Source organism: Cyprinodon tularosa, unplaced genomic scaffold (assembly GCF_016077235.1).
Source record: "Cyprinodon tularosa strain WSP-4 unplaced genomic scaffold, ASM1607723v1 ctg148, whole genome shotgun sequence".
NCBI lineage: Eukaryota > Metazoa > Chordata > Actinopteri > Cyprinodontiformes > Cyprinodontidae > Cyprinodon > Cyprinodon tularosa.
Genome location: NW_024038309.1, coordinates 993,529 through 1,137,500, shown reverse-complemented (window position 1 = coordinate 1,137,500; position 143,972 = coordinate 993,529). Strand labels below are relative to the sequence as shown.

The 143,972-nt window shown below is 38.3% G+C and overlaps 1 protein-coding gene across 1 annotated transcript; it reads right to left on the bottom strand.

Annotated features, from left to right (window-relative positions):
- Positions 1-46,871: 46,871 nt before the first annotated feature.
- Positions 46,872-98,523, bottom strand: serpinh2 (serine (or cysteine) peptidase inhibitor, clade H, member 2). The gene is made up of 5 exons (XM_038279118.1): positions 98,367-98,523; positions 95,087-95,715; positions 78,855-78,947; positions 78,136-78,368; positions 46,872-50,753 (listed from the first exon to the last, which is right to left on the bottom strand). The coding sequence occupies exons 2-5, from the start codon at positions 95,706-95,708 to the stop codon at positions 50,448-50,450; spliced, it is 1,254 nt and encodes a 417-aa protein (XP_038135046.1). The 5' UTR covers positions 95,709-95,715; positions 98,367-98,523; the 3' UTR covers positions 46,872-50,447.
- Positions 98,524-143,972: the final 45,449 nt, after the last annotated feature.

Genomic DNA, 143,972 nt, shown 5'->3' with positions numbered 1-143,972 from the left:
TGCGTAAAAATCATGCCGGGTGTATTACTATGTATTACATACAGCACAAAACAAGCTAAAGTGCTGCATTTATAAAATAATAAATTTAAAAACCAAAATCTGAAAAAGTTATTACAATGCATGTGCGACAGTGGCGTTGGATGTAGGAGTTTGCCCTGAAATCGAAGGGTTGACGGTTCAAGCCCCCACTCCGACTTTCAGTGTCGTTGTGTCCTTGGGCAAAGACACTTCACCTACATTGTCTACTGATGGTGGTCAGAGGGCCCGGTGGCGCCAGTGTACGGCAGCCCTACTTCTGTCAGTGAGCCCCAGGGCAGCTGTGGCTACAATGTAGCTTGCCACAATCAGTGTGTGAGTGTGTGTGTGAATGGGTGAATGAATGTAGTGTAAAGCGCTTTGGTCAAGTCTCCTAACTTGAATAAAGGCGCTATATAAGTACATGCCATTTGCCATTTGCCATGCATGTTACCAAGAGAAATCATAAACTCATAAAAGTAATATCTTGCTTAATCGAACTGCTAAAATGAGAAAAGTTTTTCGGAAAAACAACTAATGAAATACAATACTGTATATCCACTATACTACTATTAAACATGCACATGCATGCCGTGGTGCCATCAAGGACTAGGTCAGGACTCTTGTAGAACAAGCATACTGGGCTCTGAGTTTTTTTCTTTTTTGTGGTTCTTACATCTGTTTATTATGGGTGAACTTCCTCACTTGTTTTATGTTTAGAATAATAGTGGCATTTAATGTTTGGACTTTTTATGATCGCCACAGACTCACAGCTAACGTAAGAGATAGCTGGTGTTGCGTGTACTGAGAGAACAAACAGATATTTGCCAGTCCACTTGTCTTTGAACAGCCTGTTCTTATATTACACCGTCCTAACTTTTGAAGAAGCCATCTGAAATGCTTCAAGATCTAAAAGCAGGATAGCTTCTGTCTCACAGCTTTTCATCTGAGCGTAAACAATACCATAGCTCTAATGAGACTGGAAGAGGTTGTGTAGAGGGCCTGAAGATCTGCTGGGATGTCAAAGCTGTGCCTGATAAAAACTACCATCAATACATGCTGCAAATAAAATATCCAGCAGTCCGGGCCCGGACCACAGTCTGCAATCTGGTGACCTGCGATCTAAGGTGTTGATGGCAGCAGCCCAGCTGAAAAAAAGAGAAAAACTTATGGCTTAAGCAGAAATTAAGAAAATTCCTTTGGCTGTAGGGCATATTTAATACATACATACATTAATCATTAGATCAATTTACACATATTGGTTTTACACATGGATTATTAAATCAAGACACTGTAAGAGCCAGTTACTCATGATATTCTGCTGTTTTACCCTGTCAAACCTCTTGTTTGTCATGTTTTACAAGCCATTAAACTTAATACTCAGGTACAGTAATCATTAAAATAAAAAATATCTAAAATTTTAATTAAGTTATTTACTATTAAATGGGTAGATTTTTACAAAATACAGAAGTGACATAACAAGAGTCTGAAATCTGTAAATCTGAAAAATGTGTTCTCTATCTGTATATAGTGATTTTTATATGGTGCTGTGCTATGTGGTCTGAGTTTTTTTTTTTTAGAAATAGGTGCAGGAAAGTACTGTTGTTTTCCATTTAATACAAGTCAAACATCGCACATGATTAACATTTGTAGCTTTTGCTGTCAACTGAGCTTCAGACAGGCCTTAATGCCATGCTTTAAATGTCAGTGTTAAAAGATAGCTGAAAATAGCCAAACAGTGAAAATGAATATAATTTTGAGGATCAGTAGTTAAAAGTATGAAATACCAAAACTTTAGTGAGGTTTTGCGTATTAATTATACTTTGGATTTCTTTTTAAAAAATTGTGTTGGAAAAACTAATTTGGTCGCAATAATTAACAATTTTTCTTTATACCTTATGGTTTGAAGAATATGATTTAAAGATTTATAAATATCTGAATAAAATGTCTTTTCAACTTGATATTAAATTAAATCAGTTGACCAAGAATACTTGGAATAGTGCAAACTAATGTTGGAGACCCAAATAATTGTGACCTACACATTTTGTACCAAAAGACTAAATAAACTCAATTTTACCAAAAGATTGTTTCAGCCATTTCAACATGAAATGGGCAAAACTAGTCATTTTATGTCAGTATTCAGCCCTTTGTTTAGATTTCTTTTTAAGGTTTTAGTTTTACTGTAATTTTGTGTCTTTATAGTTGTTCTGGCAGTGTTGTTTTTTTTTGTGTGTGTTGCTCTCTTTTGCTCCCTTGTGCCAGTCTCCTTTCCCCATGGTTTCTAGTTCCTATTATCCACACCTGCTCCATATCAACTGATTAGCCCAGTCTTTGGTTACGTTCACACTGCAGGCGTTGATGCTCAATTCCGATTTTTTGGTGAAATCCGATTTTTTTTTTGCGTTGCCGTTCATATTTCCAAATATATGAAACTTGTATGTGAACTGCAGTCATACAATGCAAGTGTCCAGCATGCGCAGTAGAGGACGCAATGATGTCAGAGCCAGCGGGCTCTGTGTTTACAGAAGTAAACATGAATGGTAGTACCAGCGCACATCAGCGGTCTTTTCCAACCATAAAATCTCAATCTTTTTTCACATGGTTAAACAAAAATACTGCTCTCCGCATCTTCATCTTCCATGGTGGATGAATGCAACCTGGCCGTTCAGACACAGGTCGCATTTGAAAAGATCAGATTCGTATCGGATTCAGGACCACATAGCCAAGTGGCCTGGGTCGGATTGGAAAAAAATCAGATCTGTGTTGTTCAGACGGCCATGAAAAGATCAGATCCAGTTCGGATATGGGCCAAAAAAACGTATTTCGGTCACTTCAAGTTGCAGTGTGAACGTAGCCTTTGTTCTGTCTCCCATTTATATGCCTCCTGTACAGTTCCTCAGTGCTGGTTTCTTGTTGTTACTATGCCCCTTGTGTGTTTTTTCCTGGCATCTCCTGATTTTTGGTTTTCTGTATTTCGTTCCTTGATTTGTCTCTGTTGCCATCTTCATTAAATCAGCAAAACTAATCTCTGCCTCCTCATCTCTGCATTTAGGTCCTCAACCAACCTCCACCCTACCTTGACATTTTATTTTATATGTTTTGTCCAAAATCCAAATCCGAACCCAAAATGTTTTCATGTTAGCTCTTTATTAGAACACCAATCCCCAGGAATTATACAGAAGATGGAATAATTCATTACAAGCAATCAAACACTGAAGGTACAGTTATAACATGACAGCCAAATCACATATTTGAAGTGACCTGAAGCTGAGTGGTGTTGGAGAGGTGAAATCAAGAGGTATACCTAAAAGTTTTTGTAGATTAAAATAATGAATAAATGAGTTCTCTCTGAAATTAAGGGTTAAACTTGCATATACTAAACTTTATCCTAATCTGCTGGTGAATTCAATGAATTTATATTGATGTCTCTCCAGGGACAGAAGTTGAGAGCTTAATGAGGAATAGAGAAGACCTAAACAAAGTAATGGTTAATCCCACTTCTTGAGGGCTGGTATGCTGCAACTTTTAGATGTGTCCTTGCTCCAGTGCATCGTCAATTGATATTTTGACAAAATGAAACATCCCCTCACTGCGTACTCAAATAGGAGCAGCTTCTATCTGCTAGTTGCTGGTTTCTATTCAACATGACAAACCAGAATTTTACTAATTAAGTTCTTTATTCGTCATGGAAAGCCTCAGCTTCAGCATCCCTTGGCCAACCAGATCCTAAAGAGGTGCTTTCTGCTTGGAAAGTTCAGCAGCTGCAGCTTGATCTTGGTCGCTAGTTCTGTCTGTCTAGGATTCAAAGCTAGTTTTCAGCTTGGGGGGAAGGTGAGGAAACATTCTGGAGCACAGACAAGAGCAGTGGGGAGAGCAGACCAAGTGACCAGGCAGAGAGTTTACCATAGCAGGACCAAGGCAGTCCTGCTCTATAGCATTTGTCAAAAGCCACATATGTAATAGCTCTAATTGGCTTTCCCAACACACATTAATAGAAAAAAATCAGATTTAAATCTCCAACAAAAATTGTACTTCCAATGCACGTTTTGCTTCTCTCTTGCTTTGCTCTATTCACCCTAATCTCATTGGTAGAAACACATCCTTTGCATTGTCTTGCTTCTGCACCCTCTAGATAGGGTTAAAATGTAAATCACTCGCTCCAGTCATGTCTTTCGTGTTCGGTGGGAAAGCACCATAAGAAATGTTTAAGCCAGAGGAGAAACAAGCTTCAGTCTCGATTTGGTGTCATGTGAATCTTATTGTTGTCTAGCAGATTTATATAAGTCGTTTATGAGATCTCATTTTCTTTTCCTCTATGATCCACACCAGGCGACAGGAGACACAGCACCTCCTTAGAAGATAAAAGTTTCTGTCATTGCTCAGAGCTGCTTTTACTAACTGAATCACATAAAATCTCTTTGGAAAATAATTTGTAGGCTCAGTTAGAAGCCATTTTCAGGGGAATGGGAGTCTCTGTAAATACAGACCCTGGTCTTAAGACACAGAGGAAATTGAGTTACCTCATTTTAAGCAAACAATCTCATGCACTCATCCCAAATACTGAGCATTGAAAGGCTAATTTTCAAACCAAGATATTTACATTTATTTAACACTAATTACTCAAGTTTAATAATTAGTTACATAGAACCTAGATTAAATTTTGTTATACAGACATTAGCAATACACAACGGTGCGAAAAATGTAAAAAAACACATTTCATGCATTCCATTTAGGCTTGTGTTTACATAGTTTAACAGTGGCCTGGGTAGAAATTTTTTGACAGATCTGATTAGCTTTCTACAATTCAGAGACTAATCATAAGCAATGCTAATGGATGATAGGAATTAACGCTGATCCACAAACACAGGTGCAATGAGCTCATCTCACTAATGACCAAAGCAGCCTACCAAGAACGGCACAAATTAGAGTACGGTTGCAAACATGCAGAACTGCTGATAACCGGCAGCCTGTAATTTACCAACAACAAAAGGGACATCTTGTTTCTTGTTGTAGCACAGTGAATTAGTGATCAGCACAAGTATTTCACAGTGCTCTGTGGCATCGATTAAACAAACACAAAGGGAAAAAAATGGATTGTAGGGAAGTGTTTACTTTGATAAACAAACTTCTTTTTTCATTTAAAAATACATCCAAACTACTACTTTATGGTACCAGATTTTTTTTTTCATAAATGCTTTTTACCTGTTCTTCCAAAATTCATGGAAATATCCTGTCAGCACATATTCTGAGTAACAAAAGGTAGTTCATAAAAAAAAATGGCATGGGCATTTAAAAAAAGGTTTACACTCTTAGAAAAACTGTTTCTTATGATTTTTTTATTACTTTTGTTGAAATAAATATCCCTTTTGAAAATCCTTTTTACCAACTACAGTACATTTTGTCAGGATTTGGTGTTGAATTGAGGACCCAAAAGCAGAGGCAAGTAGGCAGAGGTGAATTTAGGTGGGTTTAATGAGGTTTACAGGAACTGAGGCAGGTATCAAAAATCCAACAGAAATAACAGAAGAATCGGAACCAGGGAAACATCAGGGGAAAACCAAGCTCTAGGAGCCAGGGAGAGACGAGGTGCAGACAGACGTTAGACGAGGATCCAGCAAACAGGAACTGAAGAGGGAGGCTTTTAAAGGGGCCAGAGACAAAGAGAGGGCTAACGAGAGGATTGAAAACAGGTGAGGACAGAGCAGAAAACAGAGCTAGGGAAAGAGGACACAAGAGGGCAGCAGAGGACAACAAATGGAAAACCAAGACTGTGACACATTTAGAAATTTAGATTTGTAATGTCTTCATAAATAAAGTGGAACCAAAGCAAATTTCCTTGTTGGTGTGTGTGTAAATGTGGCCAGTAAAGGCAATTCTAATTGCTTATAATAAACAGAAACTCAGTGCTGGTCTCAGTTTCTAGTGATTAATTTACCATAAAATCATTCAATTTTAGCCTAAACAGATTGGTTTGTGTTTTGCTATGCATTGTTGACACTGCCTTTTTGTTTTTGTTTTTATAAATGGATGTAGTCTAAGCATGTTTAATTACACTCTGACCGAATAGTTACTGTTGTTTAACCTTTAACAAAAATCTAAACTTAGGTGGGATTATAGATGCCTCTGCATGTTTTTGTGTTTAAATTCTAATAGCAATTTCTGCAGCGACAAAAAAATTGTTTTCCAGCAAATAAATACCATATGCATTGGTTAATCGCGATTGAACTTCGTTAAAACAGTATGTGGATGAACATTTGTGACCGATGCCTCCTTCTCACTGGTTTGACACCACTGAATAGTCCATGTTTCCCTGAATAAGATATTATAGGAGTAGATTTTTGTTGTTTAATGGCCGTTTGATTTATACTGGTCCTCTAAGCACACTGTCCTGCATTTGTTACTTTGACACACCGATTCAGAAAGATTACTGTTAAGTAAAAGCTTGTTAATCAGCCACCAATCAAATTAAAGATGTGTAATAGCAGGGAAACATATAAAGCATGTAGGGACTTAAAATACCTAATGCAAAATGTTCAAAAAGGCTTAAATTTAACCAACTGAAAAAATTCCAGCAGCAGGGTAGAATGTATGTGAAGCTGGAACCCAGGAAGCATCAACAGCATTCAGCCTATATCCTTAATTTAGAGGTGCTCTCTCTAGCCAAGAGGACTTTTTCCACTTGGAGAGCAGCACTTAGTGATCTCTGTGTTCATAGGCTCTGGTGGTCTTTTTGTTGTTTCAGATACTTTAAGATTTTTTGTTCAAATTGGTTTTACTTTTTGTGATGGGAGGGACAAAACTGTTTCATCCTAGAAACTTAAGGAGCCTCTCACAGACACACATACACACACAAAAACATTCTGAAAAATAGCTTTGTTCTATACAATGACAAACCTTTAGAAAGATTAAAGAGATCTTTCTTGTGATTTTTTTTCTGGTTCATTTTGTAAAATTTTCAGATAATACACAGAAAATTAATAAACAATGTTCAATAATTGATATACATAAAGACACACACACACAAACAGAAAAAAGAAATAAAAAACAAAAGGACAATAATAAATTAACGAGGAGGAAAGGGGCTTGGTGAATTTTGCCTTATGTACTAATGTTTACATTTGACATTTTAGAATATATCTAATGTAAATGGCCTTGATATTGATTTCTCTGATCTTAAGATTATCAAAAGACATTTAACAATTTTAAGACAAAGAAGTAACGAATTATTGTGGCACAAACTAATAGTGAATTTTATATATACTATATTGTTGCAAATAAAAAGCAGCATAGATAACAAAAATCTTCTCCCCCTTCTAAAAAACAGGTCAGGTTATAGCAATTCAAACTAGCCTTATAGTTCATGCACTTGTATGCATACACGCATAAAAACATTTTTCCCTTGGAAAGTAGAACAAAAATAAGAGTCATACAAAAATATAAGAAATCGTGCTCTGGCAGCTTGAATGTGGTATTTCTTGACTCTCACACCAAAGGTCACATATGGCTCTTACTAGAAGTGATGGACCTTGAACTCACGTTACACTTCAGGCCCTGCCATGCAACACTTTGCTGCAGCTGAATATTTGATCACATTCATGAGCCTGCAGCCGCAGATTGAAACTGTTAGCTGCAAAAATCTCCCTGCAGGTCGAGTGGAGCAGCCACATGTTGGCTGTGCACATGTTCATCATCCTCAAGCAGAAGGTGCACAGCTGCATTCCAGTGTTGGCACACATGCAAACCCAAACATGCTTATCGCACTGGTGCACAAATCCCAGACAAACATAGATGCAGGTGTATCTTCCTACCACAGAAGAATTTTCAAAAAAAGATTGGAAAAGGGTTTAATTCAAGCATGTTTGCGTTTCATAAAAGCCCCTATTTTATATGCTAGGTGTCAGTCAAGCATTTTACACCCAGGTAGCGGGTTATGAAAGTGGAAGAAGCGAAGCAAAGGAAGGAGAGGGTGTAATTATTGAGGATGATGTGTAAAGGAGCCTATGCGATTTGACAGCATCCCTTTCATTTCTCTGATCACTGGTTTAATCCTGACAGAGCTACAGCAGGCCACAGAGCTGCTCCGCCTGCATGCCTTCTGCCTCAGTTTCCACTGGTGTGTGCTGCTTGTGACAAAAGGTATTCAGATCCTAGTGAAAGTATTCCAGCCTGTTTACAAATTTTGTAAGGTCAAAGCTTTACCCTAAGTCTGATTTAGAACATTTCTCTCAAGAAAAAGAAATATATTTTTGAAATAGGCCATGCTAAATTATAATGTTCCATTGGCATCTTATTTCATCTTATTTCCCCACTCAAATTAATGGTAAATACAGTTAATTTAAGACATGTTTACTTATTTCTAGATTTTTTTGCAGTATATTTCACCTGACTTTGCAAATTTTTGAATGGGATATAGCTATCTACATGTTGCCTCACAGCTGACAGTGAATATGTCATGAGGAGTGTTGTTAAGTCACCAAAATGCAAGCAAGGTTCACAGCAACATGGTAAATGAGGAGTTTAGTGAAAGTTAAAATAAAAGCTTGCAAAGAAAATCAAGGAATATAAAACACTGGGCATTAACAGAAAAGTCAGCTATCAGGATTAGGAAATGCACTGCTTAAATATCAGAAGGGAAAAAGAAGATAGACAAAAGCCAAGCAGCAGGTGAGGCATTCATTAGAGAAGTGGATACAGGTGAGGAGTATCATGATAACGAGGTGAGGGAGAGAGACAGGATACTGAGTCAGAACATCCACCTTTATCACTTTATACGGCACTATGTAGTCATTTTAAACAAGTGTCCGAATATCTACATAAAAAAATAGTGGACTCGAAATTTTCCACAATACACCTTGAAAAAAAGTACTTATCATCCATTTTACTTGACAAGTAGATATATCCCAGATTGCTTTGTGGGTGCTCTCCTCGCAAATCATCATGGGATATTGTGGCAGCAGCCTGCTTTCAGGTAGACAGCTGCAACAAATAACAAAGATGGTGCAGGCACCGCGTAGTGCAGGAGTTCTGTGACCAATGGGGAGAAAAAAGTAGTGCTCTTCTGTCCGAATGGTCAGTTAACTGAGTCCACTATATAGTCCCCGCTCTATATAGTGAGGTTAGGGCGATTGTTCGGACACAGCCCAGAAAGAAAGAAGGAAATAATCTAACATAATATAACAATGAAAATTAAAATCAAAAACCTGATCCCAAAGGAAATTAAAACCAAAAGCAACAACAGCGGAACATAAAAAAGCCTCCCTCAAAAAAACAAAAACCTGTTTAGATGCCACAGAGAAAGTGGTTTATTCTTTAATCAACTCAAGGCATCTCAAAACAAACCTTTTTCCCATTAGCTTATAACCAATAGTGAATTTTCATCAGTGACTTATGTGTTTAACATTTGCATCTTCCTGTGTCATTTTAAGTTTTCTATGGCTTTACTTTAATTTCTGGGTCTGACGAAAACTAAAAACGTTTTCTCTTTCTTTTCTTTTTTTCCTAGCCTCTCCACCATGCTGTGAAGAACCTTTCTTACATCTGGAACTGGGCTTTTAATCTGCATAAAGCATGAGATGATATCAGACTTTCGAGGAGCCTGATTATTCAAGAAAGCCAGCTACACAATGCTCTGAAATTCAGACAACTGCAACATTTTCTCTTTAAGAGATGACAACGAGCTGAAGGAAAAAGCCAAAATAACACAGAAGTGTCTTTAGGAGCTGTCTGTGATTGTCTCTCGAGTGACCAATCAAGAGCATTGACTTAAATCCATTTGGACACTTTTCCTGCATGACTGCACTTTACCACCTGCAGGGGAAAAATGGTAGTACCCTAAAAAGAAACGGATGTGCCAAGCTTTCAGAAACAGTCCCAAGAAGAATCGAAGCTGTATTTACTGCCAGTGTTTCCCTCTCTTTATGGGTTATTACATGCAGGTGCTTGAGAGTAAATATTAAAATCTTTAGAAGAAAAGGTCCATTGTTCAACAAAATAAGGAGTAAGTGAAGGTTTGAGAATACTCCCTGTCCGCCTAGACGTCAATTGTTTTTCTGTCCCTATGTGTGCCATGTGCAGTAATGTGTTTTCCGGCTGGGAAAACATGTTTAACCAGCAAGCCATTGCTGCATTTAATGACGGAGTGGGCAGGAAGAAGAGGAAAACACAGGAAATTAAACTGATATGTAAATGATGGAAATTCTCATCTAAGTTGAAGGTAGAGAGTGCCACAGCATTAACAGCTTATGAGTTAATAATTATGTTCTACCTCCAATCATATCCCACCCTCGTATTCATAAAAAGAAAAATGACACACACAAAAAAACAAAAACACAGTGGGCAGCAGAGAGAGACATTTGTCCCTGAATCTTAACATAAGGAAGGTTTTCTGCTAAGATGGTGAATAATCTGTTTTCTCCAATTCTGGAAGTCTTCTGACATGATTTTAATTACAGCAGACGTGTGTTTTTAGAGGTAAATTCCCACTAATCTTACCCCACATTACTCTTTTTTTGGCCCTCTGTGATAACAACCATCTGGCACTGTATATATTTCAGATGGACAAGGAGGATGCAAAGGGTGTTGTACAGCTTGTAACGGTGGTGTAGCTCTGTGTTGTGCAGAGTGAGAAGGCAGACACAACATCAGCTTGTGGTTACAGTGCACTGGAGGCAAATGACTGCAGAATGATCACTACAGCTATTATGATCCACCAGGGTTATTATTTCCTCTCCCCTCTCTTTGGTATTAGCTGGAACGAAACAGATCAGTCAGAAGTCCCTGCCCTGCAGCCTTTAGTGATTGGAAAACGATATTAAGTCGAACTCTGTGTTCCCCAATGCATAAAGAGGCAAAGAGAAAGGAAAACAGATTAATACTTAGCAGCAAAAATATGAATTTGGGAGGCTTAAGGCCTTTCTGAGCAAGAGATCGGACATGCTTTTCAAGTTTTTGGCATGAATAAAACAAATGTCAAATATTCTGATTTCTAGAGCCAAACGCACAAATACCATCTTGACAGTCCTTATATTCCAATCACAGTATTGCATAGTTGTTTTTAATTTCAGCTGCAGAATAGTAATTGATGCAAAATAAAATGACACTCTTTCATTCCTTAGCCAGGTAAGTCATAATACGAGAGACTTTATATAAAGTTAACAAATTTGCCATGTACTGTAGCACTGCACGTCTGAAGCCAGGCCTGATGCAGTTACAATTTAAATATAAACATTTTTACTTTCTCATCGTATACAACCCAGCACAGTTAATTCACTCATTTAAATTCATTCAGCCTTAATGCTTGAAGTGAAAGTGATGCTGTGCATTTTTAACAGTAATGAGTGGCAAAACCATCTTCGCCGTGCATTTTATCTTTGAGAGACTTACAAAGAGAAAAGCTGCAATCAGGAAAGTTTTTGTCATAATCTTAGAATATAGGACCCAGAATTCGAGGTGAGACATACAGTGGGAAAGTTCTAAAGCGTTTATGAAGAACGCTGAGCTGTGGATCTGCAGCTGCTGTGTGTGTGTGTTTGGGGGGCTGCCTATCACTGACACTCTGGTTAGGGAGAAAAACAGGTAAGTGACCACTATAATCTGATGGACAACGATTATCCATATGAGTCACTTACCTGGTTTAATCCCTCCTCTCGAGCATTTGACCCTCCAGGATCCTGCTGAGATTGTGGAGCTGATCCTGTGTTCCACTGACAGGACGACAAATCACACTGTTCCTCCTGAAACCGAGATTCGACTATCCGACGGACCCTCCTTTCCAGATCACTCTTTATTCCATAAAATATTTGTCTGCTTAAGAAGTCATGGTTTGGGTTTCTAGGTCTAAACACTTGTATAATAAAGAAAAAATAATTACGAGTATAGAAAATAATTTCCAAAAGTTATAGTTTTGCCAGAGAAGAGAAAAGTTGGATAGCCTTAGAATAAGTGGCAGTGATTAGTTCCTATAATTCGTTTCTTTTTTGGGGTTTGCTTGAGAAAAATAAATAAATTGTTTTCTCCAACCAAACACTGTCCAATCAAATAAGGGTGCCTCTTTCTACTCTATTTTACATACCAACTCCTGATATTTCTCATCCATCTCTGAACCAATTTATTTTTCTCACTTTTGTTTGGCACATAAAGTATTTAGGGATTTGTTTTTGTGAAAGCCTTCGTACAATCTTGCCACAAATTTCTTCACAGTAATATTAGTGCTGTAGGCCATTTGAAATATGTCTAATATTAAATTTAAATTTTGTCGTTTTTTTTTTTTATCTGTAAATATCTAAAAGAAACCTGAATATTTAAAACCTCTCTTGTCTTAAGTGTTTGAATATTGCATGGCTCCCCTTTACAATTTATTTTAAAATAGGAAGCAAGTCCTTTTGATGTCCATTCTCAAAACCTTGGGTCATTTAAACTAGGTAAAAAATCTTTATTAAAGGCACACTATATTAACACATTTCCAGTCTTGTTTAGTTTGTTTTCCTTACACACCTCTAAATCTTGAATGTTAATTTTATTCACTGCTCTATCCCCTCAAATCCAATTATATTTTTAAATGTACTCAACCAAATGTTTTATCAAACAGCTTTAATATGTCTCTTTCTGATTAGTCTGAATCTTTCCAAAGTCCCAAAATAGGACAACAGTATGCTATTTAAAGAGAAGGCAGGTAAAGACATTACAAAGCAAATCCAAAAATTTCTATTGTTCATTTATGATTGGTACAAGGTATACAGGGAGGGGAAAACTCCTAGATTAAACGCAATGAGAAACTGGGTTCTTAAAGGAGGTGAGGTTTCTTTCTCAATGAAAGAAGGTATCATTGCTTTGATTCTGAAAGAGAAATAAATACCAATGGAGCTGTTTCCAGTGTGGTCCAACATCAGTCCTAAATTTAAACTATGAAATATAGATGTTTAAGATAAACCACTTTATAATGTCATGCACAAGCTGATTAAACAGCATCAAATTAAATTTATCTGACAAATGGAGACTCAATATTAGAAGGACTCTCTCTGTAACACTGTACATTATTTAAAAATGAAATAATTAGAGGTAAATCATATGTCTATCATCTTTCTGGACCATAAAGAAAAGGTTTTATTTTTTTTTTTAAACAATTTCTTTTAAAGTGCACAGTGCAAATATTACAACCAATATTTTGAACTATTCTACAACATTGCAGACTTTCTATTAAACAACCAACAAATTTAAAACGTTTCTTGTAATAAATAATTCCTGTAATAAAAATTATATGTTTAATGAATAATAGTAGGATAAATCCAATATGAACTTAAACCAAAATTAGGATAATTGTGTAGGAAAAGTAAAAAATAAAGTTGCATATATCACAGAGTTGCAGATTTTCAACATCCTCCTTACCAAGGGAGCAGACATATCAGACAAATCACTAAAATATCCCAATGATCATTAAACATGTATGCAGTGTGGTGCTAACATACAAGCATCAATTTCTTTAAGTGGCTTTTGCAAGAATCCCAAGCTGCTGTAAAAAAAGCCTCTCCCCAGTGTGTGTCAGAAATAATACATAGGGTGTAACAGTACTTAGACAACTCCGGAAAGTCTTCTGTTGCATCATTAAAGAGCGTTTTAATATTTAATTTAATCAAGGCAGATAATTAAGATATGCAACCTAATGTGACTCTTGAAGAGTGCTGTAAATACTTCACACAGACACAATCCATATGCACACAGCGCCTGGACACAACATGTCTCTTACAGGTATATAAAAACCCACTACATATACAGCTTCCATTACATAAGTGCTAAAAATATGATCGTGTGTTGGAACATGTTAATGTATGTTGTGACGTGTTGATTTGTCTATGTAAGGTGTGTGTGTCACATACCATATGTAGTGACTTTATATGTGTATGGCTCTCACATATACTCATAAAATATATGTCTTTGATTACATAATTATGTGAGACACACACCTTACATAGACACAGATACACATCATACATTAACATGTGCCAACACAAATGAACATAATATTAGCACAAATGCAGCTCTATAGACTGCAGGATTAAAGAGTCCTTTAATACAGAGCCGTCTTCTCTCCGGTAGTGCATTTTTTATGACATACTCTGATGCAGGTGTAGAGAATGCTCTCCAACACGCAGTGATAAAAGTTCCTCAGGACTGGGTCCCTGAGTCTAGCTCTCTGCGTCTTTCTGAGGCAGTAGAGGCACTTTCTTGGCCATACAGGACCTTTTGGCAGTCCAGCTAAGGTCACTGAAAAAATTCACACCCAGATACCTAATAGATACTAATATGTATTTTACACTCGTTTTTTCTCTATTTTATAATTTTATTGTATTTTATAATTGTGTACAGCACTTTGGTCCTGTCTGGTGTATAAAGTGCTTCATAAATAAAGTTGGTATGGTATGGTATGGTATACCTATAGCAGATGACCACCTCAACAGTTACTCCTCTGAGGTATAGGAGATGAAGAGGATCCTCGTACTTGCGGAAATCCACCACCATCTCCTAAACCGGTGTTGAAGGGGAGAAGGTGACAGTGTCTTGGATCCTGACATTAGATCTGTTGGTCAGGAATGCCAGGACCCAGCTCCCCAGTGTGGGACTAAGTCCAAGACAGGACAGCTTACCCACAAAGGTTTAGGAGAAGACATATAGGAATTAGAATATAGATATAGGAATTTCTGCTATCCAGGTAGGTGAGGGCTGTATGGATCACCAATTAAATTGTTTTGGTGGGGATTTTTTTTTCTTTCTGTAGGCTGATGTGAGTCCACATTAACATCCATAGAGTCCTTAAGTGGGTCATGGATATCCTCTTAAATCACTTCATGACCACTGATGTTGAAGCCATAGGTCTGTATTCATCCAAGACTGTCGTTGTGGTGGACTAGGGGATAGGGGCAATAATGGCAGACTTTAAGCAGGTTGGGACTGATGTTAGTGACTATAAGGGGTTGATTTCCTCACATTTTCTTCACATCTCCAGCTTTCACACAGTGGTGACATGTGTCTGAGCCGGTTGGCGCTGTCAGGATCCTCAAAGCAGGCATAGAACCTGTTGAGTGCATCTAGCAAAGGGATCTCTAAACTGTTTTGCATCTTGGATGTTGTAACTTTTGATACAATTAATGCCAGTCCACATGCACTGTAGGTCCTTGGAGGTGAAGTGAGGTTGAATTTTCTGAGCATGCAATATGTTGCTTTCCCCTTTGCAAAGCCTGTAATTAGTCTTTTCTTGGCTTGTTGGAGGTCTCACCTGAGCATTCAGCTAGGGTTTCTGGTTTGGATAACAGGTTACTGCACTAGTGGTGGTGACATCATCGGGACACTTGGAGATAAACTGAAGAACTTCCTTCATAGCAAGATCACTGAAGATGCCAATATGTGCACTTAAAACAGCCCTGGAGAACAGCGGCTACATTCAGGGAGAAACAGTTTCTGTTTTCTTAGTTAGCCAAAAAATTCTGTGGTCAAGATGCTGGTGCCAGCAGGATGGAGATGTGGTCTGAGACACCAAAATGGGGTCAAGGAAGAGGTCTTGATACACTGTGAATGTTAGCGAACCTACAGTCCAGAGTTGTCTCTTGACATTACATTGTCTATGTATCATGCTGGTAAAAACTGGGTTTAATAAGTTGTATGTGAATAAAGTCTCCTACAACAATGTAAAACACTTTATCAGTGGTGAGCTAATGGTATCATATAGGACTGTCGATATCTTGTTATAGTAGCATCAGTTCCAGGTTGGATGCAAACAATGATGATGAACAGCACTGTAAATTCCTATAGCACAGAGCATGGCAGATATTTCACTGGCATATTTTCTATTGCTTTAAAGCAGTACTGTAGCTTTTTGACAGTCCACACTTCATACACCAATATTTAGTTACATACATGCAGAGTCCTTGCTGACTGTTTTTCCTGACTGGTGATAACCGTCTGCTCCAAATAAGACCGTTGATCTGGTAGGCATAGTTGGGCATGTTATAGTTAAGTCATGGTTCTCTTTGGCAAAGAACAGAGAGATTTGTTTTCTCTGTAGACTAACTCAGCCTCTGACTTAACTTATCCACTTTGTTTAAATAACAAAGGCTTTCATGCAACAAGCCAAAAATCCAGCAGTTCCAATGTGTTCCTTAAAAATATAACCACAAGGAAACAATTTTTTTAAAACTTCATTTTTATCTGTAATAGACTTTGGAAAGTGCTGGGAAGTTGTCTGTTTTATAGGGACAGAAAATGGGGATTAAAATAAAAAGACTACCTCTGTAGAATAAATCGATGTACCATGTAATCACAGCCAAGAAAAATGTGTAACTTATTACATTTAAGATAGAAATTGTTAGAAATAGTGTAGGGGTGAGAAGATAAATTCCCCCATTATCTTGAGTTGTTACCTATTGGCTATTGTAGTTCGTTTATTTAATTTCAATTTAAGTACCGGTTTGTTTTGTCAGGATTTAAGAGATCATTTTAAATCAAGTCTCAACAAAAATGGTGTGCGGATGAAAAGGCAGCAACTATGTGCATATATCTTTTTCATGCATCAAAAATGGTTCAACAAAATGAAACTAAGCCAAAAGATTTTTTTAGATATCTCTTTTTACATATAATAGGTTCATGGCTGCATACCCATTTCTAAGCCACAATCCTGGACATGGGACATATAGAGATAGTTCAGGATAACCTGAGCCAGTCTAACTATAAGCTTAATCATAAGGGAAAGTTTTACGCCTACCCTTAAAAGTAGACAGGGTGTCTGCCTCACAGACTAAAACTGGTAGTTAGTTCCACATTCTAATGTAAGAAATTCTAGGAACCACTAGAAACCCTCCGATTGATGGAGCTTGGCCATTTAAAGCTTTATATGCTAAGAGTATTGGCATTAGGAAGGACTGCTTCCTAGTCTTAGCTCCTTCCTAGCTGACAGTAGAATTCCAACAGTACTTAGTAAGGTGACCACAGACATACTTCCACTGTGGAATAAGTGTCCTTACCAATTTGAGGTATTGGGGTCAGTCCTAAAACACTGGCAATGGCTAAACTGAAACTATATTCTGCATTGATGACAGAACCTCTTGAGGATGGAAAAGACATTCCAAAATCAGCAATGCTTTGCATCATTATGACACTCCACAATTCTGTTTTATGAGTATTAGGATGTTTTGGATGGAACATAATCTGAGAAGAACAATCCCTCTGTAATGTACACAATGTTCCATATGCTCACACTTTGTAATTTAGATACAGAATTAAAGACCGAAACGCTGTGTGGTTGCTACGGCGACAGCATCTGTAAAATACAGTTATCACATTTGGCAGAGGTAAATTCAAGGTTAAAGTCAAGGTTAAAATAAAGATAGCCTAGACACATAAACATTAAATAACAACATGCTCTATATCAGACAAGTCCATGATGAGACCTCATCATTTTAATGATAGTTGAAAATGTAATGTAGCAAAAGTTTAGATCATGGTTTATGTTTCTTTCCACAAGGTCAAAAATGGTGCTGAGATTAAATTAAAGTATTAATTTCTTTTAACTGTCAAAATCAGAAGACACCAGACATTTTAATTATTGGATTGCTTTTTGTTTGTTTGTTTTGGGGTTCTTTGTACTAATTTAAAAAAAAAAAATAGAAAGAGAAGAAAATATAGCTAATTATTAGTTTTTTTTATTGAAACTGCAAATCCAAAGTATGAGTCATGTACTCTTTTGGTTCCCAGTTGTCGTTCGATTTTTTTTGTTTGTTTTGTACATGTTAAATACTAAATTCCCGATGGACTCTTTAGAACTGAATCCTTATTGCCTCCAGAATTTCTTGATGTCTTATGGTGATTAAGTAAAAACATGATATTTATACCCTAAGTGGTAGTGCCTAAACAGTTAAGTAAAACAGTTTGTCAGTCTCAGTAGTTACATTCTGAAAAAAAATAAATGTTCTCCCTTTTTAATGTGGTGGTCTTATTTGTTAGATTGGTCTGTTATGTAGCTGGTCCTTATATTTTTGTAAAAGATTTTAAGAATCAGAATTATTATTATAAAACTTTTCTCACTTAGTGCTAAACATTAATTTAGCAAAAATGCTTTCAATCATCTTTTTTAACCATCAGATCATTATAACCACATTCAGAGTCAGAAAAAAATTACATCAACTGTTATATTCAAGCCAGCCGTCTTCTGATCTATCTTCAGATGGGGAAAAAAAGGAAAAGAAGACAAGAAAAAGATGATGAGCAATAAGCTGAAATGAAGGCACACTTGAAAGAGTGAAATAATAAGAAAACGTATACACTAGGGCAGTAAATGATCCTAACAGTGAGAGTTCAGAAGATAATTATTTGAGGTTAAACGTTTTACCTTGTGTGCAGAGCTTTCAGGTGTTGAAAAGAATGGAACTGAGGTAATGAAAACTGTGATGGAGCTCTTTGTTCGGTCGTCTCCATCTTGGAGTATTGTTACTCTGTCAGACACCAAAGATGAGCATGAAGGAGCACTGAGAGAAGATATAAAGCAGATTTGATCAACTTGTAACATTGAGAACGCAACTTGTCTCAGCTAAGGAAGTGAAATGGAAAAGCAGCAATAACGTACACCAGCATACAGTATTTTTACTGATTTCTTATGTTTCTGCATTGTGGTGATTTGAGATAATTGCCATTTAAGACCAACTCTTGATGTCAGATTCTGCTGCCACATAGCATAACCAGTTATTTGTTTTGAGGATAATTTTTTCCCATGCAGGTCCTAGTTGGCTTTGATAGCTTATTGTACCTTAAAAGCTTTTGTATGAAATCAGCATTTTATATATGCTCTGGTTATATAAGTGCAATATTAAAATGTTCTTTATTGATAACATTGAGAACTGGGATGAAAAGGAAACAAGAAATCTATAAGAAAGATTATGTGTTTTTCACAGCACTGTTTATATAAACCTGTGGATTTAAGTGTTATGTTGCTGTGGCAGATTTCCATAAATTGGAAAATAACAGAAAAAAATAGATCCACTTGATTTTGTTGCATTTCCATTTAGACTTTTTTTCAACTATTTAACTGAGGCTGCTCACCACCAATTAAATCTGGCGGGATCATGACTTTAGACAATCAGAAAGAGAGCAGGGTAGATCCTTGCAGAGCGGACATCTGTTACTTGGTTTTCCAACATTCTATCATTTTAACTTTTGGAAGATCACAAACTGGCCATGTTGGTATGAATGACAGTAGTGGTGGTCAAAAGTGTTCTTTGGATATATACAAACTCTCAAGTTACCTAACCTTCCTGAATAAATGTGTCTATCGCTGCTTATTCCCTCTAATCCCATTCATTAGCTATAATGAGTGGTTACTTTTATCTGTTACCATATCATATTAACACTTGATATTGTCATCAGTGTTTACTCCCATGCCTTAGACAACTTTTATTGTCATTTTACATGGAGTGTGTACAAAGTTAAATTTGGTTTTGTACAGCTCTCATGACATTTCAATTTTTTAAAGTGCAGCAATGATTAAATGTGTACAGTGTGGGAGAAAAAACATGCTGCAAAAAAACGCATTGATATGAAAGTTCAGGGCATTAAGTATACGTATATGGTGCAATTTTGCAGTGTTTTGGTTTGGTGTTGTCAGTTTGATGCTGAGTCTGTGACATGATTTAAAGTTTTTTTCAACAGTTTCAACATATTCTCATTATCAGTTCGTATGAAATCGTACGAAAAGTTATGCACACTATTTCGTACGTTTTGGACGTTTTTTTTCTCAAAACACCAGATCAGTGCGCATGCGCTGGCAGACAGAAAAAAAAAAGAAAGATCCGCGGACGGACGTAAAACTGGGAAAAACAGTGCAATAATCACTTATTCATGTCTCTAACTACGTTGCTTGCTGTTTTATATCTTAGGGTTAGGGTCAGGGTTAGGGCTAATTGTAATTTATATTCTATGTTCTTGAATTGTGCGTAAGATGCGCATGCGCATACGACGAAAAAAACGTCCAAAACGTACGAAATTACGGTGCATAACTTTTCGTACGATTTCATACGCACTCATAATGAGAATAGGTTGACAGTTTAACTGTCTGATGGCAGTGGGGAAGGAGCTGTTTCGGAATGTGCTGGACCTGAGACTGAGAATAATCTGAGAGTAATGAAGGAAATAGGGCAGAGGTGGTTGAAAGTTTGTTGGTGTGCTGAATCGAGGCTAGGCCAGGGGCTAGATGAGGGAGATCTTAAAAGATGATTGGATGGAGGAGATGCGGTCCCCGTGATGATTGGCTCAAACTTGAGCAACGGATATTGCAGGTGGTTCAGGTGAAGCTGATTAGTCTTCCAGACTGAATTGTAGCTTAAGCTTCATTTGTAACAGTGCCCTTTATTATTGTCACTAAAGAAATTTGTCAACTGATAATTTGCAGTTTTTATTTAAATTCTGTGAACCACACCCAACTCTCACCGTTCATAAGTATTCAACTTTTACCAAAAGTCTATTGAAAAGGTAAAGAAATTGTTACTTTAGACAACTTAAGTCAAGCTCATGTCTGTAAAGAACAAAATGCAAACAAAAACATGTAAAAGGAGATACAGAATACACAGAATGTTTTTTTCCACCTTCTATAATAAACAAAACTCACTGGAACCCTTCAAGTGACGCAATTTTCCAGTTCTCAGAATTCACTGGACCATACTAAAACAAAAGAATTAACATTTGGGACGATTAAGTAACACTTAATCTGTAATCCATACTATTTTAATGGACATAAGACTGTACAGTAGTGAATAGTTGTCTCACTTTTAATGGTTTATGGTAAATATGAACTACTTCTTTATATTTCTTATCAAAAAATAACATAGATATGGTGCTCTGAGCTTCTGGCCCAAAGCCTACGGCGGCAATTTGTTCACGTTTTGCAATGTCAACTGGCATTCTTCACTTGATACCCATCTAAATAGTTTCACATACTTCAAAACACTAGCATCCCTGCTTGTTTAAACAAAGGTAAGTGTGCGTGATTTGAGCATTAGCCAGTGTCATCAGTCATAGAGGGAGAGTAAATTCTTCATCCAAGCAGGTGCTGTTTGGCAGGACCAGCCCTGCAGTGTTTTATGGATTGTTTAGCTGGCTAGGCCAACTCCAAGTTGTAAAGACACAGTAGGTAAGGCCTCAGTACTCTCAGCTTCCCTACAATCCATCATAGATTGCTTCTGTAATGACTTTAAAGCAGCCAATATGCAGTGTGGACAAATGCTGGAAGGCAAACTCTGCATTCAGTTTGTGAAACTGTCACTGCACAGATGGTTTTAGTATGTATAACATTTACAAGAATGATGGTGTAGGGGTTTCTTTTCACAAAACAGTGCGTCTCCAAAAGTATTCACATTTTTCCACTTTTTGTCACATTAAAACATGCAACTTCAATTTATTTTATTGGTATTTCAAGCAATTGGTATACACAAGGCACTCCATAATTTTCAAGTCAATGTGAAATAAAATGCTATTGTTTTTTTTTTTTACAAATAAAAATCTACAGTGGTATACTGCATGTGGTATGCATCTGCTGTCATATTTATTTTAATCTGATATTCTTAATTTAAATATGGTGCAACCTGCTGCCCTACAGAAATTAGTATGGCACAGCTGCAGACATGTTAGTACATGGCTGCCCACCTTGACATACTGGGAAAATAGAGAACTAATGAAAGAAGAAGCCTATGTTACCTCTGCAGGGGCTGCAGATATCTACTACTCAGGTGGGGGAATTTGTTTACAAGATAACTATTAGTTGTGTTCTGCTTTCACACAGGTTAGCCTTCCATCAGAACCCTCAGAAGCATGAAGCTGGAGCTATATAAACTATCAATATATTAGATTAATAAAACCTTAGAATGATCCAGTCAAAATCTTAATCTGAATCTATTTAAGGATCTGTCACAAGGTTTTAAAATTAAATGATGAAGAAGCAAATGTGTAATGCAGTTGGAACACTACCAAAAAAGACTCACAATTGGAATATCCTGAATTATGAAGCTGGCTTTAATTTTTTTGTAGATTATTTGGATTCTATCTAAGACTACAGAAATGTGTTGTTTTGTTTGTTCAACCTCCAGGTACAATGCTGCTGTGCTATTAATTTTAACCTATACACGAGCTGTGTTCCATTGAGTGCATGCTCTGTAAATGATATGCAGACTTCCTGTTGCCTTTTCCTTTAAAAAAGGCTCCCATTTTTTTCTGATTCTGCTCGGCTTTGTTTTTTGTTTTTTTTTTATAAATCAAGCAGCATGAACCTAACAAACCAACTTAGCAGCTGTTCCAAAAGTGTACCCCTTATCCTAATAATTTTCCAGGCAATCAGCAGATCTTTGTCAGCAAAGGAGGATAAGAAAGGGAAAGGAAGGACTGTGAATAAAGAATCAAAACTAGGATAAGGCAGTTTAGAAAGGCCTGAAATGATGTTAGAAACAGGACACAAAGGAAAAGGTTGAAATACAGGTTGAAAGAGGAGGAGAGATAGTGGAAGTGCAAAGGTAGAGGAACTAAAAAAGAATGTTAAAACAGTGGGAAAATGTGAAGGTGAGAGGTGGTGAGTTTGGTGCCTCATTAAATAAAAACACTTCGGAGGCAGTCAGGAAGCAGATGCCAGGGTTTCAGTTCTGTTTTGAACAGAGAATCACTCATCAAACGATAAAGTCTGTGTGACCTTTTCAGCAGCATCCCTAGAGAGATGAATGGAAAGACAAAGGCACCAACATAACAGATTCTCTAAATGGTCTTCTCATCTGCTCTGGCCTCCTCTGGGCTGTGCTGTTGACCCTCAGATGGGAGAAAAAGCACAATATGAACCACCATCTTTAACATGATATTTGCTGGGGGGGAAAAAATGGGGGAAACCCATATTAAACAGCAGCAATGATGTTCCAATACAGAAATCTGATTAATCTTTGGTCAAAATGGCTTTTGAGGGTTCTATATCTTACAAATTTGGGAGTTCCATTCAAATGTTAACATTATCAATGGGCAAACACCTATTTAGATTTCTGTACCTGTGCTTTACACCTGTGCGTTTTAAGTTTAATTGAAATATATAACCAAATCTTAATATCAGACATTCAAACTTTTTTTTTTACCTGTAACAAACATATTGAGCTAAGCAAAGATTATGTTGTAATTGTGAAAGTATAAAACAAGTTATTTCCAATTTATTTGCATCCAAGTAGCCATATTTCCTATAAGTAAACTGATCTGTTAATGTTTTTTGTTTAAAGCTATGACTCATTTTAATGCATTTTAATTTTATTTTGTATAGTGACATGTCTCTTTTTATATCGAAAAACAAGTTTCCTTTCCACTGTCCCAACACGTTTGCTTAGAATTAGCAGTACTCACAAAATTAGTAGCTTTATACAAGGTATGTAGGGTCTTGACCTCAACTATATGTTGGTGCAACACTGTTCTATTAGCGACACAAGCAACATTTCAAAACAGATATTATTTTGTATCGTGTTATATAATATCATATTAATATATTTCAAAATAAAGCTCTGTACTATCGAATGGTTTCTGATTGGGGTGACATGAGCAGCCACCCAAGGTGGCTTTATGTCTAGAGCGGCATTCCCTCTTCTTGAACCTAACATTCTGTTTGACTCTAGGGGGACATACAGGTGCTGGTCATAAAATTAGAATATCATGAAAAAGTAGATTGATTTCAGTAATTCCATTTAAAAAGTGAAACTTGTATATTATATTCATACATTACATACAAACTCATATATTTCAGATGTTTATTTTGTTTAATTTTGATGATTACAAATGACAACAAATGAAAATCTCAAATTCATCATATCAGAAAATTAGAATATTACTGAAGACCAATAAAAACAAAGGATTTATAGAAATGTTGGCCAACTGAAAAGTATGAACATGAAAAGTATGAGCATGTACAGCACTCAGTATTTAGTTGGGCCTCCTTTGGCCTGTATTACTGCAGCAATGCGGCGTGGCATGGAGTCGATCAGTCTGTGGCACTGCTCAGGTGTTATGATAGCCCAGGTTGCTCTAATAGTGGCTTTTAGCTCTTCTGAATTGTTGGGTCTGGTGTATTGCATCTTCTTCTTCACAATACCCCATAGATTTTCTATGGGGTTAAGGTCAGGAGAGTTTGCTGGCCAATTAAGAACAGGGATACCATGGTCCTTCAACCAGGTACTGGTAGCTTTGGCGCTGTGTGCAGGTGCCAAGTCCTGTTGGAAAATGAAATCTGCATCTCCAAAAAGTTGGTCAGCTGCAGGAAGCATGAAGTGCTCTAAAACTTCCTGGTATGTGGCTGCGTTGACCCTGGACCTCAGAAAACACAATGGACCAACACCACCAGATGACATGGCACCCCAAACCATCACTGACTGTGGAAACTTTACACTGGACTTCAAGCAACGTGGATGAAGTGCCTCTCTTCTTTTCCTCCAGACTCTGGGACCTTGATTTCCAAAGGAAATGCAAAATTTACTTTCATCAGAGAACATGACTTTGGACCACTCACCAGCAGTCCAGTCCTGTTTCTCTTTAGACGCTTCTGACGCTGTCTGTGGTTCAAGAGTGGCTTGACACAAGGAATGCGACAGCAGAAACCCATGTCTTTCATACGTCTATGTGTGGTGGTTCTTGAAGCACTCACTCCAGCTGCAGTACACTCTTTGTGAATCTCCCCCACATTTTTGAAGGGGTTTTGTTTCACAATCCTCTCCAGGGTGCGGTTATCTCTCTTGCTTGTACACTTTTTTCGACCACATCTTTTCCTTCCCTTCGCCTCTCTATTAATGTGCTTGGACACTGAGCTCTGTGAACAGCCAGCCTCTTTAGCGATGACCTTTTGTGTCTTGCCCTCCTTGTGCAAGGTGTCGATGGTCGTCTTTTGGACAACTGTCAAGTCAGCAGTCTTCCCCATGATTGTGTTGTCATGAACCGAGGACAGATGGACCCAGTATTCAGGAGAGACAGTCAGTAGGAAAGTTCAAAAGGTTTATTAAAATAAAAACAAAACAAAAGCGGAGCTGTGGCTCGCGGACACTGCAGGCAGGGGGGGCGGGGCACCGCCCAATCTCAGACACTCTGGTTTAACAGTCCAGACCACAAGTGTCACAGTGCTGCAGTCCCAGAGGTGATGGTGGAAGCTGATCCTGGTCAGGGATCCAGAACAGACAGAAACAGGCAGGATCCAGATCAGGCAGGAACAGAGACAGGAGGCAGGATCCAGACTTCCAGGCATCCACAGGCTTCCAGGAGGGTTCAGAGTCTTACTGAGACCAGAAGCATGACCAGTTGGTCACGCACAGGAGCAGACAGGATCAGGTGCAGACAGGCAGGCTCAGTGGAAGAGGGTAGCCGAGACAGGACGTGGAACCGGAACTTGAAGCAGACTTTAAACTGGTCTCCACCCAGGAGCCAGGCTTACTTAGATAAAAACTGAACCTCCCCCCATAATGAGCCAAAAACCCAGAGGACTCCACAGGGGAGGAACAGTGGACGATCAGGAGACGAGACAAACACTAAAACCCTCTTTCCACTGGCAGCTAGGATCCAGGACATGAACCAAATAAAAACTGAACAGAAAGACTGACAGAAAGACAAGCAATGATCTGGCCCTGAATGCTCAGGCTGAACTGAATATAAACCAGAGCATCCAGGTGAGGGGAATAAATTATAATTGAGGCAGGGAAAGAAGAGGGCAGGTGATAGGAATTACTAATTAGGGGAGAGCAAACAGGCCAGATCATGACATGTGTAGCCTATAGAACTAGACTGAAAGACCATTTAAAAGCTTTTGCAGGTGGTTTGAGTTAATTAGCTGATTAGAGTGTGGCACCAGGGGCCATCAATTTTGAACCTTTTCACAATATTCTAATTTTCTGATATGATGAATTTGAGATTTTCATTTGTTGTCATTTGTAATCATCAAAATTAAACAAAATAAACATCTGAAATATATGAGTTTGTATGTAATGTATGAATATAATATACAAGTTTCACTTTTTAAATGGAATTACTGAAATCAATCTACTTTTTCATGATATTCTAATTTTATGACCAGCACCTGTATACTGTAAAGCAGGCATCCTCAACCTCGGTCCCCGAGTGCCAGAGACCAGCTGTTCTTCAGGTTTTAGAGGTTTTCCTGCTTTAGCACAGCTGATTATAATGATTGCAGTAAACCAAAAGCCTGATAATCAGCTTTCATTTAAAATCGGCTGTGCTGGAGCAAGGTAACCTTTGAGACTTGCAGGACAGCGTGCCTCTAGGACCAAAGTTGGGGATCCCTGCCGTAAAGAACAAGCTCAACAGTATCACACCTCTTTAAGCAAAACTCACGGAACCATCCAAATTAAGGGGAATTATAATGTTTGTTTCATTAAGCCAAAAACATAAAGGCTGTCTTATCCTCTCTGTTGTACATTTCTTAGATGAAATATTTCTACATTGGTCCTGTAATTCATTATCCTAGCATCACAGCTGCAAACGTGACACACTGTTTTTTTTTTTTCTTTTTTAGTCTCCTATTGCCTCATGTGATTTTTAGAAATTAACATGTATTCAACTGGCTTTGATAGTTTGATGGACATGTGACTTGTCTTTTTACGCTTATCTGGGGTTGGGTTGCGGGGGTCAAGACTTCCTTCTCCCCAGCCACTTGACCCAGCTCCTCCAGGGGAATCCAAAGGTATTCCCTGTCCAGCCGAGAAACACGGTCCCTCCAGTGTGTCTTTCCTCTCTGTCTCCTGTTGTTGGGAGGGGCCTAGAACACCTTACCAGGGAGCTGTCCAGGAAGCATCTTAACAAGTTGCTTGAGCATCAGGATAGGATCCTTGGCCTATTTATAAATGGATTCTCTTGACGTGTAGAATCAGTGGCTCCACTCTTAGTCAAAATCTCATGAAAAGTTGTTCTTTCAGTCAGGACCCAGAGCTAATGACCACAGATGAGTGTAGGAACATAGATCGGCCAGTAAATCGAGAACTTTGCTTTTTGACTCAGCTCTCTCTTCCCAATGACAGACCAATACAGCGCCCTGTTCCCTGTAGATGCAGCACCAATTTGCCTAGCAATCTCCCCGTCAATTCTTCACTCATTTGTGAACAAGACTTCCAGATATTTAAACCCCTCGTCTTGGGGCAGGACATCTTACCAAACCCGAAGAATGCACTCTTTTTGGGCTAAAGACCATGACATCAGATTAGCAGGCAGTAATAGTTTTGGTAGAATAATTAGCCATGTTCCTGTCAATATGGGGACTTTGTTGTGCAAAAAAAATTATGTCCTGAAATATTTGTTCCATTCTGCCTCCATCTTGGTCATGGGAGGTATGGTCTCCATCTCCGCTTGGTACAAGTAGCTGGGCTTCTGATGAGAAAAATTGTAGAAAATTTGAAGATCAGCAGTATATGGAAGCTGGGTGTGTGTATTACTGTATGTTACTTCACATATATGAAACCATACATTAGCCTTTAAATACAACAAACACAAAAGACAACTCTTGTAGATCAGATCAATTATACCCCACACAAGGTGAGCGACAGAAGTTCACCTCTGCAGCAGAATGCATGTGTTGTTTCTTGGAAACATCAATGTGTTGTTTCTCTCACACCTGCTTGTGCTTTACATATGTGAAGGTGGCAGTTTGTATTGACCTTCGAGATCCTGATGTGAATGGATGGAGACAGAGTGATTGAGGTGCAGCCAGGCTCCAAGCGAAATAAATGTTTTGCATGATTGCGACCACTCAGTCTGACGTGGGAAAGAAATCTGTTTACCCAGGAGCTATAATGTGACTAGTGTTCTCCATTTACATTTCCTGCTGCAGCCCCCTCTGTGCAGCAGTCGCAGATCTGAGATCATTGTGAGTGGATCTGGAAGGTGTTTAAAAAGAAAAAAACATGTTTACTCTGTGGGCCTGATTTTGAAGTTTAGTAATTTCACATCCCTGAAATGCATTTGATTGCTTCAGCATCGACTGAAAGCGATATTGCAAAATGACAATTTGTAAGGCAGGTCGTAGGAATGAAAAGGATTTCTGTCAGGATTATCCAATCTTTGTCTGATTAGCCAGGAAACACAAGGCTATGTCAGGTAGAGGGGGGTATGCAAGTCTGTTTACTACCAGCTCATACGGCTTCCCCTTAAAAGGCAACTGCGTTTTGTACACTGACTGAAACAATTAGCATGAGAATTGAACCATCACAACGCACCAGCACGGTGTTTGATTGCCCCCTGGGTGCCCGCTCGATTCACCCAATCCGTCGGCGTCTCCCAGCTTTCTCCAACAACACTAAACATCTCTTTGGCTTCGGCATTAAAGGAACAAGTCCAAATCCTGCATGTGTTTGTTGTTCCACTTGAAGAAGATCAGCAGTTGGCTGTCAAAATGATATTCTGTCAGCAAGCAAAGCGCCATAACCCTTATTGTGAGGCACTTTCTTCTTCAAGAGGAAACGCTTTGCACAAATGACAGGGTAATTTCCAGGCAGCTTTGGTGAAACTGATTAAAAGTGCTGCTGTTAAGAAAGATTGTTGCTAAGACGTCTTGTTGATAAAGAGCTGAGAGAGAGGAGGAGAACTATGTGGAGATTTGAAACACAATGGAATAATAAAGGCTTAGAGCCAGACAGAAAACAAATTATTTCAAACTCTGATCTCAAGCACCTTTTTTTCAGCTATATATACAGAACTTAAAAACTAAGTGACTTAAAGAATCAAACAGTTGTTCAACTGTCTAAAAAGTTTTGGGTGATGTGTTTTAACTGTATTGTGAAGTGCACAGCAGTCATAGAGAGGTGTTCTATTCAGCAGAAAAATCATATTGCTGTGTGGATGAAAACGAATGCTACTCTCACCCTGAAAATCTTTAGTATCTTCATGATGTAATATGGTAGTGGCAGTTCCATGCTTTGGGAATATTTTTAATGACTCAATCCAGTACCTGCTGTTAGTAAGTTAACTCCATCTATGGGAAGATGTATGAAAATAAATATAGGCATTTCTGAAAGCAACCCTTCAAGCAGGAAAACAACTGCAAACATGCAACCAGAACTTAGAGCAGGCCTCAAAGAAGGTCATCACAGCATGCTTTTCTACAGCTTTTAGAGCAGGCGTGTCCAAAGTTGGTCCTTGAGGGTCACTGTTCTGCAGGATTTAGAGGTGTCCCTGCTTTAGCACAGCTGATTCTGATGATTGCAGTTCAACCAAAGCCTATTAATCAGCTATCAATTGAAATCAGCTGTGCTGACGCTGGGCAAGCCTGGCTTATAGGAATGGTAACATGATTTGCCCTCGTTTCATTTCAAAGAGTAGACTTCAGAAATGTAAAAGACAACAACACAGAGGATAAGAAAAGAGAAGCAAAAATGATTGGAGAAAGAGGCAGAACAGAGGTTGAATCAAATGGAGGAGGCTGGCAACTGTAGCTTAATCAAGACAGAAACTGGCAGTAGAGTCTCCGATCTGTTTTCTTTACGTTAAAGGGTCATAGAATGATTATATAGGGTATTTGGTGCTGGTCCTTAAGGTCTCTGAATAGGGTGTTTATTATTGGTAGACTGAAAAAGGCATATTTGCTTCTATGCACCCGAATGCAAGCCTGGATAAAAGCCCTAGAATTACACCACAGTTTTTTTTTCCTTTTATGGTATGCTCATGAATATTTAGATGAAATGTGCACTGATTGGTTGGTTTACAATGAGCGAAGTGGCTGAGTAAAGACGCATCATAGCAACTAGCACTCACTCACTGAAACATTGCAATTATTGATATGGCAGGGTGACCAGACATCCTCTTTTTCCCTCTTTTTAAGAGAGAAAAAACAACTTTAAACAGAGGTGGTGGACTCAGATTCCAGCTTCCGAAAAACATATAATTCAGTCATAGACATGATCCCTTCCAGATATCACCACACGCCCCACCCCATCACAGAGGAACAAAGTACCTACCCGCACCAGCCGGTGAACAATACCTCTTTAACGACCAACCCTTACAGTGTATTCTCATTATGAGTTCGTATGAAATCGTACGAAAAGTTATGCACCGTAATTTCGTACGTTTTGGACGTTTTTTTTATCGTATGCGCATGCGCATCTGACGCACCATTCACAAACTATATAATATAAATTAGAATCACTGCGGATCCAGACATTTGAATTGAGAAAGCTTCCTGGAGAGGTGGTGAAACGTCTTCAAATCTTGGAAACCAAGTCCAGTGGATATTTTTTTAACTTTTACGGAACAGCTGAGCATCAAACTTTGCAGGGATCTTCTTATAGACAAAAGTAAACCATTCCTGTCGAGTCTTCGGATCATTGGAAAGACTGTGAAAATGTTCCCCTTTCTTAGGGTGTGACAAAAGGCCAGAACCAAATAATCCCCGACTTTACGTGAACTCGGGGCTATGTTTGAATTCGCCCGTTTTATGGTAGAACTGTGAGAATTGTGAGATTTGCAGAGAAAGGAGGTGTCGATGGCGTTTGAACCTCTCTGTATGTCCATTTCACCAACTGAACTATCGTTAGTCATCCATGACCAAGTAAAATCGGTTTTGCATTCTATGACCCCTTTAAGAGCAGTTTGGTCATTCCAAAAAACATGCCTAAAACCCACTAACTATACAGTGATCCTGAAGTATCGCCTTCTGTTTGTACTTTGGATGGTTTGACCCTCAGTAACAGCTTGTTGGAGATGTTTATTACAAATAAATTTCGTAATTTGGTCAATTTTAGTCATTATAAGCCCTCATCACTCCATATTTTGCTAAAAGTTACGTAATGCTGTTTTACATAATTTGAGTAGTAATTACCATACAAATGACTTTTTTTATACTCATGTAATCAAAGCAAAATAAAACCTTATGAAACCCTTTTCAGTTATGCAACAAAAATAATTTCAACCACTTTAGCCTTTATGTTACTTTTAGGTTCTGCTAATTTTACCAATGTTGTGCCTCTTGAACCAAATGGAATCTAAAATTGTCTTTGATGTGTTAAAAAAATAATTAAAAAGTCACAAAACCACTTATTTAATGAAAAGGCTGTTTACATTAAAATGTAGCCTTTTGTATTTGTAGTATGCATAAACCTTAGCCATGTCCATGCGTCAAACTGTGCAGTCTCCAACTGTCCCTGATGCTCTTTTTTCCCCAGCAGGGTTTTAGCTCAGACAAGAGGTCAAGCAAACATTGTCATTTTGCTCAGCCCTAGGTGGGTTGGCCCTGCACCTCACCAACCTGCAGCACTGCATCAAACATCTCCTCTGTGATTACCACCTCTGACACATGGACATAGCTGGCCAGCTGCTGCGCCACCTGTCAAAGTAAAGACCCAAAGCAGAGGAGAAATTAAAGTGAGAGAGCACAAGGATGGAAGTCGGGCGAGCTGGAAGACATAAAAGATAGGAAATGAGAGCAGAATGGGAAATTTTGGACACAAGGACGGTTGTGTGTGTGTGTGTTGGGGGTAATGGAAAGAGAGCGAAGATAATGAAAAAGGAAAATTGAAGGACTGATAAAAAAGGGGAAAAAAGGAGCAGGGTTGAGCTCAAGATGCAGAATTACAACAAAAAAAAAAAAAACAGAAACCTCAGGAAAGACAATTAAATTGTGGCATCCACTGATTCTCTTTTGTAATGTCAAAAAACTGAAAGCAATCGAGCCCATAAAGGGGCAGACATTTGTATTAATTCCTGTGGGTCTTTTTATACAGAGTGCGGTGTGCATTCAGGAACATCATTACCAAAACCTACAAAAGCTCTTTTGGCTGCCTGTGTGTCTGAGGTGTGTTTTTTTGTTTCACATGACTCGCCTCCTATCTCTGTTTCACATCTTTTGCCATCTGAGTGGAATGGGCAGTCCTGCTCCTCTGCTGTGTTTTTTGACATTTCCATTAGTCGGGATAAAAGCAGAACAGAAATCAGACTCACTGGACAAGCCTACAGAGCCAGAACAAAGGCAATGGAACATAATTCTCTACATAGCCCAGATGGTCGAAAAGATAAAGAGAAACTTGGTCAGGATAGAAGCTATATTCCTAGCCTATAGAAGCTGGTTGCTGTTAAAGTATGTATGTACAAATCCGGCCTTACTTGGATGCCGTATTTTCATGACCATAAGGCGCACCGGATTATAGGGCGCAGGTTTTATATTCCGGTACATATCCTCTAATGCGTTTAAATACCTCTACTGCGTATTTAAAAATAGAGAGGGAGCAAAGTATTAATCAAACCCATCGAAGTCATCATCCTCTGTTTCTGAATTAAACAGCTGCGCAGACATGCCAATTTCCCCTTCTTCGCTGTCAGAGTGACTTTCCATGCCGTGCGGCTCCTCGGAAATGATGCCGGCTTTTGCGAAAGCTCGAACAACAGTGCCAGCAGACACGTTAGCCCAAGCATCTACAATCCATCTGCAAACTGTGGCATAAATTGCCCGGCGCTGCCTTCCACTTATCCTGAAACTGTGGTCTCCGTCGGTCATCCATCGCTCCCACGCCGCTCGCAGCCTTACTTTGAACAGTCGGTTCACACCGATGTCGAGCGGTTGAAGTTCCTTTATCAGACCTCCTGGGATAACAGCAAGCACAGCGTTCATTTGTTTCACCATGTTTTTCACATCAGCTGTGAGATGGGCACACAAGGAGGCAAAGATTAACAGCGATGGTGAGGCGTGGAAAAAACCACCTGGTCTCCTTACATTCATCTCCCTCAGCCACTCTTTCATCATCCCATCATCCATCCAGCCCTTTTTATTTGCCTTAATAACAACTCCAGCTGGAAAAGTCTCTTTAAGCAAAGTCTTTATCTTAAAAATCACCATAGGCAGCAGTTTCTGTCCATTTGCGTGCCAGCCAAGCACAACAGTAAAGGACGCAATCCACGGCCATATTTCCCCTTTAACGTTCTCATAGCGGTCTCAACAACGTCCGCAGTAACAACACACATAGGGCGCACCGCACTATAGGGCGCGCCGCACATTTTGAGGAAAAAAAGACGTTTATATGCGCCTTATAGTCGCAAAAGTACGGTACTAAAAACTCTGGGTGGCCTTTTTAGTCTGCATGGAAATACTGAGGTAAAATCTGGAAGTAGTAGCATCATGATTTGCAAATGTTTATTTCGGGCAGGGTGGCTTAAATAAGTTGGTGGAAAGGATGGTTTTGGAAGAAAACTCATTGGAGTATTCAAAACTCTTGAGATTCATAATGGAGGTCACTTGCCATTGGAAGGACTATAATACAGATCTGCAGTGCTCATGTTTAAAACGAGCCTGGTTGAAGTTCAAGCTTTCTTTGAAAATTATCAGCAGAAACACAGTCTCTAATCTGCAAAGGTAGGGATATTTTTTCATTGTGTAATATGGTTTAATCATTATTTTGTTTCCACTTGAGAACTTTACACTACTTTGTGATCATTAATCACACAATTCTAGTAAAATACGTACATATTTACATATGATACGCTTTTTTATTGTAACATGACTTTATTCGGCACACATTGCTTGTCGGAGCCCCATATTTCTTTCAGAACTGATTTTACTGCTCTGCATAGATTTAGCAAAGGTTAGAATTATTCCTCAGAGGTTTTATTTCATATTGTTTTAATAGTGCTTATTTAAGGAATGCAAAAAAATTACCTTGAACAGCCACAAAGATTGAAACAGTTCAATGCTCTAATCAAGGATAGTAAAAATTATTTTTTACATTAGATTAAGCTAAATCATATTTTATCTCTACAGAATGTGCTCATGAGATTGCCCAAACTGAACATAAATTAAATTTTTTTCTTATGATTCAAATCAATTTTAAAGCAAAGCTGTTTAAGTTTTAACTCATGTTTTAGTTTAGTCTGAGATATATTAAAGGATTTTTCAGATCAGTATACAGCACTTGATGCTCTTTGCAGACTGCCCTTCCCATGAATTAACCTTAGTGACTTGAGAGACTCAGTTAGAAAGGCTAAATAGGTCATGTGACCTACAGCGCTGCTTTAGAAACGCTTGAGCTTCCTTTAAGCACGAGAGTTAACCTTGAAAGTTGTAGCTAGGCAACAAAACAGTTATAGCATATGATCAGTCATATGTTTGGTTCTATGATGTAGGATTAAAACTATAGTGGTGAACGTGACCTTGTCTTTAAAGGTTATTGCTGGTCAAGACATGGTTTGCTGTCAGAATCCAAAAGGTAGAGTGTTTAATTTAGCCACAGTGCAGTAATTTATGAATGCAGGAATTTATAGTTCCAGCAATTTAGTGCTGCTATGGCGCTACTAAATATAGGATTTTTGTGTTACAAATAAGCCTGTTTGATTCCTAATAACTCAGTCACTTGGTATGTCCTTCAGTCCTTTAGTTACATCAAATCAGTCTCACGTCATTATCACTTTAAAGAGTTGTGGTGTAACATGTTGTTTATATTCATAATTTTTCTGTTTTTATTTTTTATATATATATATATATCAAACTGTATAAAAGTAAATGGACCTAAATGTTAAGGAAGATCATTTAAATGCTTTAGAAAACACTTTGTTTGACATAGCTTGGGCGAGACCTTAGTTTAAAGTGTTACACTTTCCAGACTGCCGTGACATAAGGCAATAAGTTTGGAACAATTACACCCAAATACATGTATCCCTCTATTATAACTCTGTATATCATAATTAGAGAAAGCTGTGGTCTCACTTTAGCAGCCCCATGCCCACCTGGCCTCATTTTTCAGCAGCAATTTTGTCACAGAAGCAGGTGGCACCTAAACCTCCTCTAAAATTACCCAAACAGAATCACGGTACGGACTATACAAGTAGCTGTCTCATTGAATAACGCCACCAGGCAGGTACAGCAGGATGTGCATTTGCCAGAGAGAGGTACTGAAGGTACGGGCTTGATCTGTGTCCACTCTGCAGCTGTTCATTTCGCCAGCGCATGCTGACACGGACACACAAACACACGGTGGTGCAGAAGGAGGGATTATGGGTCAGCACAGGTAAATGCCAGGAGTGTGTTCCCAGGCAGAAATGAGTAATTAATTGCATCAGTTCAACTGATGAGAGCAGAGTGACTGTGTTGCTTTACGGAGCAGGTGGGAGCAGGCTCAGCCTGTTCCATATGATCCAGATTTGGCATTTAATGCAGCTCATACCTGCGCAGAAACATATCTGAAAAAGTTCAAACAAGACACCACTGTTAGATGAAGGGTTGCAGAAAAGATGTTGACAAATTAGTTCTACTTTTGTCCTTAAAGCTACAGTGTGTAATTTTCAGCGACATCTAACGTCCAGACTGCAGACTGCAGCAACATGAACGTCTCCCCCCCACCGCTTCTCCCCCCCAACAGTACGGCGAGCGTTACGGGACAAAATGTCTTCCACGACGTCGGAATCACCTACCTTCTCAAGTGATGAGGTTTGTTTACATAGATAATTTTACAGATAGTATTTCATTAGTCTGTGTAGGGTATAGATTTCATGTAGACTTTAGATAATAAATATACCCGTTATTTTTTCTACGTCGTTGTGACGTTTTGGTGAGCTGCTTTGCATGGTGATATAAACAGACGAAGTAATTGTAGTCATTAGTTTAACAGCAAGATTGTGTTCGCTTGAAGAATATATATTCCCCGTTTTCAGAGTCCAAGTCTTGTTTGTGGCACGGGGGTTACAAGGCGAGGAAGAGGGAGAGGAAGAGGGCGAGGAAGAGGGAGAGGAAGAGGGCGAGGGCAGAGAGGCCGGGGTGGGCGTGCAGCTAGGGCCAGGCGAGGGAGAGGTGCCAGCGGGGTGACTAGAGCAGAGGAGGAAAGGCTTGAAGATCTCCAAAGGAGCCGGAGAGAAGTAACCGAGGTATATATCCAGAAAATTATTTTACAGAAAATTACTGAATCATTACCTGTGAAACGTCAGGGACGTTGCTGAATAAGTATACTGGAGAGTAACAGCATCATCACGCAGCATGTTATTGTTTTAGACAGGTCTGAGCATCCTGTACTCCAAAAACTGCAGTGATATTAGACAATTGTGTGTGTAGGATTAATTACCTGTCCAAGAGAAAACTGGCAACTTGAGCGTCACTTTGAAAACCTTTTTCCTCCATCAGTGACTTCCATCGTGTAAATGCCATGCCAATGTTGATCCGTGTTTTTTGTCGTTTCTTGTCACGCTTGCGTTTATTCTCGTTGTGTTTCCGCTTCTTAGATGACGGGGGTTCGGTGTCCGCCGCTTTTCGTTGTGATACAGAGTAGGCATGATCCTCCATTCGTCTGATGTTTGGCCACACAGTGCCAAACAGTTTGCAAAGTCACTCACGCCTGCCGCCTTGTTCACCTTTCTTGTTACTGAGGCGCAGTATACCTGCTTCTTCTTCTTCTTTGGTTTCAGGCAGACTAAACGCTTCTCAGGCATAATACTGCCATCTACTGTTCAGTACCGTCTCAGTTAATCTCTCTCAACTTGCCGTAGTTATTTTTGAGCGTAATGGGAGATCTCGCAATCGCTAGTTTGTTGCCTCTGCGCTTGCCGTAGCGCAAAGATGTCTGCCTCCATGGCTGCGAGACCCGCTCCTATGTAATTATAAATAACGAATTCTAAGGCAACGCAAATATTATGGTTAAAAGGCTGAGCTCATAGGTGATGATAAATAACATAGTTATGTATAATATATTAAATTTCTGACTTTATATCCCTGTAATTATTACACACTGTAGCTTTAACATACTGTACTTATCATTATTCAGTTTTCCAAGTTAGTCAAGCTGTAAAGAACCCTAATCAGATCTACAGATTTAAGAAATTGTTATAAATTCCAATCCTATCTAATCCACTTTATTCATATAGCACATTTAAACAACAAATCCTTCCAAAGTGCTGCACATGCAACAATAACCATTAGCTCAACCCCTAGGTAAGCATAGAAAAATAAATATAAATAAAACATTTTAAAACAATAAATACAATAAATTAAAAGCAAAGCCACAGGGGACCACACAACAAACGAAATGCTAAAAGCCAGAGAATAAAAGTGAGTCTTAAGAGGAGATTTAAGACACTCCATGGTGGGGGACCATACTTATATTAAGGGGCAGAGTTGTTCACAGCTTAGGGCCCACAAAAGAGAATGCTCTGTCCCCTCTGGTATTCTAAATTGTCTCAGGAGTCACAAGCTTCTAACTGGCCCTCAGACCTCAAAGCAAGGAGGGGATGTTATATTTGGATGAAGCCTGTGGTGTTCAGAGGTGCTAGTCCATTCCAGTCCATTTCAAAAGAAAACAACTTAGGAGGGAAGACGCAAGGATTGCTGTGATGGGTTCATGTTATTTGGTGCCCGTTAAAAAGTGTGTTGCATTGTTCTGGGTGCTTTGTGGCTGATGCCCGAATAAAGTGCGTTGCAGGAGTCCAGATGGCTTGAAATAAACGCCGTCATGACTTGCTTGAAAAGATTTAAAGATAAAAAAGGCCTAAGTTTCGACAAAAATCGGATTTTAAAATGCCATTGATCTGTATCAAATTGAAAATCGCTATCTATAATGGTGGCAATGTAATGACTTTGTCCAGATTCGTTACTGTGCAAACCTTTGTAACCTGACTGAAATGCATCTAAAGTGCCATTTTCATCTAAAAAAGGTTGCAACTGTGCAAAAACGGGTTGGGTAGTTTGGAAATTGGGCGAAAATTTGCCAAAACTTTCTGAGTGGGCTCCAGTAACATCAAACAAAATCTATTTTGAAAGTCAACATGAAGGTTATCACTCTTTTCTACCTTGATATTCTCTGCAGTTCTGAACCGACAACTGTCAGTGATTTCTGTCTGAGGGTTAAGGTTCTGTTGGGGCAATGACCGAAGTTTTGTCTACTCTCCGTTTCTGTAGCTTCTGCTTCTTTAATGTGCTTATATAAACTTGTTGTGATTCCACTCCATTTAACCAGCTTTTTACAAACCACACAGCTTGCTGTTGTTGCATTTATTGCATTAAAATATAGCCAGACGGCTCTTCATTCTCTCTTCTTCATCTTTTTCTGCTCCGGTCTTAGGAGCAGCAGCGCAGTTGTTTGTGTGGGTGGGCCAGGCTGAGCCTGCGTGCTGAGCCAGTCACAAGAGTGGGGGGGGGGGGGGGGGGGTTGGGGGCAAAGCGCTGTAACACAGACGGGGAGACTGGTGAATCTGCGGCAGTTAGTGCATGCGAGAGAGAATACAACGTATTGATCTTGTTAAACGAATATTGTTTCATATCAATACTTGTGTTAGTATCAATAGTATCGATCACTGGATCGATCTGCCCACCTCTACCAGAGACGATACAGTAAAAAAAGTTAAAGAACACGGCATTCCCAACAACGGCATTGTGTGCGGTGTAAAGAAATCTTGCAGGATGAAAGTTTTATTCACCGCAAACCTCACGTTCACAAGTGTGCACCTCGTAGAAGTTGCTGTACCCGGCTGCCCAGCTCAGCAACCTGAGGTTAGCAGTGGACACTCCGCTTGAGCCCCAGAAACAAAAGCATTGAGGGCGCAGCACGGAGAGATCCTCCCATTGTCTGATAATGGCCACCAACCAATGCCAACTGGACTGAGTGTGCATAGCAAGGCATAGCGGCCAAAATAGTCTCTATAATCCCCTGGAATATCTGAGGACCACACCGCGGTGGGAAAAAAAGCCAGCCAGGCTTTCAACTTCATGAGCCGGCCAGAGCACACTCCTCTGCATTTACGCCTCCCGGGCAGCAGTGCATTCACACAAGAAAAGGTGATCAGGTAGTTCATCCAGGTAGACGGAGTCTGACTTGTTGTTTGCATCACGAATAGTACATAATTCATTCCCTTATTTTTTGAAATTCTTCATGACTATACACCAGCAGTGAGCCGATGGTCCTTGTGACAGATTTTAAAATGAGCATAAAACAAATAAAACTGAGAAGAGCCAAGTGGTGTAACAGACACACCGTTGCCATCTTGGATCTGTTCCTGAAAATGTATTTATTCTATGTACAAACCTTTATAGAAACAGATCATGAATAACCAGTTTTTCCCATCTCAATTTTTTATTTGGCACCTGGGGATGAGATACCAAGCTCCCAGCAATTACATGGACCCCTACAGTGTAATTAAAAAAAACACACACACACACACACACACACACACACACACACACACACACACACACACACACACACACACACACACACACACACACACACACAACAATTAATTTATAGCAAAAGCATTCATGGTTAAAAGTATCCTCCCCCCTTATTATTCTTTATACAACATTTTTTATTTGAGATATTTCAACTTTTTGGAGTGCATCTAATTCAATGGCGGCTGTTACGGATTATCAAGGCTCTACTAGATATGCAAACACTTGAGGATCTTCAAAAAGAAAATCACAGGGTTTGACAGTTGGACCCCATGAGGCACTTGATGAATAATTTGTGGACAGAAAGAGCTGCAGGCAGGTGGAAAATTCATAGACAAAAGTAATAAAATGGTAGAGTCAACAGCTTCATGAACTATTTATCTCTTTTCAACTGATATGTCCTCCTTGAGTCTCTTTCTGTTCTCCATCCACCTCACTTGTCAGAGCCCGGAGCAGTCCAGGCTTTATTGAAACCTTGATGCAGTTTCCCAAGATGTCACTTTTTAAGGACTATGTGCAATAAAAAAGACAGGTTATTGGGCAACAGAAAACAGAAAAGAGGGGCTAATGAAAATATATATATACCTTTGCTGGAAAGAAAAACACAAGAAAAGGCTTATTATAGTGTTGTCTGAGGGTAAAGGAGACACCACAGTTGACAGTGATCAATAACATTAATATGGACTGCAGCAAAGTTTCTGCTTCTGGCATAATAACTATCTGCTGGTGTGGAAGACAAGCATCAATGTAAGGCCTAACCTTTATTATTATTTTTTAATAAATTGGACTCATTAAACACTCTGGTTATGCTCAGCCAATTAGTTAAGCAGCTACAGTTTATTTTTACACCAGAATAGTTACCTTCTTATTAAAAACACAGATGTTTGCATGAAAAAACCCAATATACTCGAGGAGAGCACATAATTAACTCTAAGAAATCAAGATATACATCGAGTCAACACTGACTTAAATTTGTTACTAATATATGTCATTTAAATATGTATTGTGAAAGTTTTTTTTCTGGATCTGAATATTTATAAAATACCAAATTTCTTTTTTTTTAGTAAAACTTGAAATATTGATTCCATCCATCTGTCCGTCCGTCCGTCCATCCATCCCATTTTTTTGCACCTTTCTCAGACAGCAAAATCAAATCAAAGTATTCACAGCATGTCTCTTCAGAGTCTTAAGTTTTTTGTAATTTTTTTATGGCATTGGTTGAGTGCATTGATAGCAGGTAAAGAGATGGTTCATTCATCAACCTTGGTCCAACAGTTTTTTAAGGATTTATGCTCCCAAAAATGATGTGAAGGACCATCACTAGATTTTCAGAGGATATCTGGTTAAAAGCCGAGGCTTAAAGCTGGATCAAATAACAGATATAGAAGTGTCGCCTATGCACTGCTCAAGACTAGGAATTATGCGATTTACTACAGGGAGCGATTATGAGATTAATAGATGGTGTCATATGGACTTTTCAGCTACCAGCTGCAGATAAGTCAACTTTTTTGAATAGACTATTACATTAGTCAAAACATGATGAAAAAAAAGCATCAACATCTCAAACTCATTTTTAGAGAATTTTTTTTTTATCAATTTGAAGATCTTTCTTCGCTGGGAGAAACATATCTGAAATAGCTGTTTGCTGTGATGTTTTTTTGACAAAGTTGGTAAAGAGTAACCTGACTCTGCCAGATGGATTTGCTCTGCATATCCATCTTGGAACCTTCCGTTGAAGTAATTTTGGGAAGGGGCGAAAATACTGGTTAGCTGATTGGCCTATGTTGGTGATAGACGGGCCAAATAAACCAATCAGATCAACAAAGCATATGACGTACTAACAGACCGACGAAGAAAACACAACCACAAACCAGGCTACTCTTGCCCAAACCAGTCGGGAGAAGAGCAAAAACATCTTTTCCTCTGAGAAAAGCCTCCAGAGCAGTGTTTTTCTTTTCTTTCAGTGAAGAAATACTCTGTAATTCCGATAAAACTTGCTCGATAGCCACGCTAACGCTAGTTTCATCGGCTGAAGCCGCCATGTTTTTTAGACTGAACTGTCGCACTTCTCGTTGCGTCACACCTCAACCCGCCTCAAAGCCAACGCTGATTGGACGTTCGTTTGGTGAACGGCTCCAAATTTTCTTTAACGGAGAGTCTCCAGACTGATTTGCGAGTGAAACCTTGAAAGCTCACGAGATCAGGATGGTCTCAGGAAGCTAGGTAAAGAGTAGGTTTTTCAGGGGAGGTTTAGATGCCAGGCAAAGGTATTGAACCCCGTCCCTCAGCCTGCTAACAACACTAACAGTATTAAGGATGGTGTAGAGGTCTAACAGGACTAATACAGTATATCTGCCTGAGATCAGTGGACATCAAGACGTCACTTGACATTTTGAGTAGAGCCTTTTTCCGTGGGGTGGCGTTTCTAAAAACCCGACTGTATGCGTCCAGCGGCGCCTCCAGAAATGTTTCATGGGGTGGCCACAAAAATCTTGGAGTGGCACACTGAAAATAAAAGCTATAATTTCAGGGCCTGAATCTACTATTGTGGTAATCCTGCCTTTAGAAATCATAGACTTAAGTAAAAGCCTACACATATCTTGGTTTATTGTGTGATTTTTAATGTATAATGGGATGAAATATTAATCTGATGCTACTACAATTTACATTGACAAGTGGGTCGGCAGGGGCATTGCACAGGGTGGATGTGGCCACCCCTTGGTGGCGCCACTGTATGCATTTTTACTGTAGATCATGGGCTGTAAATGAGCTCCTGGGACACCACCTATTTAACTTCTTGAGATGGAAACTTAGACATTATTTCATGAAAAACCTCTCAACCCAAAGTTCCAGATATATATATATATATTTTTCTTTTCCTTGTAGGTTTTAAAAAACTGAGCACACACCTTGCTATGTCTCCAAATAGTAGTTGGTTTTATATTCTTCTTTTTTGCCAACTATTATTATGATAAATGTTAGAGCATAAATTTAATTAAAAAAGCTGAAATACCTATAGATACATGGCCGCATTAAAAGATTACCAAAAAAATAAAAAATAAATACATTTTTCAGAGTAAAATATAAAGAAATTTAAATGACTAAAACCTTTTGTAGAAAATATGTTTGCTTTTACAGCAATAGAAGTATGATCAAACTTGAACTCAAGCTCAAATCTTTTACCACGTGAAACATGCCACAGTTATCTTTTCAGACAGCTATAAATTAATGAAGCCATTTCTAAATTTTTACTTTGGCGGATGCTGCTGTGTCCACATGGGTGCATGGGAGTAGATTTTAAGCCCTGAACCAGCATCAGTTATCACATTTTTGTGGCTACACGACAAGACTTGGAAGTGCAACAGAAAGTTTGTCAAAATGCTCACCAAATGCTTCCAAGAAACCACAGTGAAATTGTTTCTTCCATTTACACAAATTAATTATTAAGAAAAAAATATTTGAAGAGGGGGAAAAAAAGCTCCCTTTTTGCCTTTTCTCTTAAAACGCTGTTTGCATTTGGCATTCTCTCTGTTTTCCGTGCTTTATTTAGAGAACATCTCAGTCTGCCTGTCCATCTGTCTGCATACACATAACATTGGTGGTGTTTTCCTACCAGATGCCTTGAAAGCCCAGAAACAAAGCCAGAAAAAGGAGTGCACTTACAAGAATTGTTAAAAAAATATATATATCGGCTACATCTCCCCTGTTATGTTGCTACTGTAAGAAACACTGTCTAGACGCACAGCTGGTCTGTCTGATTCACAGCATTCAACAAAGTCTTTTAAAACACTCCAGTGTTCCAGCTTTTACCCAAATTAGCCCCCTTTGTACAGCTCTGCTTAGCAACAGCGAGCGTTGCCACAGCGCTCTCTGTGCAGAGGCCTCCTGCGCAGCTCAGACCTGTAAAAGGGCACAATACTGCAGGTACACTCCACAATGAATAAACCCGTGTGCTCAATTTAGACAGGCCCATGATGGATCTGAGGTTGTCTGCTGTGAGCACATCAATCCTGCTTATTCCAACACCAGCTCCCACCTGGCTCGCCTTCACATTTTATTCAGGTCAGAACCCTGAAAAACACATGCATGTCTACATCGACTCACATCTAGCCAAACACAACGCAACTTATAAGGAAAAGAAGGGTAAAAAAAAATCAATTTGCAGCGCAGTAAAGCAACCTTGCGTTTTTGTGCAGCCTACCTGAGAAATTAAAATTAAACAAAGTTCAGAACTGCAGTTCAGATATTAGTTGTTAAATATAGTTTTGTTTTCGAAAGGTTGGTTGTATGAATTAAAAACGTATAGAAATTCTACCGCTGTTCATGTTCAACAACTGTTGTTTCTCTTTTTTTTTTCCGCCTCCGCTACCCACCTTTTTTTTTTTTTTCCGCCCAATATTCTATGTTACCAGAAGTGCATATACTGTATGGACAGTTATTTCAAAATTGTGTGGTGTTTGTGTGTGTGTGTGTGTGTGTGTGTGTGTGTGTGTGTGTGGGGGGGGGGGGGGGGGTATTAATAAAACACTAAAAAGTACCAAAAAAAAGGACAAGGCAGGTATATAGGAAAGGGGAGACAAAAAGATGAGTGTTAACAACAGTGAACAGATATCATATCATCACTGTGTGCCATGTATGTATCCTAGTTGCTATTTCCACATTAACCATCTCATCCAAATGCTGGAACCTTGTAATCATTTCTCTAGCTGTCACTAAGAAAGTATTCCTCCATAAGTGGAAATAAAAAAACGCATTTTACATCAACGATTGGATAAACTTAATCTCAGATTACATAAAAATGTAAAAAACATAACCCTCAAATGCCTAACCATATGTCAGTGTTTCGCGAAAATTGGAAACCTTTAATATCCTTTCTTAATTCAACCCAAATAGAGGTATTAAAGCCAGTATATTCCACTAAACAGTTCGCTTTTTATTTTATTTCCCTTTGCCACGGTTACAGCTCACTACACACACCATTTCTAACTGAATTTGTATTGTTTTATTGTTGTATATCCAATTACTACAACTAGAAGTCATACATAGCACACATATACCATTGTTTCTTTTATAATAGCTTTGACAGCTTTAAAAAAAAAGTAGATAAAAAGAAACTCATTTCATCAAGATGAAATTAGGAAACTGGGACAGTAATGGGTTCATTTATAGGAATGTGCGTGTCCACTGTTAGAATTCCCAAGATTAACAACAAGAATAAATCAATATTGTTAATAATAGAAAACTAGAAATGTTTCTCTGGGTCGGGGGAAAGAAGTGGGATTGGAGGGGTCAAAGGTGGTTACCAGGGTTACCAATTTTGAAGGGCCAAAAGTGCTCTATAGTCTGCAAAACAGGAGAGGGACAGGAGGAAAAGAAAAACCCGAAGTAAATACAAACATTTCTTCAACATTTATTCTATACCTGTAGCTAAATACTACAAATGCTAATAACTACAACAGTTGGAGATAAAACAACATCATAAATGAACAGTTTTTATTTGTGGTTATTTATTTTGATGAGGAACTTTAATTTATCCAAAATGACTAGTAGAAAACCACACCTGGGAGTCTATGCTCATAAATCACAACCATAAATCAACTTATAATTCTAGTTATAATAATTGTCTGAAAATATAAACTAAAGGTCATCAATCAGTTCTATAACCTCTTTGGACGAACTTTTGTTTATCCCTGGGGAACCTGCAAACCAGATTAGCGCCTTACAAGGAGTTTCCAATCATTGTTATATTGTGTTTGCCTCTTTTACTCATCAGCTGAAACCTGTAATCTTCTCTTACTATTTGTTGTGAGAAGCAGGAGATGACCTTGTTCAGGGCTCATTTTCTGGATACCATCGCATGCTGAGGACTTGAGCCTAAAGTTGTGCCGACTACAAGCAATTTCTCTTTCCTGTAATGATCTGAACTGTAATAAACTCTGCTCATTTTTAAATAGTTTTACCAAGTTGTGAGTTAAGAGTAATTAAACCAAGTAGCTTGCTCCCTGGAAAAGAACTGGAAGGGAAGTTCTGAGGTGTAATCGCATTCAGTGGGACATAAGTTCCTTTTTTTAACATTAGCATGGTTTATGTTTCATTTTGGGTCACTTTCTTTAGCAAAATAAAACCCATTAAAGCCCTTTTTTGTTTTGTTTTTTCACCTGGGCACAGACAAAACAGTTATCAAATAAAGTGAACACACTAAACATAACTCAGAGCATCTCCCCATCAGCTGCGACCGGTTCTGACAACAAACTTCTACCTCCTCCTGTTTTAAAAGTGATGCACTCTGTTCCTTGTCTTTCCTTTAACAGCAGTGCACCTAGATACTGTAACAGCTGTTTCTTCCAGCAACATGCTCACGCTTTCTCTCTACCGTAATAACAGTCTACACGCAAGATTTCTCCCCTCATTCATTAAACTGTAAAATTGGGAGCATTTCTGGGAACAGCTTTAGCTGGGGACAGGTGGTCCAAATCTCGGTCTGTCCTCAGATATTGGGGACGTCTGGTCACTTTTTCTATTCGCAGTAATGTAAACTCTCAAAGTAATTATGTAATAAACAGCTGTGCTTAAATTTTATTGCTGCTTAAACTAAATTAATAGTTTTATTTGTGTGCTGTTTTCCCTAATAAAAAATAAAATTTTTATTATTTTTTTATTATATTACTTCAGTTACAGTATAACATCTTCAAAGTAAAGCATTTGTTAGAAAATGGATCATAACGCTTACAGGACAGCATTTGCAGAAAAAATGTTTGGCTAATTGTAGGTAGACATGGATCCCATATCAATCCTTCCTTTCCTCTTTGAGGCAAATACCTTGATTACCTACCTGTTAGTTTGACCAATTAGATTAATATCTTTGCTCCGACTCGTTCCTATCTTGACTTTTACAAGCTCCTGGCTTGAAAGAGAAAAAAAAAATTAAACAAGCTGTAGGGAAAACATTCACTAATAGTATCACATATTGAATGTTTTCTATCATGCAGCATCAACAACTAATTTGATATACGGATGAAAAGTTGGATGTCTTCAGGCATATGTCTCATTAGGCAGCTACCTATAGAAATCACGGCGACGGTTGCAGATAATGATTATAGATACCTACATTTCACCTTTTGTATAACAATAAACATTTGGAACTCATAATGTATGATTTGTATTAACATTATCATTATGTATTTAATCTCATGTAATTAACAGAAATATGTTATTGGCTTGTTTTGCCATTAACAGTAACCACCTTAACAATTATAAAATCCCACTGGTTTTCTGCCTAGGACATGCTTAACTCTGGTGGGAGCATAAGTCCCAGATCTGAGTGGCAACAAACACAGCATTAATTAGCATGGAGAGGGTTTATTTGATCTCACAGGAGCATGAAGCTATTGGAAATTAAATTGGGTGTTTTGCCCACATCTCTGAGGATTTCACTTATCTAAACATTGTCACTTTAAAAATTGTCATCGCTCAGGATTTCCAGGCAACCGAAAAGGCAACTCTGCCAATAAAAAAAACCCCTCAAAAACTGAATCCTTTTGTTTTTTATATATATTTTTGTATGTTTCTTCTTGTATGGTTTTAAAAAGCCCAAAAGTGATTAAAAGTTTGTTTTTTCAAAAAGGTAAATGAGCATCATTATTGTTTTCCTGTGATGTCTCTAAGCTAACTGCAGTGTTCATCTCACACAAAAAATAAAAGACATATTTTAATCTTTAATCGCTGTTTTTAAATAAAATATGATGCAAAAAAACATGGATGTGAACTTCCTGTCTTATTCCTTGCCCTGTGTGATGGGTTCACTCCATGGTCAGGGCAAGTGATTGGGGAAATAAGAGAACTGAGACAGCTGGAAGAGCACTAAGAGTACAGTCATCCCTATTACAGCGCAGCACTTGGCTTTTAGAGGAGAATCATAGAAGTGACACAACTGGGGGTCAGTCTGCTGATAGAGATGCTGAGCGGGACTCTCCAATTTTACCTTGCTGCTGGTACAATATTGAGACTGGTCAGGGGAAAGAACCAGCCTGAAGTACATGAAAACAGATTTTTGTTGTGTTTGACCACGAAGAGAACTCGCTGACTTTAGTGAAAATGCACAAAGATTACCAACTATTTCAGAGGGTTAATATTCATGCAGAGGAGTAAGAGCATGTTTTGTGGATTACACTTTAAGTGCACCCTCTGAGCTTCACAACCATCGTGAAAGACCTGAATTGCATTTTAGCACCAGTTTATTTATTACGTCTGAGTATTTACTGATGTATTTTTTTCTGTTTTATGTTCACAACTTTGTCCGGTTGTGTATACTGAAGATCCTCTAGTTTTCTTGCTTACAACAGCCCAGTTTTACAAGTGCAATGCAGTGAATATGTATCTGCTGCTTATAAAGTCCTTCTGTTTTTTTTTCATCTTTTCTATCATATAGAAAAGCCCTTTCTCTGCTTTTGCTCCAGTTACCATTTAAACTGGACGTGCCCTAATCTGCTCCCCTACAAAACTTGGGATATTCCATGAAGTACAGATAGACCAATATGAAAATCTCGGTATCGATATAAGTTAAGTCTATAGTTATGGATTATAACTGATATTTAATGGTATTAAATATTTTTCGACCCTTTGGACACTATGAAAAACCAACCACAGTGCTGATTAGGGATGGAACAATTTATGAAAACCGTCCGAACCGTTCGGTTTGACTGTCTCGGTTCGCGTGTGTTGCGATTGGTTCATGCGCTGCTCCTTTTTCGAATAGGCGAAGCGTATACACTCCAGAGCAGAAGGTGGCGGTACTGCGACCAAAGCCAACCACCAGTAGATAAACCAGAAGAAGAAGGGAAGCAGCGTCGCCGGGTGTAGCAGAAAAAAATCTGTTGTTGTGGAGAACTGTGTGGGTATGGCGAGTGGTAAGGAACAGGAGTTGGAAGACACGCTAGCAGCATTTTGCATTTAGAGTGACCTGCAATGACCACGGAAAGAAAGTTGTGGATAAAAGTGCAACAGTCTGCAAGCATTGTGCAATGCATGTTGTACTATACAAGACATAATAGATTTTCCTAACAATCAACATATATGGAACCGAAAACCGTGACCACGAAACCGTGAACCGGACCGAACCGTGGATTTTGTGAACCGTTCCATCCCTAGTGCTGATATTGCCTCTCTACTTCTGGGAACGTCTACAACCCTGAGCTGCATCCCTTATTCTGTCATATCATCAAAAAAGACCCACCCCTTCTTAAAAAAAACCAAAACAATAACTACATGGAAAACAAATATCTGTTTTTAATGTCGACCCAAAACGATTACCAATATTCTTAAAAGTTACGAATATTGGCAGACACTTATATTATTGCCAATCCATGGAGTATCCCTACCATGAATCATGTGCAGGAAATGCAAGACTGTAGGATAAAATCCACCTGTGATAAATCTAAAATGGAAACCAAAATAATTAATTCTGTAGGTAACAGACCTGAAATGTGTTTTGCACTTTTTTGTATCCAATATTTTCAGTTTTATTCTACATAGTATTTCTTAATTGAATGAAGCCTTTGTGAAATCCATTCTTTCTTAATTAAATTATTCTGAAAATAACCATCTTTGTCTCAAAACTTGCTGCAGATTCCAGCAAAAATAAACTTTGGTCTAATTTCAGGGGTTTGTGGTGCCTGCCATATGGATGCTGTAAAAACTAATTGACCGAGTAGTTGCATAATTACTGTGGAGTTCTTTCTGTGGCATGGCTAAGCAGGCTTTGTATAAATAGCAGGTAGGGAAGAACATATTGGTACATGTCTGTGGTTCATGTAGGCCTTAATAGAAAGACATATGCTGATAACAGGAAGGCTTGATATTCGCTTTTATCTATTTTTTTAATTTTTAGCCTTTATCTATCATGGAAGAAATTTAAGTTGGAGGATTTGAAGGATCCAGAAAGTAAAACGGAGACAATGGTTCCAGTAATGCTAGCTGAATTTTTTTTTTGCTTAAATATAAAGTATGTTTGGACAATTTTAAATCTCAATGTTGCTTCTCTTTTGGTGTAAAATAATAAAAAAGGACTGGTCTATAGCAACTGTTCACTTACACAGCGCATGATGTTGCATCTGTTCCAAATATAAATAATAAAAAAGCACTCACAGCAGGGAGACTAAAAATAAAAATGCTTTTCTTTCTTAAATAATGCTACTGAGAGAGAAGCCAGAACTGGCTAGAATAGATATAAATAGGTCTAAGTTTACAAAAGGTGTCAAACCAATCCAAAATTCCGATTGATGTGTCAATATATTAAAACCTGTCAGAATTGCAGATATATTTCTGCAACTGAAGCCATGTTTCTTATGCATCCAAGGCACCCTGAAAAGTGAATTCAGAGTGGATCAGTAGCTTTCAACTTTCAAATTCCAACATCATAGACAATTGTATTTTTTCCCCAAATTGAAACAAAGGAGTCTTACTTCTGAGTACAAAGTCAATAAGATGTTTTTAACAACCTAACAGAATAAAACAACAACAGGATTATTGATTTTAGATTTAAAAAAAATGTAACAATCAATAACACATTTACTTCTGGAAAACATAAAAATGTAGGCTTTTACATGTAAATCAGGTGATGTCCTTCAAGTTTGTTTCCAGTGATGTAATGGCATCAAGGATCTGTGATGGCTTTAGGAGATTAAAATGTTTGGCCTTTCTCTTCATGTTTTGTTGACGAGCTGTAATGCAATACAATCCTTAACATTAAGCTGACTCAACAATAAACAGTAGAGGAAGCCATCATTCTTCCAGTGATGACCCTCAGAGGACATCAGGAGAGAGTGACAACATTGCTACTGTCTTGGTGTTGTATTGGTCGAAAGAATCATGTCTGTAACCACTCCTCTGCATGTCAAGATGGTGGATCTTTGCCACAACAGCCTTGTTTGTCATTTTTGATGATTTGATGAGTCTCTAAAAGTTTCTTTTAGTGGAAGGAAAAGCCTTTAATTTCCTCTGAGTTGGAAGATTTATGTTGTATCCGTCGACTTCAGTAATGTCTTGTACAGAGTTATCATTTATACATGCAGTGTAGGTGTAGCTCTGGGTCTGACACTGTAAATGTCCAATATGAGGGTGTCAGTGTCACTCAGCCAGAAGACTATGGTGGTGTCAGCGTATGACAGTGTGATGTGAAAGAGTGCCACAGTAAATGACAATGTCTGCACTCAGAGACTAGCAAGCTGTCTGGGAGAGGGACTTGGAAAAAATGAAAAAAGACAGGAAGTGAGAAGAAACGCTATAATTCATCATGTAAGAGCTCTCCTTCGGCGTGGTCTAGAGCGCCCATCAGCAGCAGGGCTCCAGTGGTGTTGTCTCTGACAAAGATGATAAACGGATGGTCGGCGTAGAACAGCTTGGGTTTCTCTATCTTCTCATCTTCGAGGTTTGCTTCCTCTTTTCCAGCCTTGGGACCCAGCTCCAAGGAAGCCCAGTGGAGGATGCCACCAAGGTGAAGCTTCCCTTTGCCCTTGTCGGACACCCCAGAGAAGTCAGCTACCTTCTGGTCCAAGGCGTCGGTCAAACCCAGAGCAGACAGCTGTTTCTGTAATTGGGGGAAGAAAAAAAAAAGGGAACGGTGTTACCGGACAGTTACCGATATAAATGTAGAAGAATAGGTGTGAGATTATCTTTGTTGTTCTGTAAAACCGATCCATCATGGTATCTTCCATATTCTCTTTGGAAAGTGATCAAAGTATGTTTGAAAACTAGGAATTGCAAGTGAAGAACTAAAATGAAAACATTCTACTTACAAAAATACATTTGGCTCATTAAAAAAATATACTGCAACAGGAAATATCAGGTTTAATAAAAGTACAATTATTTTAATTGTTGTCTATGATTATTTATACGGCAGTGACTGAAAGTCTCTAAAAGCTGAGCCTACTTCCTTTAGAGTTAATAACTTGAATAGACAGATAAATATTTTCCTTGTGGATAATGATAATAACTCTGCTTGAATTTAAAGCCAAGTTACTGACATTTTTTTGATGATAGGGACAACATGGATTCCGGATTCTCATTATCAGTTCGTATGAAATCTTACGAAAAGTTATGCACAGTATTTCGTAAGTTTTTCCTCGAAAAAACAGATCAGTGCGCATGCGCAGCCAGACAGACGAAAAAAGCAGATCTGCGGACGGACGTAAAACTGGGAAAAACAGTGCAATAATTACTTCTTGATGTCTCTAACTAGGTTGCTTGCTGTTTTGTATCTTAGGGTCAGGTTAGGTTAATTGTATGTTAAATTCTATGTTATTGAATGGTGCGTAAGATGGTATCTTGTCTCGAGGCAGGACGTAAAAATACGACGAAATACGACGAAAAAAACGTCAAAAACTTACAAAATTACTGTGCATAACTTTTCGTACGATTTCATATGAACTGATAATGAGAACACACTGATTCCGGTCCACAACGTCATATGTTTACATTACTGTTTTTCATTGCAATGTTTTTTGTTTATTTTTTTATCACTGCTGCTTACCTTATCAAGGCTGCACTTTAAAAAATGAAATTGTCTACAGAGCTGTTCTTAATGAAATTTATTTTTCTTGTGTATACAAAATGACAAAATAAATCTGTCTAAGTCTAACGTCCAGCCACAAAGGTAAGGTAAGGTAACCCTTTATAGCACCTGGTAAGTGATCTAATTATCAGTTATAATCATTTAATTAATTAAAATAATTAATTGGTTTTACCCACTATTTGAATGACATATTAATTAACTATAGCTTCTAGTTCTATTTACTGTATTAACAGATTCCAAATCTGCTGGTATAACTGTGCAACAGTGCTGTGGTTATCCCTGTAGCCGGTGCACCCTTTCTAAAATAAATTTTGTTTCTACTTAACTGTCTATGAATATGCCATGAATATTTTCATAATACTGTAACTTTCTGAGACACTGAATTTGAACTTGGATTAATCAAAATTATGAGAAATAAAGTGTTTACAACTTCATAACACATTTTTTAGTTTCTATGAGTTTCACTCCCTAGAATGAAAAAAAAAATTTATTGATGATGATTTTGATTTATTTGTACTTTTATTGTTTCAGGAGTAAATACATTACCCTTGCTCTTGTTCAACAAGATAACTCATTTATACCTTGAGGAAACTTAATACACTTGGATACTGGATAGAAAGTATATATAACTTTTTAAAGATAATCCAGGAAGGACCCTGCTTAGCTATTGGAGTAAATCTCTTGACAGGTTTAAGGACTAGGGTAATGATTGCCTAGAGTAGTCTTAGGCTGACCTTTTTACCAAAGATAAAAAAAAAAAAAAAAAATGATATTTATTGCTCAATTATTTTATCGATTTGTGCATGGTGTCTAAACCATGTTATACAAATTTTTTCCTCAGCCAAGCAGGTTATCTTTTTTGCCATTTTTGTTTGTTGGCAAGAACACTTGAAATGTTACATATGGATATTAAATACATTTTTACCAGAGGTGAGCATCATGCCAAGGAACAATCCATAAAATGTTGGTGGTGATCCAGATCATAGACCGTATACAGGAATCTTTTTAATGATTCTTTAACATTGTGCTTTAGGAATATTTGCCTGCGTAAAGAGGTTCCCGCATAAACCAGAGGGTGGTAGCAGTGACTTTTGAGAGCTTCAGCATGGGACTGAAAAGTGTCTGGAAGTATAACACTACGCACAAAAACACAAAAAAAAGGGAGTCGTGTCTTGCTCGAAGTCTATCTTCTGGTCAGCGAGCAGAGTGAATGAAGAAGAACAGAAGAGACACCAGAGGCTGCGGACACACCGTGTCTAGCTTATGGTTGAATTTTAAGTAAATTTTTTTTACCATGGGTGTGACTCATGTTAAGGGACAATTCATCACAATTTGGTAATGATCCAGATCATATGCGAGTTTAAGCTAAAGGTGTAAGTTAACATATGGGGCAAAATTTGATTTTTGGTGGAGGTCTGAGCTTTCCAGGTGCTCTTATTTAAAAACACACACAAAAAAAACAACACTCCTTTTACACTGCTATATTTTCTGCAATTTCGTAGAAAAGAAAAATCTTGGTTGAATGCACATCATTTTCATTTTAAATCTGATGGGAGTATTATGTAAGACCTTCTTGCTCTCCTGTATATAAAGACTAAAATCCTAGTCTAGCAACAATTTTAACATTTAGTATTTATTGTAAAGCAAACAAGTATGCTCTTTGGTGCTAAATTTCCCAAAAGACCTCAGAATTACCCAGCTTTACCTAAAACCCTCAGAGCCAAACTCCTGTGTATTCTTCTCTGTCTATGGTCACAAATCAGTTGCCCCTGAATCACCAGACCATCCGACGTCCTGCACAGTGTATGCAAACAAGCAGCTGCCAAGATGCTGATAAATTATGCACTCAGGGAGACTGAACCACGAGTGGGAGGAAAAGAATATTTTAAAATTTTTATGATGCTATGACATTCAGAATTGAAGACGTGCTCCTTTCCCAGAATTTGGTCACATGATTAACCTGAACTCAACACACTCTACCAAAGCGATCACTTTTTTCCGATGGGGGCTTTAGTATACTGCTTATTTACTTTGCTTCCTAAAAACCGGGAGCCACGGAGGACACCGACAGTTGCCCTTGTTGTGATCTGGCAGAACAAAGTAGGCGACAGGCCGAGAAGAGACGGAAGGAGGAAGCAGATGATGAATAATGTAAGAGTGATGCCCCGTGACCTCAGCACCTCCTTTGTTTTGCCTCTGATATGAATTCCACAGCAAGTCACAGGCGTGACAGGTAGTTTATCCTCCTGTGCCAGAAGGCCACTCACAGTGACAGGCTTCTCTGGAGGCCACATTGGAGCACGTGGGTGGGTGTGTGTGTGTGCCAGGAGGGGTTTCCGGACTCTTGTGAAGAAGGCCACGGAGGAAATCTGAAGAGGGGTTGAAAGGGTGACAACATGATTTTCTGGCACGCTTTAGACGTAAGTGGAGTAAACTAGAGGTATCTCCTTAATCATCCGGATAGCTGCTTGTTCTGTACCTCACCGACTTTGTCAGACCAAATTATTATACACACGAAATATTTGCTTTTCTATTGACAGAATAATGACTCTAGATCACTAAGCATAAAAACAAATACAACGATATTTAGATGTGCCCCAAACGTAAACCCTTGTTCAACAGAAGCTCAAAAGCCACCTCTAGCTCTAATGCACTTCTATTGTCTTCATCTATTATTACTCCACTTTTTCTTTCTCCTTTACCACACCACTACTTCATCACTGTCCTCCTCTGCTGCTTTACCACTCGCCCGGCGTTGCCCATCGTTTATCTGCACCATGGGCCACTATTTTATCCCCTTTTTCTTCCTAAATCTGTCTTTTTCCTCTTCACCTCATTTTTTTTCCAACAGACTTGCTGTTAAGGTTACCCTTTGCTCACCCAACTTTTCAGTCTCCATTTCGAGCTTCCATATTGTGGGAGAAAACAGGGAGGTTTGCTGAAGTGGTTAAAAAAAATGACGGTGTGTGAGGAAAGACTGGGGACTGTTTTGGGGCCTATTTTTTTTACATATATATTTTAAACCCTGGTCTATTTGAGTTTTTTAAACTCGGCCAGTTACAATTTAAGTAAAAGGTTTGATCAGCTATCCCATTTTCTTTTGTCATGACTCGCACATCAGCAATTTAATTAGTCTCATAAAGAGCTTTTTATATAACTAGAAAGTTGACACTGAAGCGTCATGCCTTTTCTGGATTTATCTCGTCTCTCATCTGTAAGATGCAGATCTACATTCAACATTCTTTACCAAGATTACCTCAGATTATTTCATCTGATCTTACTGAATTTGTATGAAGATGCAGCATAAGATAACATGTTTAAGTATCCAAAATGCCAGACAATTGTCTATTCCATTAAGAAGATATAGATGCAATTTCTTTGCAGTTATACCTTTCTATTGATGCTTACTAAATATACTTTATCTCTTATGAGGCATTTTTATTAGCCCAATTTTTTGAAGTGTCATATATCTAAGATGATTAAAAGATATTTTAAGGATAATATATCTACTATAGACAGTCATATTTAACAGTGAGGACATCTACACTTCTTACTCTTTGTCAAATTATGTTTTAGAATATTTCTTCCAGGTTTTATTTCTTGAGGTTTTATTGGAAAATCTCCAATGTCTAAAAAATTCACATCCTTGGATAACATTTTTGAGCCCCAGAAGATTTAGATAGAGCCTCAATGTTCACAAAATGTCATAATGTAGATGTAGCATTAGCAACATTAGCAGTTTGCCATGGTTTGTTTACCATTGTTTCCTGGTTTCCTACAAGGGATCACTTGTTACACAAGCAGCAACAATAACCAACTGCACCCTAACATTTCAATCACTATATACAGCAGGGACTATACATATATATACATATATATGAAGCCTTCAGTAAGATTAACTCTGAAGTATTTCGATCAGGCTGCTGCTACCTTTCACTTGACTAATGACATAAAACCTACAATAAGAGAAGGGATTTGTTAAAGCAATGGAGACAGTGAGAACAGACGCACTACATGCTACACTGGTGAGTTTTTTTGTTGTTCTAGAAATACTTTCTGATTGGCTAAACATTACTTAAATCCGGGCATACACTGTGCAATATTTTCAATCGTTGCACGCAGTTACAGCTCAAACTAGATGACGTAACTGCAGGGTTTAAATATTCACAGCTCATAATGTATGTTCTCACACTGCGACCTTACAACGGCCGGCCGAATTTCAAACATCTTTTATTTTCTCCGAACCTTACGATTCCTGATTAGCAGGTGGTCATGAGTGGCTGATCGCCCCTCATTACTCCCTGTACACTACACAATGCACATCGCACAATCAGGCTGAAAGTCTGCCCGATTGAAAAATTCTCGCACAACTTGAGAATCGGCCTGAAAATGAAAGTGTATGCCCAACTTTACAGGTTGACTGTGCTTGAGGAACATCCAATGGGCAATGACATGTCCATTTGCGATCGTAGCAACCCAGTCATGTTTAAAACACCACTCATAGCAATATTATCTCATGAGATTATGCTTAGGGCCATCACGATAATCGGGGCCTCTCGGAGGGGGAAGATTGAGACAAAAATCAGCAGAATTATCTTGCTGTGTGAACCAGGCATTAGGATAATACGTTTAGAATGGTTGATCTCCCTGTAGTTTCAGTTTATATAAAACAAACAGTTTTATGGTAGAATATGAAACCACTTTTTTAACCATTACTATTATTTTTTTATAATATGCAGCACAAATCAGCATCTCTAGGCTTACAATCTTTCCAATTTCAGCAAACAGAAAAATACTTTTTTCTCTTTGTTTTAGCAGCACAGTGTAAAACCTAAGGGATCAAAAAGCAGCATTGGGAAGAAACTGGGAAAAGATGTAAGAGGAGCCCTGCAGAGGTGTGGCACTGCATTATATTGGGAGGGAAAACCTCTGGGAGGTGCTCTTTGGCTGCCCTTTCTCTTCGTCGCTCCACATGAATCTTAGATGGAAGAGCTCTGGGAAGACTGCTGATGCCTCGCACACAGCATCCACACGACATTTGTCTGCAAGTGTGAGCTGGAGGCACCGTCAACTGGCGGTCTTTTCCTCTTGCGAACGAGGACAAGGCTTATATGGCCTGCAGCACTGGGAACGCTAACCGGGCCTGAAGAAGCAAAGCATCATCCCCCAGGCACATAAAAACCCCAAAAAAAACATTATTTCACCTTAATGGTTTGGCAAACTAAGTAGCGTTTTGTATTTATAATTTGTGTGGGGGTCATCGAGAGGGCAATTTGGAGTACCCAGGGCATAATAGAGAGTCTGTAAGAAATCACTCCAGGTTTTAAAAAGCATTTTTAATTATGACGAGGTTTGGGGAAAATATTACATTAAAGAGATCAGAGAGCTCTACAAGAAGAAGCTCTTTTTCCACTCTGCATGCTGAGAAAAGACGCCAAGATCAAACCCTACGAATTAAACGACAGCAAACAAATTTACCACTTCCACCAACAGACAGATGGTGTACGCTGTCAAAGAAATACAAGTGAAATACAGGTAAACTGAAAATCTAGAATTTAATTGGTTTATTTGTTGCCTCAGTTGTACCATTTATTCTTTTTCTTAATTGTCTTTTGTGAAGTTTTATATCTATCAACTGCATATTGAATTTATTATTTTCTTTGAAACTGAAATTGAGAAACCAAATATTTTCCCCAAGGGCAAAATGAAATATTTTTGTTTTCAAGTTAATCTCGAAGGAACTCTAAAATCTTTCTATCAGCTAAACTTAAAACTGACATCAATCAAAAACTCATTTTGTTGTTCATTATTGGTATAAATTTAGAGAAGAAGCAATAAATCCTATGAAGAATAAAAAAATGATTTTATGGATCTTTTATCAAATCATTTGAGTTCAATTTACTTACATACAGAAGCACTGGACCCTGAAATTGGAAAAATAAGCTTTAAATTTATATTTACTTACTAATGTTTTGAAATTCTATCATTCAGATAGAATGAAGACAGGGATAACAAGAAAGAAGCAGGAAAAATACAAGCAGCCTTAAAAGAAATATTTGTTCATGGAAACTTATAATGAAGTATTGTCTTTTATAAAGTACCGTTACTTCTGAAGCCGTCTATGAAATGGACTTGTGGTCTACCAGGCACATATTAAACCTTTACACAACATCAATAAATATTAAAAAACGAGAATAAAATTGATTAATAAGACATTGATTGTACTGTAGGCTATATACATGCACAAGATACTAAACCATCATGAACCACTTACTCCATACCAGATGATGTCAGTAATGCAGACTTTTAGTTGTTATCCAATTCCCAAGAACGAATAAAGAGGAGGGGACACGGAAAGAACTGATTTGATTTTAGGATGATCTGCAAATTACATATACAACTTTCAGACTTTTAGAGATCCAAATTACAAATTATTGTAATTCTAGTAAATTTAGTACAGTCGATAGATAATCAAGTCCAGAAATGTATGATTTATGCGTTTTGAATTTTACAAATAATGCTTTGGCTCTCTAAAACACACGATTTAGAACTTGATTTAAATACCTGATAATGATTTGTGGAGATTAAAGGATAACCCCATGAGGTGAATCCTCTGTACTGAAGTGACGGCATAAGAGTTGGTATAAAAATTGTCCAAAACAAATCCAAGAGCTTTAATGTTCTTTGGTGAGCACAAAGAGCCAATAAGTGTTCAAATAATTATTTAACCTTGTAGAAGGGAATCAAAAGATTCACCACCAAAAATCAATTAAAACACATGCACAACACCAAATTTCAAAATTATGCACCTACAGTAAAAAAACAAAGAAAAACTACTAGATGCTATTAAAGGAAAATCAGTATCATTGGTGCTTTCTGATAGAGGGAACATGTGCAGCCACCTAAGGCAGTTTCTGGGCGGCATGTGATCCACCAACTTGTACCCAATATTCTGGCTTACTCCAGGAGAACAATCAAAACTCAATTAACTAGCTGATAAAGGGGATGATGATCATTTCATGAAGCCAGTAAGAACCTTAGATATTTTAAGCTCATAACCCATGTGAGATGAAATATTTCCTCATAGCTCTTGTTATCCATTGTCCCAGCATCATAGCTACAAATCACTGCATGAAAAGTGGGATTTTCGTCAATATGCGGCACTGTAGATTGTCGTGGAACTTCAGGTTAGCGGCAGTTTACGACAATTTGCAGGCTTCGCCGAAAACTCCCGTAAATTGTCAGAAATTGACGTGGACTCTCTTAGGCAGTGTTCCCCCCATGCCTCCCCCCCATGGAATTCTAGGGGAGGCTTTAACATGTAAATGAACATGCTGTGAGCTATACAAATGCAAATCAGGGTTGCAGGGGGGGTTTTACCCCAAGTGACATCTTTCTGGGTAAGAACATCTCTGATACAAAGAGATCAGGCTTAGTATAGCCTCTTACATTTTAGCTTGAATTGATTTATTTAATTAAAGTATAGAGACCAAAACAGATCTTTAGCTGACAGAGCAATACATTTAGAGCAGTAATTATAAAAAAAAAATTGCATTTAAGATAAAAAATAAAATGTTGTCTGTCAATATGCTCAATTCACAATTACTTAAGTGGAAAAGTTTCAAGAAATGAGTCTGAGATGATTTACTTTATAACATGGCGCATTATCCTGTTGGAAGTAGCCATGAGAAGATTGGTACACTGTGGTCATAAGGTCCGGCCAGGTCAAGATCCGCAATTGCAATCGCACCAAACAGGAAAAAGAACATCGACAAATTCCGGTTCGTCAAATTAAAATATAGCAGCAACAGATCTGTGACTAGAAATTATAGCACAATTCCTATATATATATATATATATATATATATATATATATATATATATATATATATATATATATAAAAAAAAACTAACACCGTTTATTTAAATGATTGGATCCAAACTATTGGTTATTCGCCAACGAGGAAGCAGATTGCTCATCTCCATCAAAATATTTATTTTATACCGAGGGACTTAAACTTTAATCAAATCCATTCAAAAGAAACTTCTTATTACAGGAATGAAAAGAGATGCTGAGTTTGGAAGTAGTGAACAAGTTCATTAAAAAAAAAGCAGTTTTGAATTATCCTTATCCCCGTTACAAAAATCTACAAAAATATATATATAAATTTGGGCAGAAACTGAACATATGCTGGATGATGGTGGGATTTTTTTAATATGTCATATTAAATTAAGCGCTCACAGGGTTCATACAGGAATGAGTGACTCTAATTTAATGCTATTTTAATGCTATTTGAAATTATTTTAATGCCATCAACAAGAACCATGTACACAAGTTATTAGTGTACATGAAATATGAAGGAGCTGCAAGCAGAGTTCCATGACTCCTGTATGTATGTAAACACACACACATACACACACACACACACACACACACACACACACACACACACATATATACGTATATATATATCCTCTAGCTTTTTCTCCGCCTGGAGCGATATAATATATCTGACGAAATTGTTTTTATAAGCATTTTTTATTAAAGAATTATAAATACTTCGATAAACATATTTAAATAATTTTAGTGCCAATTAAGGCCTTGATTAAAAAAAAAAAAAGAATGATTTTTTAATTATTTTTATTGATCCGCGGACACCCTGGTTCATCTCGCGCATGCTCTGTACGATCTCCAAAGAAACTCAGAGCGGAGCGGCTGGATCCACAGTGGAGGATGGATGCTTTGCTTTGTGCAGGCGGTCTGGAGCGAAGTATGTGGGATTTCGGGGTAAAACTCCTCTTGGACGCGATGGCAACTCTGCATCGAACAAGACGAACTCAAAGAAGAGATGCTAGCGGTAAATATATGTTCGATTACTGCCTGCTAAGCTAAAAGCGGCCTAGCCTGAGCTACGGCTAATAGCAGCCTAGCTATTAGCCTATCTAGCCTAGCCTTGCAAGAACAAGCTTTATTAAAGTGTATTTTTTGTGATTCACAGGAAGCAGTACGCCGTCTTAACAACTCAGAGACTAATTGCAGGCGCTATGAACCGGAGCAAGGGTAAGATTTAAAGAATATGCTTTCATTCTGCGGTAAAAGGCAATGGATACGGATAGATACCGATCATAGCTGTACATTTTGTTTTCACAGGCCTCCTATTTGCTCGGAGTCATATCAGCAAGTCCAGATTTTCACGATGTTGATGGAGACGACATTGTGTGTAAGTGACTTGTTTTAATGTTTTCTCCTTCCTTGTTACTGTGACTTGCGTTTGATTTTTTATTTATACCACTCTCATTTAATTGTTTTCCAGCTGCCTGTATGACGTATTTTGAGACGGTACGCAGGAGCTTCAGATATACGCAGCCAGCCAACACGCTGCGTGCGGAGGCTATCTGCTCGGAGTCGGGCCAGAAGAAAGAGGGTAAGACTTTATTTGGTGACTATTTTTCAGGTGCGTTGATAGATGTGTTGTGTCCATACGCAGTGCGCTGATTAAATTTTTTTTTTTTCAGCTGCTGAAAGCGAGGCATAGTGTGCTAGCAGATGAGGAAGTGGAACTCTGGAAGTCCGCCTTCCTCGGCGGTGTCTCTGGATGGATTGTATGGTCGCCGCCATTTCGTAGGCCGGATCTCACTGAATTCTGTGTTAAGCTGCAGTCCCGGTTAGAAGCGATGCCGAAGTACAGGGCCACGCACAGTAGGCGTCTGCACATTGGACCTGCCTCGGAGGGAATGCTGCCAGTTACCTCCAACCCCGAGGAAGCAAACGGACCGTTCACAGACTTTTAATTTTTAGAAACGCATGTGTTTGGATATGCGTTGTATATAGTTGTGTGTGTTTTAATAAAGCTCTTTCTTTGCATAAACAGCTTCCTGGCAAATCTTCATTTCCTGTATAAATTCATTCATGTCCTTGATGGTAGCATAATAATTGTGTAGTAGTGTAGGATAACATAAATACACACCATATGAATTAATAAATATATGAATGAATATATATATATGAATAAATATATATATGTAAATATATATATATATATGCCAACCAATCACGAGCGACTTTACTTGTTTAAAAAGAAACTGTTCCGTCCAATACTCAGTAAGAAAATTAAAGCCTGGCGTGGCCACGTGTGGTTTTGCTGCCAGTCACGAGCGATTTTACTTGTTTGAGAATAGTGGTTTCAGCCAATACTGAGTAGGTTATTCAAGCCAGACCTGGCCAGCCGCGCGGGTTTGCTGCATTCATATGCTAATTAGGGCCATTAGTACAGCTGATCGCTCTCCACATACGTCATGGTACGTTTCCGACAATTTGTGGCACGACAAACGCGGACAAGCACGGGTTGCAAATTGTCGGAAACTGACGAAAATCAGGGATCTGCGGGAGTTTATGGGGGTTTACGGGGACGAAAATCTCACTTTTCATGCAGTGAATGTGACTCCTGACTGTTTTTATCTTTTTCCCTCTCTAATTGACTTTGTGATTTTCGGAAATGGACGGTGATTCGTTTGGCTCTGACAGTTCAACGGACATGCCAAGCATTCATAAATATTTTGTGCAGACTTAAAAAAACTCCCCCTCAATTGATCTAATTGGCAAATGCCCTGAATTATCCTTCTATCTTCTTCTGCTTATGTGGGGTTGGGCTGGGAAGGTAACAGTAGGTAAGCCCAGACTTCCCCGTCGCTATTTTGGCAACCCTGGGAATCCGCATACCATTGGCTTTAGAACCAGGACGTAAACACAGGCTATACTCTGCACAGAGTTAGTAAAAAACTGTACTTGTAGGTTTGAAAGAAGAGAAACTTGACAAAAACATTGTTAATGGGACCAAGTTTATACAGGGGATGCTGATTCCAATCCCAGGTGTCAAATGAAAATGATTTTGGTTAATTAAAGAAACTTGATTATGACAAATTTGGTTTGTGAAACCGCAGTCTACAAAATAACATTGTGTGACATTAATTGCTATCTTATCTCTTTTTTTTTGTGTTCTGTTCTGCCAATATAGTTCTGGGAACAGATGTCCCAGAGCTAGATGATGTCAGGTAGTCCTGACATCATAGGGTAGTCCTGATTAGATTGATGTCACTTTTATTACCTTGTCTTTTCACTTCCTGTTTTATTTTGGTACTCATTTCCTCTCTCGTTTTAGACAGCTTCACTTCCTGAGTTCCTTCCTGCAATCAGGATCTGCCACAGCACTGTTAAAAAAGTAAATGGCAATTGTTGTTCTAACACACAATTGCATTGTAATCCGACTCAGAAATATAAATTTGACATGTAACAAATAAATACACGTTTGCCCAACTCAAATTCTCAGAAGTTGGTTTAACAAGGAGTTTTAAATCGCCTATACAAGATTTTTTGAGTTCCCTCAACTGTAAACTCATGGGCATGCGCACTGCTTATGTTCATGGACACGCCCACTACGGTACGGGGTTTCCTATCCCTTTCTTCAAGTGCACAGCTTTTTTCCCTCGTGTTTGAGAAGATTGGCGGACATTGTGCTTTTATGCATCTGGAGAACCACGGAGGAACGACCCTGGGACCTTACCAGTTTTCTGAATCTTTTCTTTTCCCGGTGAGTGCTGCAAAGTACAGCCAGTTAGCGGTTAGCTCCGTGAGTTAGCATTCCTTTGTGGTGTATTGCCACCGAGTTGAAGCATGAGTTCACATGTTTTTCACGTTCTGATAAAAGGAAAAGCCGCGCACGTGCGCATGCGTGTTTATAATGCGCGTGTGCGCGTGCGTGTTTATGCCGCGCATGTGCGGGTGAGTGTTTATGCGTAGAGAAAAGAGTGTGCCTGTTATTTTCATTGTACAAATGAAAAGAGACATTAAGTTGAATGTAATAACTTATGAAATTTCTAAATTGTTTTATGTAGTGCAGTGTTGTGGCACTCAGGCACAGAATATTACAAGACTACATTATTTTACTTTCTTAATCCGATTTGGGTATTTACTGTTTAACTGTAAGTGGTTTTATAATTATTTACATGTGGATTTTTTGCTTTCATGATTTTATTTGCTTTACAAGAAAAACAGTGACATTAACATTTTATATGTTAACCCTGTAATGCAGCAGTTAATTCGTAATGAGTTAGAAAAGTTACATTACACACTGAAATGTATCATACTTGGAGAGATACAAACTGTACAGTTAAGAACAAGAAGTGAATGGATTTAACTAAGCCCTGTTGTGCTTTGCAGGCTGGGTTTTTTGGATACCCTGGATTCTGGATTCTCTCCTTAAATGGAGATGGCGAGCCAACCGTGTGAACATCTGGATTTGGACTGAAGAGAAGGATTTGGACTGAAGAGACTTTCTTTTCTTGCATTCATCGTCCTGTCGGAGTGGTAGGACTAAAAAGAAAAACTCAGAGATAAAAAGGGAAAACCTTTTTCTTTTTCCGTTGGGAAACAAGACATTTTATTTCATTTTATTTTTTTTAAAGGGTGCACCCAATTTAAAGAGACTACAATTGAAAAAAACAAACTGAAGGCCGTCCAAATTTGTAAAACTGTTATTTTTTCATATATGTTAATACACTTACTTCACAAAAAATTACCTGTGTGTTTTCCTCTTACTAAATCGGTGTCTTACTGTTTTTTCCCTCATCATCACTCCCTCTTACGAATCTAGAACATTCTGGTCCAGTGTCAGGTTACTTTGATCTGTGCAGTTAAGATTATGTTGTTGAACATGGTTTTATACTGTATCTATTGATACAATGTTTGACTTGAAGCAATAAAAATGTTGTATTAACATGATTTTTTGTGTGTTGAATGATTGGTAGTGAAGACGATTGGTAGGACTAAAAAAACTGAGTTGATAGAACTCAACTTGCAGATAACACTACAAAATCTGAGTTTGTAGAACTCAAAATCTATATGTCAAACTCATAAAACAAAGTTGATAGAACTCAGAACTTAAAGGTGAAACTCAAAAACCTAAGTTGGTAGAACTCAAAATTTCTATGTAACACTCCAAAAACCTAAGTTGGCAGAACTCAAAAATCTTTGTAAACTCAAACACAGTGAATTTAAGTAAGGAAAACTCAAAAAACCAAATGCATCACGTTGCCTAGAAAATTTAAGTTCTGTCAACCTCTATTTTTTTTTCAGTGAGTCTAACGCAATTCACCTGGTGTATGTGCTCATCTTTTGTTTGTTAGAGTACTCAGTTCCCACCCTTGCAGCTTCCCTTTGCCAGTTCGTCTTTGTCCTTTGAGCTTAGCGTTCCGGCTTTTTTGCCTGTTAGATTTAGCTTTCTAGTGTTTTGACCCCTGCTTGGATTTTGACCTGTCTTTGCCTCCGTTTTTTGATACTTCTGTTTCTGCTGGATTTTTTGGTGTTCAACCCTGGACTGAATTAAAAGAACCTTGAGTTTTAATCCACTGTGTCAGGTCTTGCATTTGAGTCCTTTATTTCTGAGCCTTGTGACAGATGATAGCCCAGCTAACTGACTAACTCTATTATTACTATACTGATGTTGTGAAGGTCTTTCTTGGAGATGTTATCTGCGAACAAACTCATACTGACCTGACCTTGACTTGTGCCATACATAGGAAGAAACTTTAATGAGTGTTGCAAAAGCACAAGGGTCACAGTATTAACTCATCTTGAAGGAGAATTTGGTCATGTCATTGCAGCTGAACTGTCCAAAAAATTGCCTTAGACCAGCACATGTTTCCCCTTTTCTACACAAACTACACTAAAATGTTATCTATATTTGCACTCATAGGGCACTTTAAGCGATATAGTATCTTGTGATGGATTTGAGTTGGTGGTCTAAAAGCACATGTGTCAAACTGCAGTCCTTTAGGGCCATTACAACAACCCTGTATCAAATAATTAGATCCTCACATGACTTATATGACCATGACCACATGCTGAGGTTGCATTTTGGTCATTTGATTCAAATTGCTGGACCATGGACACGTCACAGTTACCTGACAGTGTGAATCAAGAACTGGAGTATGACCCAACGGCTTTAAAAGGATGGACACTCAGATAGTCTGTGGTGCTGAATCAATGTCTGGTATTAGAATGTCTAGCATGCAGCATTAAAACATGCCCCAGACATGGCTTAGTTTAAAGATCTTAGATTATTATTATTACCGTATTTTCACGACTATAAGGCGCACTTAAACGTCTTTTTTTTCCCTCAAAATGTGCGGTGCGCCCTTTGGTGCGGTGCGCCCTATGTGTGTTGTAACTGCGACTTTTGAGACCACCTCATTGAGGAGATGATGAAAGAGTGGCTGAATGTAAGGAGACCAGGTGTTTTTTTTCCACGCATCACCATCGCTGTTAATATGTAACTCCATGCGTGCCCATCTCACAGCTGATGTGAAAAACATGGGGAAACAAATTAACGCTGTGCTCGCTGTTCAACCGCTCGACATCGGTGTGAACCGGACCCAGCAGGTGCAGCAGAAGCAGCGAGTTTACATGCAAAGTCAATGGTTGACGCGCGTATAGGCGCAGCAAAAGGTCCCGCAGCGCGTTTTGAGCAGCAGACTCTGCGCGTCGGGAGCGTTTAAGCATCTGCCAACGCGCTGCTGCTGCTCGAGATGGAAAAATTGAAGTTTTGCTGCTGGACGCGCCGCATCAACCAATCAGAGAAGCTGATCTCGGAGCTGACAGCGAGACAGACACAGCGCTCTGATGACATATGATATTAAGGCAAATGAAAAAGGCTGGATGGATGAGGAGATGATGAAAGCGTGGCTGAGGCAGGTGTATGTGAGGAGACCAGGTGGTTTTTTCCACGCATCACCATCGCTGTTAATCTGTGACTCCATGCGTGCCCATCTCACAGCCGATGTGAAAAAAAAGGTGAATCAAATGAACGCTGTTATCCCGGGGGTCTGACAAAGGAATTTCAACCGCTCGACGTCGGTGTGAACCGGCCGTTCAAAGTAGGGCTGCGAGTGGCGTGGGAGCGATGGATGACTGACGGAGACCACAGTTTCAGGATAAGTGGAAGGCAGCGCCGGGCAAGTTACGCCACCGTTTGCGGATGGATTGTAGATGCTTGGACTAACGTGTCTGCTGGCTCTGTTGTTCAAGCTTTCGCAAAAGCCGGCATTATTTCTCAGGAGCCGCCCGGCACGGAAAGGGACTCTGACAGCGAAGAAGGGGAAATTGGCATGTCTGATTTAGCACAGCTGTTTAATTCAGAAACAGAGGATGACGACTTTGATTGGTTTGATTAATACTTTGTAATAAATACATGAATAAAGCACAATCATACTGAGTTTTGCTCCCGCTCTATTTTTCTACCTGAAAACTTAATTCAACAGCAGCCTCTGGGCCCGGTCTCCTCCGGGTTCACCGCGGTGGCTGGCAGGTGTTTTTTCATCTAAATAATCTAAATCTTGCAGCTATATTTGCTGTGATCAGTGGGAATAAAGTAGTTTTAATATGTTTTTAAGTGAGAAAGGCCACCTGAAAACTTCATAATTGCAGTCAGTTCATCCAGATTATTATCCTGCCTATACTATTTCTGTTGGAGGAGCTCAGACCCCCACATACCAGCGGTGCGCCGACAGTAGAAATCCCTTCATCAGCAGCCTCTAGGCTGGGCAGCCTCCGGGTTCACCGTGGTGGCTGGCAGGTGTTTTTCATCTAAATAATTTAAAGGAATAGTACACCCAAAACATGATTAGCCTTCATTTTCTACTCACCCCCATGCTAAACAACACTCTGGAGTACTTTTTTGATATCTCAAATGCATCTGGAGATCTGGGAGGCTTCTTGCTGTCTGCTGACATTCAAATAATGGAGGTCTATGGTGACCGAGACAGAAAGGTCCATAAAAGTCCACAAAAAACGTGTCAATATTCCTCCATACTGCTCGTCCAATGTATTCCAAGTGTCCTGAGTGGGTAGCATCCAGAATTTACTCGAAACGAAGTCATTTAGAATGTTTTTAGAGCATAAACAGTAGTGTATAGGATTTCCTGAAAGCGCGCACATGCGCGTTCACGACGCTACGGAAGCCGGCAGACCAAACCAGATGAAAGTGCGCATTCAGCGTCTGCTCTGCCAATAATGCAAGCGTAGAAGAAGAAATGTGCTGTTTACCTGTGCAAAGAAAGAAACAACGAAACAAAAATGTCTGAGGACTTCAGTGTTGAGGAAGAGCATGAGTTCTTTGCAGAGCTGAATGCGCTGTTTGGTCTGCCGGCTTCCGTAGCGTCGTGATCGCGCATGTGCGCGCTTTCAGGAAATCCTATACACTACTGTTTATGCTCTAAAAACATTCTAAATGACTTCGTTTCGAGTAAATTCTGGATGCTACCCACTCAGGACACTTGGAATACATTGGACGAGCAGTATGGAGGAATATTGACATGTTTTTTGTGGACTTTTATGGACCTTTCTGCCTCGGGCGCCACAGACCTCCATTATTTGAATGTCAGCAGACAGCAAGAAGCCTCCCAGATCTCCAGATGCATTTGAGATATCAAAAAAGTACTCCAGAGTGTTGTTCAGCATGGGGGTGAGTAGAAAATGAAGGCTAATCATGTTTTGGGTGTACTATTCCTTTAAACTGCAGGCACCAGGATACCGTTAATAAAAGCGAACATATTCCGTCGGCAGGTTTCAGGATTTGAAGTTAATTTAGGAGTGATCACAGCACTCTGTCATCTGCGATGTGTCTGTCTCACGGCCAGCTCCCAGGTTTGATTAATACTTTGTAATAAATACATGAATAAAGCACAGTCATACTCAGTTTTGCCCCCGCTGTATTTTTAAATACGCAGTAGAGGTATTTAAACGTAGTAGAGTACATGTACCTGTATATAAAAAACGCGCCCTATAGTCCGGTGCGCCTTATGTGTGTGTTAAATACAGAAATGGCACACATAACTGAGAGTGCGCCTTTTAGTACGGTGCGCCTTATGGTCGTGAAAATCGGTAAATGTGGTTGGATTTGACCTACTGATTACCTGTACTGACCGGAGGTGAACTCACTTGATGAATGATATGAGTATAGACTTGATATTTGACCTGGTATGATGCTTCATTGACTTAATTCACTATCTTGCCTGATACTTTCAAGGCCAAGATGTTATTTACAATCACTGTATAAAGACATGAGGCATGGAATAGACCAATTATTTAAGTCTCAATATTTGACCATGACACTTCAAAAACCTTGACACAAGTTAGATGCTATCGACCGTAAGCTTTAAAAAGCAAGGGGCAAACAATTAAGAGGAGGAAGCAGGGAGCACTTGCTAGCAGTGCCTGACGGACAAAAAATGCCTTTTATTCACACATTTTGGCATCTATTTGCAACTTTAAAGCTGTCGAACCAATGAAGTGACTGTGCGCTTTCATTAGAAGCTCTTACTGCCACAAGCCAACAAGAGCAAAAATTGTCATCATCCTTACAACAGGGGCAGTATGTTTCAGTAGATGTCAGCATGTTATAGCTGGTGCAGCTTATAAATGCATGTTTCCAGTTTAAAAAAACAAAACTGTGACTTATGCTTATAGTGAGGTACACTCCATAGTCCAGAAAATAAGGTCTAAAAAATTTAGTTGAAACTAACCCTAGACAAAAGCTATATCATTGCCATCTTTATGAACAGAACACATTCTTTCTTTAGTATCGTCTCAATGAATCAGAATTAAAAGGGAAAAACAGAATAGGTTCGCAGAAATGTGCAGTTAAAGGAATTTAACATTTAACATGAGTGCAATTCTAATAAAAGAGTTCAAACTCCGGAATAAGCATTAAACAGACATCCTTGTTTTCCTCCACACCCTTTTCTTAATTGCATTATTCTATGTAAAAACTTAAAGCTTTTTTTTAATTAGGTCAGTTTTGGCTTCCTAAGGTTAATATAAGTGGAACTTATTTTAGTTGTGCTGAACAGGCTATGCAATCATTTTTTAAGCACTAATATTTATTTTTTTCCATCGTAACTGAGCAGACTATACCCAAGCTGTGGTAAGCTGACACCCCACCCACGTCAAATAACTTGGCAAATAGACAAAAATCATTTAAAAGTATCATATCTCAAAAACAAAAAATGCACAAACAAAAGTTTTACCTGCACAAATCTGTGCTAACAAATCACTAAAATAGTAGAACTCTTTAGTTTAACTCAGAGCTTAATGCTGGTAATGGTAACCTCTGGATAACTTAAAAACTAAAAGAAGCAGAAACAATTTTAACTGCACAAATCCACACTAAAGAAGCACTGGCCATCTTAGTCCTTGGTTTTAATCAATTCATGGATTCAGATCCATGAAACTAAATCAATGAAGCTAAATGTCTGTTTAAAAACATTTTTCAACCGCCTGTTGCATCATCCCCCCATTTCCCATTTTCAGACTCCTGTAATGTTATTGTAACGCTTTCTATTCATCTGTTGTATCTTTTTTTTCTGAAATCTAACCCTTTTTTAATTAAGGAACATCTCTGTCTTAACATGTTCTATGTTGTTCTGTGAGTGGAAAAGTAGCAATGGTGTCTTAAATCTCTGCAGTGTACAATGAAATCTTAAGACTATCGAAGGATTCTAAAAATGAAATGTGATTCTCAGAAAGTTTGGTCTCAGTCACAGGTCATGGATCTTGCAACAGGAAAATGAACCAAAACACTCAAGAGCTCTGACCTAAATCCTATTGATCATCGTTGGAGGGAGCTGAAACATGCCATCCAGACATGCACCCTTCAAACCTAAGCCACTGTGTAGTCATTTTTTAACCATCTTGTTGACTTCAGCCCTGGTATTGAAGAGTCTGGCTCAGAGTACCAGGTTTTTGCTTCTGCTTCTGCCCATGTAAGCCAGGTTGAGGAGATCCTAAGAGTATTCTTCCACTGTCCTACAATATCATCAAGGGCAGCAGCTCTCTGTTCTGGCCTGTTTCATAATTGGAAAAAAAAATCCTTCTGTTGAAGCCTGCTTGAAAAGCGATGTCTAACTTTTATTTGTTCATTTTCATAGACGTTTTTTATTTATTGTTACTTTGGTCAGATTCAGTCAAGTTATTACTGTGACCGTTGTGGGTTTTTCTTTCAATAAACGAGTGGTAACAACAATTTTGTCCCCATCTGTAAGATTACAGTTTGTTCAGTCTAAGTGTGACCGCTGTGCAGATCCTGGAGACTGTTCAAGTGTAACCCTTGAGACTTTTCTTGTACGATTCATGCCCCTTAGAAATGGTGTCTAAACTAAAACTTAAAAATTAATTATATAATTATAATTATAAAAAAACAGATTGATGTTTCTTGTATACCTGTAAATCTGACAAATGTGACTGCAGTTTATGGATGACTGCCAGCCAACTAACTTCAATGAGTAAAAATAATACATATTTGTGTCGGTGTCTAACAAGAATGCACCTACAACACAAACACGCGTGCTATACTAATATTCGAAAACCAGAAAAACCAAGTAACCAACAAATGAAGTTGATATCCAGCACTAAAATTCTGATTTCAATTAGCAAATTTATCATACCACCAAACCTGTCATGACGATTTCTCTACCTCCCCTCTGCCTCCAAAATTCACACCTTAGTTTTCCTCTGCTTTACTACTAACTATCCAGAGATGCTTCTTTAAGCGGCGGCCCCCTTGAACAAATGCAGACACGCTCTGCTTAATTCAGCACTGCCCATAATATTCAGAGTGGGTGGCTTAAAGCATGCAGTGGCTCTGGCATCATCACAGCTTCATTTCATGGACCTACTGATGATGCAGGCTCAGAGAAAGAAATAAACAGAAAGCTCTATTTCTCATAGCTCCCTTAAGACTTGAAAGCCTCTCTTCCTTTATTAAATCTCATCAGCTACACTGGTGTATTATCTCCATGGGCTTTTACCTCTTTTGCACGGTCAATATGCTCAGTGTCTCATTCAACTAGTCCGCGTACACACACACACCAATAGCTTGTTTTATTTCACAAGGCCATACGGGCACAAAAAACGTGGAAAAAAAGGGAGCTTTTGCTTTTAGCAAGAGGCTACACAAATGAAGCACATCTGGTTAATTTATACGACGCAAGTCTGCCAACACAGTATCGAAACAGCTGCCCCTTTGACACTGTACACGGTGAAGTGAGCTCTTGTAAATATTTGATGCCCCCTTGACCTCATTACCCATGATTGAGTGAGCTCTATTGTGCACACTCATATGTCTTAGTCACCGACTGGAGATACAGCTTCAGCATTGGCCATTAGTGTGTGTGGCCTGGTCAGGGGAGGATCACTGAGAGAAAAGGTTGGCTTATCGCTGACCTCTTGTTAAGAGGGCTCTCTGTCTCAGGCTGCAGATCCCCAATGTAATGTGCTCTTTGGAGGAAAACACCACAAATTGGAAAACGCACCGAAAAAAAAGAAGGAGCCGAATTCAACCGCTATTAATAGATCCGTGTTACGCTCCCCACCTTGTCCCTGAGCAATCTTTGACCCCCTCCACCACCATGCTCATCCACATCTTTCGCTCACTTCCCTGCCGAATGTCACTTCCATTTAGGTCAGCAGGGCTGAGATACACTTGCTTGGCGATACCATATTAGAGGAACATGTGGGACTGACAGAAAAAGGAAAAGATTTAGATCCTTTGGACTGAAAGGACATGGGCAAAGCAGGAAAAAGATACCTTTTGATGTGGGACAATCTCCTCAAATTGACTCATAGAAAGGAGATTTTGTTTGCTCTCATAATCGAGGACACAAACATACAGCAATAATCATCTGTCCAGATGCTACCTTTCTTTTCTCAAATCTATGGCCAATCTAAGTGCTGACAGATGACTGGTCTAAATAATTAACCCATGGTGATGAACAATTATTTGCTAGACCCTGATGGGAGAAAAGTTGTCAATGAGAACAAGGCTGGTGGTTATTGGCCAGAGGAATGAGGGGGCTCAGCCCGATTAGAACTTCTCATGGTTTGCTAAGACAACATTACACAGTAAAATTCCAAGGCGTTAAGCATAAGCACGTGTTTTACAGGGTTTTACAAGTGTTTTACAGGACAGCTTAAAAAAGGGACATCTTGATTATTAGAGCTTTAACAAACATCTATAGGACTGATCCAGTCTAATTTGACACATAGACAACAGAAGGTAAGCAAAAGTGGTTTAAAGAAATCTTCCTACATTTTCTAGAAAAATCAGGTAGATTTAGATGTATTTTTCTGTTTGCACAAAGTCTTCACAAACTATTTTAATTCTCAAATAAGTGTAGCAAGAGTACTTCAGTAAGACGTGTAATAAGAGCATTTCAGATCCAGATGAACCAGTCTGTATGCTAATGTTTTTATGTTTATCTCAATCCAAAGGTACCTTACTGCCCAATTAACCAATTCAAATGCATTTTTTTGTATTTTATAAATATATAGATATAGATATATATATATATATAGATATTAGGGGTGTGGGAAAAATCGTTTTGGCGATATAAATCGTGATATTCGGCTGCCCAATATAATATCGATCTTTCACTTCTTAGTATCGATTTAAAAAAAAAATGGTTACATAAAACATTGATGGAAAAATGGGCTACCTCTGCACCACCACTCAGGCAGAAAGCGCTGTGGAGCCCTTTAACTGTGCGTGCAGCACCAAATCTGTATTTGAGGCAGTCACAGTGGAAGAAAACCCCAAACAACATGGATAATAATACCTAATCAATATTTTATGATGAAAATATACAGCACTTGCTGTTTTATCTCATAATTATGGCAATATATACTGTAGTGATACTGCAATATTGTGATAATATCGTATCGTGACCCAAGTATCGCGACATGTATCGAATCGCAACACTCATGCCAATACTCACCTCTAATATATATATATATATATATATATATATATATATATATATATATATATATATATATATATATGACTTTTTCAGTATTTTCATCTTTGGGAGATGTTATACAAAGCCATACCTCTATGCTTTACTGGAAAAGCTTAAAATCCAGTAATCGTATCCAGATCTCATGAAAAAAGCTAAAATGAAACAACAGAGTTTCATGTAACAGATATAATTCTAATACTATACATCATGTGTTCCATTATAGGAAGATGCCACAGGATCTCATTTTACAACCCTAATGTAATAACAAGCTGATATTAGCTCATTAATCATTCTGGATAAATGCTTGTTACTGTAGCTGTAGTATTAAGCTGCATTACATTATTATGAGTGATGGGAAGAACTTAAGGTTTCAAATTGACCATCTGTGTTTTCCCTAAACTTAGAATAGCAAAAATTTTATTTTTTTTATAAGTCAAGGACATGGGGTGTAGTCTTCTTTCAGCGATCTGATCAGCAGTTCAGAGAACAGGTAGATATTTTCCGTGGTATTTTATTTAGACTGTAGGAAAAATACGACATGATTAACTTTTGTTTTTTTTTTACCTTGATATATCTGGATACGGCTAACCTGCTTTAACATTTTTATAATTATTGCCTAAACACACCTGGCCATTCAGAGGATTAATTCAATTACATAATCAAAACATTGTAGAGCAACTTCCAGCTATCAGAGATACAGCTTTTCTTCAGCTTGTAAAAACTCTTTCATGGAACAAATTAAGATTAGTGCAACATCATTTTTTTTTTTTCCTCAAGCAGAGCCACAGCCATGTCAAGAGGAGTTGTTTAAGGCTTTAGCACTAGATTACAGCTTCCTCCTCCCCTGGAGTGTCCTGACAATGTTAATGTCAAAAGCTTGTTCTTCAGGGCACGGCCAGCAGAGAAACATGGCAGCGCAGCTCTACAGAGATGTTTGTCAAACTGGAAACGAGGGCAGAGCAGATTTCATTAGTCCGTGATGAGGTTACGGGCGGCACACGAGGAGGACATGGTAATCGCTTTCAGTCACTGTGTCCGACCTCGAGGGGAAAGGCTTTTACTGACATGTCATCCATATATGTCTGCTGCAACTATCCTCGTAGTCCTTCTTTATTTTATTCATCATGTCTTTGTTACCATAAGCTCAACTCTATATTAATAGAGAGGGGTGGGCTAAACAAACCAAGGAACATTGGATTGGGAAACCAAAAAATCTTAACAAAGTCTGAATAGGGCTCATAGTATAACTGAGTAAAAATACCCAGTTTCCTTATTGCATGATATTTAACAAAAACAATATATATATATGTATATATATATATATATGAAAATATAGCATTATAGCAGAACTTGAATTATCATGTGAGCTAAAATAGTTACAAAAAAGAAGTAGCTTCACTTTTTAATGTAAGTAAAAAAAGTGAGACATGTATGCTGGTGAATATTCCCAGTCATCCAGGTCATAGTCATTCCAAAAAAAGTTACAAAACCAGCCACTTGCCACGTTCATGTAAATAAAGTTTGTTACAAACTTCCCGATCTGTCTGTCTGAATTAAGGTTGTCACGATACTAAACTTTTCAACTCGATACCGATACTAAGGAAAATATTCGATGCTTGATACCATTTTCGATACCACAAGGATAAAACCAAAGACTCCAAAATTCAACAGAAATATTTTGATTAATAATTTAAATACAATAAATACAATAAACAATAAGAGCAATATTTTGAGGTTGTATGCTGTGCACAATATTAAGCAAGCTTGATAAAAACTTACAAAACTAAAATTAAGTGTTCCTTCCTTGGCTATGCTTTGCACACATAACAATGACACTAGCCAAACCAGTTAAGAAACAAAAAATAATTCTCAGCAGCTGCACCTCTTACAAAAAAAAGTCTGACACTGAAAAGTAAACAGAATTATTCAATCACACAGTGTTCTGAAAGTGCATTGTCCTCTATTCTGAACTTTAGATGAATGACTGTTTAGGTGCCACTGGTGGCGGCACTGTATCGATACTTTGAAAAACAAGTATTGTATCCGGATACAACGTTTCAGTATCGATACTTTTTTGAGTATTGATACTTTTGACAACCCTAGTCTGAATAGACATTTATTTTTATTTAAGTTTTCTTTCTTTTCAAATAGGTCATTTTTAATAAAAGGAAAACTGTAAAATATACACAAAACTGGAGATAAAAACCAATTTCCAAACAACATGCCTCTTTCTTTACTTTCACTGTTTTTCAAGATTTAAAAAAAAAACTCTTCAATTACAGATTGGAAGATTTCTTTGAAAACACATTTAACTGTTTTCTGAAAGTCAGTATGAATCTAGATCACAGAGATGTACAGCTTTGGAAATAATGGAATCAAATGGAACGTTTGCAGTTAATTAGTTTGTAGATCTAAAAAAAAAAAAAAAACATTTGTTTCTTCTTCTTGTATTTGACAATTGTGTGGCCCATTTTCTGGAAAATCAGCGCATTGTGGGGACCGATTACTCTTTGTTGGGCCCAATGCCCGGACACCATGAAGGGAATTGCTGTTTCAGGCTCAGGGGTCACGTTTGTGACTAAAGTTAGGTTGTGGTTAGGGTTAGATATGAACCTGTAAGGGTCTAGGGTAAGGGTAATGGTTTGGCTCTAGAAATGGGTTAGAATTTAATGGAACTCAATGGAAAGGCCCTGCAAAGAAGTGGAAGACAACTTTGTGTGTGGAATATAAATATGATACATTTTGTGGTCTTACTGATACTTGGGCAGTGGATGAGGTTCAGGACTAAGGAATGAATTGAGGTTACTGTAGGTGAGGTTTAGAGTTAGACGTTTGTTGATAATGATTAAAGTTAGACAATAGAAATGAGTGGGAAATGAATAGGAGTCAATGGTTTTTCATGCTAGTTAATTACTGTTTTATTTGCAGATGATATAAATATTTTCTGTACTGGTGAATGCTTACAGTAGTTATTTGAAGATATAATATCAGAGATGAATGGCCATAACTGCTTTGACATAAAAAAAAAACTTCCTTGAATTTGGGTTAACTGAATTCATGTTATGTATAGATTATATCATGCTTCAATACATTTTTATATGAGATGAAAGAAGGGTAATGAACATACATCAATGGGTAGGGGATATGGGTGTGTTTGTCAAACTTAACATATCTAAACATTGTAGTCCAAAAATCTATTTATAGCCCTGTGTTCAGACATGATTAATGTCACAACCAACACCATTGATAACCAACACCAATTTCTCTTATTATTGGTCATTATACATGGTTAAACATCATTTTCCAAAGGTTGAGGTCATGTGTTCAATGGGTAATAATTGTATGTATTAAAATATAAAAATACAAGTTTTGAGGCTCTAAATCCTAGGGTCGTGGAGAAGGGGCTTTATTGGAAGTTTGGAGTATTATGGACTCATAGGTTGAGTACGTATCAGGAAGAGGGTTGTGTTAAGCTAAGTGAAAGGAGAATGATTAAATATGTTTCTTTTCTTCATACCTACCCTTTCATAAATAATGTTTTTTTTTTCAAATGTCCTTAATTTGTAAATTCACTGGATTTACTTGCTATAAACCTGAGATACACTGATAAGATGTTAATATCTGTATCAGTTCCAATATTGAATGAAACTGACGTTGGAGTATCTCTGACAATGTGCTCGATCCATTAGTTCAGATCTATGTAGTCCATTTCTCTGCGGCGTATTTGTGTGTGTATGAAAGATGTCTCTCTCACACACAGACACACACACCCACCAGTAATACAACCTATAGAGAGTTCTTTTAAAAACGGAGCGAGTGAAAGCATCAGTCATCTGGAACTTCTTCACACTACCTCAGATAACAAACTCCATGGCTACCTGCAATACATGCAATGGAAGGGATTTCCCCAAAAAAAAGTAAATAAATAAATAAATAAAGAAAGAAAAATCTAAGAACAATTTAATTCATGCTATAATATGCCTCTTGGACAATTAAATTGATTTGGTTTTAATGCCCAAGAGCAAGGTGCCGGAATCATTTACTTCCTCCAACCTGACTCTTGATTATTTTGGCCAAGAAGCTTTTAGTAAAAATTAAAAAACATCAAACACAACAATTATAAAAGGATAGTTCTAGCATTTGTAATGATTGTTTTAGGTTCTGTAGTCATAGAACAGGGCATAACTAATATAAGAAAAGTGTTTGTTTCTCCTACAAGGATCCAATCTACATTTTTTAACCATTTCCAAAGATTTGTAATGTTAGATTCAATAAAATTATGCCATTATCTATCAGTGCTATCAAATGTTAAGGATTAGAAAAGGCACACTGTTTTTATGCTAAACAATGCACACACTCTATCTGCACTTATGAAAAGGTTCCCATAAAGCTGCCAGATTTATTGCCAGCAGAGCAATAGAGTAATTACTTGAATGCAGTTTGTTAAAGTCTGAACAGCTGAATGAAACCTTAATTTTTCTAATGACCACCTTTCCACCAGAAAATTGAGAAAACCATCATAGAGCTTACAGTACCACAATGTACCAACCTGCAGACTGAGTGCGCTGCTGATGTTCGCCTTTGGCAGTGAAACAGCCACAGTGGTATTGGCTGTCCTCTCCAACCACTTTGACAGCAGCTCTGGGGTCAGCAACTTGTCCAGCCTTGCCAGATTTTCCACATGAAAGGGGAGCAGGAGCACAAGGCTGGCTTTACCTCCCCACAGAGGTGCCTCTAGAACCTGCACCATGTTGTCAACATCTTCATGGAAGCGGTACAGACCTTCAGGTAGGGCAAAGAAAGATCACAGTATTGAGGACAAGACCATTTTACATTTTACTGCTTCGGTGCAGAAGCCCCCAGCAGACGTGTATTTTATTTGCAGTGCAATGATTTGGAGCCATTTGAGCTCTTACTGTTCAACTCATTTGAACTCAAACAGGAAGCAGGATGCTTGTATGAGCCATAAAGTAAAATAGTCTCTACCAAATTGAAAAAGACATTGTAAAAATAGCATTAAAATGAGCCCAATGCATCTTTCTGACATCCTTTACTGCGTTTAATGGCAAAAAATTTACTCTGCCCTGTTGTTGTTTGAAGACAATCCATAAAATATAAAGAGCCTGCTTAATAAATCATAAGGCGCACAGTGATAAATGGATGCGAAGAAGATTGGCCCTTACAGAAGCTGAATCCCCTTTAGTTGCAGTTATTTAGCATCAAAAACCAGCCGACTGCATGCATGTTTTTATTATTTTTTTTCCATACCTTCTCTGTGCATCATGATCACTTTAGTGTATTTTTTTCCCAAGAATGTGCGGCGATCAGTGCTCTCCTCGCTCAAATCTCTCTGCCACAGCCCTGAACACAGAGACATTTTAATAGGAAAAAAATGAAAAGTTTGCAAGACATCAGGCATTGAAAGTTGTGGGTGATTAAAGACACTAAAAAAGGATGTGACATACCTAAGAATACATGGGGGCCTTATAGAGTTACACAGAGCATGAATTATCGATTATTTACTACCAATTAAACAATGTAAACCCCTCGCAAAGCTGCTGAGTCTAAGAGGCTTGCAGAGGCTGTTAAAGACCCTAAAAGGCCACTGTGTACCGTTCATTGTCCGACATGTCCCACTTGGCCCCTCTAACCCCCACCCCTGACAGCTGTCAGTTTAAGAGGGGCTGAGAGCAGTGGAATTACTGTTGTAATAACCTCAAAACACTCTCTCAAAGCCGCTGGACCATCAGAGTGTGTGCATGTGTGTGTATATAGGTCCATGAAATGATGACCATTTGGGCCTTTGTGAATGACACTTTAGTCTGGCTTTGGCAACAACAGAATGATGACTCATTACTGATTAATCTTTTGGAAAAATCTCCACTCCCAGCACACAATACAACAGAAAAAAAGAGGTCCATAAAGAAAAGTGAGACTGTCTGAGAAGTTATGATTAAAGACTTTGATTAAAAGGAGTGTGCAGTTTCAGGTTTTATTTGTACGGTTGATTAATAATCTGATTTAAAGGCAAAAAGTACCCAAGGTGACATGAACAGGTTGAAACACTTAAGAAGTTTCGAAATCCTTTTAACTCTTTAGTAAAGGAAAACAGTAAAAATCTATGTTTCAACAATTAAAACGTATCTGTTTTAACCTAACAAGTGGGTTGTGTTTTACCTTTTCAAAAAAATAACATTTATTTGCACATAAGTTAGACGTGAACAAAGATACAGAGTAAAAGTGTTATGGCTCTTCTCATTTGTTGTGACTCTGAGTTTTCAGTTTTCTGTTATCAGTTGTTTTGTTTGTTGATTTATTTTCCATCATATTCTAGCATTCTTTAGTTACTCTCTGTTGCCCCCTTGTGCTTGTTTTCTTTCCCTTGGATTCCTTCTTGCCAGTTCCACCCACAGCTGCTCCTTATTCAGCTCATTAGTCCATCCTTTGTTCTGTTCTCCTCAGATACTCCACCTCTGCAGTCGCTCAGTTCTGGTTCTTTCTGGTCGTTGTTGAAGTTGCCTTCTCAGCTCGTCTCTCCCTGGCTCTTCATGCTCGTTTTTCCCTGATGTCTCCACGGTTTTTGTTTTGTTTAACATTTTTAGTTGGATTTCTGCCTCTGTTACCTGTGTTCTTCAATTAAATCAGTCAGAACTCATCTCTGCTTCACTCATCTCTGCATCTGGGTCTTCAAGCAACCTCACCACCCATTGTTGAAAAAAAGTTGAAAAGAAGTTCTCAGAGTGATAATATATTCCCAAAACTGAACGACTTTGTATCTACAGTACTAGGGGTGTGGGAAATAATCGTTTTGGCGTTATATCGTGATATTCGGCTGCCCAATATAATATCGATCTTTCACTTCTTAGTATCGATAAAAAAAAAAAATGGTTACATAAAACATTGATGGGAAAATGGGCTATTTCTGCACCACCACTCTGGCAGAAAGCGCTGTGGAGCCCTTTAACTGTGCGTGCAGCACCAACAACATGGATAATAATACCTAATCAATATTTTCTGATGAAAATATACAGCACTTGCTGTTTTATCTCATCATTTGATTTTGATAGCTGGGGAAAATATGGCAATATATAGTGATACTGCAATATTGTGATAATATCGTATCGTGACCCAAGTATCGCGACATGTATCGAATCGTAACACTCATGCCAATACTCACCTCTATAGGTGAGTATTATAGAGGCAATAAGCTGAAACAAAGTCCTGTATTTTCTCCCTTCTGGGGCAAGAAAAGAGGTACAAAATTTAGGAAAAAAACCAAATGTTGCTATAAACTTGAGATAATTTCCATTACCACAATACAAAAACACAGAGATATAATTGTAAACAAAGTTACAGTCAAAAGGGTTGACTCTAGATACATGTTAATTACAAGGCAAACACATTGTCTGCCTTTAAGCCCAGTCTTAAAACTTTCCTTTAGGATAGGGCTAATGGCTCAGGCTATCCTAAGCTATCTCCAAGGTTAAGCTACTATAGGTTTAGGCTCCTAGAGGATTTAGAGACCATTTCTTTTCCATCTGCTAAATTCTACTTCTTCTTCTCCAATCTTGCATTATTTATGAGTTCAACTTTATGTTTTCTCTGTTTTCTCTCGTCATACAGGCATCACCTGACCCGGCGCTCTGTTTAGCTGTGACATCACCCTGGAGGAGGGCATCAGCAGGGCTGCTGCCATAAACAACTTAAATTATAGATGAGATTTTTGCCTGTGCTTCAGTTTTAAGGTTTGATATAGGGCTGCAGCTATTGATTCTTTAAATAATCAGTTAATATATCAATAATGTTCTCAATTAATCGGTTAATCTAAAAATGTATATTTTTGGAAAACATATATTACTAATTAATCAAACGCTTTGAGTTCAGAGAAAAACCTAATAGGGCAATAAAAATCCGTAATGAATTTAATGAATTGTAAATGGAAAAAATGCATACATCATACAATATATGTAGATACAGATTCAATGGTAGATAAAAAAGTAAAGTTTTCTCACTGTAAATAAAAAATGTATATATGTTGTTGTCATTTTGTTTTAATCACTGCTGCAAGTAGGTTACTCTTTCAGCAAATACAGTAGCATGTTTTAGAGTATTTGTACCATTACTCTAGTTAATACTCTTAATTTGAAATTCCTATTCATGATTCATTATTATGATGATGATTATTTTATTAATCGCAATTTATTCGAGTCATCATCTAATCAATTTTCAGTAGTGATGGGTTGAAGTTTCCAGGCTCCATTGACAAAAGGATTGAGCTTTCATATTAGCAGGAGGTATGCTTTGAGGAGTAAAGGTGATACCTTTAAAACTTATTTCCAATGTTCTTACTTTAGATGAACAATGTTTGTAACCAAATGCCCTTACCATGAACTAAGGCCACACTAACTGGTGGAGTATATTGCCTCAAACTGCCCTTAAAGATCCAGTGAATGGCATGCAAGAATGTTTTTCCTAAAGTCCTAACCTTGACTATTCAAAATTTGTGGGCTTTATTTAAAATTCAGATGGTTTTTATGGCTACAAAAACAAAATGTAGTCAAGGTGCAACTGAATTAGGAAGATTGGACCAATTAGGGGCGTTATACAATCATATTTAAGCCTGCATGTAAACTGTTGACCTTGTGGGAATTAGACACAATGCACATTAAAAGTAGTGGACCCTACCAGTGTTTCTGTTCAAATTTTTTTTTTCTTTTTATTGTTTTTCCTAAAATGCAACTGCTTAAATAAATAATTAAAAGCCCCCAATTATCGACATGCATTCATATGATGGTTGGATAAAAACAGATGGGAAATGTTGCCTTAACTTAAAAAAGAAGTCCAGACTGAAATCAGTGAGAGCCACCACATTTCTTCCTCCTTGCTCATCAACTTTGATGGCAACGCGATTTCAGAAGGTATTATTTGAGGATAAATAAGAAGAGATTTGTTTTTTTCCCCCATGTTGATGCATTACCATATGTCTCTCCTGTTCCCTTCCACAGTATTATTTTTTTCCACTGTAACCATTGTTGTTCTCCAACAGAAAAAAACCTAAATTAATTAGCCAGCATGTGGGGACTCCCAGGACACGTCTTTAAAAACCAATATTTCCCAACCAACCATATCTGTCAAACTCTCTTACTTTGTTGTTTTTTTTTTATCGCCATCTACTTCACCCAATTTCTCTTTTTCTGCAACCCATCTGGACCTCGTTTTTTTCTGTTATTTCTTCTGCTTTTTAGCTGTTTTCTTTGCTTTAAAGAACCACTGATCTGATTGTTTATATGTTGATTGAAATGTTAAAAACGTAAATAATGAAAATAAGTGTTTACCCAGTAAACAAAACGCAGCTAAACTGCAAAAGTTATTACAAGAAATATGAATATGAGAGCAAAGTTTTAGAGAGTTATAGCATAATAAAATGTTGGAAGATTTTTTGGAAGAACAAAATGATTTAAATTTAAAAATTTAAAAAAATTGATATGAAACCATCTGTTTTAGGTTGGGCAATACTTCACAGAAGGACAGAGGTTCCCCTCACCATGAGACAATGACCGTTAACATGAAACCAGAGCTGCACTGTTTTATATCAGAGCACAAGAATACCTAGGTGTTCACCTGGACAACAAACTTCACTGGAGAAGCAACTGTGAGGCTTTCTAGAAGAGAGGAAAGAGCAGGTTGTACTTCCTAAAGGAGGTTGGGTCCTACAGTGTTTGCAGCACGATGCTACATATCTTCAAAAAGTCTGTTGTTGAGAGGATGATCTCATCCTCCATCATCTTCTGAGGTAACAGCGTCAGAGCAAATGACTAAAAAAAGCTCAACAAGCAAAGAAGGCCAGCTCTGTTCTAAAAACTACTCTAGAAAATCTGCATTTTAATTTACAAAGAAGAATTCTTCATTAAGAGGAGAAATCATGGACAACAGAGAGCATCGTCTTCAGAAGATTATAAAACAACAGAGTGTCTTCAGTAAAAGGCTTCTTCAGATCTGGTGCAAGACAGACAGCTACAGCTATCAAAACCTACAACTGATAAAAAAAAAAAAAAACTACTGTTACATTTAATTTCCCTTTGGGATTAATATATATTTTTTAATTGACTTGAATATTCATGTGTAATTATGGCCAATTAAGAGTTCAGATCAAAATTCATGTGTGGAATGTATGTGTTTGCTGCAGTTATTTCTAACCAGTAAAACATAAATCAAATCCACATCTGTGCATAAAATATATAGAATAAAGTTCTATTTAAATATTTTCCTAAGCTTGATCACAAAATGCAAACATATTGACAGATAATAGACATACTGAAGATGTGACCTGCTCTGCAGATAGAGTTAAAAACTGACTTCTAATGAGTTGCCAAATTATTTGATGCATTACTAGAAAAACTGGAACTGGACTAAAAAACTGGGATCAATGTTAACATCTAATCATCGTGAACATTTTGCTTTTTCCCTGAGCAACACTTTTCCAATGTCACTTATAGCACAAACAAGACTAGATGGCAAAGAGATTTGTTATATATTTTCTCTTTAATCTTCACCTAAAGGAAAACTGGCACCTTGTCAGAGGACGATGCCCAATCAGTGCCATAACTAATTTAGCAGCCTGAAATCAAAAACAAATAAAAAGGCAGCTAGTAGGAGCAAGAAGCAAACTATCAACCACTTCTAAATTACGAATCAACACAATAGGAATCCAATTTTCTGTAATCTACTTTGTCTGTCGTCATGGTATGAATAATCTAATTTATACATTTCCAACCACAAAATTAATGAACCAGAGAGGGCTGCTGCGAAGAAAAAAAAAAAACTAATTTCATAATAGAGTTGAATCATCAAACAAAGGAAAATTAATTAAGTTGCTTATCAATGCTTACTTTGTTTAGAGAATGTTTTTGGAGGGGGTTCTCAACCTGTCCCCACTTCAGCTGGCATTGGCTAATAAAAAGAATACCTGCAGGGGGATAGAAAGATAAGGACGAAAACAGGGGAAGAGAGGGAAGAGGTGGGTGGGAAGATAAGGCTACTGATAAATAAAAAAAGCGAGAAAAACAAGGAGGGACGGCACAATGAGAACAAATGTAACTGAAGAATATATTTAACACATCATCAGATTGTCTGAAGAGGCAGTTTTGTTTTATTGAAACAATCAGTTTGGGACTGGATTCTTTGAAAGGTTGTCGTGAAAATGGACAATGAACTCATTCAGTTTGACAAAATAAAGAAAATTCCCACGGCTCCCTTGAAAAGAAACATTTTACCTTTAATGATGCTTCTCTCCTGCTACAATGAAGCGTTGATGAGGATTAGATGGATATGTTTTGGGATTGTAGCTATTAAATCACAGATGGAGATTCTGACGGACTCGATTGATGCAGAAACAATGACAACTTTCCACCACTGCGGCCTGCCACAAAGAACAGAGCCGAGCTGCGCCGTGACAGACTTGGAGTGCTCACATCGCAGATGTTAGGCATGATGATGAGGCAAAGGGTCCGGACACTTGTTACTTAATTATTTAAGACGACACATAACCCACACCCACACCAGTACTGCCAATGGAGGATGAATAAGCTCTCAGCGACAGACCCCAGAATCATCCTTTATCCGCTGCGTCCACCAGCTGGAGTTCAATGCATCAAGGACATGCACTCTGAGTGCAGGTGGCCATGCTGGCACGAGGCCTGCAGTTCGTACATTGCTGTCTCAACAGGAGAAAAATGGTGCCGCATGCAACTTTTTTTCATTCTGAGTGACAAACGGGTCCACAGCGAACAGATTGGAGAATTCTAAATGTTTCTGCTCGGGGGAAGAGATAGTCCAGGGTTACACGTCTATATCATCAAAACAATTACATAACTGGAGGTCTCCAATGGGAGCAATGGGGATATCCCTGCCTTGCAAAACCACTCATCCAACCACAAACAGAAAAAATCCAAATAAACTGTGGTTTATTTGGACTTTATATGATAAACCTATATAAAGTCATTATAACTCTGTAGTTGAATGGAAATGATGCATTAATCAATCAATTTCTACCCTGTTTTGTATTTATATACAAGCATATAAAAAGTAGAAATGTCTACCAATAATTTTTTTCCCAAATAGCCCAAGCACACTAAGGATAGATGGAGATCTTCAGTTAAAAAATGTCGTTTTCAATTCTTGTTGGAGATTCTCAACAACTGTCTGGACTTTGAATAGGCCATTCTAACATCTGAATGTCTATGATTAATGATTCCACTGTGGCTCTGGCTGAGGGATGGGAAATATTTACTTTAGATTTCATCATGACATTTTTTAAACAAAAAAATCGCTGGGAGAGCGCAGACCTCCGCCAAGCATAACATTTTGCCCCATATTGTGACGTACACCTATAGCTGAAACTCCCACATGATCTGGATCATTACCAAATTTTAAAAATTGTTCCTTGGAGTGAGGTGCACCTTCGGTAAAACTTTCCTTAAAATCTGTTCACAAAAAGGCACAGCGTGTGTCTGTAGCCTCTGGTGTTTGCCCTGCAGTCTGCTTTCTTGTTTGATCAGCAGATCAAGACTTTGATTGAGGCATTGCTCAACTTTCCTGTGTTTTTTTTTTTTTCAGTATAATACTTCAGAACTTTGTTGAGTCCAGTGCTGTCAATAAGTCACTGCTGCCACTCTGTGCTTTAAGGGGCAACTGCTTGCTTTGACAAATGTTAAGGGATTATTTAGAAAATCCACATCTGAATTATGATGTGGATCATCACCAAAATGTAATGGATTGTTCCTTAGACTGAGGTGCACCTTTGGTAAAAGCGTCACTGAAATTCATTCAAGCATTTTCAAGTTATCCTGTACACCGACAAAAAGACAAACAAATAAACATACAGTATACAAGCTCCACTAAACACATAACCCCCTTAGTGGAGTTAATAAAATACAGTCACAACCAAATGTAGATTAATTAATAAGATAGAGCCATCTAAGCTATTACTCAACCAGAAATAATTATTTTCACAAGGTTTAGGTAAATCAGCTTGTAGCTCTGCTTAAACAACAGGATTTGCCCACAAACACCTCACGAGGCCAGACTTAATTTCAAACATGTTTGATTTTCTCTCAACCTTACGATTCCTAATCAGAATTTATGTTGTGAGAAGCTAATCGCTCCTCATTCTCCCTTTATACAACAAGATGCAAGACGCACAATGAGGCAGAAACTTGGCCCAATCCAAAAAATTCTTGCACGACTGGAGAGTCGGCCCAAAAATGGCAAAAACCCATACATGTATGCACGACTTTATGTAGAGGCAATCAACTCAAGTTGAAGAAAGTTATAAGTTATATAAAAGAGTCTAACTGTGCTGCTAACAAGAACAAAAACTATAAGGATTTGTAACAAAGTCAAGAAGGCAAAAAGATCACAAGAGCTAACACAGCATGGGCTGATCAGATCAAAGGATATTCAAGAAATATTGCAGACATCTATTCATTTGGAAAGGAAGAAAAAGGCCATTTCTAAGACATTGGGCTAGTAGAGAACTACAGTGAGAACCATTGAATCGAAAAAAAAAAACAAAAAACAGCCATTAACCTTCATTGGAGTGGCTGATCTACCAATATTACACCAAGAAAGCAATAAGGAGTCAGCCAGCAATACAGAGAACAGCCCAGAACAATTTCTTAATTTCTTCAGGCCTCACCTTTGTGAGTTAAGGTTAGATTTATGACTTAATAGGAAGGAGACACATGAGAGCACAAATGTCTTAAAGAAACATCTAAAGGCAGCACTGTGTAACTTTTAGTCTTATGGGCACAAACATGCACCTTCCAGGTTGAGAGCCCCTGAAATCACCTGGCAGCACTTCTCTGAGGCAAAATTAAAGTTTCCTTCAATTATTTAGAATCTGGACCAGCAGGTTGAGAAGTCATAAAGAAACTTCTAAAGAAAAGAGACCGTTCAATGGTCTAGATTAAATCCTAAATAAGAGAACCAAAAATAGAGGCCTGATCAGGTAAATTTCTTTTTTGTGTGTGTTGCCTGGCAACAACAACTTCATTAGCTCTCCTGTAAGGATCCACAATCAGTTGTAACAATAGACAAATGTTTTTAATTATTTTTCGATGCAAATCAATACAGTAAATGATATTGTAAGCTGTTACGTTTTTTAGAAAATTCTAATAAAATATGGTCACATGGCAATGCATTCTGGGTAAATACTGTAGACTATGCCAGGTCCTGTAACGCTAGCTGTGTTGAGCCAAAACAGCAACTAGTAACAATAAATCTTTTTCATTTTTAAACTGGAGCGCGTTGAAATTGATGAAAATAGAAAAATCACAAGAAGAAATTAGGATAAGTAGGACCTGACAGCGGAAGAGGGGAGAGTCATCGAAATAAGTTGGTGTTAGTGCAGCGGCTGCTTGGAGAGCCCGACCCAGATTGACAGCTCTTTACAAAAAGCCACTGCTACCAACGCTTAAAAAGGAGAGTAGCTTTTGGCTGTCCTAAAAGTTGTTAGAAGTCACTAGACGATGTCATCACCAAGTATTGTAGTATTACCTACTAGTATTTACCAGTATCTAATATACATCTCAAGCCAGTCACATTTTTTTATTCTAGTAATCTCATGTATAACGTATCATTAAAGCTTTGAGGTAGTGATGCAGTTTGGCATTGTCTTAATCTACACAATATGATAAAGAAAATTCAGGTAATGTTAGCCTTCTTGTGTTTACTCTGTAGTTTTCAGCTTTGTAAAACCTAATCACCTCATCAACCCAGTATGCATTGCACAGGTATAATACCAACCTCCGTGGGAGAAAAAAAATCTAACAAAAGATACACAAATTCCAAAGTAGTGATGAGTATTTACATATCACAAACAGCAGTTTCTAAGTTGATAGGAAAATCACAACATATTAAGGGCAGCATGTTCAATTAGTCATGATTTCCTGTAGCTTAGGCTGACCAAATGAGGCTACCCTCTCAAGTCACTTACAGTATGTGTAGCTGCCATCAGAGTCAACTCATTTAAATATTCTAATATTTAGTTAAAAACGAGAGTTAATACATAATAGTATTGAAATTAAAAGTTCAATCATAAATAAATAAATAACTTTTAGTAAATTTGTGTTTATGTACATTGGTTAAAAAAGCTTATTAAAATGTAAGGAGGAACCTATGTTTTTTGTTCCGCATTTCACGTTGTTGCCCATGGGAAGATTGATTGACACAATTCTTTTTTTTGCACCTGTTTCTTCAAGAAGTTTCACCAGAAAGTTTTAAGACTGGTTTTCTGAGAAAAGCTGTATAAATAATCTTTATTCCTCTGGAGTTTATGCGGCCAATGAGGTATGACTTTGTTTAACTTATATTTATTTGTGTAAAGCTTTATATTTGTTTTGAGCTAATTTGGGTTCTGTTTCCCTTCTTAGTTCTGACGGCATTTTTGGGGCTTTATAAGACGTGTCCACAATAAATGGCTGTTAAAACCAAAAGAACGACATTGAGCCTTGATTATCTCTAGAGGAGTAACAATATGTAAGAGTAAAACTAGAGCATTTCAGAACAAGACCATCATAACACAGCAACTGTAAAATATAGTGTTAATGTTATGTCTGGGCTTACTATACTTCCTCACAGTCTGAATACCTTGTTGAAATTGGAACCATTCATGTGGCCTTCTAGCAGAAAACCCTTAAGGAGAATGATAAGCCTTCTTAGTCTAAGACTTTAAGTATAAGCACATCAGGTTTTTTCATCAGAACAAAAGATCTAGAACTCACAATTAATTCTACTTCTACATGCCAAATAATGGAGAGGTCTAGTCATAGTTTGTTTAAAAAATGCAGCGCAATTTATTCCTTTTTGCAAAGAAAAGTGAGAAGAATCTCAAAGATTCAAAAGATTCATCACTTGTGGCAGTTGTCACTAAAAGTGGCACAACCAGTTATTTAGTTTACAGATCAGTTAATGTTCCACAGTTCTCATCATTTGAAAACTTGATTGTGTATTATCTCTGGTTATCTTTAAAAAACAATGATCCAAATCATTAAAGTGTCCAAAAAACATATTAGTGGAAATATATAATGGTCCGAAAATACCCATTTTAAAGCACTACAGATAGAGAACCTACAGCTGTTGTGAAACTGCATGCCAGATTCTTAACTGAATATGTGAGACATACTAATGTCTGTCCACTCAAATGCTTTTAGCCCTATGACCCATTCCTTGAAAACCAAGAGAGGATCAAGTATTTACTAGACGTTTTCAGTGACATACCAAATGGGGTCACTAGCTGGCTGGCTGGCGAGGGAAAAAATTGAGCCATCTTTAAAAGAAGCCCTGGGCAAGAACTTGATGGGAAAAACTTTAAGAAAAAGAAAACATTCAACCTATCCATAGTTGTAAGTTCGAGATGAAATCTTTTTAAAGTCTTATTGGAGGCGACAACTAAGTGAAACTGATATTTTTGACAGAAAAACTAAAAGTGAAAAAAGGTAAATCAGAAAGGATGTACAGACGTCAATTCCAACCATTTGCATTTCTAGCTGCTCAATGTAGGCAGGGGCTGAATCAGAATAAAGCAGATCAGGGCCCTTAGGTCCTCGACAGTACGGATACTTTTGTAAGACAGGTAGTACAGACTAGTGTACCGAATCTGGGCAGCCTTCAGCTCATAATTATACTTCAGAAACACACAAGGATCATGGCTATGAAGTGGTGAAAAAGGCATTCAGCAAAATAACCACAAATAAAAAGGTTGCCAAAATGTAGCAAAGGGTTGAAACTAGGGGTGGGTATTGGCAAAGAAGTCATGTTTGATTCGAATCACGATTCACATGCCACGATGCGATTCTATCATGATGCATCATGATACTTGAAATATTGCGATGTATTGCGATATTTTCACTGAACACTGTAAGAAAAAGATACAGCCATTACCAGTGGCTGACTGGCTGGGTATGATCTGGATAGTGTCTTCAATTGATACATAACTGAAAGCAACTGAATTCATACATAGCTGTATTTACTGAAACAACCTTTGGAGGTGTTGCCATGAAAACAAATACTGGACACAAATATTACTATTACTGGTGTGGACACACTGACAAAAATATCTTAGGATTCATCAAACTTAAAATAACAAAATATGGATAATCAGTGCCGTTTACATGGCCTCAGTGGTCCTTTAAACCAATGAAATGAAAACATTCAAATGTATATTTCCCCTTTTGCAAATGACGTACGTCATATCAATTTCATTTTTACCTTCTTTGTTTTTAAAGCCAAAATGCATCCAAGCATCTGACTTGAAATGTGATGGAGCCGCAGGGTGAATTTTCATAGTGTCCTCCATGTTTTATTTCATATGACTCGTCGCAGTATCCCACGGCCGGAAATGCTAGTGACACAAGGCAGCGGGGGTCAAAATAGGGCTGGGCGATAATTCAATAACGATATAAATCGATCGATAGACATGAGGCGCAATAGAAAAAAAGAGAGTCAATAAAAGTTCGATAAAAAAACGCAGTTTTCCTTCCTTCTCATTGTAGCCTAGCATGTAGGTTTATGCTACTTCCTCCCAACCAATCACAATCGCGGACCCAGGCACGCTGTCACCAAGCGCCGCCCTCTCAAACCACAACACAGAGCACATGAAGATGTCGCAGCAAGGAGAGGCGGAGGAAATTGTTCCAAAGAAGGGTTTTTGTAGTTCGCCAGTTTGGCAGTATTTCGGTCATGGCAAGTCGGACAAAAAACAAACCACAGTCATCTGGAAAATGTGTAGGGAACCAGTGAAAACGAAGTCTGATAACACAAACAACTTTTTTTTTTATCATCTCAGCCGCTCACACCCGCAGGAGTACGAGCTGTGTAGGCCCCGGCGCGGCTCTGCATCGCCTCCGAGGAATCTTCGGGAATTTCGGCAAAATATATATATATTTTCAGATCTGGGCAGTTTCACACGTAGTTCTAACAATTGAGAGAAAAATGCTGAGGGGCCAGAAACTTCAAAGTACTAACTCAGGTTAAAGCAGGAAACTAAGCTGAACCAGGTTCACCAGGTTCAGCTTAGAAGAATGCGGGGGGGGGGGGTCCATTTATTTATTTGTTATATTTCTTTTGGTCACTTTTCTGGTCACTTTAGTTTATTCTTTGTCAGTGTTTAATAACATAATCCAGGTCTCTTAAGTTATTTTTCCTTAAAACAATTCTGTTATGGTTAAAAAAGTTGGTTAAATAAATATTTAATTGGAAGTCTGTGTTTGTGTTCTTTATTAAAATTAAATCATTTAGCAATATCATAAAAAGTCCAGGCAGAGCTGCACATAAAATATGGTTTCAAATCTTTTCAATAATTATCGATATCGATCAATATGCATTTTTTTTTTTATCGATAAGCTTTTTTTCTATATCGCCCAGACCTACGTCAACACATCCACAGCGACATCTGCTGGACTGGAAGTTGTATTCCACTTGGTTTGGCTGATGTGCGCCAACCATTCATGTATTTTATTTGTTCATTTTTTTTAATTAAGAATTCTTGCCATCAAGAATCGATGCAGTAGATCACAAGAATTAGAATCGCGATGCATCGTCATGGCGATTATTTTGCCATGCCATAGTTGAAACTCTCCATTAAAAAAAGAAAATATGTAAAAGTCTGCATATTTGCATGTGTCACAGAGAGTACATGTAAAGCAATAATGTGGTTTTGTTCATTTTTAAATAGTGGGCTATGGAGGACCAGTAGAGTCACTAAAAAAGAAAAGCAGCCATTTCAAATGAAGCACTTAAATCATACAAATATAAATCGTATTTAAAAAGCATTTAAATCTAAATTGTATTTATCAATACATTATAAAATCATTTGAACTGTAAATGGAGATTTAAAAACCACAATTCATAAATATCATTCTAAAAACTTTTTCTAATCACACATTTCAAAAAGGTAATTCCTTTTTTCATTTCCATTTTCTTTTTCACCTTGCAATTTCAAATATTTTTTACAGTTGTATTTTCTTTTTCCTTTACCTTCTCCATTTACCTTTTTCGTTACCCTTCTGGTCCCAAAACTATTTTCAAATCTCAGTATTTAATAAGAGATTAATAAATATAATGTACAATTCCTTTTTTCAATTTAGAATGCACAAATAGGAAACACTTTCCAAACTGGATTCCTAATTGTATGATGGGTAGCGCTGCTGCCAGCTTGCAGCAAGATATTATATAATATTTTTATATATATATGTGTATATTTATTTATGTATATATATATACGAAGGATTTTTGCTGTGTTTTATATATATATATATATATATATATATATATATATATATATATATATATATATATATATACACATATATAAAACACAGCAAAAATCCTTCGTCATCTTTATTGTTGACAGGCTGCAGCCATGTCTTGAATTCCTCGTTTTCCAGCTCCTTTTGTTGAAATGTTCCTTTTCCCTCATTCTCTAGCTTTTTCTCTGCCTCAAGCTTCTTTTCCGAACATACAGCTTTACAAAAAACTGGAAGCAGTTCCGCTCAAATATATTGCGACATAATATATTTGAAATAGTTTTTTTTATTATTTATATACCGTATTTTCACGACCATAAGGCGCAACGTACTAAAAGGCGCAGTCTCAGTTATGTGTCCCATTTCTGTATTTAACACACACATAAGGCGCACCGGACTATAGGGCGCGTTTTTTATATACAGGTACATGTCCTCTACTACCTTTAAATAGCTCTACTGCGTATTTAAAAATACAGCGAGGGCAAAACTGATTATGACTGTGCTTTATTCATGTATTTATTAAAAAGTATTAATCAAACCTGGCAGCTGGCCGTGAGACAGACACAGCGCTGTGATCACTCCTAAATTAACTTAAAATCCTGAAACCTGCCGACGGAATATGTTCGCTTTTATGGGTGCCTGCAGTTTAAATTATTTAGATGAAACACACCTGCCAGCAGCCGCAGTGAACCCGGAGGCTACCCTGCTTAGAGGCTGCTGATGAAAGGATTTCTCCTGTCGGCGCACCGCTGGAATGTGGGGGTCTGAGCGCCTCTGACAGAAATAGATAATCTGGATGAACTGACTGCAATTATTAAGTTTTCAGGTGGACTTTCTCACTTAAAAACATATTAAAACTACTTTATTCCCACTGATCACAGCAAATATAGCTGCAAGATTTAGATTATTTAGATGAAAAAACACCTGCCAGCCACCGCGCTGAAGAGGAGGAGACCCGGCCCAGAGGCTGCTGTTGAATTAAGTTTTCAGGTAGAAAAATAGAGCGGGAGCAAAACTGAGTATGTTTGTGCTTTATTCATGTATTTATTACAAAGTATTAATCGAACCCATCAAAGTCATCATCCTCTGTTTCTGAATTAAACAGCTGCGCTAAATCAGACATGCCAATTTCCCCTTCTTCGCTGTCAGTCACTTTCCGTGCAGCGCAGCTCCTCAGAAATAATGCCCACACTTTAGTCCAAGCATCTACAATCCATCCGCAAACGGTGGCGTAACTCGCCCGGCGCTGCCTTCCACTTATCGTGAAACTGTGGTCTCCGTCTGTCATCCATCGCTCCCACGCCGCTCGCAGCCTTACTTTGAACGGCCGCTTCACACTGATGTCGAGCGGTGGAAGCTCCTTTGTCAGACCCCCGGGATAACGGCGAGCACAGCGTTCATTTGATTCACCTTTTTTTTCACATCGGCTGTGAGATGGGCACGCAGCGATGGTGATGCGTGGAAAAAACCACCTGGTCTCCTCACATAGGCTACACCTCCCTCAGCTACGCTTTCATCATATCCTCATCCATCCAGCCTTTTCCATTTGCGTTAATATCATATGTCATCAGAGCGATGTGTCTGTCTCGCTGTCAGCTCCCAGATCAGCTTCTCTGATTGGTTGATGCGGCGCGTCCAACAGCAAAACTTCAATTTTTCCATCTCGAGCAGCAGCAGCCCGTTGGCAGATGCTTAAACGCTCCTGCTGCTCAAAACGCGCTGCAGGACCTTTTGCTGCACCTATACGCGCGTCAACCATTTACTTTGCATGTAAACTCGCTGCTTCTGCTGCACTTGCTGGGTCCGGTTCACACCGATGTCGAGCGGTTGAACAGCGAGCACAGGGTTAATTTGTTTCCCCATGTTTTTCACATCAGCTGTGAGATGGGTACGCATGGAGTTACATATTAACAGCGATGGTGATGAGTGGAAAAAAAAAACACGGTCTCCTTACATTCAGCCACTCTTTCATCATCTCCTCAATGAGGTGGTCTCAAAAGTCGCAGTTACAACACACATAGGGCGCACCGCACAAAAGGGCGCACCGCACATTTTGAGGGGAAAAAAAGACGTTTAAGTGCGCCTTATAGTCGTGAAAATACGGTAATAATTTAATGACTTTAAATTTTGAATGATTTTTAATGACCCGCCAAAACCTATCACTACATGCTTCAACACTGCATTGTTTCCACAAACCTTTGAAGTGAATAGTATCTGCCAGGATCATGGCTCCAGCTTTAGCCTTGATTTCCACGTCGAATGGAGCCCCCTCCTTTCCACTGAGCGCAGCCTTAAACCAATCATGAAGCTGCTTCAGGTCCGCCTTGGAGTCCCCTTTCCCCAGCATGTGGTGTTGCAGCCCTAACCTGCTCTGGCTCACCTTCGTAAAAGCCTGACTGAAGGCAGGAGTCTGCTTGGTGAACAAACCAGAAGATGTGTGCGTCTGGAAGCTGGTGCCATTAGCTTCAACAAAGCTTTTCAATGCCACAGAGAGAAGGTCCCCAATCTTTCCTTTGGCTTTGGATGGCGACTTAAAAAGATCTTGAATCTGGCTGGCAGTTTTGCCCACTGAGCCTTCAGCCAGCACTTCAAGTGAGGAGGCTAAGAGAAGAGGGGAGAACAGAGTGTTTACAGAGCTGGCATCAGAGCGTAGGACCCGGTACAGGCGCACACCCAGAGCCCAGCTCGGGTCATTTAGGAGACTAGGAAAAGAGGGTTTGGGTGCAGCACCGGTGCTCTTTGATGAGTTAGTGATGCTGCTCTGCAGCAGGAGAACATGAAGACACACTATGAGGCAAAAGGTGAGTCTGGACCACATGGCAAACCTATAAAGAACACAAAAACATAAGGACGTAGTTACTAAATATTGCGGCAGACTAATATAAATAAGTGCTTAGCTGTGAACTGTGAAGAAAATGAAGTGTTCATATCATAAAATAAAAATCTTAAAGTGTGTGTTATATCTGAATTCAGAGCCTCTCAACATGACACTCCTAAAGAAAATCCAGCACAGCTAACCTGGTGTCCAATAATCAAAGGGCAAGGAAGGAAACCTATGAAAAAAATAGTCCATCTATCTAAACTGTCATTCCTTTTTTTTTGACACAATAACAGTATGGCAATTTTGATTGTTGACCAATACCAACATTGACTAGATACAACATCAACACAAATTATATAAAATTTTTATACATATTTGAATTCATTCAATGCATTCAATTGCATTTTCTTTATACAAACTTAAGTCCCTACCAAGAACTTTTGTATTTGCCGTTTCGTGTACATTCTTAAATCTGTGTTGTGTTGGTGTTGGTCCACTTGAAATTTTCAGGCTTAAAAAAATTTTTATGTTTGGGCCAGCAAAGACATTTTCAACACAAATGTCTGCATCCACAACTGCTGAGCAAATTTCCCAGCCAGCCTACATCCAACCAATTCAAGAGCTTCAGAGCCTTCATACGTCCACGTCGGAAAACTAAACTCCCTGGTGAGACAGGTTGCAACATTGATTATTGGTCTTTGTAACTCATTTAAGTAGAAAAAGTAGCCTCAGTGGTATGTTTTCAATTGACTAAATGTTGCATGCTGCTTAGCCAATGTTACGTTCTGAAGAATACTATACAGAATATTCTACAATTGAACAAAACTAAAATAGATAATTCAGAAGACAAGATATGTACGGATTGCAAGTGTTGCAAAAAGCTGCTGTTGACTTAGTGGGCTATCACTGCTGGATAGAAATGCTGAAGCACTCTGAATGATGCAGCAACATGCTGTAACAGATATAGGACTGATTTTAAGCAGTCCAATCTGGCGGGCCAATCACAATGCAGAGATGTGTTTTGAATTTTTGGATGCAAAGCAGGTGGGATTTTGAGGGCCTGACGACAAAGCTGCGCAACACAGTAGCAAGCACTGCGGGAGCAGCAGCTTTCAATGGAGCGCTCCATGGAAAGTTAAAAGTTCTCTTTCTGCTGTTCAATAAAAGTAAGTTTTAAGATAATTTGAGGCAAAAATATTATACTTAAATGCGTCACTATATGGTCCATTCACCGATTTAATGCGCAATTAAAAAAACTATTTTCGAAGTTGAGAGGACCACGGCAACCAGCGGACCTCCGAGGCTAACAGCAGCCTCGGATAACAGGAGGTGCTCTAGAAGAGCCGAGCGTGTGGTGACGTCACAAGTATGCTTCTGTTCCTATTGACCCAGATTTATGCTGCGTGCTCGCGTTCTCACCAAGTTCAAACTTTCCTATGTTCTTGCAAAGACCGGACTTGACGAGAAAGCAAGCCTCGTGAATTGAGAAACGGCCATAGTTTGAAAAACGAGTTGTTCTCATCAAAAATCTTCCGATGTCTCATTCTTCGGGGCCAGACTAAGTTGCAGATTTAATCTCACATTTAGTCTGGTTTATCAGGCTAACCAGTTATCAGTCAAGAAGTCGGGGGCCCCTAAGCAACTGCAGTCTCTGCTTACTGATAGTTACACCATTGGTTGGTCAATAACATAAAAAAATACAAATAACCATTAGCAAAAAGTAGTTTTTTTAAGTATACTAAAAGTGCACTTATTTCATACTTAAAATCAGGCAATGCACTTAGAATTTACTTATTTTAAACTATATTTCATATTCTTAACAATAGTATAGTCAAGTGTACTTGACTATACTATTGTTTACTAAAGTATAACTTAAAAATGTCCCAATTTAGTTCGAAGAAGTATTACTTTAGTATTACTTCAAGTACACTAAAAGTACATTGTTCGGTATACTTTCTAAACTTATACTTAAGTATCCTTAATAGAATTTACTTCAAGTATACTACTTTTTGCTAAGGGAACCGATACTGAAGGGTGTAACGTGAAAAAAAGTGAATAAATTCAATACTTCAGCACTTCACTATCGAGTGTATACTGGAAAGAGGGAATGTCCCCCTTGGAGTTTTAATGCAAACAGAACAGTGCCCTTTCTCCTTCACGCAAACCTGCGTCCCTTAGTGCACATACTTAAACTCGCTGTTAATATTTGAGATAAAGCGCTATAAACAGCCTGAGGGTTCCTTCTTCACTGTTAAATCTCCTGCATGCGCAAAGCGTTCCTGCAGAGCCGCAGCAGCAAAGTGGTTTTTTTTTTGTAAATTCCTCCCCGTTTGATAATTATCCTTCCTGCAGCGCCAAAAAATCAAAGTACGACAATTAAGTTTGATGAAGTTGCAAATAAAAAAAAATGAAAAGAAGAGGAGTGGGTGAAAAAGAAAGGCTTTTCAGACAGAACAAGCGAGTGAAATTGATACACTAAAACATATTCATCTAGTGAGGAAAAAGGAAAGAGAAGGCGAATTATTGATTGTGAGGAGACTGGAAACATCTGCTGCCTGGTTCTGCCCACTCTGGTCGGATTTCCCTCTCCAGAAAAAAAAAAAAATAAATATAGAGAGGAAACATAAGAGAATGACTCGATTTGCTCATATTTACCGTTAATTAATTCAATCGTCTCTCCCAGTAGCTGTTTGTTTCTTTCTTTTAACTGAGCCTCCAGAGGAAGTAAAGGCTGGGACCGAATCGGGATCTCAGACGTGGCAGGAAAGAAAGGAATTTTTTCCTGCTTTTCCGAAATTTCCAAAATCTGGGAACCGCACTGAGTGTGGACCCCTACTGGAGCCCAAAAATTAAATAAAAGTGGGACAAAATACCAACTTTTAAAAAGAACTTTTCAGTTTATCCGATGCAAAAATAGTTTATTAGGGGTATAACTATTATTAGAAGAACTGAATTAATAAACTACTAAATAATTAGTGTAAAATGCATCTTCTAAATCAAGGTAAGGTGTAAAGGTTGCAGTAAGGGACGCATTTTTCCTTGCATTTAAACTGAATTTATATTGTTTCAAAAGCTGTAGTTCTCCTTGTCTTTCAAGTGGGGTCGCTACTGATCTTCTTGCCTCACCTCAGTAATCATGGATTCATGCAGGCCAATTGGGGTTCCACTTAGACCTACCATTAGAGAGCTGTCTGCTTCATTGGAAAGAACAAGTTCAACGCTGAGTGAAGCTCCAAACAGAAGTTGTTCTGGGTCCTTGCTGACTTTCCTTGATCTAACCCAATAATGATCTCTTCCCCTGTCAGATTTATATTCATATTTCTAAGAAAGGTTTGTCTTTTTTTCTGATTTGGAACAAGAAAGATATCTAATTAAAAACAAAGAATCAATATAAATGGAGTATTAGTTGTTAAATTGATTTTTTTTTACCCCTATATTAAAATGGTATGTTCAAGGATGAATGATTTTGGGATTTAGATGTATAATCCCTTTATACAATTCATAGTTGAATGTTTCTGTTTTTACATAACAGGAAATTGTTGGAGACGCTATACAAAAGTAAATAGTTTAGAAAATCTTAGATAAATGTTTAAAGGGGAATGCCGTTTTTTTTTTTTTTACATTGGGCCCTTGATTTTACGTTATTACATCATGTTCTGCTCAACAATATGAGAATTTTTATGTCACTTGGAGCTGTTCTGAAGATATTCGGTTAGGTTATATCCAAGTAACATCTTCCTATGGGAAACAAGTTGAAGGCACAAACTAAACTGTTCATAATTTATCATTTATGGTACGCCAGCATTCATAACATGTAGGCGAATCCCTGTCCCCCAGACATCTTATATATTTATATTTTTTATATTTAAATATTTTTAAAAACAAAGCGTATGACATCATCCGCGACTACGCTCTACCCCTTCTATTCATTCAGCTAGCTAATCTGAATGTGTGAGATCATCTGTGGTAGCAGCACTACACATCTTCCAGGCATGTGAGTAAAACTAGCAGCAGTTCAGCAGACAGGATGAATGAATGGTAGCCGGCGCGAGCAGATGATGTCATACACACTCCGCTTTGTTTAAAAAAAATTTTAATATAAAAAAATAACTGCGGATGTCTGGGGGAAAGTAATTCGCCTACATGTTATGAATGCTGGCGTACCATAAAGAATAAATTATGAACAGTTTAGTTTGTGCCTTCAACTCGTTGCCCATAGGAAGACGTTACTTGGATATAACCTAACCGAATATCTTTTGATATCTTTGGCTGTATGTTGAACAATGTGCTTCCAATTAACTCAGAATAGGTTTCCTCTTACTATTGGAAAGAAGCATTCCCATGGCATAATGCAGCCACCACTGTGCCATTCCTTTGTAGTCTTAAAGCATAATTTTGATCTTATCTGAACAGCATCCATCTTCACATGTTTGCTGTTGCCCTGTTCACTCTTCATAAATGGAAGAGTCTCACAACTTATATAGTAGCTGTCACATCAGAAAATTCTCCCACTTTGAGCAATACAGCTCCTCCAGAGGGATTTTAATCCTTCTTGTTCTTTCTGTGACTGATGTTCAGTTGTCAGATTTGGTAGATGGGTGGATCACTGCTTTAAAACCCTGCTTTCAACTTCTTCCCCTTTTTTTTCAGACCTGTCTGTTGTATCCTTTGGTCTTCATGATGTTGTTTGTTCCCTAACGTTCTCTAACAAACAGCCAAGGCCCCCTAAAAAGCCCTTCATTTGTGAAGAGAACTAGAAAGTATGATTTGGTATTACTTTTTGTTGGTTTATTAATAAAATTTTTATAAAAAAACATTAAAATGGTTGTGCCAAAATGATCAGCAAATAACCCAATCCCTTCATTCAGCAGTGTAATTTGAGGATGGTTTGTTCCTTTTTGGTAAACTTTTATTTTTATTTTGATAAACCGCCATGTTAATCTTCCAGAAGTTTGAAGGTTTGAGCTCATGCAATAATATTTCCTGGGACCTGCAGGAAATGTTGCAGAAACTGCAATCTTTTGTCAAGAAAACCCACTGCAAGATTGCTTCATTTCTGCCTTTTCTAATTTTTCCTCTGCATAAAGCAAGGCGTGAAGAGTGGATACCTCCTAACAACAGTGCTTTGAAACAGTAGATTATTGTCTAATTTTAAAGACATACTGAGTTCCAATCAATACACCCAGGATAGGCTAAGGAGGCTGAAGATGGATCGCAGAGAGATATGGAAGAAGATAACTGCACAACACCACGGATGCTCTGCAATCAGGCCAAACATGACAGCTTGTAGACCCATCCAATTATTCTGCCCAGCCAAATCAATAGAGCCCTGGCTGATAGAAAGCCATCAGTTACTTTATGTGAAACACATTCACAGCAACATTTACAAACACATACTTACAGAGCTCTAAACAAAAGTATTGCCCCTTACTGACTACTTTATTTTTTGCTCTTTGTTTCATGTTTTCTGTTTCATAAAAAACTGATTAAAAACACCAACAGGTTTTCATTCTGGATTTCATTAATCAAAGGTAAGAGGCGATCTAATAATGTTCTGCGGCATAACTCAAAAACAAATAGGTATCACCTCCTGAGATGATGGTCAATGAATCTACAAATGATTTCTTATTGGGGAGCAGATAACAACATGTGGCAGAGAAGCCCTAGACCATCGCCCTACTACCACCAAGTTTGACCGTTTACAGTGTTTGTTGCATCCCATGTAAGGACACCTTCTAAGAGGTTCTACTTTTGTTACGTTTGTTAAAAAAATATTTACTAAAGATACAGAAACAGCCATTCAATGTGGCCCTTACCAGTCAAAAGCCAGACGAATGGCAGCCCGCTTCCCTGCAGCTCCCAGCAAAATCCCCTCCAACTCCAGCCACTGGCCTTCTCCTGGGCTTGCATATTTCTTTACTCTGACTCCACCCTTTCATTGAATTACAGGGTCTGACCAGGACACAAAGCTTCTCTTTAGATCTTAATCTCCACAAATCATGACAGAAAGAATAATTTAGTACAGCCAAGGACCAGCCAGTAGCCCTTCAAGGAAAGTAGGGAAATTTAGATTATTTTAATTAACAGTAATCTTTGTTGAACAGCCACTCTACAAAGTGTTCAGCAGTTTTCCACGGTTGCAAAGTATTCTTTATTGTGTTTATTGGTTCCCCTTGTTGAGTAATAGAGCCTTAAAATGGATTTCCAGACTAGTAGGAGGAGTTCATGAGTTTTGTTCTTGTTTGTTATTGATTTTCTTTAGATTTGGGTGTTTTTTTTTTTAATCTTATAGCTTGGTTGGTGTTTGCAGAAAATCTTTTTTGGTGTCTTACATTTTTGTTGCTCTGACCATCGTAAGGCTTGAGCGTTACAAATTAGATTATTAATAATGACGCCTAGGTGGAAGTTCAACTGAGGAAACTGATTACTTTCCCTAATCCACCTCCGACAAGCCAATCAGCTTTGAACCACACCTCCACAAAGCCCAATCAGCATCGAGATTTCATCTTAAAAGGTTTCCGTATCTACAGCTCAGTCTGCTACCCAGCCAAAGTGCAGGCAGTGGTTGCGCTATGTCTGACTTGTTTCAGATGACCCCGATTCAACCCACCTCCATCCCCTTCTCCACCATAATGCTTCATCTGACTTTTCCATGGTGCTTCTTCTACTTCGTCCCCATCAGACAGTAATTCCTCCCAGACTTTTGCTGCATCCCGCGCCACATCTCAACCAGTCTGGCAAAAGACTGCCATGTTGAGCCTGGTTCTGCCAAAGGTTTCTTCCTCTGATAAACCTGTGTTGATCCAAGCTGGACTTCCATCTTCCAGTTACCTGAGGGAAGCACTAGTATCACCTCACGCAGCCAATTGGATCTCATCAATACAGCTCAAGTACACTGTCTCGTCAACCAGCAGTCTATAGGCTGAACCTACTTCATCTATCTCCACTCGACCACCAGTTTCAGGCCTGGGGGGAAACAGCCCTATTCTTACACTCCTGCTTATGCATATCAAAGCAAATGTTTCCTGCCGTGGTCTGAGTGCCAAAGACTAAAGTAATTGTATCAATAAAAATGCTTCTAATTGGCTTTCTCTTTCAGTGTAAGTTATTCAGATTGAAATGAGTTTCTCACATTGTTGTTAATTCATGATAAAATGTACACAGGGCCAGGTCAATTTGTGCATTAACTTTCATAAGCAGACTACACTTTTTTATATCGGCAGATACACAGTGGTATCAGTAAGCCTATGACCCCCCATGAGATGAGTCACCTTTCTTCTCCTGAGACCCCCCTGGGATTGTATCACAGCAAGGATTGTCAGTAATGAGCTGCGACACACATTACAGTGTAGGTGATTCAGGAAAAAAAAAGAAAAGAGCCAGGCTTGCTCCACAGATAAACGAGTCCTCAGGGAACGGGGTCGGAATGAGAGAAGCATCTCATTCAGCAGATTGTCAGGTTGCACTTTTTCCACAGTGCATCTGCCCATCTAACCCCCTTACCCCACCTCCAGGGGGCTCACCTGCGCCACGCTCTGGCTATACCATTTGCCTTTCAACACCCAGACTGTGCCTTGAGCCTTAAGTCGAGTTGGGAGCTCCAGATGTTATTGTCTGAGGCTGTAAAGATTGTAATTCAGCTCACATGTCATCCATTTGTGGGGCTGTTTGCCATTGTTCTTGGCTGCTGTTGAGGTTTAATGCCCCTGGCTCAAGGCTCGGCAACAGACTCAGCGCCTTACTACAGAAGTCCTTACAGTCCCTGCCAAGTCGCCTAGAGCCATCTACTCTCCACATGTTCAGCTCTTTTTTTCTCACTGATTTACTCTGACTGTGGCGTTGGCTTTATTCTGCTATCAGCTTTTGATTTATTCTTTTAAAAATAAATATATTTTGCTCCGTAGTGAAATATAGTCCTTTTTTTAAGCCAATATTACTCCAAAACATCCAACATTAGACTTTATTTATTCCACTTTTCCATAGTTCTGTGTAAAAGTTGTAAACCAACATTGAAAAATGACCTAAAATAACAACTGACGATGATGCCCATAAAAAAAAAGAGATGCCACTAAGTAACATTTCATTGTATCCTCTATAATGACAGAAATGCTTCTTTTTCTTCCTTTATATTTTTGCTGCAAATGGGGTCCTCAAAATATCCAAAGAAGAACTTAATTTTCTGACAGACTGGGGGAAGATTCAGCAAGACAGTTAAGATTACAATAAAGTCTGGTATGCCTGGAAAGAAAATCTTCTCGGCTCATTAAAGATAACTCAGATGAAAACGTGATAAAATACTGAACATAAACTGTCATTATTGATAATGATTTTTTTGGTTTTTTAATGCTACTTATATTTTTTTCCCGACAGTTTCAGATTCAGATTTTTCATTTAATTAATAGAAAATATTTGTTTAAAACAAATATTTTGGCACCATTTTATAATCCGGTTTGGTGCCTCAATTGTCATAGGATGAAAACGGCAAATCTCTGCACTCATGGTTAAAGAAGAAAGGGGGCAGTGTAGGAAAGGTGACGATTAACCGTAGGGGAAGGGGTAAACATGTCAAATAGAACTAAAATCACAGAAACATTTGCTGCAACTTGAATGTCTTAAATAGGCTCTAAATGTTTCCCGACGTCCTGTGAAACTACACCGAGCAGCAGAGGGTGAGGGGGGACTTCTGCTATTTGAATTTCTCTTTGTTGAAGAAAAGTGTGGTCTTTCTCTCCTTTTTCTCATTAGACACTTCTATAAATTACCAGAAGTTCTGTGAAAGGCACAAAGGAAAGGGTACACAGCTCTCAGGAAGCACATCTACACATCAAGAAAGGCAAATAAGTGGCTTTTAATGTGCTCGGTGAGTCAGACAGAGAAGCAAATGCCAAGCGCCCACAAGAGTACACAGCCGCTTCGAGCAAGTGTTGACAGCTATCTTTATAGGAATTAAATATTGCTCTGAGCCCCGCCCCAAGTAAACCGGCTCACACCTGTGACTCGGATCACTCAGGCTCAGTCTCCGCCACGTTAAATCAACAAGCTTTGCCGTTTGGCGCTCACAAACTCCCATCCCAGCACAAAGTGTCAGAGCTGAGGACACACACCTTCAGAAGACAGATATGCTGTCATCCCCTCCCACCCCGTCCACGTCTACACTCACAACTGCTTATATCCCTTGGCTGGGAGTTTGCCTGCAGCCAGCTGGTACTGTCATGTCTGATAGGCTGGAACAGAGAAGGGGGAAAGACTGAGAAGGAGGGAGGCAAGCTGGGAAAACATCTACAGCAGAATGTCTGGTAAGATGTCCGTCTGTCTGTCTGACTGTTTCCATCCATCCATGCATCCATCTATCCCCTACCTCAGGCCTTGTCATGAAGATAAGATTTGTGGTAGCGAAGCCCATAATCGATCTCTCTCCACCCATCATCAAAGACTCATAACATATGGTCGCTTGTATAACTCAGTGGTCTTGATGTAATCCTTAAAAAAATCATGAGTTTTTTCCATTTTTGATTAACAGTATTCATATACAGATGAAGCTCTCTCTAGATATAAAAAGGAAAACATCTAAAGGCTTTGATCATGTTAAGTTAAATTAAAAAATTTGGCAGATAACAGCTCAAATCTTTTGGTTTGTGTTTATGTAACAGATCAAGTTTTAAAACCAAAAAAGGACTGACGTCTGTTAAAAGCTACAAGAGATGTAAACTTGTCTATTCAGAATCAGCTTAAGTGGTCCAAATAACTAAATTAAACTTTGGAAAAAATGGAAAAAAGAAAACATCTCTGGCTGCTGGCTTTAGCCAAAAGTTCTGACCTTAAGGTAAAAGAAAAAATATTGTTGTGTTCAGGATGTGTGGGGTCTATAGATGTTAGCTGCACATATCCTGGTCAGTCAGGCTGACTTACTTTGGGCCTAGTCAATCTGGTAAGGCTCAGACTCATCAATCTAAATCAGACGAGACAGAAGGTGGGCCAATAGATAAAAACATTGCTGTCCTTCTGTGGTAATAGTCAAGATAGCCTCTGTAACAGAGGACTGCTTTAATGATGCTCCATATGTACGGGCTATGTACATGTAAAGCACTTTGAATGTCCTTGTACGGAATGTTGCTGTACAAACGTATTTTTCCTTGCCTTGCCTTTATCATCTCCCAAATGAGCTGGATATGAATATAAAATTACAATAACTCATCTCCTATAAGAGCTTTTCATTAAAAATAAAAGACATTCTTGAATCAAAGCAATAGTTGTCTGATTTGTTCTAACCTGTTTCCACAGACTCTCCATAGAGCTTCTGCCGGGCTATACCCGCTCTTTCCAGACTGATATATATTTTGCACACTAAAAGTAAGTCTGACCAGTCAGGCTAACCTGCAAGTACTGGAGGGATTGATTCCCAAACTAAGAGCGACCAAAATTCTCATCCAAATCAGTATTATTGAGAATAGCATATGCAATTCTCTCTTTTTTTTTTTTTAATACAATTTTTTACAAATGCAAATGTAAAAGACACTCTTTCAGTTTTAAATCCACATATTGATACAGTGCACATACTTTTCCCATTAAAAATGGGACTTTTTAATTGTCAAGTATATTCTATGCTTAGTTTATTGTTAATTAAGTAATAAAATGTTCTTGATGAATTAATTGTTTTCTTTTTTCCCTCCATGTGAAAAAATGATTGCCTTAATCAGAAAAATTAATTATTCTTCCCTTGTCCTTTGTATTGCAAAGAAGCACCATAATACACATGTTCCCTTTAGCATGACCTGCCGAAGGCTGTGACATTTAGGATATTGGAAGGTCCTCAGCCTCTGAGATTAACATCCATACAGGGAACCTCAACCTGTTGCATGTTTTATTCACAACCCCTCTCTCTGTGCATTACCATACATATTTATAGACATAACTAAATCTACATGTGTGCACACATGCATAGAAATAGACTTAAATTTGCTTGCAGAGGTTCAGCCTCTCCCCTGAGGACTAAAGTTGTCACTTTAGTCCTTCGCAGCAGTTACTGTTCGCATGTATGTCATGAAGCACACACAGAGATCAGCTCTTTGTGTGAGCATGTGTGATTGAGATTGACTGATAGGCGACGGCTGCAGGGCAGGAGCGTGTTGAGTCATCTGAGGGTGTGAGGAGGACAGAGGGGAAATTGGTGGAAACATTTTTAGGAGGAGGGGAAGGGTTGGAAGAGTCGGAGTCAGGTGAAGGTAGGCTGTCTATCATGCTGCCACATGGGCCTCGTGGGAAAATGGTTGCAACGCTGCTGGAGGGTACACAGTTTGAGGAAGGAAGCTGGAATAATGTGGTGAAAGGGGGAGTGGGGCTCAGGAGAGAGGGGTAAAAGGTCATAGCATAATACAGCACAAAACTCTAGAGTCATCTCTATTTTCTTTGTGCTTTGCTTCAAAGAAACCAGACCTTTCTGAAACCATAAATGTGATACTAAGAAATCACTCTTCAGATAATTCAATGAAAGCTTTCCTGGACTTTGCATTTTTTTTTTTTTTTTTTTACCCTTTTTTTTGTCCTTCAACTCTTACCTATGAAATCAGACATGCCTAAAAGGGTTTTAAGCACACCCCAAAAAAAAAAACTTTTGGAAGCACAGTAAGATATGACAGTACATAGGAGGAAACTAAATAGTTTTAGTGGTAAAATGATGCAACTGTAACAAAAAGTTAAAGAATGTATATATAATTGTAATAATATTCACAGACTAAAAAATGCTCTTAATGCCATTACCCATAGTGGTTAAAGTCACCTGTCCAAATCACCTGTTTGGATGTGTCCGAATGGAGGACTCAAAATTTCCCATGTTGTGCCTTCAAATGTAGTGTGCATCGATGGTCTTTAGATGAGCAGATACTGTATATCCCGGAATGCTTTGCAAGACCACTCTTCATAAAGTATCATGGGATTTGTTTTAGGGGCCAGAAAGAACATAAGTAGAGGGCGCAGAGTCGGAGTCAAGTAACTAATGGGGAACAAAAAGTGGTGGTTAACTGTCGGTCGGTCAGTTAACTGAGTTCTCTATAAAGTCCCCGCTCTATACAGTGAAGGAGGGGTTAAGGTGGACACAGCCTTTGACTATAACATGGGGAACCTGGGTTAGAATCCTTGTTGCATTAGGAAGGGATTCCAGAGTGCCAATTTAGCTAAGTCTGTGATCAACTCTTAAAGAATATTCTTGACAGCCCCTGAAAATGGGAGCAGCTGAAATTACTCAAATGAATTGCTCTCAAAAATAAATAAGTTTAAAGAATTGGAAAAAATCAGAGCAGAAGAATACATAAATAAATATATCCAGTCAATATATCCTGTCAAAACTCTAGACAAGATAAATCAGAATAATATCCTTTCTCTTTAAAGAAAGAAGATATGAAAGAAGAAAGAATGTACTTCAAGGCCAACATATTGAAGCCAGATTAAAATTATTACAATTGTTTTTGTCGAGGCAGACACTGTTGATTTACTGTCTGCCTTAAAGTCCCTAGAACTCTCATTGGCATTTCTAAGAATCAGACGTCTTTGTTGCTCTCACTTCACTGAATATACAGAGATTAAATCCTTTCTACCCACTGGATCAGTAACCACTACTGGCCTGTGACCATTAGCAGGGACCACCTTCAATTTGTGTTTTTTTATCCAAAAGCATCTGAGTCTAAGGCTACGTTCACACTGCAGGCCTTAATGCTCAATTCCGATTTTTTTGTGAAATCTGATTTTTTTGCGTGTCCGTTCACACTTCCAAGTATATGCGACTTGTATGTGATCTACTGTGTGAACTGAAAGCGTTCAACTGAAGTGTCCCGCATGCGCACTCGAGGACGCGATGACATCACATGTAGCAAGTGTCCTCAGTGTTTGCGGAAGTAAACATGACTCGTAATACCGCAGCGTATATTGCGTTCTTTAAGTTCTTCTCCAACAGGAGCAGGCACATTACGAACAAAATCTTTTTAAGAAGATCAAAAAGAAAGACCCTCCCCCGGTTCCGGTAAGACCCTTCGAGTTTGGTCTGAATCGAGCTATCTTTCCAAATATGAATTAAGTCAGCAACCTCACTTTCTCTCCATTGACTGCTCTCTGTGTTATCTTCCGCCATGGTTGTTAGTTTTTCCCGCCTCCGCTTAGTAGGACGCAGATTAGTAACGTTTAGTAACATTTGTCAAGTATCAATGACGTGTAGGTCGGATGAATGCGACCTGGCCGTACAGACACAGGTCGCATTTGAAAAGATCAGATACGTATCGGATTCAGGACCACATATCCAAGTGGCCTGGGTCGCATTTGAAAAAATCCGATCTGTGTCGTTCAGACTGTCATAAAAAGATCAGATACAGGTCACATATGGGCAAAAAAATCGGAATTGGGTCACTTCAGGCTGCAGTGTGAACGTAGCCTAAGTGTTGACAACCGCTTTGGATAGCCATGGTGCTAATAACTCTACACAGATCACCACATAGGCTGGGCAGCCTATACAGGGCTGCTGACACTTTTTGAATTTCATGATAGACCATGTATCCACCAAGTCCAAGAAGCAGTAATCCTGTTATCAATAATCCAAATTTTGTACAAATCTTTGACATCCTTGACTGACAGTATAAACAAGAACTTCCCCCAGGAATCCATAACATGCCCAGCAGCATATGTCCTATCGGGACAAGAGAGCTCTTTTTTGCCCAGTCTCCGCCTGTAGAAAATTTGATCAATAGCGTTGAGAAACTCGTTGACCAGATCCATAATTTCCCATTTTTAGAAGATAAGCACAGACAGGCTCCAAAAATTAAAAAATAAAAGTAGCAAAGGAAGATAGATAAGGGGGTTGAAAGAGAGGAACAAAAGAGTCCACCTTTACCCAGAACAGGAAGAGTTTTGTCACAGCTCGGAAGGCGGGCATACACCGTATGCCCCTTTTGGTGCCGATTCTCCAGTAGTGCGAGAATTCTTTTGGCCAAGATTCAACCTCATTGTGTGTTGTGTAGTACACACAAGGTAATGAGGTTAAATTAGGCTTTCAGGACCACCTCCCGATCAGAAATCGTAAGGTGAGGAGAAAATCAAACATGTCTGAATATCAGCTGGCCCTCATGAGGTGTTTGTGATTGAATCCTGCTGTTGAAGCGCAGCTACGAGCGTATACGAGTCGATTTACCAGAACCTTGTGCACTGCACATGTGTAAACAAGGGAGATCTTCTTCACTACTGTCTATTTTTGACTTCCAGATTGATGAGTCCGGCGCCATCTCTCAGCGCTTAGTCCGACACATGGTTTTTGGACGTGCGGTGTGAGCAGTTAGATCACATCAGAGCATCGGGCCATACAGAGTAAGAACATACATCCTGAGCTGTGAACTTTTACACCCTGCAGTTTTGTCATAAGGTTTGAGCAATAGCTGAGTACATAGACTGAAGATATCGTAATCAACCCTCCTCAGTAAGATAAAAAAAATATTTTGTCCATTAACCAGAGTTGCTTTCAGCTGATTGAATTTTTCTAAGCCTGGAAATTTTAGGCTAGATTAGGAAATCTGTGTACACAGTTATTTTGCTACTAATTTTCTAATCACATCTAAAGGGCCTGGCAAATGTAAACAGACAGCCAATTCTTTTTTACATTTAGTAATGCGACAACCGTAAAACCATTTGTTTTTAAAATATTTTATCTGATAGATCAACACAAACTACAGCTTAATGGTAAAGTGTTTAATCTCGGTCTCTTCTAACCACAGCCTTTTCCTCCATATTTTTGCAGTATTCTCATCATGGTGTTTAGAAAACTAAACAAGTTATCTTTTGGTTTGTCTCTAAAAAAAACTTTTCTGCTTTTTTTACCGCATGCGTGGCAGTTTGTTGATAAAATTGTAAAATTATCAGAATTATCGAAGAAAAATCTATCTGTAATGAATTTGGTTTATACTTATTCTTTTTTAAATACATCATCTTCTGTTCAATGATTTAACTGAAATTAGGTAAAAAGCTCCAAAAGTACAAAGAACATATCATGATAAGCCAAGAGGACTAATGATCTAGCCCACTTTAAATAAAATGCAAAAAGTCTGGGTTTTCAGAGGCTCAAATAAATATTTTATGGTTGGTTTAAAGCTCAGTCTGTTATGGCACAGGAGGAGTTTCTGGATAATGTGGAGATGCAAAACCAAAGACTCATTGCTTGAATAATTCTGAGCTAAGAGTCAGTGATGCATTTTAGAAAAATCACATCAAGAAACCAGAAATTACTCCTAAGCACTTAAAGCTAAGTCAGAAGCTGAACAGTGATTTGATGAGCGGAAGAAAAGACTCAAGTTAAATTTATTCCAATAATTAAATGAGTGTTGTTGTTTGACTGAATATATCTCTTCAAGCTGTATTTTTAATTCAGGTTTGTGATGTAATAAGAAAATAGAAAAAGGAACCTTCTCCATTTTTTATTCCATCTTCCAAAGCTTATGTTTCTTCCAAGCTGCCTTTTCCTGTGCAAAGAGCCAAATGCAGCTGCTGCCTCTCAGCAAAGAGATATAAGCTGCTGTAAATGTCGAGGGTCAGATTGGGGTATTATTTCGCTGCTAATGTTTCTCCAGGTCAGAGGTCTTTTAATACGTGTTCGAATGACTGCTCAGATACGATCTTTCACAGACTGCTTATGAAATCAACTAATGGTGTTCTCCTTTGGAGCAACAAAAGCTTTTAAACTCCAGAAAATACTTTTTGTGGACTTCTATGCATCCACAGCACATTCACATCCACCTTTTGGACCAATTATTAGCACTTCAGCCAGCTTTTGTATGCTTCTGACCTTTTGCTGATAGTGGCACTTTGGCCCTGCACTTTCTCAAAAGCACTACAAACATTTTTGATGATGTAATATTGTAATAAAGAAATTACATTTTATGGCATTTAGTCAAAGTGTGTGCATTTGAAAAAAAAAAAAAAAAAAAAACAACACTAAGAACATATTAATTCAGCTGGCATTCATCAAAATTACATTAGCCGATCCCAGTGGGAATTTAGAAGACTCAGGGAGAGAGGCATGTAAATACGACTTCACTGTAATTCAAAAGTGGCCACAGGTGTAGTTTCATGCATTTATTATAAGAAATTTGAATTTTGAAGCTGTTGAATGAGAGGTTGTTCTGATGCAAGTCTTTGCATTCAGTTCATTTCTCTGTGGCATCCAGGAATGAACGACTTATTGACCTATGAAGCAGGGCATTGTCTGCTCAGAGACATTTCTTAAATATTAACCTCTGCGTAGAACGAGATTTCTGCACATCCAAATCATTACATTAAAACATAATTACATGTTTCAAATCATTGAGCAATAATTTTAAAGAAAGAAAAAAAACCTAAACAATTTAAAAAAGGCGTTTTCATATCTGTACAGTAAATAGCGATTTATGACAGTGAGGGTGGAAAACATGCTTTTGGATGCTCTTTGAAAGGTAAAGTTCTAAGAGGCACAAGATCAAATTGGTAGATCCAAAGTTAAGGCAAACCAGAACCCTACATTTTTAACCCCACAAGTTTAAATCATTTTATACAGTATATATGTACTGTATAAAATAATTATGTGATTATAATATGATTAATTATATAATATAAATGAACTTCTCATTGTTGTCAAAAAAATTGATTTTGATTTCCACAAGTACAAACATATTGGAAAAAAAAAAACTGTCAACTTTCTTTAACTTAGTTCTGTCACTAATTGCAATGTGTTTCATCATAGTTTTCATCATTCAACATTTTTTATTTAGAAAATGTTGTAACCACTAGAGGTCCAAGTCAAGCAGTTACAGGTCATAGCAGAAGGATCAAATTAAATAACTATTAGGTTAATTCAATTACAGCTTAAGTACCACTTCAGAAGATTTAGTCACTTTTATGTAGAAATGACTAATGATTATCAGCATGTGGGACAATGTTGGTAGTATTTGCTATAAAGTCCTGAACTCTGAAGGTAATGATGAATAAATAAATAATATCTTATGATATTTTGCTGAAATAGGGTTTTTGTCATGTTGGGTAGAGTTTCTAGCCCAAATGCAGAACACCACGGAGTCAGAATTAAAGTTCAACTGTTTAATGGAAAAAAAAGACACAAGATATTAGACTGGAAACAGATCCGGGACTGGTCACACAGGGTACATTATTCAGTGCTTCGGGCTGAGCGTAAGAAGGAGGGAACCAGAAGGAGCCAGAGACAGAGGGTCAGCAGAGGGCTCAGCAGCGGCAGGGCTTGACTTCAGACTAGTAGGTGTTCAGTCCTTGAGTTTCTCCAAGCTCTCCTCCAGAGAGCCGGCAGGCAGATTCAGACAGCTAGATCCTCAGGTATGCTCCTGAGAGCAGGCAGGCAGGTTTCTGATGAGAAGCTCTTCCAGAGCTCCAGGTTACAGTCAGGTTCTTCCTAGGAGGCAGAGAGGACAAAAACTGGTTAGGTTCGGAAGTCAGATCTTCAGGGGAGTCAGAGAGTCAGACATGCAGGTTGGCTCTGGCTTGCTAACCGTAACTAGCTTAACACTCTGGCACCGAAGAGAAGTTCTGCCGCTGCCCAATGCTGGTCTCCCTGATGAGCAAATCAGCCGCATGTGTGGTAGTCAGCTTCAGCTCCAGGAGACCTAGGGCGCCCTCTGCTGGAGGAAGGTGGACAGAACTCCAGATCCCAACAGTTTTAGTTTGAACAAATACAGAAAAATGGCTATAGGTTCAGCACATGAGGTATGATAGGAGGTATTTTTAGGGATGTTAAAGAGAGATCCTAAAGATATGGCAAAATGTTGCTAAGATGGCTAAACTAACTTGCCCATGGTTCATTCCGCTTTATCTGGGTCCAGGTCACAACGACATAAGCCTTAGCAGAGACTCCCAGATTTTACACTGGAAAAATGACCTAGAAAAAGGTAAACATTTCTTGAATTAAGTGTATTTACCCTTAATTTGAGTATGTAAATAAGATAGTTTGCCAATGGAATGAGTTTTTGTACTCCTAAAATAAGATAAGTAGATAATATGCCCTTGAAATAAGACAACGCAGTTCTGTTTTCTTATTTTAAGTGTAAATTGTCTTGTTTCATTGGCAAAATGTCTCTTTTACCTCCTCAATCAAAGAACAAATGCACTTATTTTAAGAAAAATGACTTATATAGAATTTGATTTTTTCCAGTGTACTCTCACCACACACCTCCTCCAGCCCTGCCTGGGGAAACCTAAGACGCTTTCAGGCCAGTTGAGAGGTATTGTCCCACCATCATGTCGTGGGTTGTTCCCAGGGGTTCCTCCAAGTGTGACGTGCTTGGAATGGAGACATCCAGGGGGGACGTGAAAAAGCAAGCAAAGAGCAGCTCAAAAAGCATTTAAAAAGACTTAAAAAATCGAAGCCCATGACATCACCTGGTACGGCAGAGCCGGGACCTCACTGTGGAACCAGAGTTTTGGTTGGGGTTCGTAGATAAGTGCCTGGTGGTCAGGTGTCTCTGCATAGGACCTGCTCCATTAGGGACTGTTGCTAAGGTGATTGGGCAGCAGTTAGTGGTAGATCTGACCTGATCCATTGATAAAGTAAAAAAAATATATAATTTTCATAGTATACGCTTGAGCGTGGCTACTTTTCTAGTGTACAGGACAAAGATAAAATTACACAATTATGTTCCACACAGCAAAAAACAAAACTATGGTGTGGGAGCAGCTGGACACTCTGATGACCGTGGCAGAGAGGAGGATGCTGTCCAGGCTTCGTTCCATCTTAGAAAATGACTCACATCCTCTCCGTGACATACTGGTCCACCAGACGAGCTCCTTCAGCAGAAGACTCCTTTTACCCAGATGCACCACAGAGCGCTACAGGAAATCATTCCTGCCTGTGGTCATCAATCTCTACAACACCTCCCTCAAGTGATTCAGACACCCTCCCTCTGTAATTGACATTTATTCCACTACCTCTTTATTGGTATATAGTTAGACATATGCATATAGATATATATATAGAAGAATTATATGTGTATATATTTATATTTAGATTATCTTGTGTGGTTTGTTGTATATTTATATGGAGCGTGTGACAAAAGTAATTTAAAAAGGTGCTATATACTGTAAGTACAGGCCATATATCATCAGTGAGCACCAGACATGGAGCTAAGTGCGCAATTTTACCGTAGACTCTGCCCTCTTTTCTTCCCATCTGTAATGAATGGTATTACTCATTTGATATCAGTATTCCATACACCTGGTTACATGGGACATGTACATGTTGCAGACCGTGCTGACAGTTGTACAAACAAGGCAACCTGTTTCTGTTTCTCAGGGTGTTACATACTGGCATTTGGTCAAAGCCTCCGGCAAAAGTAAGAGATTAATTCTGCCACAACAGCTGCAGAAATAATAGTTGCTGACAGCAAATGTCATTCGGGATTGCTTATATGCAATAGTAGTAATTGTCAATTTATGACAGCAGCTTGAAAGCCTGTTGAAGAGAAGATAGGACAGATTGTTATGAGGCAATAGTTCAAAACTGATACAAAAAATTGGCTGGTTTTGTTCTACTACAGTCTGGTTTAATTTAGGATTCAAAGTTCTTGGGTAACAAATCAGGCAAAGATTAAGTTTTAAGGTTAGAAAAATAGGTTTTAGTTGAAGGAAAAGCTTGATTGTGATAGAGGAGCTATAATAGATGGTATAATAGATGGCTATAATAGATGGTAATAGAATAGATGGTTTCACATGGTCAGTGAGAACACTAAACTGGACAAAGATCTTCGTAAATTCTACTTTATTATTAATCTTTAGCACATATATTCAACAATAAATCTAGGAATACCATTTTGCTACGTATCCATCCTATCCTACTGGGACTATGGACTTTTGTGTCTATTCTGTGTTGTTATGGCTCTAAATTACCACTGTTGAAATAGCCGATTACCCAGTAATAAGAAGAACTTAACTCTGTTATTATAATCTCCCAAAATCCTTTATAGTAAAAAACAAAAGAATAGTAACTGCTACTTCTCTATCTTCCTGTCACATCAAGCTATATCCCCTTTGCTATTGAAACTCAATAGCAGTATTGGCTTTTAGAAGCCCGGGCAGCGTTTCCATACATGTTTGCATAGGTAATTCCACTTTTCCAGGGCTTTACTTTGGCCCTACTACAGAACTATTGCTTTTGAGGGTCAGGATTGTTGATGAAGCTGAGTGTACCAATGTTGTCTTTTATCCACCTTATGTATTTTGACAGTTTTTTATATACCATTGCGATGTTTTAAGAGTGAATGTACAAAATAAAATTGTATCTGTATAGTGACCTTATCAAGAAACAACCTAATTTTCAATACATGTAAAAGCAGGTTTTCGGGACAGGCCGATGGGGGCAATGCTCTTAGCCGGGATGTGGAGTGGTATCTGATTAAACACAGCTACAACATTAGTCAGTTTATTATTACCCCTTTGATTTGACAACAGGAACATTTGAGAAAATACCCCTCAAAACCTAATCTGTGTAGTCAGTTGTCAAGAAATAGCCTACTTTTAAGCCTCCAGTCCTCAAGTCGATGTTGCTGCTTTTTAAGCCAATATGTGAAATGGGATTGGATAAAAACAGCCGTAAAGTTGGTCAAGGGCCACCAGAAGTACTTTGAAACAGGGGGTGCTATGAATTATGAAATGAAGACCTATGAGTCAAATAGGCCTATTCAAAATACAATTAAAATAAATAAATAAATAGATTGAGATTCACTACTTTATTTTCATATGCACTTAACTGCGTGCAACCAGGATCTGTAACACACAGACATCATCAGTGTTTAGGTGAATACTGTATATACACTATTAATTAAACTTCACAATAACACTATAGTAACGTAGATTTGGTCAGCTGGCATGACTCTTAGCTGGCTTTTGGCTCCAAAATACTTTTATGCAAATCACAAGGATATAATTATATTATTACTGTATACTCTTTAAACATTATTGAACAGTTCTCAACATCCATTACACAAAGAACACAAAATCAAAATAAAACTCTAAAATACTATGGTTACGTTAAACTACACGAATAGATATGAAAGTGCGTGGCGGCCAAGGGCGTAGGTTTGATTTGAACTTTGGTAGGGACACTATTGGTCTGGTGTCATTGGTGCTATGCAATATGCATGCCCTTTTTTATGCTCGATGTGAGCATCCGTACTGATAAGAGGAATTCATTGTTAAAAGAGAAAAGCAACATTTTGCTACATTAATAAAAATGTTATAAGCTCTACACTCATTAGATGCTGTTTATCAATGTTTGAAGCATCACCGGCTCTGAAGAATGTGGAATTAGGACTGTTTTCCACTTTGAAAACGGTTTCATTTGAACGACTAAGAGAGAAGGTAAATACAGTATTTTCTTTTGAAGATATAGAATTGTGCAGAGTTAAACCCCACTCTAATATTTGTACCTACTATGCTCTCTCTGTATCAAGCAAAATAATACATTCATTAAAATATTAACTTCACTATAAAAGTTGAACATCTGGGCTGTAGTTACTCTGTGTAGCCCATTTCATGTATTTCATCTGGGGCTGAAAAAAAATGAATCATATTGATTATTTCAATAATCGTCAACTAATTTAGTAGGTGATTCATCATTAACTGGAGTATAGAGACTTTAAAACATACAGTAATATAAATGTAAAATGTGTGTGGGAAACCACAGAGCAACCCACTTAGATAAGTTATATCAAAATTGTAAAAATAAAAACAAAAAAATGAAAACAGTAATATAAACTAAATATCGGTAAAAAGGAAACCCTCACATTTTCTTTCTTAATTGGCTGTTGCTAAGAATCAGAAATGTTGATGGCTTATTTGCCCATTTTTCCAGCAGTCTTCAGAACTCCTGGCTGACTCAGAATATTTCGTTTTATAAAAAAAAAAAAAAGGTTTTTGTTTTTTAGCGTACATGATATTCATTTTTTTTATTGGGACTAGTTTTGTAGCCTAATATTAATTGTAGTAACCGCTGCATTCTAGTGTGAATAAATTTTCAATGTTGTGCTCCAAGCACACGCGGACTAGAAAACAGCCAATCAGAGAGAGAGAAGGAGGAACTTAAGCCAGAACAACCAATGAGAGTGGAGTTAAACAGCGCAACACAGTTCCATGCGCTGCTAGGTGAAAGGGACAGGATAGACCAGGCAGAGGAGCTGCGAGAGGAAAATAAGCCACTGCTGCAACAACTACTGCTGTAAATTATAAACGGTTCAAAATTTTGGTAGGGACATGTCCCTATGGTCCCTATGCAAACCTACGCCCATGGTGGCGGCACCATGCTCTTACTTTGAGCTAAAGTCAGGTTGCCTTGGTTACAGGTGTCCAAATGTTTATGTGCGCTTTGAGGTCAAGAACAAATACAAAATGCATTTCAGTGTCATATTTCTTTCTTGTTTCTGTCATTAGAGTATGTAAATTTAATAGTCTGCTGCCGCCAGCAGGGTACCACACTCTAGTTTGCCGACGTTGCCATGACAACGTAACTTCCATGAACTTGTGTTGATTAGGCCTTGAAATAATTTAATTAAAATCCAAATAAATGCAATACTAAAATAAAAAAAAAGTCAAAATCATTTCCCGAAATATTCATAGGAAATTTATAAATTGTGTAAAGTATTTTTAACAATCTTTTTAAAATCTTCCTCTCCAGCACGCCCACTTCCCTTGGCCATGTGTTGGTCAGTCAATCGGCTATTACATGTTAATTATTATAGCACAAAACCTTTTTTGTCAGATGTTTTTAAGCTAGTTTGTCCACCTTAAAAGTGGTACTACTTGTATTCAGTTGCTTTTAGATATACTTTTAGAGTGGCAGGGTCCCACTGACAGGTCAGTCTATCTGCTAGGTTAGTTAAGCTAATGGCCTTAGTAGCAGTCAGCATATCATGATCGAGGGGATTTTTCTGACCCACATGCAGGAAACCACCAGCAGGCCACAAAGGATGAAGGTATCTTATTTAGTCAAAGAGAAAACAGAATCCGAGCTTGGAATCAGACAGATCAGCTGCTTCTGAAAACAGAGAGGAGGAGTTATTGGGGAATCAGGAAGAGGATCAATCCAAGAGGGGAAAAGAACGTGAGGACACTTACTGTTCCTGATGAGGAGCCGATCTCGGAGGGGGCTTGGAGACTGGAAAGTGGGCTGGAGACCAAACGGTGGAGAGCGGGCATGCAGACGGAGTAACAGTGGAGCCTGTGGCGAAAAGACAACAGGATGAGCAGGAGCACAGGTGACTCAGTCATCGACTGACAGCGCAGATTCAGAGCTCTGGGAGAGTTCACTCAGGAAGAGAGGCTTGATTTTACCAACTAAGTCGGACGATCAGGCGGTGAATGGGAGTCCAGCTGCTCCTTATATGTGCTGCACCAGATGAAACACAGGTGTGCCACCTGTCAGGCTGACACGCCCTCCTACTGGAGATCTGTTGGGAAACCTGAAGTCTCAGACACACACAGACATCATGACACAGCGTCTGAAGAGACAGCTGTCAAACCTAGCCAGGGCTTGCTCATTTCTAGCTGCCTAATATCTTCTTTGAGTTACTGAAACCGAATTTAGTAAAAAGTGCAAGTGCTAGAATATTATAAAGTAAAAGTTTAAAAATTTTAGGTTAATGTAAGTATTAAATCTAAACAGTTATACCACATGTTAAAGACAAATATTTTTGTTGTAATGATATGAAAACATTCCCTTTGAATCTTGTAGAATCAGTCAATTATCATTTGACTGTTTTCAATGTAAACCCGATTTCTTTATATGCATGTATAAATTAGTTTTTTTTTTTTTTTTATCATATTCCTATGCTGACAGTGCTGCAAGAGAGATCATGAGATGGATTTTGTCTTTCTACTTATGAATAATCATTTTAAAATGCTTACATTGTGACTCCCCTGTCTATAGCTTTTACTTGATACAATTTCATATTTGCTTATGATTATAAGGTCACGATAGAATTTCACTGTAAATGTGGATTAACTTAAATAAAGTACATTACACACATGTGTGTCTATATGGGGTGTGTGTGTTGCTGTTGTTATGTGGTATAGTGTAACAATGAGCCATTGTTAATTGTATATTGGCCATAGTAGCAGCTAAACACTGGTTTAGGATCTGGTTTTCTACATTGGTTTATATTTGTTTGGGTTTTGGTTCTTTGGTTGGCCACATTTGTTTTTATTTTTGTAAAAAGGTAAATTGATTTCACTTTAATATATATATTTTTTTGTTTATTTATAAAAGGGACATTAAAGATTTAAAATATTTTGAAATACTCACCTCTGCTGTTTCACTCTCCAAGCAGGTGTGTACAGGACTGTACCATTAGATAATTGAAGAGGGGGGAAGTTGATCTGATGTATGGTATGTTCTTTATTGAGTTTGAGTATTTGTTTGGATTGAATTCATATATTTGTTTCTGTATTTATTGGTAAAAGTATTTCTTAAGTGGTTGTTTGTTTAACCCTAAATTTCCTTTTCTTCTTATTGTGAAGCTGAACAGTCTTTTTAAAAATGGTTTCTTCCAATTTAGTTCCTCCTCTATTTAAGAAACATGTCAGCCATTGTTCTTGGTTGGTGTGGTTTGGTTGATGTCCTGCACAAGAAGAAATTAAAGTTTTGTCTGCTGAAAACTCTACAAAGCATGTTCTTCTTTCAACCAGTTTTGGGTCCCACCTCCAAGACTGCTTGGCCTCCTGACAAGCATGTGACATATAGTTTGGGCTTAGTCCCATAGTCAAAATCTGTGTATGATAATAACTTGTAAACAGGTCAGAAATATTTTTTTCTTTGCTTGTATTATTTTAAGTTAGTTAGTTGTCCTAGTTAGAGCGATTCTTATTTTTTTAGCGATTAATAAAAAATGTTTCATTGCTGCTTGATTTAAGTTTTCATTTGTTAGCTATGAACATTAGCCAACACAAGCTTTTTCCTGTACTCATGCTTAAACATTTCAATGTATTTTCTAATAAAAAAAAAAAAATAGTGTTTGATAAAATTATTCGTATATGTTCAAGTGTTTGTGGGCTGCTATGCTTTCCAACAAGTCAAGATCCATTCATAGAAGGTCTTGGTTTTAAATTACTTGATCCACAAGGTTGTGCTGTGCTGTCTTGGCTGGTGTAGCAGAAAAAAGGACTAACAAAATGGATGGTTAGTGTTATATTTGTTTATTTTCTATTTATACAATGAGTTTTTTTCGTTCATATTTGGCAATCCATTAAGAAATTTAGTATGAAAGACCTTTCTGTATTGTGTTTTTTTTTTCATATAAAGCAATGCAATGCACTGTTTCGATAAATACATGTAGAGTGTAAGCCCATTTTACACTAAACTGCATAGCTCTCTGTCATATTAAAGAAACTTCCTTAAAAAAAAAAATAAAAAGGACAATAATCCTGTTTTTTCTTTTTTTTCTTTTCAACCCCAGGAGCTATCATCCATTCGCTCTAATTTGCTTGATTTTATGGTTGTTAAGGTAACCACTCCATTATGGGCCTAATAGCTTCAACAGAGCAATGCAAGTCATAATTTTGACAGATTTCTGTATAGCCCACTGGAAAATAACTGTCATTATAATAGTGATTACGCGTGTGTACCTCAGCATGAGTGTGTAGCTGGGCATCCGGTGTGTGTTTTTAAATGGTCTGCTTTTGACAGCACGTTTGAGGGTTACATTAAGGCTCACGGTAAAGTGTGTTTCAAACTGCTTTTTTCTTCAGATTCCAACTGTTCAGAAGGCATCTAAAACTGGAAAGGAGAAGGAGAGGAGGTATGTGCTAAACTAAATCACAATCCTAAGGGTTTGAGTCAACATGACATTGACAATTCAGAAAAGACACAGTATAAGAAAATCTTACCAGAGGCAGAAAAATTAGAGACAAGCTGTCAAATATTTTATTCTGTTTGACCTACAAACAATTTAATTTCCAGGTTTTAGCACATATTTAAAATAGATTATATTGGCTTATAAAGGTTATGGTAAGAAATGGTTAAGAAGGTAATTTTTCAATAAAACTAAGCATACAATTTCTGGCTTTGTTCAGCCTCAACCTGAAATGCAAACATTAAAAAAATATTTCTTTATGAATTTTCCTTTTGAAACACAGTTAACAATGCCTGCAGAGACATATCCTTTGATTATAGCAAATCTCACACAGAACAATACCAGTCTAAATGTGACAGGTTTTTGTATGGCTTGGTGGGAAGTGTTGCCATTGTAATTGAGATTGGATATGCATATACCGCAGTATGAGAATATACTTAGGCACCTGGTGTGTGCATTTAAAATGGTTTGAGTCTGACACCACAGACAAAGAGGGCTCAATGAAAACCCTACTTAAATCTGTTCTTATTCTTTTTATACCAGGAGAGTAGGAGGCTGATATACAGTCACAAAGCCAAGATTTAGCAGGTTTGTTTCTATGACTTTACACATACACTTGCAATCAACCCCAACAGATTTCTTCTGTTTGGATTCTTTTCTGGAACATAAGAGTGTCAGATTGCCAAATATATATTTATTTATTTTTTTAAACCAGAGAATGAGTGGATCCAAATATAGGTTTACATGTGTATCTATCAAAGAAACCGCACACTAATAAAATCAATCTACTCTATGTGTAAAGTTAGGTACCTCATGAGATGATGCACAGGTCCTACCTATCAGAAAACGTATTTATACTTCATCTTCACCTGTTGACAGGTGTGCTTCCTCCCTGTAGGACTGCACCCAAATTGAATACATTGATCCACTACTATTCAAGCGGTAAATCAGTTTCCCCCCATAATGATATCATGACTTCAACAGACTGCAGCAGGCCATTTCTGATATCTGAAATCTGAAATACATATTCTGTCAAGCTGCTAAATGTCAGAAGGGCAACATGCATATAAAAATCATTTCAGGGTATAAATCCTAATCCTTACTAGTTCATTTTCAATTTTCTTAAAATTTGATTTAGGAACTCTATTATCAGAGTTCTTACAAGTACGATTATCATTTTCACCAGGGGGAATCCGTGTTTAGTCATCTACACCTTGAACCACAGAAAGGAAAGGGCTTTTAATAAATGTCAGAACGACCTGCCATTATGGACTATATATAAACCTACTCATTGATTTAAGCAGAGATTTTCTACCACACCATATGCCTCTCCTTTACAGCTAAATAGCTGTTGCACTTTAAAAACATGCTCCAATTCTCTTTATGCCTGCATTAAAGGCTCTAGTTCCAGTGGTGTGAAATTGGCAGACTCCTTCTTGATTTGTGTCATTCTAACTCGTCGAATCAGGGCTACACTAAATATGGCTTTGTAGAGTTAACACACACACATGCTTGACTCTAAGTGAAAATACTCAGTCGATTAACACCAGTCGTTGTGAAACTAAAAACTCAGTTTCCAACCTCAGGCTAGATCAACTCAGAGTTGAGGATTTTGTTGAGTTTGTTAAAAACTGCTTAGTGAAATGGACCCCAGATGTCATTTGGAAACATCTTTACAGAAGCTCTACTTTTGTCTTACTAGTTGACAGATTATTTTCCATAAAGTCTTTTTGGTCAAGAGTGGTTTTGAGTCTCTGTGTTCTTGTTTTGTACTGACCATAACTAAGGCAAGCAAGTCCTTGAAGGTTAATTTCCCATTTTTAGGGTAAATGATATTTGTTTTCTTTTCCATGCCATTACAATGTTCAACATTTAAAATTAGATTTCCTCTATTTATTGCAGTTGCATCTATAGGCCCCATTAGCCACTTCTTGGTAGAGGGATTTGGGTTAATTTCTCCGGGCATGCATGTGGGTGTGATGTGATGCATGCTCATGTTTACCTGCCAATTTTGTTCTTTCTAAAGTAGTAAGAAGGGAAACAGTCGGGGTAGATGCATCAAAAAAGACAAGTCATAAGTCCACCTTTAACCGCATCACATACTCCACACTAGAGTAAGAAAAGCAAACTTTTGTCTAGTGCGATAAAAAGGGCACATGACTGGTGAAGGAATAAGATGAGAGTATATATTGGAAAAGCTTTAAACAAGGTGGGAGCTCGGATCCAATTGGCGAATGAAAAGGGGCCTGCAGTTGGCGCTGTTGTCTAAAAAGGTATGATATCCCGTTTAAAATCACTTCACTACTTATAACCTTCCTATGCCTCATAACATTACACCTCTTAATAAAAGATCTGTGCAATCGAAGCGCCAGAATACAGTGATTTTTCTCTTCTTCTATGCATGTGCACTAAACTGGAGTTATTTGAACTTGTTGCCAGAGGAGGTAAAAACTACAGAACACATGTTATGATCCTTAAGTGCTTTACATGTTGCTCTTGGTTTTATGTGACCCGCTAGACCAAGGATATGAAACTCATATCTATACCAGGGCATCTCAACTTTATCAAGTGTGTATAAGAGCCATCTGTGCAAATAAAAAATTTTATTTCATAATTCAATTTAAAGAGAGCACATTCTTCAGGTATTATAACTTTATGAAATTTGAAATTGTAGCCATTTTCTAAGCTTAAAATAATATTTGTTTATGATGTATTACATGATATGCCTTTCTGGCTCATAATGGCTGGATTAATTGACGTGGCCTTAAACATGACATATGTGTGATGGCAATCATGGCATAAAAATATAAAATATGGCTGCATCATGAATGTTAAAAGGTTATCTGTGGTAAAACTACACCTTCTTGATTTCTAAGCATAACGCCTTCCACTGGAGTGCATTGGAGATTTAAAGCCTTGGAAAATAATTAGTAATTCCTTCTGTTTATGATATGTATTAATTTTTACCTACTTCCTGCTGTCAGATTTTGTAGGGGATGATTTTGTTTTTGCATGGTTTACATGGTTGATTTTGAATCACTTTTTTTCTTATAGAAATAAAGCCATAATTTAATGTCTGCTTTTTGTATTTACTCATGTAATCCTGGTCTGGTACTGATATTTGTTTCATAATGTGAAACATCTAAAGGTGAAAAAAAGAAAACTATTGAAAAGCAAACATGTTCTCACCCCACTGTTAAGACCAGAGTGATAATAAAAATAAAAAAAGTCTTTTGTAGAAATAAAAAGGCTCAGCTGATGTTTTTTGGCAAGTTTAATATTATTGCATTGAGCATTTATTCCAACAGATGGTCAGGTAGTAGGCTGAAGGCCAGCAAAAAGAGTTTTATTCTTCAAGGCTGTATTTTTTTTTTCTTGCATTAAGGATTCTGTTCACAAATATTGGAGAAAAAAAACCTAAAAGAAATGGCACAAGGATAAATTTGGAGTATCAAAGAGGGAGGTTGGTCGAAAGGGGAAGCAATCAGCCGCCCGGTCCCAATCATCGTCCTTCCCTTTTTTCTTTTTTTTCTATCCTTTTTTCCACTAAAGCTCTAATCCCAGCAACACATTTGGACACATTAAGTTGCCTAAATTATTTCATAAGCTTCTCAGCCCCTCACCACCAGCGAAGGCGCAATGCAAAGGAATGATGTAAAAGGAACTGATTAGGCCTAATTATGTATCCTGATTAAGGCTTTTAATTAGTCCAGCCAGCACTTCAGCTGGAGAGGGCGGCAGACATGGAGAAAACAGCGGGAGTGAAGAGGGGAAGAGGAGGGGGCTTTGGGGATTTAAAGGGGAGTGGAAAAGTCTGATGTGAGGTGGTAGTGGAAATAAAGAACATGAGGGGGATAGCAAACTGGAATCTATTATTATTATTAATTTAATTAGATGCAATACCACAAAATATATAGTACTTTGCTAAAAGAAATACTTTCTGTTGATTTAGTTTTACACTTATGTAGTTTTAGTTATACAAGTTCAAAACTAAATAAGTTTTAGTGCAAAAAAAAACAAAAAACAATCACATTTATTTTTTGGTGCTGCACAACAACTTATCTATTTTTTTTTTTCCATTTCAGCTTTTAAGCTTCAGCATACTGTTCTCAGTGTGCATCTGAAGGCCATGGACTTTTTTACAAAATGTTCAGGCATGTGAAAATAGCCAAAAATAACAGTACATACATTGTTTTAACTTACATGAATGGTGACTGTCAAGGAAACACTTTGCATAAGAGCACAGCATCAGTTATGATATGCTGCAATGGTGACCTGTCAGGGATCGTGCTGAAAGAGGAGGGAACTGACAAGCTGGAGGCAGCAGGGAAAAGCAACTCAAACTTTTGATATCCTACTGGATGGCAGTAAAAAAAAAAAACGCTGCGCATTTGAAAACGCTCCATTTGGTCCAATGGAGGTGGTGAGAAAACGCACTGCCATTAAGAAAGACGAGAGGGAAGTTTGGGTCCAAAACAGGAGTAAAGCCAAGAAAAGCATATAATCTGATCCAAAATAACAAAGCAGTATCTGGACCTCCACACAACCAAATCACCAGATTATTACAGCAACTGTGGGTGAATTCTTATCGTTACTTTTTATCATAGCACTAAATCTAAAAAAAGGGCCCAATTTATATCTCACAATGAATACTCAGATACACCCAGTGCAATCCAATTACACAGCGGTTAAATTTATTTAAGGTAGCTTAACTGAACACATGGAGTTGTTGACCTTGCAGCAATCCCTCATCCTGAGCAACCATTTGTCTTAAGTGGTAGGCCCAAAATATTGAAAAAAAAAACAAAAAACATTTTTCCATTTTTGAAGGCTACTTGCATTATTAAAATTTAATTTAGGCCTTATTGGGATAATATAAGGTTTCAAAAGTTCAGGTCGTATCTCCCTCTAGTTATTAAACACCCAAAACTAAGATAAATACATTTTCCTACCTAGAGAGTAGATTTTAATTAAAGCAATCCACATTTTCTGACAGGACAGGACTTGGGGGGCTGATCTTTGCAATGTGACTCAGAGAACACCTTAAAATCCCTCTATTAGTCTATAAATCACTGAACTGATCAGCAACTTAGTACGTACCAGATTTGTTGTACGTGTATCAACCTATCAGACCTCTCAGGTCTTCTAGATCCAGTCTACTATGTACACCCAGAACTAGAACCAAACATGGAGAAGCAGCATTTAGTTCTTATGCTCCTCGTATCTGGAACTTACTTTCCAGAAGACTGAAAAAGTGCTGAAAGACTGAGTTCTTTTACAGCAAGTCAGTTAAAAAAACATTTGTTTAGAACTGCCTTTGACTGTTGAAGTTAAACGGTTAACTGAGCTATTATTAGTTTAAGGTTGTGTTGTATTATATTTTTTACTACCTGCTTTTATCATGCTTTAATCTTTACTTCCTTTTATTCTGCTTTTCTTCTGTTTTATTGCTAAATTTAAGCACTTTGGAGTGTCTTTGTAGCAGATTGTGCTTTATAAATAAACCTGCCTTGCCTTCCTTGACATGGAAGCCTAGGCCACTTCAATCCTGAAGAAGGCATACCGAAGACTGTACTTTCTGAGGATTTTAAGGAAGTCCAACCTGATGACGGAACTCTTCCTTCAGTCAGGGCTCTGTGGAGTCCGTTTTGAGCCGTGTTGTCGAACTGTGGTTTTGTTTCGACCCAAGAGCTGATGTTGCCCTGAAAAACACAATCTCATCCAAGCCCAGATTGAATATGAATTTATTTATTTATTGTTTTTTTCTTTAAAATCCTTGTTGTATCGGTGTCATAAGTCTATTATTATTATTATTACATATTTATTTGGACTGCCCTTTGGAGTTGCTATTTTTTTATTTTGATGTATTTTTTTGTCAATAAAGGAATTTTCATTGTGAATATTTTAAAAGATAATTTTTAGGAATGAAACGTTCTTGCTTGGGCATCTGCCATGTCATGTCATCACTTGACCTGACATCTCTATCTTTGGGTCAGTAAGTAAAAAAAATTTGAATAAAAATACAATTGTTTTATATCTTGGTAGTATATATATTGTGAAGAAGCTTTTATGTGATGATTTAGCTAACTGACCAGCAAATGAATATATTATGGCTGCACATCATAATCACACTGTACAGTTTAGCGTAATTCTTATCTTTTTGACAATGGGATAGCACAGCTCTGTGTCCATACCTTTCAGCTTTCTCTCCCCGACTCTTTAGTGAGAAGAGATCACTCAAACTAAATAAATATAAATAACACTTCATAATATATACGTATTGAATAACCATGAGACATGACAACAGATTTGACAGAAATTGTAATCTTACGTAGACCAGACATTTTGGTTAAGTTTTCAGATGGCAGCACTTACCAATGGGTTTGCTTGTAATAAACGGACGCTGAGGACCCAGAATTCAGACAGAACAAAGAGTAATGGTTTAACAATTTATTCCATATAAAAATGCAGGAGGACATGAAAGACACTTCTGAAACTGGAGCTAAACCTCTCAACCCCTGTAATGAGAGAGGGAATATTGGTGACCAGGAAATGACCGGTGGAATGAAGTCAGACTGAGAATCCTTGATCACAGACCTAGCGACATTTGCATGCAAGCACAGAGAATCGCCGGGGTCGCCCATTGGCGTGTGATGTCACTGATCCTTGTTGTGCTCAGAAATTCGGCTAGAACGCCTCCAAGGAATCCCTCTGTGTTCGTTAAAAGTTTGCCCAGGGGAATGCAAGGGGTCAGAACCATGAGAACAAAATCGTGCAGGAATACCACAAAAAGAAATAAGAATGCGTGATCTGTGAGCAAGTCCAGGGTCCAAGCCAGATGTTTTAATATCCAGATAGAATCGGAAGGGCTATCCAAGGGAGCGTAGGGGCACTGTTCCAGGTCCGGGAGCAGGCAGACTTTAAGATCAGACAGGGCTCAGGCAGGCTCAGGTAATCTAAAAACAACACAGGTCAGGCAAACGGGCAGACATTCAGATCAGATGGGGTTCAGGCAGGCTCAGAAACAGGAACAGATCAGGTCAGGCAAACAGGCAGGAAGTCAGGAATCAAGATGCTGGAATAGATCACACTAGGTGGCTTGAAAATTATCTGGCACCAATTCTGGTCTTAAGGCTGGTTATATACTGATAGATGCAGGTGGATCAGATAAGTGGTAGTGAGAACAGGGTGGAGGTGATAAGTTGGTGTCTTGTGAGGAATCAGACCAGCCTCAGTGCTGAGATCATGACATTGCTTTTCGTCTAAGCAAGCCCTGTATGACAGTTAGAGAAACATTCTATACAACTCCAGTATGCCACATCATCACATCATTACATCAAAAACATTTGTAAATGAGGAGGCTCCATGGCTCCAACCTTATCAAAATATTACACGTATGTTCTTAGATCAAGGACACTGCTCTTATTCAATTCCCAAATCTTTGCTGCGTACATAATGAAGATAGTTATGGCCAGTGATGGGACTAATGGCGTTGAAAGTAACATCGTTACTAACGTCGTTACCTTGTTTTAGTAATGAGTAATCTAACTAATTACTTTGACTTTAACTATAACGGAGTTACCATTGCAGACACCCCGTTACTGCGCGTTACTCAGGTCGCACAATTAACCTTTTTTCATGATAGGACTCGTGCATGCCTTGTCATGAGAGAGGGGAGGATGAGATTGGCTGATGAGTGAGATTCCGTCTGTCAGTTGGGTAGGCGGGTGTTAACGTACAGCACACACAGAGAGATGGAGAGTGAGGATGACTCCAGCAGCAAAACAGCGTTTTCCAGATGGAAATACCGGTGTTACGTCGGGCTGCGTTTCCCCATCACATAAGGTTTCCCCTGCATCTCCGCACAGCGCAGGCAGCACGATTCACCGCGAAAGCGACAGGAAACGCGCATGCTTGCTAAAGGCGCGCAGCAGTCGCCCTGTGCTCGCGCCACAGGAGAACTATGGAGAGCGTGAACGATCAAATGATCGCCTATATGGAGAAAGGGAGAAATCTGGATGGATGGATGGATGGATGGATGGATGGATGGATGGATGGATGGATGGATGGATGGAAACTCTGCCTTTTCAACCTACTGTATTTTTTATTTTAAACATTATTTGATGGCCTTTGTAGCAGGGATGGAGATCCATATTTTATGTCACACACAGAGTATACATCTAGATAGATAGATGGATAGATAGATGTTGCAGTATCTATAACAACCCAAACACACAGGATTTCAGAATTAGACATCCCCAGTTATTAATTTCATATACTCACCAGATCTGAATGCCCTGTTAAAAAACTTCACATTGCGCTCCCCCCTGATGCAGTGGCGGCCGGCCCATAGGGGGCGCTGGGGCACCGCCCTCCCTGATAAGAAGAGAGAAACGTAAAATATATTTTTAGAAATTAACTCACAAATGTCAGTTTTACTCTCTAGACTGTGTACCTATAAGCAAAACAAATTATATAAACTACATTTCCCTATCTACTGTCATTAATTTGTGGATTTCCACAGACAGACTCCTACCGTCTCTGTTCTGGGGGCGTTGATCAGACTGACCCACATTTGCAGAGAATCTGTCAATCATGTACTATTGCTAGGTGAATTTAATGGCCAATCAGCGTCTCGGAACTTTATGGTCTTGGGGCGCTGAAAATACTGCGCTTTAACAGGCTTCTGAACCCAAGCGCAGGTGCAGACAGTTAGAGGAAGGACGGCGAATGTAACGACCGAGATGCAGCTTCCACCAAATTCGGTGAGATCCTTATTTATCTACCCGTTTGCCAGAAGAATATCCCTGTTGTAGGATATGAACATTTCATGTCATGGTTATAATACACTCGCGCTGAGACCAGTAGCTCCATGAACTTAAAACACACAAGCTGTTCCTGGTTACCTGCTGGCATATTGAGGGTGCACACTTAATATTTCAGTGGGGTTAGCCGTGTGTGTGTGTGTGTGTGTGGGGGGGGGGGGGGGTGTACGTGTTTATGCTACGGGGACTTGTCATCTTCAGTCTGGCTGCGTCTTTGCTGGGTTCAAACCCAGTTTGGTGTAATTGAATAAGTCAATGAATCTGTGTAAAAGAATTAAGTTGTAAAAATTATTTGTTTTTGTACATAAATTGTTTGTGGAGGTAATATATGGACAAAACTGATTAATGAGAAGAAATCAGAAATAAGAGAGCCTGATGTGTGGGGCTTAAACTATTTAATGAGGGCTGTGGGAAGAAAAGCGGCAATTTTTGTTTTCTGTTTCTTTGTTACATTGCTGGTAACCGGAGGGAGGCTGAGGCCCAGAGTATCTTGTATGTTTAGTTTCTTTTGCACCCTGTTTTGAGTTTTTGAGCTCAATAAATCACCAACACCGGTAACCCGACTGAGACTGGATTCTTGGAGGCCAAAGAACCCCGTCACAGTGACCCAAATCATCACTGTTACTGTTATTATATAGTAAATTAAGTCATTACTGTTAAATTGTATGTATTGTCCAATTGTTTATTTGAATTCTTATTCCGGATTAGTTGGAGACATACACTAGGCTATATCAGCCCAACCAAAAATATTTTTCACCAGCCTCCACTGCCCTGATGTCATTTACGTTGAGTTGCAATAAATGCAAAACTCTCTGCAGGTTCTTGTCTTTGTCATCCACTCTTTTCAGCTGGCTTTGGAAACACACAGCGAGAAGTTGGGGGCCGGGTGTTGAGGGTTACGGGGGCGAGAAATGCAAAAGTAACGCAATAGTTACTTTTACTAGTAACTAGTTACTTTTATTGAGGAGTAACTCAGTTAGTAATTCAGTTACTTTTTGGGAGAAGTAACTAGTAACTATAACTAATTACTTTTTCAAAGTAACGTGCCCAACACTGGTTATGGCATAGCAGAAGAATCTTTTTCCTGGCCTCCAAAGCAACATTTACCAGTTGATTACTTTTGACTAGTATATTGCATGTAATCACTGTGGAATCTTTGCTGCAACAGACATATGAGCTTCCAAAGTACAGCAGTTGGGGTGCTCTTCAGGACCAATATCAGGCAAGAGAATCCTTTGTCTCTCTGGTCTTTGAAGCATGTCAACCTGGCTCAAAAGCTACAACAAAATAGGACACACAATATATATGCCAGTGCTAAAAGATCAATTTATTTAATGAAATTATTAAATAAACCAATATTCCTATGAAGAGAGCTAAAAAATCAGAGAGGTAAAATCAATTTGACCTCCGACAGAGTTGCTGAGTCTCAACTTGAGACATACCTGTTTTGATTTGTGACAACTTTAGACATACCTATGAAGACTTAATACTTATTTGTGACTTGAGAAGTAATGACTTGTTCCCACCATATGCAATGAAAACTTTGACGTGAAAACTTGACTTACTCCAGCTTGAATGACAAATCTAATGATTTGAGTTGGTTATATTATTATTGCAACTTATTTTGGCTTCAATTCTAATAACTTTTTAGTAGAACTTGCCTCTTTTACTTGATACAGGATGTGGGAAATGTTCTTTTATAAAAACTTTAAATAAAAAATATGGTATTTCAAAAAAAATTTATAACCCAATAAAAGTCTTATTTTGGGTTATAATATAAAGTAGGAAGGGATAAAATAGCGTAATGTTGGTACACACTGAGAAAGTTGCCAATTCACCCAGAGCCTGTTTCTGCTGGCTTTTGTCAACAGTTTGAAGGCATTACCCTCTAGAAAAACAACCCACCTGTAATTCGCTACTCTTCAGGAAATCCTGCATCTTGAGTTGTGACGCGTTGCCAAAGTAACCAGCATGGACTGTCTTCCGGCTACCGTTTGAGCTAGCAGAAATTACCGGGCTATTTGACCTGAACTTTCTTAGGCGAAGTCCTATAACCTTTTTTAGCTGACACCATACAGTCAATCAAATTCGAGCCAGATCCAGACAGTGTTATGTCTAATGATGACTTTCCTTTCCAACTTCCAACTCTTGAAGACAAGCGGTCAGCCTGCAGTTGCTTTGCTAATAGGAAGAAGAGTAGAGCCTCAAGAGACAGGATTTCCTGTAAAATAGCCAATCACAGGCAGGTTGCTTTGTCTGGTGGGTAATGCCTTAAAAGTGACAAAAGTTGACATTAGTTTAATAAAACAGGTCTGCATGTGCGTAAATATTAAACCACATGCATGCTGATATATTTTGGGCCTGTTATGCTCTATATTTTACGGTGGCTGAGAAGTGCAAAACACATTTACAATTCAAAAACACATTAACAAATAAAAAACAAAATAACATTTGAAAAAACAAAATTATATTTTATGAAACAAATGTATTTTTGAAAAAAAAGTTTACATTTTTAAAAACACATTTACATTTTAGCAAACAAATTTACATTAACAAATAAACAAAATAACATTTGAAGAAACAAAATTATATTTTATGAAACAAATGTATTTTTGAAAAAAAAAGTTTAAATTTTTAAAAACACATTTACAATTCAAAAACACATTAACAAATAAAAAACAAAATAACATTTGAAGAAACAAAATTATATTTTATGAAACAAATGTATTTTTGAAAAAAAAAGTTTAAATTTTTAAAAACAAATTTACATTTTAGGAAACAAATTCACATTTTAAATAAGTTAGATTTTAGGTGAGAGAAAGTTTCATTTTAGAGAAAAAAAAATACATTATAGGGAAACAAATTTACATCTAAAAAAAAATTGACCGTTCGGAAACACTTGTACAAGTGCAAAGACAAAACTGCAAGTGGCAAAACACATTTACATAGCCAAAAAAAAATTAACAAAAGACGGAAAGGGAATGTCCCAGTGGCCGGATGTGACGTCACGATTACCCTGACTTGTAGTACAAACAGCTCAATCTGTAGTCCTCCTGCTTCACGTGAAAAGTCAGCGGCGATTTTAGATGGAAAGAATTGCACTGAAGCTGTTTTTCTTAAGTTTACGCTAACCGAACAATGTTTTCAGCCAATTTACACCATTTTGTTCTTCGTGCGGACGGTCTCTGGAACTTTTACGGGACACGGTACAAGGTGGCAGGACCAAGCAGCAGGGCCGAGCTCAATTCGTGGCAGTGGCTGCGGCAGAGCCTGCCATCGGAGTGGCCGTTGTTGCCCGCTGCCGGCAGAGCCTGCCATCGGAGAGGCCGATGGTGGCCGCTGCCGGCAGAGCTTGCCATCGGAGAGGCCGATGGTGGCCGCTGCCGGCAGAGCTTGCCATCGGAGAGGCCGATGGTGGCTGCTGCCGGCCGAGGCCACTTATTCGCAGATAAAGTACTCCGTCCCATCAAGTAAATGTGACATTATAAAAGTTTTAATGCAGTTTATTAAGCAATAACATCACAATAAAAAGAAACCCATAAAGAATACATTTTAATACAGGTTATTAAGCGATAACATCACAATATATAGCCTATATATATATATATATATATATATATATATAAAACGATCTAGTTAGAAGTACTATAAATAAGGCATTTGCCGAAAAACGGCAGGAAAAATACCCAAAAAATAATTAAATACCAAAGAAAAGTAATTAAAAAACTACATGACAAAATAATAGTGGCTCCGGCCAGTAATACGCCCGGCCCTGCTGCTTGGTCCTGGCACCTGGTCCGTGTCCCGTAAAAGTTCCAGAGACCGTCCGCACGAAGAACAAAATGGTGTAAATTGGCTGAAAACATTGTTCGGTTAGCGTAAACCTAAGAAAAACAGCTTCAGTGCAATTCTTTCCATCTAAAATCGCCGCTGACTTTTCACGTGAAGCAGGAGGACTACAGATTGAGCTGTTTGTACTACAAGTCAGGGTAATCGTGACGTCACATCCGGTCACTGGGACATTCCCTTTCCGTGTAGCCGTCTTCTGTTAATTTGTTTTTGGCTATGTAAATGTGTTTTGCCACTTGCAGTTTTGTCTTTGCACTTGTACAAGTGTTTCCGAACGGTCAATTTTTTTTTAGATGTAAATATGTTTCCCTATAATGTATTTTTTTTCTCTAAAATGAAACTTTCTCTCACCTAAAATCTAACTTATTTAAAATGTGAATTTGTTTCCTTAAATGTAAATGTGTTTTTAAAAATTTAAACTTTTTTTTTCAAAAATAAATTGTTTCATAAAATATAATTTTGTTTCTTCAAATGTTATTTTGTTTATTTGTTAATGTAAATTTGTTTGCTAAAATGTAAATTTGTTTTTAAAAATTTAAACTTTTTTTTTCAAAAATACATTTGTTTCACAAAATATAATTTTGTTTCTTCAAATGTTATTTTGTTTTTTATTTGTTAATGTGTTTTTGAATTGTAAATGTGTTTTGCACTTCTCAGCCACCGTAATATTTGCATGTGACATGGTAAACATTCAAGTTAGAAGTAGTTTGTGAGCCTTTGTATGAAGTAAAGCTGCTTGTAGGAGTATTTATTGCATGGTATGAACATTTGGCATATTACTAAGGCATTATATTTAGTGCCAGACATGCAAATGGTTTATTGCGCAAATGACATTCCACCACTGTACCATTTATTGTTTTGCAATTCTGTGTAAAATCTATTTGCATGTCAATATGCTGTAATTCTATACATTTGTGGCCTTGGAACTGACTGAAACACCTGATTTGACTGATTTTGAGGGATGGTACAAATGTATGTACTTTAGGTAGAAGGATAAGCAACACAGCTGTCCTTCATAGCCATAGCTAGCTAGGAATGTCAACGTTGCCCATTAACTTTTCCACTATAGCTGTCATGCATCAATCTTTTCCTGCAAAAGATTAGCCTATGTGCTGTTGATCTTAACTTTTTTTTACAGCCCTCTTTGTAACAGTAACATCTCAGCTATGATCTCCTTTGACCTCTCATCTTTCTTTCCTAAGTTTTTTTGCACTTTTCTTTTGGTTCAGCTCACCATCTGTCCCGCTTTCCTCTAAAACACACACACCACTTCCCTGCCTTCCATCTCTTCTCTACAGACCATTTGGCACAAGCCTCATCTCTCCTCTCATCCCTCGCTCTCACCTCAATTTTCGGCTGCTGCATAATTAATTAGCAGCACTGTTCACTATCAATGCAATTACTCCAGAGAATGGAGGAAGAGAAGAAGGGAGGGAGGGGGTAATAAAATAGGAGCACAGGGCCAAAATGGAGATGCCATGAAAAACATGGACTGAAAAGGAAGAGAGACAGGAAAGGGAGAGAGAAGGGTAATTTTAGCTCTTACAGGGACAAAGTCAATATGGGCTAAAATCATGGTGGTAATTTTGACAATGCAAAATCCATTTGGGGGCCTGGGTATCCAGATGGAAACAATAGAGGCTTGGTTGAAAAGGGAATATCGTACAAATCCTCACATGAAAAATGGTCTTCTATGTGCAGCATCACTGATATATTTATTTACTTGAATCACATTCAAGATTTTCATAATTACACACCTCTGAACTGTTTTGTTTTATGTTGGAGGCAAATTATTTTAAATAGACATCTGTATATAAACCAACATTGAAAGTCTTATGGTAGATTTTATACACAAAGGTATTATCAAAGTGTTTGCATGTGTGCATGCCTCAAATAACTCACGCGCATGTCAACACTCCCCTGTTTAATCTTGTTTGAACAAAAATCCAAACTCGTTCCAGTCAGGCTCTGGTGATGCAGGAGTGTACTGTAACACCCAACCGTATTTACACATAAATTTTTGCCTTGTCCCCTGTCAGCCAGTGTGTAAAAATATTACTGCATTTATACTTGAGTTTTTGCATGAAGTAGTAAAAACTACATTGTGTTTAAGAATAGTGTTTTCTTGCCTAACGGGGTATAATGAAACAATTGATACAGAGCCCACTCAAACTGCTTTTACATGTAAACTATTTTTATTCTCCAGAGTCACTGGGCTCTCTGTTCAACTCACCTGAATGGACTACTGTAAAAATCTAGTTTTTTGGACTGGTATGACCCTCGAAGAATATTGAGTTTTAATGATAATTTTCTGTTGATATAGCCATATGTTTTAGATCAGTGTTCTGCTGAAAGATGTTTGTTTTCTGACATAGGCTACCAAAATCTTACCACAATGCCCTGGTATTTTTGACAGTTAATGAAAATATAATCCTGCTCTGGAAGTGTTTGTTTGTACAAATGTGCTTATTGCATGGTCTACTTTGTTCTATAAAAGCTTGCTTTTTTTTTTTTTTTTGAACTTTAACTTTTCTATTTTTTCACCTGTATTTGGACTAGCGACTTGTCCAGGGTGTACCCCACCTCTCGCCCATTGATTGCTGGAGATAGGCAACAGCACCCCTCGCGACCCCATTTGGGATAAGCGTGTCAGATAATGGATGGATAGAAATGTTGTTTGGTTTTCGTATGATTTAGGCGTGTGTGTACTGTGAGTCACGTGTCTTCTGTCCACATGTTTTTGCCACTGTCAAAACTGAATTTCCCCACTGTGGGAAAGTACAGGTAATCTTGTTCACAGTAGCAATGTTCCAATGATGTTCCTGCTTAATTTACTACATAGCCACCTTGAGGGTTTGTTGCTAAAAAAAACAACAACTTGCTTTTGTCCACACTGGCTACATTATTACGTTCCCCTGTTTCATTGCTTGATAGCGCAAAAAAAGTGAATAACATTCATTGGCACCAGATTAATTCATCTACACTTCAGAAGAGTTGAAAACAATCAAGGTATTAATTATAAATGGGAAAAAAGGGATTTGAGTTATTTTAAAGTACATCATTGCTGTATAGCAACCTTACATTGGTCTAATCCAATATTTCAGAAATTTATGATATACTGGGATTTTTATGCCAAAACATCCTATGTTTAAGGGATAGAAAACAGAAAATATCTTTTTAATCTAAGGTCAGAAGAAAATAAACTGTTGATAACCGAATTATTTAAGTCAGATGTGTGGAAGCAGAGAACAATTTTAAGGTTGCTGAACACCCGACTTTCAGGACTGGTGTCATACTGTAGATCCCTGTGCTTGGTAACTCATGGCATGTTCCCCACAGTGATTAACAATTTCTCATTAGTGGTTTTCCCTATTTTCCTATGGCTGTGATGAATTCAGAATCTATTCCAACAATGCTCTCCCTATAGGTAAGGGGCATTTCACTTTGTGACAAATTAGTCGCCAAACAATCAGTTGCTGACAAGCCTACTGTATTGATTGACAGGTGAGGTCCTATTAACTGGCAGTTGATGACTTGTCTACATTCAGCCACACTGCCTTCGTCTAATCTCCGCTCTGTGAATAAGTCCCAACCAAAAAAGAAAGGCCAAATCTGAAAAGAACTGACAAATGTGTTGGCGACTGCACAGAAGATAACAAGAAAACTGATGGTGTTTTTTTCTTCTTCTTCTTCTGTCTGGATTCTATGTGGTCCTATCATCTGATGCATTGTTAGAGCAGAGTTGGTATTTCAGCTTTATGGCAGATAAATAAAGAGTGTCATGGTGCTAAGATGACATATCATTTATTTGTCGATAGCACCATTTTCTTCTGGATGCCATTTTTCAAAGGGTAAAAGTGAAAAATCACACTATAGACCTTTTTTCTCCTCTGCATTTCACTTTGGATCTTTAATCATTCCCTTCAAAATGCCTTTTCGCTAAGATTTAGTCAAGAATGGTTTCTTACTCTGTGTCAATTAACTCTAAGCCAGACTGTTCAAGGATCAATACCACTTGTCTGTCTTTAAACTGTCACCGAGACATCATATGATGCAGCTGAAGCTGAAGTGCAGCTTTATAATCAGTTAAAGAGGGATCTGAGGAGTTAGCTGGATATGAAGAGGCTCAGCAAAGCAGTGTACCCATCAGAGAGGAGACATTGTCTGGACATTGACAGCTGGTTAATGAAAGATGAACTAATATGACTTAATTTTCTCTTCCCGCAATGCTTTGCCCTGCTCTTCACACTGCAGTTTCTATTCCTCATGGAGTGCATTTTTACTTAAAGAACAAGTAGTGTTTTAAATGCTATTCCTAGAAGCCTACAGCACAATTTGTCATAAGCTTCAATGAGTATTTTATGAAAATGGTACACTCTACACTGAAAACTAAAAACTTTTTATTGAATTATTAATCTGTAGATTCGACACAGGTAAAAATAAGAAGGCAATGCACATATCTAATTATTTGCATGCGCATGAATGCACACACACTGACAGACCCAACAGACATGTAGGGTTTCCCTACTTAAAAGCAAATGTATTCTGGGATATTGTTGCAGCTCTCTATCGTCACAGAATGTGATTTGCATAGAAATGTCTCTTTACTGTTGTGTTAATTGTTTGCTGTGGGCCAATTAATGCTTGTCTGTCAAAAACGATGATCGGCACTCCCTGCAGATGAAGACAATGGCGACAGACCCTGAGAGTGGCAGGACAGTGGAAACAAAGGGAGAATCACAGTGTGTGCAGAGGCTGAGGAAGGTCGACAGCTAGGTGGATGTCGCAGTCATAATCAATCTCAGTATTACCTGTTGGTACACATCTTAACTGGCCAGTAGACAGTGAATACAAAAAGATATTTTCTTTAAATTAATACTAGTGTGGCTATGTGTTCAAAAAGTACTGTCTTATTTATTTACCAGAACCAATTTATTAGATTTTCCTAACTGATTTCAGTTTTTAGCCTTTATGGTTACAGATGATAGAAAACTAGGTGACAGATGTCAGTATAGCTTTACTTTATGGTACCCCTCAATCAATGAAATAAAATCCCACAATGTTTATAAAACCAAATGACAAAACTAATAAATGTGAATTTTATGAAATTGAGAAAATACAAAGAAAATACTACTTTTTGACCATGCTTCAACAGAATAAATAAGAAAAAAAAAACTCATGACAGCAGAAAAATTACAGTACACATAGAAATGACTGAAAATAATGTGACCAAATGTACATCTAAATCAAGGTGTGTCCACTAATTAGCATCACGTGTATCTATATTGTATTCAGTCATTGGGCCAATATAGACGGCTACAGGTAGTCAGTGTGACATGGTGTTTACCACACTCAACATGGACTAGGGGAAGCAAAGGAAAGAGTCATCTCAGCAGAATAGGAAGACAATTATAGACAAGCATGTTAAAGCTAAAGGCTATAAGAACAAAGCTGCTTCAGCATCCTGTGATAACAGTACACAATATTCAGAAGCTTAAGATCCATGGGAGTGTAGCCAACCTCCCTGGACATTGCTACAGGAAGAAAATGTAATGGTTTTGGTTCTGTTGTGCTTTACTTTGCTCCATGTTTCCTAGTTGTATTGGTTTAATTCCTATTTTGTTGTAGTTTCTAGATTTATGTTAGTTCTCAGGTTTTTCTGTTGTTTTCCTCTGTTGCCCTGTTGTGTGTTCCCTTCCCCTTGGCTCCCTTGTTGTCTCCTCACACCTGCTCCTTGTCAGCTCGTTAGCCCTGCCATTGTCTCAGTCGGCTACATACAGTATACTCTCCCTCTGCAGTCACTCCTTGTTGGTTCCTTGTTGTTGCTGGTCCTGTCATCGCTGTTGTTGCCTCACCTCGTCTCTCCCTCGCTTCTTGTGCGTGTTTTCCCTTGATGTCTCCATGGTTCTGGGCGGTGTTACATTTTTAGTTGGATTTTTGGATTCCTGCCTTTGTTAACCATTTTCATCATTAAAACTACAAGAATTCGCCTCAGCCTCTCTGTTTCTGCATGTGGGTCCTCTAAACCACAACCAAGACGTGACAGAAAATTCAAGACAATTAAAAGGACGGAAAATACAAATGCTTGAGGAGAGAGTCCATAAGAAACTTTTAAAGAGATTAAATATAATCTTCAAGTTTATGGAACATCAGTGCAATGAGAACTAACATCAGATTACACCATTGATCGTTACTTGTGCCACTGTTTATTTAATGGGAGACAACCAAGAAAGGCACCGTTGTTGAAAAAAAAATCTAGCCGATTAAAGTGCCCAGTGTCAGAAAGCTTGGTCTCAGTCCCAGGTCATGAATCTTGCTACAGAAAAAATATCCAAAAGCATGCAACTACAAACACGCAAGAATGGACAAGAGGAAAACATACGACTTTTCTGAGGTGGCTTTCTACGAACCCTGACTTAAATCCTATTGAGAATAGAGCTTAATAAAAAAAAATATTAAAATAATGTCTAACATCAGTATGAACCATTAAGTCCATCAAAAAGGGAAAAAAAAACATATCAAAATGTTACTGTATGTAAACCTTGGACAATCCCACCGAGGACCCAATTGTTAATCTCTCAGCAAATTTATTCGTTTTTTTTAAGCTTTTAAGTTGGGTGTGTTTAACATGTATGCAGTTATTGGGAAAAGTATGATTTCATAAAATTGACCTGTCCAGGGTGTACCCCGCCTCTCGCCCATTGACTGCTGGACATAGGCACCAGCACTCCTCGCGACCCCACTCGGGACAAGCGTGTCAGATAATTGATGGATAGCTGGATGATTTCATGAAATCGAGAGGATCCAGTTGAGGTGGCTTGGGCTTCTGGTTAGGATGCCTTCTGGTCGCCTCCCTGGCTGGCACATCCCACCAGGAGGAGACCCAAAAGGAGACCGAGGACACACTGGAGAGATTATGTTTCTCCCCTGGCTTTGGAATGCCTTGGGAATCCCCCGAAGGTGCTAGCCCAAGTGGCTAAGGAGAGGGACGTCTGGTCCTCCCTACTGAAGCTGCTACCCCCGCGAACAGACCCCCGATAGGCGGAAGAAGATGAATGGATGGATGGGTTTGTTAGTTGTCATGATGTTAGTGTATGATATGTGTGAAGATTCAGCACTGTGTCTCAGACAGCTCAGATGGATGTTTTTGTTATCAGGGGTCTCTGTAAATAACAGTGTCCATTCAGATTATATCCTACTGCAGGATTAAATGGCACCATTGAATGTACACGGTGGTCAGGAGTATTTATATCTTAATTTAGTGCTGGCGGTGGATGATGTGTGCCTGTAAGAGGGGGTATTAGACCGAATGTGTTGTATTTTTGTATGCAGGCTGTAGGCATGGAGGGGGAGTTAAATGAAGAGATTTGAAGTAAAGCTGTGTGTACATCACCTGTAATGAGAAATGTGCATTTGTGTGAGAGAGAAAAGATTAAGAGATGGATTATAAATGTGAGGAGAAGGCTAATCTCTGTTGATAAGAGAGGAGAAATTACAGGTGAAGGCTGCTGATGTGGAATTGATCAGCAGAACACAGGGCTATTTCATTCTTTAAAAACACTCTAGGCAGGAGACACTCTGGAACTCAGCTTACAAATGAAACCAAATGAAATGAACACCTCAAAAGTTGAGAGGGTGTTATTTGTCGATCAAAATGTGAATTATTACTGAGCTATGACAGGAATACAATCTGTGTCCGTGGAAGGACTAGCCAAACAAGTCACGAGCCAAGAAAGACTGATACATCTTTAATGTAATTGTTCCCTTCTTTTCTCTTGTTTGACCAAAACAACAAGAACAAACAAGTAAAGTCAACTAAGAGTCGCTCAGACCAGTTCTGGTCTTATCCCTCTCTCCATAAACAGCATTTTAAAAAACATGGTTTTATCAGCAGAAAAAAATGGAAACGTCTTTTTGTTCTGCTGAGTGCAGGGTTATGAGTGATAGGTCTGCATGTGTGACATGGAACAGGAAAGCTCACATTGCAACTCTAACAGAAAGAGCTGTGAGTTCTTTTTCCTGGAGAAAGCAATTACCGGCTGGGTAACAGCAACAGTGTTGTGGAAATGTTTGAACTTTTTTAATACTTTGCATCTAAGAAGACAAATGTTCATGTAATCCCTAAAATTAGTATTGATCAGTAGTTTTTTCTGCCAACTGTTTTAAGTCTTCTTTACGTTTTTTATTAACATTTCAGCATATTACAGCAAATTAAAGAAAACTAATATTTTACTTGTTACATCTGCAAATAATATGCCGAAATGCATATTTAAGAAAAGCTAAAATAGAACCTGTCTGACAACATAAAGTGCTTTAGTCTAAAGATTTGATGATAAGAAACAGACTTATTATCATCTATGAGAGTGGAATTATAACCCAAATTTAAAGCGTTAAGAATAAAATGAATATCAGTGAAAGAAAACATTGAACACTGGTGAACCTTTCAACAATGGCCTGTCCACTGTAGTGGATGGTACTCTAAGAACTGATCCAAGAGGTCAAATAAAGCAGCTATAATAATATCTATTCAATTCAACACAGTTTATCCATATACCGCCAATTCACAGCACGTCATCTCAAGGCACTTTACAGTTCACCAGATCATACAGTCCAATTGATTGAAAGATTTCTATTGAAGGAAAACTAGTTGATTGCATCGACTCATTGACTCGAATGCAATCCCTCACACTAAGCATGCTTTTAGCGTCAGTGGAGAGGAAAAACTCCCTTTTAACAAAAGAAACCTCCAGCAGAACCAGGCTCAGTGTGAGCGGCCATCTGCCGAGGCCGACTGGTGTTCAAGGAGACAGAAGCAGAGATACAAAAAACAGCTGTAAAAAGGCGGCCCCATCCAGGAAACACACAGCCAGGCAGACGAGGTCCTAGCCAACTTCCATGACAGAGGATGAAGAGAGCACATTCAGATAGTCACAGTCAGAGAAGCAGCACTACACTGGAAAACAGGCCGATCTCCAACATCTATAAACAAAGGTGTCAATGGCAGCAGCACGGCTGATGTTTCTCTCCAGGATGGTGTCATAGCCAAACAGGAACAAACGAGGCAAAGCTGTTATGAGAAAAAGCAGAGAGAGCAGAACGTTAGAGATTGAACTAACAGATTCTGCAGAGTGGGAGAATACAGATAGAACGAAGCAGAATGATGAAATGGGGGTCCCTATGTCCTCCAGCAGTCTAAGCCTATAGCAGCATATCTATAGAGATAGCTCAGGATAACCTGAGCCACTCTAACTATAAGCTTTATCAAAAGGAAAAGTTTTAATCCTACCCTTAAAAGTAAACAGGGTGTCTGCCTCATGGACTAAAACTGATAGTTGGTTCCACAGGAGAGGAGCCTGATAACTAAAGGATCTTCCTCCCATTCTGCTTTTAGAAATTCTAGGAACCACTAGTAAACCTGCAGATGGAGAGCAAAGTGCTCTGTCAGGGATATACAGGTGCTGGTCATAAAATTAGAATATCATGAAAAAGTAGATTGATTTCAGTAATTCCATTTAAAAAGTGAAACTTGTATATTATATTCATACATTACATACAAACTCATATATTTCAGATGTTTATTTTGTTTAATTTTGATGATTACAAATTACAACAAATGAAAATCTCAAATTCATCATATCAGAAAATTAGAATATTACTGAAGACCAATAAAAACAAAGGATTTATAGAAATGTTGGCCAACTGAAAAGTATGAACATGAAAAGTAT

Bases quoted from the DNA above. Each gene is read 5' to 3' on its own strand.
- serpinh2 (XM_038279118.1), bottom strand. From the start codon at position 95,708: ATGTGGTCCAGACTCACCTTTTGCCTCATAGTGTGTCTTCATGTTCTC. The intron at 78,948-95,086 runs GTTTGTGGAAAC...CTCTGTGTTCAG, and splicing joins AGATACTATTCACTTCAAAG to GGCTGTGGCAGAGAGATTTG. The intron at 50,754-78,135 runs GTTGGTACATTG...CCCCAATTACAG, and splicing joins GCAGCGCACTCAGTCTGCAG to AAACAGCTGTCTGCTCTGGG.